Source organism: Blennius ocellaris, assembly GCF_963422515.1.
Source record: "Blennius ocellaris genome assembly, chromosome: 5".
Taxonomy (NCBI): Eukaryota; Metazoa; Chordata; class Actinopteri; order Blenniiformes; family Blenniidae; genus Blennius; species Blennius ocellaris.
The window spans coordinates 17,484,245-17,628,423 of record NC_137654.1 but is presented as its reverse complement, the minus strand read 5'-3'; the positions used below and the strand labels follow the sequence as shown (position 1 = coordinate 17,628,423).

The window sequence follows — 144,179 nt, the reverse complement described above, 5'->3', positions numbered from 1 at the left end:
TGTTTTCTAAACCTTTTTATGGTATCATTATAGTATTGTTGTTACAGTTACACCCACTTTGAAATGCTGCACTTGAAATGACTCCAATAACAATTATAAATGTAACTGCCATGGCAAAATGTAATTGTTCACTTCAAGCCAATTTAATATAACAGTTACATTTAAGTCATGTAATGTTTAGAATAGCAGCTCACATCAATACATTAAAAAAAAGTTTTAATAATGACTGACCATTAAGTGGCACATCAAGCATGAGTATCCTTGTTCTCGTTGCAAAGATTGAGTAGCTCGATTAGTTTCAGTTTTAATGCATATTTTCAGCATATGTTTATAGGGTCATTCAATGAATCTCTCATTTTATCATAATAATATACATCTCTTAATAAATGCAAGTTTGTAGACAAATAAAATGCTTCAATAAACAAATGCTAATCTGATTTGATTTTCTCAAAAGACCAGATTTACAAGTGTGTAGAAAACGGAGTTTTCTGCTGCAAATTCAAAAATTTTTAGTCATTCTTTTTTATGTTGCTTTTTCTTTCTTTCTTTTTGACAACTTTGGATAATTATGAGTCGTTTGACAAGTCAAACAATGTTTTAAAAGTGTGACTTATAGTAAGGAAAAAACAATACCGGTAAATGCAAAATGCAGGTCCTTTTTTCAATTTGCATTGGCAGCATGATTATCTAGCATTTGTACAAATGATGTTATGTGTGGGCCAATCAAAGCCTTTTCTGTGTGTCTCATGCTCAATTTTATGATATGGAAAATGCAAACCACATTATCTCAGAGGTTGCGCATGTGACATGCTGTGGCTCAATGGTAACACTTTGGCTTAAAAATTTGAGCGATCATCAGATATTAAAAGACTTTTTGTTTGCATATGTTTTTTTTAAGTTATGTGATCCAGGGCTGTTAAACCCTTCTGGCATTTCCACATGATCAAATCTGGCCATCATTGGGGAGAAGGAAAAAAAGGCTTCCGCTCTCATTCTGATTTAGTCGTTAAATCCAGATCACTGTTGTTCTTTCAGGTCAGTTTCAACACGCTGACATGAGCGTGTCGGTGGTGACGGACCATCTGGACAGAGGGGCTGAGCGAGGACACAAGGAGGAGATTTTAGCCAGTGGGGTCCTGCGGTGGGGATCAGAGCACATGCGGGTCAACTTGCAGGACAAGACGCTGAAAGACTCGTTCCGGAAACGTCACCTGGGGAAATGCTGGGTGGTGCCCAAGGCAGAGATAGAGAGACTACTGGGTCATCCATACGAGAGCTACGTGGTGAATCATGTGTAATTCAAGCTGAGTCAGCTCCACCTTGCTGTGCCTGTCTCCCTGCGAAACAGCTCAGGTCACAACAGTGGTGAAAGTCATGGTTATATCGAACAAAGGATGAACCAAAAACTGTGGGGGGAAAAAAAACCATCACACAGTGGCTGAAGGACATTTTCTAAGGAGTTCAGGTGTGGTTATGGGAGGAAGGAGGAGGAGGGTGTGACCGCTGCGAACAAAACAAACAGTTGCATGTGAGAGAATAATGAGGATTTACAGTTGCACGGATATAGTGAAAGACTGAATGCCGCTTTGGGCCTTTTCTCCATTTGAACTGCATTCAAACTCTGTGTTCTGTATCTATGACAAGAGACGCAATGTTCTCCCAGTCGCATGACGTCCATTTGTGCTGCAGCACTTTGCGTTTGCTCCGAAATGTCTCACAATGACTTAAGTTATCAGATCAAGGAGAGATTCTTTTTAGTCAAAGCCAGCTTTGTCTCTTGGTATCATTCTGTAAGTTGTATTTTTAGTACGAGTGTATATAAAATATTATTGTGTACTTGCAGTGTGAGATTTGTGATGAAAGTTGGGGGGGTGGTTAAAAGAATGTGAAAATAATATAAATCTTTGTATATTAAAACAAAAAGCTTTATAATACCATGTTTTAGTCAAACATAAAGTGATAAAATACCATGAGTCAATAAATAGTTTAAGGGCATCTGGGTTCTTGCTATCCAGCCATGGATTTCCTCCATGTCATCTGGTTTCCTCCCACGGTCCAAAAACCTGAGTTTGATGCTAATTGACATCCTTATGTTCCATATAGGCGTGAATGTGTCTTTGGACATTTGACCATTGCATTCACCCATATTCATCTGGGATCATCTCCAGCCCCCTGAAGACCCTGAGTTGGGTAAAGCGCAACGGGAGATGGATGAAATATTTTTATTTGCTGTGTTCTGTCCAGTCTGTTGGTGAGATTACGTTCATCACTAATCAGGAGAGGTAAATCTTGTCACTCCTTGGGCAAACATTATTAAACAGAATGGATAATGCATAGATCAGCTGGGACAGCTGTGTAAACCACCATGTGTGTTTCGTTGTAATCACACAAGTAACTCACCCATTTGAAATGTCAATGAATCCTCAAAAAGAGACACAAATCAGGGATTTTCCATGTGCTTTTTTTAATTTTTCTATTATTTCATTCATAGTTTAATTCATTTTATTTGTTACACAAGACGTTAGGCATTTTTCACATACTAGTGATCAAACAAGGACAGTAAGTTTTCTACTACTCAGCCTGAACTATTTCTTCTTGTCAATTTCAAGGGATATTGTCAATAGTGGTTTTCAAAGGCCATACTGGATGGAAATTAAAACAGTACAACCACACATGAGGCTTTTGTTTTCAATAAATAAAAATAAAAGAGAGGGACAGTGTCGGATGTGGAAGCAGGGGTTATAAAGGGGGTGGCAGGGTGGGGTCGGGGTAAAAGGATTCAAAACAGTATTCCAGTTTTAATCCAATAACATGTTTTCCAGAATGAAAAGACCACACACGATGTCGGAACGATGCACAGTGTGGACGCACAGCTGCTGCTCTCCATTTATCCAGACCTGCTTATTTAGGAATGCTAATGAGTCATAATTAATATGCAACACTGGAATGATCACAAAAGAAGGTAAACACATGACACTGCAAATAAAACAAAAAACAAACAAATATGTGTGCATCGCTTTCAAAAGTCCGCTTCTTCATGAGAACATAAACATAGTAGCGTAGCATATTCAGCATGTAGACGCAAACTTTCCCACAAAACGTCGGCGAAATTCAAATAAATAAGAGCATAAGACACATCGAAACCCCAAACACAAGATAACCTTTGTTTAGAGTTGTTAATAGAGTCAGGGTGGGTGGAGTGAAGAGGTTAAAAAAAAAAAAAACCTAACTGTTCCTAATCTGTTTTTGAGACGTGCCACAGATCGATCCAGCTGCAGAAATATGAGAACAACAGCGAGCCTGATTTGTTTAATAGTCAACAGTGGTAGTACTCAATCAGCTCCGCAGAGCAACGCGAACCACCATTAATGTAGTCAGCAATGCTTTGCCAATAACAGAAAACACCATTTTGGCACAAGACTGACCCTGCGACTAGCTACTATTCAAAACAAATCAGCATTTTTATTTTCCAACATTTCAGATGAATAATGAATTATAATTAAGGCTACAATCAAATAAAAGTATCTGGATTCATTCTCATGAGGCGGCACTTGTAACCGTGACGTCTTTCTTTCAATATGCTACAAATTCTTTTGTAAATAAAAGTTTATGTGAGTTGCCTACATTTAATTTTTTTCATACCATCTACTTCTCATCTTTTCCAGCAGGTTTAGTCTCAAGGGTAACGGACTCTCCTTCAATGACAAACACAAGGGTTGAAACAACCAAGACACAATCGAGCACTTCCACTGATGAGCTGAAATTTCAGTCTTCACTCTTTTCACGCAAAAGTGAAACCTTCCAAAACTTTATAAGTCCACAGCAATCCCACCCTCAGCATACATTCTTTTCTCTTTCTTCCCTCACACTTCTGCACAGGTTCTCCTTCACTCCTCTCACATGGTACAAATACCCCACAGGAAGCATTGCTTGACACCTCCCTGCCTCTTTAACTCGCAACAGCACCTTTTATTTCAACTTGAAGACCACAGTTTCAACCACTCCTCTGTAAACTTCATAACTTCAGCCAGTGAAATGTGCACCAAATATATAGAAATAAAACTCTTCAATAATTTAAATTGTTAGAAAGTGAAACTATGCAAATTCTCGTCACACAACAGATAAAACAAAGGAGGAGTGTCTCTTTCTGGATAGGGGGAGGATGGAGGGGGTTGACAGTTAATATTAGCCACTGGTTAGCTTGCCTGCTAGCACAGGGAACACAACAGCATTTGCAAAGAAGTGAGCACTATCAGTTGACAGAACAGCCCATTTATATGTAACTCTTCATCACATCGTGTAATTTTTTTTATTTTGTTGTTTTTGCCCGACCAACAGATTTTTTTTGCCAAAAGGAGCGGCATCTATTGAAGTAACACAGGTAAAAGACCAAGTAAGAGAGAAGTGAAAGCAGGGTTGACAGGAGTGATGCGTGGGATGGTCCAGCCTTCATACCGCGGTGTCACTTGAGTCTATGTACAATACTACAGTGTGTAAAAGATGCATGCATGTTGACTGGAGGTGACCCTTCCAGTGGATTCTCTACACTAAGCCATTAACTGAACTCTCATATCAGAGCTCGCACTTTGTGACCCCTCGCTGTCGCCCGTCTTCTGACTCCCCCCCCGACCAACCTCTGATATGAGAAGAAAGATGCGACAGAAAGAATGAAATGCTGTTGGAAAATCGCCGACCACAAGTAATAAATTCACCTCTAATGATAATAGTTAAGACATGAATATACTGTAAAGTCTACAATGGAATGAAAGACCGTATCAACCCTGCTTTTCAGTGACAGAGAAAGGGAGTGTGAGCATTCTGCGTGTGTGTGTGTGTGTGTGTGTGTGTGTGTGTGTGTGTGTGTGTGTGTGTGTGTGTGTGTGTGTGTGTGTGTGTGTGTGTGTGTGTGTGTGTGTGTGTGTGTTTGAATGTGTGTCACAAAGAGAGAGAGAGAGAGAGAGAGTGAGAGAGAAAGAGAAGACGTGAGGGAAATGAGGCAGAGGACGGCTGAAGACAGGGAGAGCCCACGCTCACACTCCTCCCCCCCTCCCCTGTTTGTTTGTCATCTATTGTTTAAAGCACTGTTCAGACAGCCCCGGCCCACCTAACCGCAGGGCTCTGCCTCCGCTGAGCCTCCTTCATATCCTCCCCCTCCCCGGAACCCCTCCCCTCTCGGAAGCCCCCCTCTACCGCTCACTGCTCATCCTCCCCAAACACATCGTTCTGTTTGCGTTTCATGTTCTCAAAGTCAAAGTCGCTCCCGGTCATGCGTTTGTAGATATCCTTGATGTCGTTGCAGGTGGTCTCAAAGTGAGTGGTGGCATCGTAGGAGCTCGAGGCGAAGACCTGCAGAAGATAAAACACACAGACTGAGAATCTCCACCAGCAGGCCTGTGCACCTGCAGAGGTGCATCTTTACTTACGAACATAAGAAGAAAATATTTGCTTTCTTAAACAAAGTATTCAAAATAATGTCTAAGAACCAACAATCTAACAGTCATATTCAACTTTTTGGGGGTTTCATTTATCTATTCTCTCTATTTCTATTCTATCAAATCTATGTTTTTTAATAGAGTAAACTGAAATAACATGGTAAAGTCCATTCTCAATACTTTTTGAAAGCTATACTTACAGTACTTTTGGGGAAATAATGAATTTTACAACATTTAAAAGAGAAACAAGATTTGTTTTTGCTTTAGCTCAAGTTATCAATGCAAAATTAATACTCAAATATGTAAGAATGTATAAGTAATGCCAATCCTATTCAAAGACACATATTATTGTGTAGAGTGTGTGTGTGTGTGTGTGTGTGTGTGTGTGTGTGTGTGTGTGTGTGTGTGTGTGTGTGTGTGTGTGTGTGTGTGTGTGTGTGTGTGTGTGTGAAAATAGTCTTACCTGGCTTTCAGTACCGTCATCTGTAGGCTCATAAAGGTCACTAATAGCCACAAACCTGTTGAGAAAATATAAAGATGCACATTAATGGCTGAAGACTGGAGGAGAAAATATAGGAAGTTGGGCCTGATTTACTATGACTGTGCTTTCATTGTGATCAACTTAGAATAACACTGTGGGTGACATCAGGTACAAACAAGAACATTCAAATGACGATTTTGCATGCTTCAGACTGTTTACTTGACAACGAGCTGCTGAAAACTGTATTGCTTCTGTGTTTGTTTGCTGTTGTCGATCATGGAGCGATAAAATAGAACTCTGAGACCCGACCAGCACAAGAAAGTGGTATTGGATGTGTTGCTGGAGGAATATTGGACATTTACAGGTAAGTATAGTTTGATTTGGTTAAAAAAAGAATCACAATGTCAAAATTTGAAGTACACTTTTTTTTTTTTTATCCCATTTTTTTTAAGTGCCATTTTTGCTGCGTTAATATCAGCATTTCTTCATGTGGTAAAAACAGATGGAACTTGGAAACCAATCTTCACACACAGTAAATCTTATTGTTCGTAGATCGATTAACACAAACTCTCCCCAGGATTTGCAACACGCCCAATATTCCATATTCATAAATGAGGATTTCCACAGCAAAAGTGTCAATTTGCTCATCTTCAGCACACCCTATGGTTTTGATGAAGTCAAACCTCAAGCAGATCAGGCCCATGGCTGTAAACATGTTGCTTACTTTTGGTCGATGGGCTCCAGCAGCTCCAGTGCAGGCTCAATCTCGGCTTCGGGTTCACTGGTTTCCACCGTGGTGCTGACGATGGCAATGTATTTCCCCTGGGCTGCCACGTTGTGAGCATAGGAGATCATGCACACGTAGATGTCTGGAGGGTTGTTGTTTTTTTGTTTTTTTTACATCAGGGGAAAAAACAAGGGATACATTTAAAACAGATCAAATAAATCTGCTTTTGCAGATTTAAGCTGTGAAGAACACAACGCTGATATGCCATTTTATCTGCTTGTGTAAACAGGCGTTTGTATACACAGGAGTCATACTAGCATTCACGTGGAGTCATGTTTCTGGCCATCTGTTGCACTTCCTGTATTCACTCGCTGTGTCCCCATTAACTCCTGAGGAAAGCATTCAGCTCCGTAGCTGCTAATGTCTGCTCACAATTCACCACGTTTCATTCCAAGTTTGCGCAATGTCCATTTTCTTAAAGGGAAAGTACACACAGTGAGTGTTTAACAGCTGCATGTTGCTACTCTGACAGTTCTGGGTGTGAAACAGATTTGATTTATTCTTCACACAGAGACATATTGATTATTTAAGAGTTTAAAATAAGTAATAGTGTGTTGCTCTTTACCATGAAACCTCAGTTCTTATATTCATGGTCTAGTCAAACAAGTTTAGATATGCAAAATACTAGATCTTCAGGTCTCACCGTGTCCATAACGAAAGACCAGAGTTGCATTCATTTGAATGTCATTAAAAAGTTTTTCATCACTGTTTTGTGCAAACATAATAAATGATTTGAAAGGTTTTTAGAGTGTGTTTTAAATCGTAAAAGTGATAATCATGGCCACAAGTTAAGGAAAAAAGTTGTCTTTTTAAATATTTTTATATATTTAGATAAAATTATGAATAAAATAATATATGTTTGAGATATTTCAGCTAATATGTAAGAAAACTATATCACAATTTCAGAATATTTAATCAAATAAATTGTGGTTAAAAGGAACTTTTCCCTTGTAACCTGCTTTTTTTGTTGTTGTTTTTTTATATTACCTGTTTGAGTAGTTTACTCAGGATTAAAATCAAGGACTTTTCAGAGAAGGACTACAGTCACAACAGATCTGCAGTGAAAGAAAGAAAGAAGCTCACCTGAGTTACGATTAACCTGATTCTGAGGAATGATGATCTGGCAGGAGTTGGCGTCATTAGTGTTTTTGATGGGGTGGCTGAGGATGCAGATCACGCGGATCACCTGCCCCGCCTTGCGGACGCGGTCCGGGATGTAGCTGGGGTCACAGATGAGCTGCTTGCAACGGGCCACCTGCAGTGAGAACCAAACACCACATGGACAAGCAGCAGGTCAGAGGATTTCTGTTCCTACTTCCTGTTTATTAACACGCGCGGGTGATTGAAGTCATTGTCCAACTGCGAGGATGGATTTCTTCAAGGTTTGAATGATGCAACTACTTATCCCTTACTGATTTGCTATTTCAATTACACTCTTATCTGTAGATTTCCTCTTTATAAATATTGTTTTAATAAAGGAATTAGAGGTCAATATGACTAAATGTCTGGATGAGCAGGCTCAGCTTGAAGCTACGATAACGAGCCCAGTGTGAAACAAGTCCACACTGGGCTTAAGGCGTTTCTGTGTTAACTTAGATTTTTTTTTGCTGATGGGCGCTTCTGTTTTCATCCCGCATTTATTTCTCCCACAGTGGGGCGCATTCAGTCATCACTGAAGCTCAGTAGGTTAAATAAAATATACAAATATACAAGGTTGCATTGTTATATTGCACTTCAACAAAATATGACCAAATTTAGTTTTAAAATTTTTATATTCCTGTAAGTTAAGCAACAGCACCCTCCCGTGGCCCAGCATACTAACTATATAGTCAGTGTCTCCACTGCTGCAGTATAAACGCACCAACTCTTTTTCTTAATGGATTAGGTTTTGTCACATGAAACTTTGTTGCATAAACAGTGCTTAAGAGCCAAGGTGCAAAGATTATAATCCTAGGTCAACGTTTTTTTTTTCTTTTAATATTTGCAACTAGACTCGCATCAAGGGTGTGTATGTGTGTGTGTAAAGTAAGTAAATAGTGATTTCAATTGTGATAATTAGAGGCTCAAATGAATAAAACACAAAAAAAGTTGATATTATGAAATACTCATTCATGATATATAACCTAAAGTTAATATGGATGAAGAATGTTATGTTCAGCTTACGTGTAAATATATAAAGCATATGCACGTTTCAGGTTATAAACTCAATCATGGAGAAAATTAACCTTTCTGTTGAATTCATTATTTTTTTTTATAAGTATTTGTGATCACCGTGGACAAATCCGTTTAAATGTTGTTTTGTTTTGGGTTTTCTTTATACTGAACAAGTACAATAATAAAGTATTTGTATTTATGCATGAGTTTCTATGGCCTTTACTGCCTGTAACAAAGTTTTCTTTATTTCTGTAGTGCCATTTTTCTCTGAAACAGCCTTTGTTTCCGGTAAATAAATGTTAGAAGATGGAGTCCATGTCCCACTAACAGTATTCAAAATTTTTTACAGCAGCTGTTTTATTCCGTGAGTTTTATTATCTTTATTGGACAAAGTAAAAATAATTTCTTCATAAGGGCTCGTCTAATATTCAGACTAATATACAAAATAATATATAATACACACAGTACACCTTGGAGCTCTGATGGCCTCACTCCAGTTTATCAGAACTAAACGAAGTATCAGGTATTTTAATGAAAATCCTGTTTTTTCACAGCCATCCTGCAGCCTTGACAGACTTGCATAACCGTGGATGGATGAATAAGAAGAGTCTCACCTCGCCCTCAGACTTCACTCCGATCACATGGCCTCCTTCCATCACAATCTCATCCACTGGTTTGTTCAGCATGTATGTTCCTCCATAGATCGCGCTCAACCTGAGAAGATCCAAGTGATAAATGATAGATTAGGGCACATTTTCATTATTTACCACTGACTTAATATATATTTTTTTTAATTCTCATTTTTTTTATGCTGCTCCCATTTTCCCCCACCAAATAATGACTACGGTGGTTGAGATAGGTTCAAGTCTAATTACCAGTGTATCAGAGGACCAAACAATGTTAATGAATCTCAGACATAAGTAACAAAAAGTATGGAAATACCGGGCAAATCCCTGCGGCAGTTCCCCCAGACCATACAGGGGGTAGAGGTAGGGGCTCTTTCCATATCGTGCCAGAGATTCACTGTAGAGTTTGATACGATTGATTGTTTCCAAACAGGGAACATCCAGATAGCTGAAAGTAAAAAGAGAGAGAAAATTACACTTCTGAGTTGATCAGAGTCGATACAAAGATATATATGCAAGGAAGTTCATTAAAAATAATAATTTACATATCAGCATGAATGCTGATTTAATCTCCATAAGGTGAAAAAAAACCCAATTGAAGCTATCAAATACTTCCAAGTTTATTTAGCTTGAGCTTGTGGTGCTAGTTTACTCGTTTATCTTTTCAGTTGACGTATTCAAAAATTAGCCACCATCAATAAAAACAAAATGGAAAGATGTAAATAGTGGTACAAAATCAACAGAATAATATTTTATATATAAATACAATAGCTTCACCAAGTGGAAGGAGTAGCTTATCAAAACCTATTCACATACTGCTTTTTTTATTTATTTATTTTTTTAAGAAAAGACTCATATTAACCAGAAACCAGAAACTCATTTCACCCTGGGGATACACAAAAGCAGATGATGCTTAACACTGTGTTTGTGCTCTTACTCGTCCGTCCTGTAGAGGGCCAGGGCGTGGCCAGTGAAGTCGATGACATCCTGGCCAAGGTCAAACTTCTTGTAAACGTCCCTCATCGTTGTAGTTTTGGGATCCACACCCTCAAAGGTCTTGGGGTCATTTTCGTCAAAATTGGCCACAAAGACTAAAAACTTGCGAAACCTCCGCTTCTCAAACATTCCCATCAGATCTGGAAAATGAACCAAGCGCGTCACGAAGAGAAATCTCTTTGAATTCATCAACGTTAATTCATCAAAGTTTCTACTCCTGATATCTTGACTTTTAAAATGCGATGCGACATTTAGTGCGGTGGCTTACTTGAAGCAAGTGCCTCGGTCTCAGTCGACGGCACCTTGTAGATCTTTCCTCCTTTGTAGACGAAGCTTCCTTCCACTACTTTAAAGTCCAGGTACCGGGTCACTTCTGTGTATAGCAGCATCTTCACCAGCTGGCCTGCAATCACACAAAACCTTTAACAGGAATTCTCATTGCAATATAAACGATTTCTCATTACTTGGAGCCGAGCTGGCGAAGGTATGTGGAAATACAATTGCCGGTTAAACTTTATGTACTTAAGTAAATACATTTTTAAACGTATTTATTCACTTTTTTTTTAATAATTTGCTCCTTCTCCTAATTGGTCAGTACTTGAAGCTTGAATTTGTTTAACTGCTACTGATAGCTGTTTCGATCTTGTCACTGTAACTGAATTGTGGTCAGAGAGATGATGGCAGTAAGAAAAGTAAAAAAAAAAAAATAATATTTAAATGTAGGGAAGAAAAGTTACAATGTGTTAAAACAAGGAATAATACAAACTGCTATCTATGTATGTACATTGGTTCTATTCTAATAATTCCTTAACATGCAGAATCAGTGACTGATAGCTGACCATTAGCCATCAGAAACTTGGGGATCAGGTCCACATTCCAGTCCCTTCCTCTGCCCATTGACTCAGGCGGGCTATCTGGGAGAGTGAAGCGCTTGTACACCTGAGGAAAACGAGAGGACAGAGAAAGGTGCACATTAAATCTGTGAGGCTCAAGCCATCTGAAGCATTATTGAGGAAAGGGCAGTTAGCAAATGAAGACAATAAAAGAGCTGCTGATGACACTGGATACATCAAAGGGCATAATAAAAATATTGATTGGGTTTGCAGCTCCTGTGGGGAAATTACCTCCTCCAGGGGTGTAATGGAAGAACTCTCCCCACCGTAGTAGGGGTTCCTGTCCATGTGCAGAACCTTTTTTCCATTCACGGACATGATCCCGGACAGAATACATTCCTGTGTGCACGAGATAAAAACACCCATCATCAGTGATCTGATATGAAATTCATATTAAAATGCACATCAAGTCAAACTGGCAAAAAAAAAATACAAGAAGACAGGCATTTAATACAACAAATCAGCAAATGTTTACAACAGTCACCTTGCAATATGATTATCCCCAGTTTGAACCAGACCCTTCGGAGCCTTTCTGTTTGGACTTTGCATGTTCAGTCCAAAAACATATATTTATGGTGAACTCTCTGCCCATAGGTATGAATGTGATTATGCAGGCAAAGTGTGTTTTCTGTGTCCAGGGTGTAACCTTCAACCACAACCGCAGCCAGCTGGGATCAGTTCCAGCCCCCCTGTGACCCTGAATTGGATCAAGCAGTGTGGAAGAAGGAAGGCTGGACAGATACACCTCAGCATGCCCCGTCACGCCTATTTGCACTGCACTACACATGCAGTCTCAGGATACAACGGGCCATAAATGAAGGCTGTAATGTTCAAACTTTATTGAAACACGTGGATTCATGATGGCGAATGCAGTTTAGACATTTTTGGTGGCATTTAGTTTTTGGACAATAAGAAAAGAAAATGCCAGTTTGGAGATTTTGACAGGAGGCTGCAGGGGACGAATTAATGGTGTGCGCATGCGCCACTCGATCGCGCTATCCACTTATAACTACAACAATAATAATAATAATAATAATAATAATAATGTGGAACAATGACACCCTAAACAGAAGGAACCCATTGTGTAATAACCACAGGATATTCGCAAAACCTCACATAAAAAACTAAGAAATAAAGTGGCCCGAGATCTGTTTCTGCTGCACTGGGTGTGACAAGTGAAGGTAGATGCAGAGAGAGTCGCGGCAATGAAAGGCTCAGTCAGTCATACAGTGTAATAAAACCACGCTCGGGCCTGCGCCAGCCAACCACAGGATGAAGGCCTGTCTATGCACAGAGGACCATGACACCCTGTAGGGTTACGCCTAAAAGACGCTACAGGGTGTAACACAACACTGAGCCGGCTGTGAGGCTGGAAAAAAAAGAAAAATGATATGAATACGTCCTGGTGCGCTTGGCTGCCTCTTGCATTGCGCAGGCCGCTCGGTTAGTACAATTAAACCAACATTACCAAAGCGCATTTCTTATGATTTCCTAATGCCATCCAGGCGCACAGGGATGCAGGAGGCTTTCACTTCTGGGCGAGGATGGGAGGGTTTGCGGGCCTGTGGCGCCACTCGGACTATCGTTTCTGACTCCAAACGACCAATTTGCTCCATTTCTGCGTGCAGCAAACCAAGCTTGACTACTTACTGTGAGTCCGGTGCCCAAAACGATCACATCATATTCCTCATCCATGTTGTATCACCGCCTCTCCCGTCTCGCCCTCTTTTTTTACTGCCTTGAGAAATGAAGGGTGTTGAAGGAAATGATGCCAGTGAGTCCACACACCGGGGGTTTGTCTCCCTCTCTGTGTTTTCAAACGGCTCTTCAAAAGTTGAGCGTTGATTTATTAATCATTAGACATTAAAGGCCAGTGGAATAAACTGTCCACACTGTCACCGGCGAGGACGACCAAAGATGGCCCTGATCGCGCAGCGCCCCAGAACAGTGCCGCTGCGCGTCGGAAAATAGTGCGCATCCTCCGCCTCCTCGTCTTCTCTTTCCCATCTCGCCACACAATGGAGGTCGAACTGAAAGCCTCAGTGCGACCACAGGAGGCGGCGCACTGAGTCGGCTTCAACGAGCCAGTGATACGCACAGCGCTCAGATTTATTTCACAGCGTTTCAGGGAGTTTCATCTCTTGTTGCATCCCTTTGGGAACATTTAATGCGAGTGTTTTGGATGTTTTCCTTTCTTTCCTTCCTTCCCCGTTATAGGCGCAGCGCAGCGTTGCGTGGATGCGAGCTGTGGTATCCCTCCGCCTCCACAGCTGTGTGATGGGAGTAGCTTTCACTGAGCGCACGCAGGCCTCTCCATCCCAGACTCGTCAAAATCTTTTCATTTTACATTGCTTACGTACATGTATGACATTTCTTGATATTTATAGGAGGGCATCTGATCTGTACTATCTATGTTTGTATATTTAGATCAAAGAAAGTCCTCTATTTCATGGCATACTTAGCACTGTATCATATTGTTCATGACATTGTCCATGGCAGGATTTTTAATACGTTTACCTACTTAAATGTTTACTTTTTTTTTTTAATACTCAAATAAAAGTGCTCTTCTAAAAAGCTGCGAAAGGTATTTGTGACTTTTCAAAATCAATAGCAGACATTTGTTTCCATGTACCTTTTTGAAAGATATTGAAGATGAACAAAGGTTCCTTCGCATTGCACATGGTAAACAATTGTACTCTAATAGGATTTCAGTTACTTTGTCTGAATGGTCTAATAGATGAGTTAAAATTAACTTTGAAGTGCTGTTTAGTGTTACCTGTGTGATATGCTGCTGTCACTACAATTGTTAGCAGACATTTGATTCAGTTCATTTTCTCCTAGTTCTTCTTTGATGAGAGGTGGAGAGAGTATTTGTTGTATACTTTGTGGTATTTGTGTATTGTGTACATATAGCCTATCATTACTTTAAGTGTAAGATATTTATTTGATGCTGTCCTCGTGTAATACATTGAGAGGTTGCTGTGGCAGTGTAAAGTCTCAAAAAAAAAGCCCGTTGTGGTTTTTGAATGTCCAAGAACGATGCTGTTTTTGTTTTTAACCTTTTATTGGACCAGTAACCCTATAACATCCAGCTTTTTCTTATTTATTTAAAACCAACAGCTATCAGATCCCTTTATATATATATATACATATATAACACATTCTTTAACATGACAGTAGTATCATGTAGCAGTGAGGATAAGAAAGCTCGATTAAACTAAAATAAAAACGAAACGAAACGAAACTAAGCTAAGTCTTAAAATATACACAGGTGTTGAAGCTATCCATTTTGAAATTCTTCATTCGTGTTGCGGGTTAGATGTTAAAATAATGAAAACCAATAGGTCTAAAATATATCAGCACCAGGGACAGCTGCCAGGTCACACAATGAGGAACCACACAGTTTAAAAATGCACTATAAGAAAGAATATTTAAGACATCTGTCACCCACAATCAAAAATATGTTGTTTTGTTATCAATAACTGTGGTAGGTGCTCATATAAATTAAATTCCATCCGATTAAGGGGTCAGAAGAGGATGTCTTGTGGCCATATTGAGATAAATGTAATTATTGAAGGGTGTTTCACTAAATGAAAGCCATACCAGAATGGAGCAGAGGAGGTTAACATACAGCATGAGGGCTTTTGATATGCATCCATGAGCAGGTCAAGCAGTTAAAGAAACAGGAAGTCGTTTCTCTCACGAGCTCCGCGCACATGACAGTCAGCTGCTCCACGTCACGTGGTCAAAGAAGGCGGAAGACAGAAACGAAGATGGCAGGATCCAGCCGCTGGAGCCCGCGACATACTGGGGCTTTTATCGCCTTTTTCTTCTCATTACTAACTCCAGCCAGTGCCACAGCTCAAGTGCCTCTTCTTATGTGGTCCAGTGACGGGTAATACCTCATTTCGCACTTTATTAATCCAGATAAAGACGCACTTTATCCAGCAACTCGAGCTCGCAGTCGTGCATGCTAAAGCTAGCTGCTAACCGAGCTAAAATTCACATTTGTTGTTTACATTAAGATTTATGTTTATATTTCCACTCCGGACGTGCTTACTTCACGCAAATTAAAAATAACCAAAACTGTGTTATTAGACAAAGCTAAACCTTATTTCAAAACACTTCAGAATACATACATATCTTAAGACAAAAGTGCATCATTGAGCGATTAATTATTTCTGTTCTCATAACATTGGAATCCTATTGGAAAGAAACTATGGTTTTCTGACTGATGATAATACAAGGTCAGAGGAAGTGTTGTACAGCGTGTTGAGAATTACACTGAGACAGAATCTGTCTGTGTGATGCTAATGTGATATCAAATAGATGACAAGTTGTTGCCAGACATGAGTAACCGCATTATAATGTGTATTTCTTGTATGGGGAATTTCAATCTGACTGAATATTTTCCAACTGTGTGACAGTACAGAGCTGTGCCAGCTTTGGGATTTGACACTTTAAATGTGAATTCAGTGCTAACACACAAAGTTTACTTATCTGTAAGTACTTTATTTCACAGTGTCTCTTTTTTTTTTTTTTAATCCATCGATTAAACCCATAAATAATCTAAATTCAGAATAACAAATGCCTTCAGTTTTTAGTTAATGTCATGGATGTAGAATTTATTGGCAAAGGAAGACCAGAGCAAACTCTCTTAAATGAAATAGAAGCGAGACAAGTTTTATCTTTCTTATGTTTGATGTTTATTATTTGAGTTGTATCCATAGTATGTTTTTATGTGATTGGGACTTAATTTACTCTAATGTCTTACTAAAGTGAACTGTTGAGCTTCATAAAAACAAAGTTTGATGTATTTCTTGCATTATTATAAATGAGATACCAAAGAGTGAAATTTATTTCTCGAGGGTAGAAGTGACTAAATACTTTTGCTGTACTATTTTACTCTTACTGGAATCATGTACATTTTTAAAATGGGTGTCCAGTTATACATTTTACATTTTAATTCCCTCATTGACGCATTAATATCAACAGTTTTTTTTTCACTGACATTCTCAAATTTGTGCCTATTAGAAACTTGTGAACGTTTTAAAACATGAAGTCTGACTTCTGTCTTGGAAGAGCCCGCGGCTGCATGGAGAAGCATCAGTAGCACTTTGACCTTGCAGTGAGATTTTGCCTTTATGGAATCTGCTTCAGGGACTTTTTGTGTGTAGAGTTTGCATGTTTTATCTGTACGTTCATGTGATTTCTCTGGGTTTCTTCTCAGAGGGCAAAAACCTTCATTTGAGGTTTAGTCACAAAAGTGTAAAATACGAGTAACAACAGTTGATGAAACAGACCAAACAAGGACTTGACCATGAAGAGAACTCTGCTTTTGAATTTGGCTGACAGTGAGCTGGATGGATGGCACCAAAAAGAAGGAATTTAATGTTTCCATTCGATGGCTTTAAATTTCTGAATAGAAATGGCTGTTTGCAATATTTCTCTTTTGTAACCTAAATGTGAGGTTCCACGATAAATCACAAATTCATGTTGATCACAATATATATGTAGCAAAAGGCTGACAGAAATGCTATAAAATACTGCAGTCACGTGCCACATGTCACCATATAGTCAAGTCAGATCAAACTCAGTCGTTAAATTGTTGGATTTAAAAGCATTATTTTAATATTGCATCATAATTGGTGGTAACAGAACAGAAACCAAAACAGAACAATGAAGGGAAAATGGCTAAAAACAAAGTCAACACGTGGCTCTGCTTCTGAAGTGCTGCTGGAAGAGAAAGATGACTTATTTGTGAATACAACTACAAAAACACATTTATTGGGATTCATAATGCGAATGCAGTATTTAACAACCATATTGCCTATCACATATTTAATATCTCGAGCATACGCGATTCTCATAAAACTGAACTGCAGCGCTGTTTGGTGAATGGATCACAAGTGTTTGTCTTTACCCTTCTTGTATGTTTAAGGTTACCACCGCTGGCCTCTCCCACCGCTGGTCACATAACTTCCATTGACCAGTTGACAGCCTACCTCACCGCCGCCTTCGGCTCCGGCTCACACACTGTGCTGCTTTTTCTGCAGGACAAGGTCGGTGCCTGGCACGTGAAAGCATTTCCTGCTCTGCAGTACACACACTGATTCCTCTAAACTATTTGTTTCTTTTTTTTAAATGTTCATCTGATAGAAAAGGTAGTCCTTGGATAAAAACGGGTAGTAATGAATCATGCTTAGTCGCACTGCAGTCCCATGTGACGCTGTGACAGTTTTCTCATTGGGGTGTGACAGTGAGCCTTTGCATTACTTCTCATTTCACAGTTCCTTGGTAACAGATTGTTCTTGGGGGTGTTTGTGTGTTAAATATATTTTATTGTGTCTGATCAGAAGAGTTCATTGGTGCTTTTATTTGCTCCATATAGTGAAATAATTGTCTTTTGTTCAGTTAAGCAAAGAGGACTTCACAGTATTTGGTGGCGTGTTCGGAAACGAGCAGGATAATGCTTTTAAAAACCTGGAGGTGAGTGTTTACATGTTGCACAGAAGTCATGAAGGTGATTTTTTTTTTCTTTTTGCCACATGAATTGAGACTAGTGCTTCTTTTTTGGCCCATTCAGTCTGCATTGCAGTCCTCTTCCTCGTCTGTGACACTCCCTGCTCTGGAGTGGTCGGGCTCCTCCGCCGTCCTGACTCTGCTGCAGGAGAAGCTCGGGGTTTCTCCTCTGCTGGTCGACGCAGACACTCTGTCACACCTGAGCATCAATGCATCCGCCAGCAATCTGCTGCTCATCAGCCTGCCTTATTGTACAGGGTGAGATTAGTTATCATTTCTGAATATCTGAAGGATTCGTTTGTCTGGTTTGAACTTGTCATACAGACTTAATCTTTTTTTTTTCTTTCTTTTCTGTCATTTCATAGATTGCAGAAGTCATGCAAAGAAGCTCTGCGGGACAATGGTACGTTTCAACTCGGCTCAAGAGAAATTATTAAATTGGAATGTTTTCAACTGAATCCTGAAAGATTTCAGTTCAATCAATTTTTGTTTATGTAACACTGAACAGTATATGCAACTTAAAGTGCTTTTGCAGGTGATTGAAGAAACACTAAAAGAAAACAGTCATTGCATACAGATAAATCTATTGTGTAGTCTTACCTCTGATACTATTCAACATTTTGATTTTGACTTACATTAGGTCCTTAATGTGTCTCTTTTAGGAAATGTATATTAGTTTAAATTCCATTTATTAAATGTTATCATGATTTTGGGGGGGGGGGACTTAAAGGGATGTAGACATACTGGGAAAAACATACACCTTCTATGATTGTCAGTCAGTACACAAAGTTATTCAGGGTTGTATTTCTTTATACATTGTTGTTACTTGAGTAGTTACGAGTGAGTTAAGCTTTTTTTTTTTACCATTATTGTGATTTGGTGAAATGAGGGATACTTCAGTTCACTTTCAGCAACGTTCATGTTCTCTGAATGCAACACTTCTATAATATAATACAGTACAGACATTTTTTTTTAGGTTTCTTCTTTTTAAAACTGTGTTATGTGAACTTTACAGCCCTAATAAATTACATATAACTTGGATTTATTTATTTTTTGCTCACAGATGAGATCATCGGAAAAGTTCAGAGTATCATGAAAGACAAAGATGTGCGATACACTGCGATATATACAGGACTCCAGCCGTCACGAGTAAGACATTAATTATCACCAAACCACATTCATATAAACATGACGTATAAACGTAGTCCTCTTGTTTTTAAGAGAATCATTTGGGTTTGTTCTTGCAGGTGATTCCAGAGACGCTGGAGATGCATCAGCCGGCGGGCCGGTCCTTGTTACAATCAACACAAGAGCCAGTGAAGCCCCCCGTCATTTTTTATAACGGCAGCACTCCTTGCATAATGCTGTGGGCTGAGAAACTCTCCGTCAGCTTCTCGGGCTCATCCAATTGGATCGACCTCGTGACAGACAATGTCCCTTTGACCGGCTCCCAGTGCAACAGCACAAACTCACTGTGAGACAAGCATCGGTTGTATTGTTGGAAAGAACTTTGCCTTTTGGCGAAAACTTAATATTAATTTTAAGTGTTTTTATTTCCTCACTTTACAATTCAGGCTTGTCATGAGTTTTCCAAGGGGCATCACATTACGGTAAGGCAATAATTAGCTTATTTTAACCAATTGTTCACAAACCCTAAAATTCTATCAGTCTTTCACATATATTACACTTGTAGAACATTTGCCTTTTTTTTTCCCTCTTGCTCTTAAACTGGAGACAACTTTAAGACTCATCTCAAACTGTCGCTACATTTTCTGTTGCTTCCGCAGACGTGTCTTCCTGCTTTCACCTGTTAACTAGTCGTAACGTTAACAATTTGTGAAGCTAATTTTATATTAAGTAAGCATCGTGTAAAGATCAAATATCAATGTTAATGTTTAATTGAAGTAACAAGTGCTATTTCTAATTTCTTTATAGATTTAGAAACAATAGTAGCTGATCGAGCAGTGATGCAGTAGTGAAAGCTCCATTATTGCTTTGGAGTATTTAATCTGAAACCATGCACTATTAAAAAATCCTTTTCATCAAACCAAAGCTGTTTAAACTTCAAAAGTCTGACACAACCTGAACACACCATTAGAGTTGGTGGAAATGTAAAGAAGAGTCGTAACTCGTGTATCAGTTCAAAATTCTCAGGTGAAATAGAGTTAAAAAGTTGCTTTAGGGGAAGTATTTTAATCTCATCTGATCATTGAGCCCAAACTAAATGATAAAACACTGAACATGCACAAATGTAACGTGCCATGTGATCTTGATCTCTTGTCTTTTTTTTTTTAACGCTCCCACTTGAAGCTCCCAGAGTTGAGTATTTAAATGTCCACTCACAGGTGTGAGCAACATCTTCAGTGTTTACTGTTACATTTATCGCTGTGCAATAATGAATGTATCTTAATCAGGTGTGGTGTCTTTGTTGACCTCCAGTTTTGCCATGAGTCAGAGGTTCTACTCCGTGTCTGCACGGAACTGGTTCAGCCTGGACTCTGTGCAGCTGGATGCAAACGGAACCACGGCCACGTATTTGGGGAACCGCGACATCTACGCCCCTGCCGAGTATTCCTTCCACTGTCAGTCTGTCAACAACTTCCAGGACGCCCTGCTCGTCCCGAGTGAAACGGAGACGGCCCAATTGAACTGGAGGCTCAGTTTTGACGACTTCCAGGTTCAGTGCCGAATGTTCCTTCCTGCCACTCCTGCACTTTTCAGCGTTTGAATTATTTGCTCCGTTGCGATTATTCATGCCAATGCTCTGTGCTTCCTTTGTACAGATCCAAGGCTTTGGTTTGTCCAACGGGACAAACTTCTCCTACGCCAATGACTGTGCGGGCTTCTTCACTGCAGGCATCTGGATGGGGCTGCTCACCTCACTGCTCATGCTGCTCATCCTGGTGTACGGCTTACACATGATCATGCAGGTGAACACCATGGATCGCTTCGATGACCCCAAGGGGCCATCGATCTCTGTGCCTCAGACAGAGTGAAGGAACACACACACGCACACACTCCTCAGTCATTCAGAGCCTCTGATCAGATCATCTGATATGTTCTTCCTTCTTTCCCTTCATAACTACAAGTGCCAAAAATTGATGCAATTTATTTTTTGTGCCACTTTGCTGGCCGTGCACAGTCGATGCATTGAAAGAAGTCGTTTGTACTCTTCCCCGAGTTCCTCCTTCTCTAACATGAATGTGATCACTGAATGCTGTAGGACCTTGTCAAACCTCAATCCCGATTGTTTTTATTTCCTCTCCGACTTAACTGTAAAGAAAGAAGTGCCTTTGTGTGATACTTCCTGTGTGGATTTAGTTCTGCTGTCGCTTACTGTGGTTCAATCGTGTCTGCCACTGAAAAGTTTCCTTTACAAGTAATTTATTGATGTAAAAACTTTTTTTATGCCTTACTTGTCTTCAAACATTTACTTTTTGATTCAGAGTCCACAGTTTTGCCTTTGCCTAAATGTGCAGTTGCAATTACATGTACAGCATGTTGTCTGTAACTGAAAATAAAGAAATCTATAAGTTATGTGTTGTCTTAACTCCATGTGTTTGGGGAAAATGTGCTAATTATTTGTGAACAGGTTTCTTCATATCTTGTTAGAAAGTGCTTGTCACATCTCAGATGTTTTTTTAAGTTTTAGTTGACTTTCTATTGATGACCAGGAGGTTGGGTACTGTTTAAACATTACATTCATGACACAGGAAAATGTACTTTTGTCTATGTACTATTGTCATTTAAAAAGACCCTCTGTAAAAGTAGACATTTTTAGTATATGAATGTACATTGTTAAAATCCTCATAGGAAGTAACATCATATTGTGTCCTTGTGCATTTGTGAAACTGGGAATTCAGAAGTAACCCAAATTTGTAATGAGACTAAGTGGTATGTTGGTATGACAAAAAGGAAAAAATACCCATGAAAAATATTTAAGTTGACACCATGATTGTAAGGGAAATGACAAACTCAGAAAATATCTGGACTTCATTGGATTTAGTTAGCAGCACAACGTGCAAAATTTGCATAGGGGTATCAATCATATCGTTTGTACTGGCTTCACAGAAATTACTTAATTTGTGTTGGCTAATATTAGTGGTGTTAACCTTATTTGTCTTTTATTTGCGGAGCTGTTTGTTATTGTCGTGTTGCCGTGTATTTGGGTGACTCAAGTTCCCAGCTACTGTGAACGCAGCACGAGTCAGCCACTTGGTTGTCATAGTGACAAGACTCAGACTATCGCAGCCGGTGGAGAGGAAGCTAAGTGACTAAGCTAGGATTTTTTTTAGTTATATATTTAAATATATATATATTTTTTGCCTGCCAAATAGTAACTTCCCGAATGTCTGCAGCTGCGGCTCATAAAGTAGCTTTTGGCAGCTCCAAGGAGAGGACATTATTTCCCCTCCATTGCGGCTCAGACCGGCTGGGAATCAAAATGCGGCGAGAGCACGCGCCGCACCTGGGCCCTGGTTGTTATGATAACCAAGAGGTATGCACTGAGTTATAAGTTTACATCCAGAAGAACAATGTTTAATCTTTTCTGATATGTTCCTTGTCTTTTGTGTTGCTCCCAGTATGGCACCATACTTTATAACATGCAGAAGACGCCACAGAGTAAGAAAGGATATAGTCTCTCTGCACGAACTGCTGCACGATTTCCAGCTTTAAACAAGGTTTGTGCTACAAAACAAAACAAAAAAAGCAGCTCCCCAATCCGTTACTTATCAACATCTGCCTTTTTATTGAATTCTAAAAACTATTAACATTTGTATTCACTTATATTTAAAATAATTATATATATTATATATATATATATAATAAAAACAAAATAGGGTTCTCCTATTAGAGGGCAGAAAAAAAATCCCTGCCGCAAATAAAAAACAAAACACTAATAATGTAGAAATAAAATAACATTATTATTAAATTAATCTGGAAGCCTTCTGCTACAAGGTCATATAAGACATTTTATATTCTCCAAACACAGTTTGGAGAATATAAAATTCCCAGTCCAACAAAAATCAGTCTCTAAATACTAGAATCCACTTGCCACACTTTGGTGTCTGTGACAATCTTCTGCAGTATATCAACATAAAATTTTTTTTTTTTAAAGGAGAAGACAGAAAAAAATAACCCTAAGGTTTTGAACACAACAGAATCATTGTTTGTATTTCTGAGTTTGATATGTGTCCCTTTAGTCATTTTATGTTTGCTGTAATTTTCAAGCTTTCTTCTTAGTTTTTCTGTCACCTAGTGGTAGTTTTGAGTTATTTGAGACAGTTTTGACAATTTTGTCCCCAGTACATGTGTCCAATAAGCTTAAACAGTGATCCATCCATTTCTTTACTTGGGAATCCGTTTTCAATATGACAAGAGCATAATCTTTTTTGTAATCCAACATTTGCATCATAAAAATATAAACCATAAAGTAAGTAAATACCTGATCATTTTGTGTTGCTCTCTTCCTCACCATTTATAACCCATCAGAAAGTGACTCCCTCACCGCAGCAGTACCAGAAAGATCAGAGCAAGTGTGAAGTCTCTTCTCCTGGCAAAGCTCCTTTCAACTCAACCACCTCCAGATTCAAAAGCCAAACTGAAAACAATCCGGGGTGAGATAAACATACACGTAGCTGGAGTCTTAACTTTGCTGAACTCGGCTCACACGAAACACTGTGTGGCACAGGCCCGGGACGTACTCTCAGGATGGCGCCACAAACCGGAGGGTGAGCTGGCCCATGTGCTTTGGAAGGCCGGACTGGACCTCTCTGCCTCAGCTGGAGACGAAGTCACTCAGGGTGAAGGTGAGTGAGGAGGGCAGATGTTTTAAATACCGCCAACTCCTTATTTATAAGCCAAGAAAGTTATAATCCTAGTTCTTAGAAGAAAAAAATGCATCATCCAGCAAGACATTTGTATTTTGTCCAATTAATTCAGAATTATTGCATTTGGCAGGCTGTAACCACTCATTGTCTTTTTTCCCCCCCCTCAGCTCGCCAGTGAACAAGAGTTCATCAAGCAAAGGAACAGGGTGGCTTACCTGAGTCTGTACTATTAACGGAAGCTGTTTGAACAAAAACCCAACACACGCTCAGTAAAAACAAACACTGAACTTGTCAAAGTTTTAACAAAAAAGAAAGAAATATGTCTTTATTCACAAATTGACTTGAGTCTCATCTGATCAGTCTGTTACACGCAGGATGTCGCTTACAAAAAAAATGATATTTTACACAAAAGTGAGTGCTTTCTGGGTGAGGAAAAGTGAACACCACAAAACAATCAGTCATCAGGTGAAAGTCAGCCGTTCTCCTGGTCCCGGTCGTGAGAAGAACGCACCGTTCCTGGACCGTGTTTTTCCCGGGCTGCAGAGGGCATCACTGACTGACCGACTGCTGGATGCACCAGCCAACGAGGGGGCAAGTGTGAGTCTGCTCATTTGGGCCGGTCCGCACTCATTTCTTCCTCCTCACTTTGGGCTTCTTGACCGGCCGGAGGTACGGGTTGTCGATCACATTGTCCTCGCTGGCCTTGGCGGATGGAACGACACTGCTTGGAGGAAGCATGGAGTTCTCTTTGTCGGCCCCTGGATCGTCCTGGACGGTGGAAAATAAACCGAATCAGAAGAAAGCAACACCAACAGAATAACTGAGACTGAGAACCACATCTCTGATGGTGTAGACCGCACAGCTGCTCTCCAGTCTAAGCTAGCATACTGATGTAAAGGAAATAACAATAGGAGGGGAGGAGCACAAAATTGCCTTATATGCGGACGATATTCTTGTGTTTTTTTCCTCCCCTCAGCAATCAGTTTCTGTAATTATGGATATTTTCAGTGAATTCAGTAACATATCTGGCTACAAAATAAATATTTGTAAATCTGAAGCGATGCTACTGGGAGCCTTAGATACTACAGACGTCCAGGAGAACTTTCTTTTCAAATGTTTGGGTTCTGCCTTTGCGTACTTGGGAATAAGGGAGTCAGATCAGACCTAACAGATCTACAAAAATTGTATTTTGTCCCAATCAGTTAAAAGACACGTGGAGTGCCGACAGAATCTGCCCCTGGTTGGTAGAATCATGTGCTCCCTCTGCTCTTATACCCGCTGCAAATGCTCCCGTCATGTATAATCAAAGAAAATTAACCTCGGAGTCTTAGAGAAGGCTTTTTCCAAATGTATCTGGCAAGGCAGAGAAACAAAGCAGAAGCATACAATATTGCAATTATCTACGAGTGGCCTTTTTATGCCTAATATGTTATTTTATCTGGGCCTGTCATGCACGCCACCTCTGGCCTTGGCTACAATGATATATTAAGAAAGAGGCCTGTATTGATTCTTGTGCTCGCCCCCCCCCCCCATTCCCCATGGACCTTAGTCAACATAATCTTATTATCTACAATAGCATGAGGATATGGCGCAATATAGCTCAATACCTCGGGAAGAGAAATGTGAAGTCCCTTCTTTCTCCTATAACCCAAAATCCTGACTTTCCTTTCACCACGACAAGGGAATTCATGTAATTTGCAATTTATTGAAAGAAAACAGTTTACTGTGCTTCCAACAACTGCAGGATACATTTAACACTCCCCCAAATAAGTGTATACGGCAAAACTGAGTCAAAACCCTCCCACCTTGTATCAATCTCTGGTAAAGAGGGATCTTAAATGTCCTCTCTCATGAAAGGCTACAAGCTGTGGTAAAGAGAAAAGACCAATTATTTTTAAGGTTTGTACACCTTTCCTGAATTATATACCTTCAGATATGAGAAATCTGCTATTGAGGGGAAGACTGTTTTTTTTAACGGAATAAATCTCCCCACTCAGGGACACGGCGTACAATGGGCTTTTGATGACTGGTTGTCCTGGAGACAAACTAGAATGCTCTTTTTAGTTTACTAAATCTCTTTTGTTCTCTCTCTCTCGCTCTTCATCTTAAAATGATTACTGTATTATTACTACTATTTTTATTATTGTTATTAGTTATTTTATTCTCATTGCGGTTAATTTGACTATATTTTGCATTTCTTCTTGTTTAAATGGGTTTAAATTAACGGTAACTGATGTGTTGGGGGCTTTGTTTCTGCATGTTGTATTTTCTCTTTGCATAAAAACAATAAAATGTGTTAAAAAGAAAAGAAGAGAGCAGTCAGTAGTTTGTTTGTTTTTTTCAGGCAAGCTACTGCACTGTACTTTTAACTTGACTGTATTATTTGAGACTGATGATGACCCCATTCATTAGTGAGCTGGAACATGGACACAACCGAAAGGTCTTTGCTCTGGACACAGCATTGTTTTGACCGTCGCAGATGAAAGTCGTGCAATTGTGGCGAAATCTTTGGTCGTGGCTTGAAATCCGTAGTTGTAGAGTTTGTTGTCGTGCTCGTAGGACCACAAACTGCCTGACATTGTCCGCTGATCACGTCCAATGCTTTACCATCGGCATCTGCTGCGACGAGCAACCAAGGGAAACAAAACTAGTCTTTTAGAGCACTGCTGGTGTCGTTTTGATCATTTTCGTCTTCGAGTCTCACGTCCACATTCTCCATCTACTTCCATCCCCAGTTTTTCCCATGAATTCAAGTGCACGAGTTACAATGGCTCAATTGTTGGTTCACTTTTTTGTTTTTCTCGAAGGCATCAGAGGCGTATACAAACAGGGTGAATCTTGAAATAAGCACAGGAGGTAACCTTCCAAGACCAGGAGATGAAAACATTGATCTTGTAATGTCCCCTGCACTAGACCTATGACACCAGCATGTGGGGAGATGTTTATAGGATATGTCGAATTGTCCCAAAATGTGAAATAAGCGAGTACTGCTGCTCTATTTTGCCGTCTGGCAGTTTCTGCTGAATCTGGTGTGTGGTACTGTAGAAGTCCACTCGTGACGAAGGTGCAAAGCTCAGATTCTCTGCATTTGGGTAGTTTTAGAATTTAGAGTTTTAGAACGACAAAAACAATCTTGATTTTAAAATGGGAATGAATTGAACTGAACTGACAGTGCTTTGCATTTTTGTCCTGTTAATCTAGTCTTTATAGAAATCCGATGGGAACTACATTGAGTTTTCAAGGAAATCCACTTGTAAACTTTGGTGGAAAAAAAAAGAAAAACAACACTGTTATGGATAATTACTACTCAGAAGAACCGAGCTGCTCTATTTCTGGAAAAACCCAGACACGACACCAGGATTTAATGCGCGTTAATTTGTGGCAGACGTTCTGCCACACAGTGAGAGTATGTGTGGTAGAAAAAAGGAGGATCGGATGATCTTTATGCTTATTTTCAGTTTGCATTTTCCACTCTTCGGATGTAGAATAGTGACAAATTACGGTTTAGATGAAAGAGTTGCTTAAAGTCAAGTTTGCGTTGCAATGAGAACAGTGACACTCCTTTGACCCTGTGTTGGGGTGTGGAGCTGCGAAGACATACCGTGATGTTTCCGGTCGTGTTCTCGCTGTCTGTCTGGTCATCCTGCTCGGAGGAGTCCGTCTCTTCCAGGGTTTGCAGCTCCAGCTCTGACGGCAGGAGGGCGCCGAGATACGGGATGGTGCTCGGACGAGCCGCGATCACTGGCGGTCACAGTCGCGGCATTAGAGCGCAAACACGCGCACACACATTTCATACCGGCTGCGTCGGGCACTCGTCACTCACGTGGGAAGGCAGTGATGTCGTCTTTGAAGAGGCTCTGAGTTTCTCCCGTTTTGGCCATGAAGCGTGTGAGCGCTCGCTCCACGTCTCTCCTCTGAGTGGCCGCCTTCTCTCTCACCACCTGGTAGTCTGACACAGGTTCTCTGAAGGTCTGCGGAGCGGCAAAGGAAATACAGCCATGACCAAACTTTATATTACTCGACACGGAGAGGCCAAGCTTTACACATCGAACAAACTTTATTATACTTGGTATTTGTGCTGTAAAAAAAAAAAAAGAAAGAAAAAACAAGGAAACGGTGGTAAACTAAGAGAGATTATGACAGGTCTAAAATATGTTAGGAAGACAAACAAAATGGGATAAAAAAATTTTTTTAATAAAAGGAGTAAGTGAAATTGTGACATAAAAGCATACATTTAGAAAATGTTAAAGTTGTTGGAAGGATTTAAGTCAGTGAAAATAACAAAATACTGAAAGAAAGGGACGTTTATAACTTTATTGACCAAAAGCCTTGCTGAAGAGGTGTCCAATACCTTTATTAAGTTGAAAGAAAAACACTTTTTAAAAACAAGGAACTGCGGAAGTTTCCAATTACAACGAGCAGAAAAACACGACGACGACACGTACAGTAAATTCTATGGACCTTTTGATATGTTGCACAGGTTCTACTGCTGGAAATATATACTTGAATTAAAAACCCAAATAGGAGGCGAGTTCAGGATTAGAAAGCGTCAGACTCACCGGTGTTTTGATGTAGGTGTGAGGGTCGGGGAACTCTGGGAAATGACCTGGGATGTGAGGCGGGTGTGTGCGTTTCTGTCCAGCTGACAGGGATTTGGGAGCGACTGGCGCATTCGTCACCGGAGCTGAAATTCACAAAATCCAAACACATCATAAACAGCAATTCCCATCATCTAGGGGGGGGGGGGGGGGGGGGGGGGGGGTCTTTGTTTTCTCGTAACGTTTACTTACGGGCAGTTATGACCATCCTCTGTGATCTTTTGGCATAAATGGGAAGAGTGTCAACATTGAAGCCTTCAGAGACAAAAACAGGATTGACCTTGAGTTAGCTTTAACTTCTGTTAGCTGCAGAGTTTATAATGCGTGTGATCATTGAGGTCTTACCCATTTCAATGAGCGCGACCACTGCGTCTGGCAGGGTGGGAACGCTCCTGGCTGTGTGTTCACAATACGCTTTAGCACATCGTCCTATTTCAGTGATATCTACAGGAAGAAGGAAGGAACAACGGTTATGTGTGCTGCTGCTTTTCTCGTCCAAAAAACACTCTGAGATTGAAGATTTTTTTTTTTTCTCCACATACAACTCTGCATCATCTCAGTGAGTGTTTCCACTGCCGCCTTCTCTGCACTCTCGAAGCCACACTCAGTCAGCAGGGCGCTGACGACCACCTGCAGCGTGCGGCGCCGGGCCAGGTAGTAATTCTCTGCAGGGCTGGTCGCTGCTTTACTGCCACTGCCACGCTGAGAGAAAAAACAACAACAAAGTATGCCCCATTAAACAAATTAGGAAACATAACTATCGACATCAGGTAACTGGCTCATATGAGTGCCAAAGAGACAAGACTAAAAACACACTTTAGTTGACAAAAACGTAAAGCTTCGGCGAGCTTAATATTGGAGATAACAAACAAAAAGCCAAGATACTGTTTGATAGATAGTCTTCCAACAAGAAGTTACAAGAAGTCATCTTTTTCTCAAAAAAGAAAAGAAAATGTTGAAAATGTGCAGGCGCAATTTACAGCTGGATGAAACCACACACACACACACACACACACACACACACACACACACACACACACACACACACACACACACACACACACACACACACACACACACACACACACACACACACACACACACACACACACACACACACACACACACACACACACACACACACACACACACACACACACACACACACACACGTCCTGTCCAGAAGATGTGCACAATGTATCAAACACAACAAAGCAAAACAACTAATCAAACATCAAACGTTGAACTGTGTTTAATATCACCTGACCTGTAGCTGAATAAAAGTATAAATACAAATGTTTTGCTTTCAGGTTGATAAGCAATGAAAAATCTGGATACTATCGTTTGTATGCCACTAAATAAAACACTCAATTGTATGGAAAAACTAGTTCTTTGTGGATAATGTTGTGGCGGATTATTGTAAACTGTGAATATTCATATGTTTACGGTGATGATTTATTCTCATTAAAGACACTAGTGCGAATTATTTAGGCTACAATGTGCAGACGCGAGCACCAGTTTTAGTTACAGAACGAGAGGTTAAACATAGGCATAGCTTAAGAAAGCTCACTATTCAGAGGATCAAAAACGTATTTTATTCGAGAACGTAGCAGTAATATGAAGCAATAAACCTTGTTTTGACATGATCCGCTCCACGGAGGAGCGTGAACATGCTAATCTAAACATGGTTAATCCACGACCAAGACGATTCCTCACCCCTCCTGCGTTCAGCGAACCCCCCGAGGAAACGGCAGGATCCGCCATCGCTGGTTATCTGGATTCTCTCCGTTTTGTAAACCGGATTAATCGAAGGGAAAACTTTATAAAGACAAGAAATGTCGAGCCGCTGTTCGTAAACACGGTTCAAGTGTGTGACATCATTTCCGCCACCAGAGAGGAAAATACGTCGTACTAGATTTTACACCGCTCCCTGGTGGCTGCATGGGAAATTACACCTAATGCATTCTTAACGTGGAGCGCGTCCATCTTTTTTGTCCTACAGGGCCGGTCCAGAATAAATATGCCGTGCATTCACACAACATTGACAGATATCAACATAAAACCATAGAAACACACACACCAACACACACATTCTTACAAGGACAGAAGATGAAGGCACATACCTGCATAATCGTATGGGCGTAGACATATGACTGCTTCATTTTCAGTAGGTTGGAAATGTTTCCTTGCCCTTACCAAAAAGAAGTATACTTCAAGTATGTAATATCAAGTTTACTTAAGTATACATAGTATACTCTACCAAGTATACTTATATTTGCACTAGAAGTTTACTTACAAGTATACTCCTTGGGACTAAATTGGCCCACTTGTAGTATACTACAAGTATACTTTAAAGTATACCAAAAGTATACTTAAAGTAATCTTTTAAGTTTACTTGTAGTGTACTTCTGATATGATTGAGTATACTTTTATCTTTGAAAGTACACTTTTCAGTATACTTAAAGTAATCTTTTAAGTTTACTTGTAGTATACTTCTCTCTTTGAAAGTATACTTTACAGTATACTTAAAGTAATAATACAAGTTTACTTGTAGTATACTTCTCTCTTTGAAAGTATACTTTACAGTATACTTAAAGTAATAATACAAGTTTACTTGTAGTATACTTCTCTCTTTGAAAGTATACTTTACAGTATACTTAAAGTAATAATACAAGTTTACTTGTAGTGTACTTCTGATATAATTGAGTATACTTTTCTCTTTGAAAGTATACTTTACAGTATACTTAAAGTAATAATACAAGTTTACTTGTAGTGTACTTCTGATATAATTGAGTATACTTTTCTCTTTGAAAGTATACTTTACAGTATACTTAAAGTAATGATACTTACAAGTATACTCCTTGGGACTAAATTGGCCCACTTGTAGTATACTACAAGTATACTTTAAAGTATGCCAAAAGTATACTTAAAGTAATCTTTTAAGTTTACTTCCAGTGTACTTCTGATAAAATTGAGTATACTTCTCTCTTTGAAAGTATACTTTACAGTATACTTAAAGTAAAACTTGGTATTACTATTACTACCAATACATTTCAAGTCCACTACTTCGTGATACTTCACCTTTATGCTGAGAAAATAAAGTTAAGAAAACAGCAAAGCAATTTTGTTTACATTTATTCAACATATAGAGAATTGTAGAAATTGAACATTATAACAACAGATTTGTTCAACAGGAGGAAACAAACTTGAGAACACAAACTATTCTGAACATGTTTTAATTGTCTGTTTTAAGCCTTTACTTGCTTGCTTGTTGATGCTTTTTTGAAGTTTTCGTTGTTGCATTTCTTATTATTTTTCTCACATCTGGAACGCTCATAGATGTAAACTTGGACTGAGCATGCCCTGTGAACACACACACACACAAAAAGAAATTAACACTTGTACTGTTAGGTGAACTCTGACACCACAAAATCTTAACAGTTCATACTTCAATTAATAATACTGCTGTGAATCATTTTTTTGAATATCAGATTAAGCAGACTTTTAAAATTTGATTGATCACAATAGATAAGTTAATTTTGATGTAATTAGTTAACAATAGGTAAGCATATAATGCTTTAACTGTACACCCATGATGGAAAAAGGTATCGATTGTCAAATATGCAAAACAAGCAGCAGGGTTTATTAATTTTAGACAAGACTTCTATCTTTTAACACTTTTCTTTATAGCAAGTCAAAACGTCTGGATGTACAAAGTTAAAGTTAGTGCACTTTGAAATGCTTAACATGGTCTTAGATTTTGTATGCAATGAAAGAAACGTGAGATTTCCATCAGAAAACCATCCATTGGTACTTTTGATATATATGTGTATACGTTTATAAATAGTCAAATAATAAAATAGAAAAGTGCAACTATTTTAGTGAACTCCTAATATTGTATCATTGATATTTTCCTGACGACCTCCAGAAGTACACATGGCAGTTTGATCCTCCTGGTTTAGACCAGTGGCTCTCAAATTGTGGCTCTATGATAACGTCTGCATGTCTCCTGTCACTTCTTCCTGTTCTCGCTGCTCCTTGTACACACAGTTACCAACACATGATTTTATGTGGAAAGCTTTTGTAGCTACTCACAGGTGAATTCCTCACACCTTTTTTTGCTTTTTGCTGCAGTTTTCCTTACTGATTCTGCAGACTTAACCCTTTCCCTCCCGTGCTGCATCAAAACAACAATGGAGAACTAAGCAACGGTGTAACGTGTTAGTACAATTTATTTTGATATTTAAAAGTAGTTAAGTACACTCACCAACAATGGCATCAAGTTTTGCAGCATCAAGTTGTGGCTTGGACTCCACATCTTTATGTGCTGCTGACTGTCTTCCGGTCAAACTTGAGCAAGCGAGCGTTTCTCTGCCGAAGATAAGCACAGCAAGGTCGCCGATATAAACTACTAGCAGCCCCAATAGATTGCCAGATTATTTCCTAAATTAAACAAAAAATATACAAATTACCTCCAAAGCTTGCTGTTCCATGAGATCCTTCTTCAACTCTTCAATCATTTGATTTGCAGCCTCTTTTGCAGGACAGGATGAGGATGCTTTTTTTGTCTTTTGCTGCCAAATAGATATTTTGCATGTTAGTATTTGGAAAGTATGAGTGACCGGCCGATATTATCAGCCGATTTTTGTAGTTTTTACGTGTATCGGCATCAGCCAATGCGGGCTGCTGTGTATGTCGATCTGCATTATTTACAGAGGTCTCCAGAGGCAGCTCCATGTTGCTGGAGACGCTGCATGTGCAGTCTCAGACCATACAGAGATGACATGAGAGACTCAAAAATCACTTGAATATAGGAAAGATTTACTTTTCATTTTCATGACATGAGGTGTATGATTAATCGGTTATAGAGCTTTGTATGTAGTCATACTTTTTTTTTTTTTAATAATGTTTTACCTGTTTTGAATGCCTTTCGGTTGCTCTTTCTCCATCCACTTGCTGTTGGCCGTTCTCTTTCGTTTCTCATTATCGTTTGGTCTTTTCCAGATATCTTCTCCTTTTATGAAGTCCTCTCTCTTTTTACACAGGTCAGTGTAATTGTCTATGAGAAACATTAAAAGAGTGCAATGAGACACAAAAATGCACAATAATGAATATGTCAACTCAAATTTTTCACATGCAAGAAAACGTCACCATAAACTTGATAAACTGTTCACACATATAACTTTAGACAATCATATTGGTATATTTGATTAACTTAAACAGTAAAAATTATTGAGCAATGTCATAATTTTCCCAGAAATCTACATTTATGCCAGTTTGAATGCAATTTAATGCTTTATAATGACATTTAAGGCCTTGATTTCAGCCCAAAAGTGCAATTGACTTGACAAAAACCGTGTAATAAGCCGAATACAACATATTTTTTTCTGGAAAGGTATTTTACTTAAATAAATATATAAAAGATAAATCACACATATACTGACCGCTGATCATTAAAATCTTCGCTGGAAACGTCCTTTGGCCGTCTTTTTTCCCCTCACGTCCGCCTGTCCACTTGACGTTCAACCAGCCATCTCCATCCTCCAGATTAGGGCACTCGTTAAAAGGTTTGGATGACAGTTGTTTTTGGTCGTCCTCCTTCATCCATTGTATTGGTCCCACCTCTACAGCCTTGTCTTTAAAGTAATAAATAGCATATGCCATATCAAGGTTTTAACACACCTATCTCGTCGACGAGCTCCCGTTTTTCTTTTCTTTTTTCCTTCACCTGCAAGCGCGCGAACGTTTGAAGGAGCGCGAATGAGCTATCGCGAGATCTCTGCAGCGAAGTTGGGTCGCACTACGTGTAGTACCGCGAGACTACCGTGTCGAAATGAATGCTGGGAAATGAGAAGGCAGAGAGAAGAAACGTGAAGCGTGATGGAGGATCGTGGTACATTTTTGTAGCGAAATCATGGCAAAACGTTCGGGACCGTACAAGAAGTACTTGGAGGATGGCACAGAACAAATCCCGAAAAGAACACGGAACAGATGCAAGGAAGCAAAGGTAAGTTATGAACGACAGGTTACTGTTGTCTTGCAACTGTGTAGCCTACTTTGTTTTTTACTCTGAAGCAAAGTGAACAAAATACGCCCATACTTTTTTTTTTATTTATGTCGCAGGCTTTTTGTCTAATATGTTCACAAAGTGACCCCCCTCCCCCGAGAAGAAGGCATATGGGCGGGATCTTCATTGTAGACTTGACCCTGGCCGGGCGTGTAGTTCAGTCGTAACCTCGCCTTTGGCTCTGATGCTTATGGGATGTCAATCAGAGTTAGACCCTCTTTAATATACAAGCATTAGAAAGTGTACCTTACGAAAACCCGCTTGGTTTCTTTAATTATACCTAACACATAACACATGAGGGGCATGCTTTATCATATGTGTTCAATAAACTTATATTTCAGCAAAGTTAGGAGTCATACTATGCTTTGGGATTTGAAAATATGATGTATAAAAATATTTTATTAGTGTTTGTTTTAATCGAGTGGCTCTGTGGGATTGGTAATTCAAGAAAAACGTTTTTTGCCCAAACTTTAAATATGTCAACTACTAACATTTTGGGTGTACTCTCTTGTCTAGGTCAATGAAGATGGGGGAGATGCTGGTGACAAGCTCTTGTATCCTGGTCCTCCGGGAACTAAAGGAGAGACTACTGATGCTCCTGTCCTTCCAGTTGTGGCACAATTTGACTGGTGAAGCAGTGACTCATTTGCTTGAAATGCTCAACATTGCCTTTCCTGGTTTGATCCCATCCTCCAATTACCTGTTCCAAAAAGAATTTGGAAGCTCATCTACATATGAAGTACACTTTTATTGTGAATGCTGTTTGAAATACCTTGGCATTAGAGCTGACTGTCCCCGTGTATGTGATACTTGATGCAGATGAACACCTGAAAAAAGGGATCTTTATTCTTGTTTTAGGGTATAAGGATTTGGTCATCCTCCATGGCAGGTAGACATCCTAGCTTCACATGGGCTTGCCATTGGAAAACTATGGGAAAATCTAAGTAACTGCTTCTGGTATTACAGGCGTATTTTGGTTACAGCTGTTTTGTTTCACAGTCTGAAAGTCTATGAACGGCTGAAAAAAAGATTCAACAGTGCTGTATCTTTGAATGATGGTAAATTGTGTTTAATTAATGACTTGGTTGTCTTTAAAGAAAAGTGTGCACATGAAAACCCGGGATACTGTGCATGTAGCAAACATTCTTGTGTGTTGGTAGAGAAGCTGAGTAAATCTAACAGGCCATTGTGTAAAGATTCAAAGATTGATGTAGTGAGTACTTTCATTCATGAAGTTAAGACTGGAAATGTGTATGTCATTTGCCCTTATAAGATATTAAAGAAATGTGTTGTTGTTGAGACTGATAAACTGTATGTTGTACCTCTGCCAAATCCATATGAACGGGATTGAAAGAGCTCATTGTCTTTAATAAATGTTCCCATTTTATGAGCATTAATAAACTACCTGATAAGTTATTTTTTTCCTTTTTCCATTGTTATAAAATAGGTGGTTTTATGTGCCATTTAAGGGTTGGAAGTTGTTTGAAATAAACAAAAAAAAGGTTATGACACTATGTAGACTATGAGAAACACCAGGTTCACTTAGGCTATAACTTATAAGCCACATACATACTGACCTTTTGCCAAAAAAATCAAATATCGGATCGATATGATTTGGATTATCTTACAGTATAGTATAGTACAGAAACAATCTAGCAAATGTGAAAATATATTAAATGGGCTACAGTCAAAAATACAACTGCAAATAGTTTTATATCTTGTCATATTTCATTTTAATAAGATATACTCAAGAACAAGTATCTAAATGTAAACTTTAGTGTAAGTATACATATAAGTATAAAAGTATAGCCTAAATTTTAATATACTTAAACTTTACTTGGTGAAATGTACTTCTGATAAGTACAAGTGTAGTCTAAATGTAAGTAAACTTTAGTATAAGTATATACATATATAACATTGGCATAATTATGAGTATACTTAAAATGTACTTGGTGAAGTATACTTCTGATAAGTATAGTCAAGTACAAGTATAGTCTAAATGTAAGTAAACTTTAGAATAAGTATATATATAAGTATAATTATTAGTATACTTAAAATGTACTTGGTAAAGTATACTTCTGATAAGTATAGTCAAGTACAAGTATAGTCTAAATGTAAGTAAACTTTAGAATGAGTATATATATAAGTATAATTATTAGTATACTTAAAATGTACTTGGTAAAGTATACTTCTGATAAGTATAGTCAAGTACAAGTATAGTCTAAATGTAAGTAAACTTTAGAATGAGTATATATATAAGTATAATTATTAGTATACTTAAAATGTACTTGGTAAAGTATACTTCTGATAAGTACACTTAAAGTAAACTTGAAGTATACTACCTTGATTTTTAGTATACTTGAAGTATACTTGAATGTACTTCTTTTTGGTAAGGGTGGTTATATTGTTCACTTCAACACATGCTTCCTCTGTGGTAACTATTCAGAGTGAAATCAAGGGGACATTGAGTCCAGCCCTACACTTCTCGCTGAAATTGTTTTCAGGTTTGAGCTTTATAATATTTCTTACAACATTATACAATGATTGACATCACTTTGGATCAATGATAACCGAGGAGGCAGGTTAACCCATGTAGAAATAACTGACACATTGTGAAACAATAGCTACAAAGTCACACACCATGTTTGAAAGGTCATTTAATTCTTCTCTCCACCTCTCTGAACTTCTACCACCTGAAAGGATTGACAGGCCCTGTTAGTCCCTGTGGCTGGGGCCTTCAAGGTGTCTGATTATATTGCAACTTGAGATTTCCTTTGTTTTTTTCCATGTTCTTTTCAAAATCAAACTGCTCTGCAGTCGGCTGTTCAGTCATTTATCAGCCAAGTGATGTTTGTTTACTTCTGCATTTTTTTCTGTTACCTTCAAACTAATAAAGACATACAAATACATGAATAAATATAAAAAAAAGTATGGAAAAATATGCTTGAACAAAGCATTGTGAGAACAAAACTAGTACAATATGTATTGCACTAGTTATATATTGTAAATATATATATATATATATGCGTGTGTGTATCTGATGCTTTCAGTCATAGGCTACCACACATCACAAGGCAGTGGAGCTCAATAGCATGGAGCGAATCATTTATAGTATAGAGATATGGATGAATTTAGAGACTTTTTCAACTTCAAATGGGGAAATACATGTGATTATGTCCAATATAATTGTGTTCAGCTTAGATTAACATGGGTAAATGGTGCTTATTGTACCTTTACTGTATTGAAATATCAAAATATCCTTCGATAACAGACTGGAATTTGCTATTTGAATGAATGCCTTAAGAATACTGAAAACCTCCTTATCCTATAGTGAGGTGTTGTGCACTGGGGGAAGAGCTGGTCACTTATTGACCTGAATAGCTGACGACAATGTTTTGTTTTGTTTTTTTTTAAATTTATATTACTTTTTTTCAGCAACCAAGTTGTTTTATTATTATTTACATTATTTGCCTGTTTGCGTTCATACACCACAAATCCTCTCAGATATTTCACCACATAGTAAAACTGGCAGCTCACTCATACCATACATTCTGATAAGAATCACAACATGTCACACACAGATTTGCAAGTATCTCATCCACAGATTTGATGAAAAAAAACAACATATGGTCATTGTGAGGAGAAATACACATCTGCCAATGCACATCATTAAGTAAAACACATGTTTGTTCACCATACATAAGAGTCAGCTGCCAGCAGCATGATAGTACTGTAACCTACAGTTTTTAATTCATCTCTTGAGAAAAGCACAAAACACACATTTATCCATTCGAGAATACTGAATCAGGACGGACAAACCAGTTCAAAGAGGTGATTTGATTTATCACCATGAGCGCAGCAGCAGCTGCAGAGTCCGTTTATTTTAGCAGTGTCTCTAAGAAGCATATAAGCGGTATGCTGAGCTTCTATGCCCACTGGTTTCCAGATATTTGGCAACTTCAGGGGTTACCATCGCGTCCAACTCCACAATGTCTGTTTGATCCATGTTGGAGTGCACCTTCAACACCTGGTTCTCCCTCTGCTTCACTGGGAGGTCTTCCAGTTCATCTTCTGCACTGCTTTTCTCCACAAAGGGCAGGACAAACGTCCCCACCACTGAACCCACCGCTCCAAGGACGGCCAGGGTGGAGCCCAGCATGTAGATCTTCAGGAGACTTCGGTTGGGCTTCTGTCTCAGCATCTCCATGACAAAGGGGATGATCTCTGCAACATTCTCCATGTTGCGCTGGCTGATGACTCTATGAAGAGAAAAGAAAGTTGTTTTTTTTGTGGACAATATCCAAGAAGGTCTCATATCAAAACGAAATCAGTGTTTTCTTCAAAATAATGCTAAGCAGGCACTCACACTGACTTAGATGAGATTCTTGACTTCTCCTCAAGTCTTCAGTACAATCAGGCGTTTGCAGGCAGAGAGGCTGGGAGAGATTGTGCATTTTAAACACATTCAGAGCAAGGTCACCTCCCACAATGGAGACACAATGCATATTCATGAGGCCACTTGCACGCTAGTGAGTTTTAGGTAACTGGGCAAAGGGCGAAACAAACACTCTGGGCGTGCGACCGTGTATCAAAATTCATTTTACATCTGTTTGTGCTATGCAGCTATGAGTGCGTTAGATCCATCGAATCTTGCTTCTCCATTCCAGTTTTGCATGTTTTGACTTGGTATTAAGTTGCATGTCCTTCCTGATCCAATCGTAACGGGAAGTTATGGGGTTTAATTTACATTATATATTCCGATAGAGCTTCTCCAGGAACACTGTGATCGTGAGTGTAAATACACAGTACAAACTATAGAATTTGTTGTATTCGGATAATGAACACCAGATAAGAGGAGTTTGTGTTGTGTCACTTGCTATTATGCATATTGATCTGCATCAGGAGAGCGTCATTAGCCTCCAATCACAGCAAATGAGTCTGTGGAAGGTCAGTCCCACTTATTGGCTGACAGATATGGCCTGACAGCAGTGCGGGTTTCACATGGAGTGGTCCTGATTGAGCCGGGAGTGATAAGCTTCACTGGACGATAAGATTCCGTAGTATAATCGTGCCGTTCTCAACATCTGTGGCTCCACTATTCCTGCATGCCGTCTGACCACGCAGCAGAACGAGAGGCAGCAGCTTGTATGCGTGTGTGTGTGTGTGTGTGTGTGTGTGTGGATGTCTTCGCCTCGAAACACTCTGACCTTTGACTCCGAACTCTGCTACGGGAAAGAGTGAAGTCAGAGTCGTGAGTTGGGAAATGACTGTGATCTTTGTCACAGACAGAGACATCATGAGTGGTCTGCACGAGGGTCTGACATCTGTGCAGCAGATGATGTGAGCGTGACACAGTAACATTTATTCCAGCTGGATGCAGCCGGGCTCATGGCTGGAGAAAGGTTTTCGACATTATACTCCATTTTTTGTGAACAGAGACAGAAAAATCTCATTTTGATCTGATTTCTTTGTCATTGTTTTTGTAACAATATTTTTTCATGTGGGATAAGTTCTTATAGTGAGGTGAGCATTTAACTATCCAATTGAATTCAATTTGATTCAATTCAATTGTCCAGCACCATAATCATTATAGCCATTTCCCAGATGATTCCCTTCAAATTAAACATATTCAAAGTATTAAAAAAAGTCTCTGAGGTAACAGGCTCCCCCCCTGTACCCCTGTTCCACTTCAGGATTTGATTTTATGAAATGTTTTCGAGTTAATAATTAGTTGATTGGTGCAGATTATATATTAATGAAAGCATAAAACACAAAAAAAACTTCTGCAGAATATATGTGTTTAGATTCAATGATAAAACCTCTCATGTTCATTCTGGAATTGTTCTGTATCGTTTCCTCCAAACATTGCTGGTAATCACAATGATTCTGCTATTAGTCATGTTCCATCTTACCACTGTGGGGAAATAGAGTGTGACTGTTCAGAGACCTTTGCTCCACTTTTCTGCCTCTTGAATGAGAATCTGTATGAGCGCTGACTTCACTGAGCCACTGGAGTCGTGATGGAGAGTGAGTGTTTCCTCTGTGTGTATGTTGGAAAGCTCTAAAAAAAAAAAAGAGAAAAAAAAGAAGCCCTAAATAAAACCACGCAGATTGCACCTTTAGGTTATTTATCTTAACTGGATTTATTATAAGGAATTACAAATACTAATAAGAAAAACATCCCATTTGAGCTGAAAGCCACTTTATATTCAGAAATGTGAAAGTGCTCAAACAGAAAGGCAAAAAAATAATCTTAATAACAACAATAAAGAGAAATACTCAAACTCATTCCCACATACTTGGTCCTTTTTGGCCAGAGAAGCACATTTTCTCCAAATGAACAACTGAAACAAGTTCATGTTACCAGCTTTGGAAGAACGGTGAAGTTGATCATTTCCTGTTTGTGAAAAAGAGTTTGACCATGGCCAGAAACAAAAAGAGCTAAGTTTCTGTCAGGAGAGGAAGAGGATCCTGTGATAAACATTATTCTATAAAAGTAAAATTAATCAAATGTCAGGTATTAACAATAAAATTAAATATACAGTATTTTTTTAACAATATTTTTTCTAGGGTTGGAATATTACTTTTGCAATGTAAGAATTGTTGTATTTTAAGTACTGAACAGCACAGTACTCCTCCTCCAGAATAATGTGTTTGAAGCTGATTGGTGGTTTTATAATAGTTTGTAGGTGTGAGTATGAGTGTGTTCACCCACAGTCAGCCGGTTCCAGCCTACTGTGACCCCCAAAAAGGACAAAACAGTGCATAAGATGGATGGTTAAGTACTGTTTCCACCTCTGCTGGAGACCTACAGGAAACACTCATCATGTCTCCAACACTTAATTATGGGGATTTCCAGCGACTGGCTCAGGTTCAGGTGTTTTGATGAAAGTGAAAACTTCAGCTTACGAGCGTGTTTGTTTCCCCCGGCTTACTGTAACCGACACCAGCTGAACATGTGTGGGATAATCCCGACAATGCAGGAGGGGCTGACGGGTCATCGAGCTCACCCACTGAAGTACAGCCTGCTAACTGGCTTGGAGGTTTGGATTAATAGAGGGGGGGGGAGTCGGATAAAAGGTACTATTTGATTTTTAACTTGCAAACAAACAACACTTGTATTTGACTGCCAAGAACACTGAAAAAGAAAAAAGATCAATGTGTAAAACATGAGAACATCCTGCTTTTATGAATATTGTTTTTTAAAATATATTGTAATATATTCATACTTGATTTTTGTGAGAAATGTAGTGATTTTACCCACGTGAAAGTTTGTGACTGACCATAATTACATGCAGTTGAACAGTGAATAATACTTGCGAGATATACTTCATGTCACTTGATTACTTTTTAGCAGCAGCACTTTTATTTGTAATTGCGTGTAAAAGCAACATCTTTAGTACCACAGCACTAATTTCCCCTGAGTGTTTTCAAAATTCAGTGCAAGGGATCAAACTCATTTCTGTCTTTTATTTGTTTATAAATTGACGAAATAAAGAAGTATAGAAAATATAGTATATACAGTATAGTAAAGAAGAACTTTTGAAAATATTTCCACTTCCATGTTAATTCTCTGACCTGTGAGAGTCCTGTCTTTTAAATTTTTTTAATTTTTAGTGACAGCTTTGTGTTGCACATACACATTTACCTTTAATTGTTAAATTCTAAGTGACAAATGTTTTATTTTTGGCAAAGTTGAGTCGGACTGAGATTAATCAAGAACCAACAAACCAAATGCAGATTCTGTACATGCTTTATTTTACACATATAACATCAGTATCTGTTTGTTGCATCGATTTACAGCCACAAAAGAGACACAAAGCGAACTGCCCAAAGCTAATAAGTGGAGATTTCTCTATTACAATGGTTATATAAATAACATTTCACGTTTGAATGAGGTGAGTTTATGTGAGTTGGCTAGTTTTCAGATATACTGTACTTGTGGCATTTGATCTGCTCTTTAATAATTATTTTTTTCATTTAATAAAAAACAAATATCTCGTAAAAAGTAAAATAAAAAATAAGAGACATCTTTACAGAATACATATTCCAACATTAAAAGCAGTAAGCACTCCCTGTCTTATAGAGGATGTGCTCACAGATGCAGGCCAGCTACAGGATAAAACTTTACACAAGATGAGATACAATCATTTATCTTACTGCATTGTGAGTCATTTCATAAACAACACGAAGTGATTCTAAACAAATCTGTGCGACATTAGATGTCCGGAACTGCTTCACCTTGAGTTATATGGATGACCGAGTGGAGGCCGAGTGACGTCCCGTAAATACTGTTCGAAGACTCCAGCTTCTCTGTGCATGCTAGTTAATCTCTTGTGCGTCTCGGCGTGTGAGTGGGTGCTTCAGTGTCACTGATGGGGAGCGTCGTAGGCACTCGTTCCAAAGCGAAATGTCCCACAGACTGAGGAAGCTGCAGACCGCCCGGATCCGCCTCCGAAAGGATCAGCCTCCTCTTCTTCACAGTACCTGTGGAGCCGCTGGCACAAAGCAGCTGCATGCTGAGTCAAAGCAGCAACACTGACCTGCAGGGGGCAGAAACACACGCCGGGTGAGACAGACACACATCTGGCTGGGAGGATTTCAGACAGTCAACAAATTATGCACAGCATGCTTCAGATAAGGGTGGAACAACAAGAAGGGGGGTGGGGACTTTCTTATAGTATTACAGTTTCTCAAAACTAATAAGTCAAGGGCAAAACTAGTATTTATATTTCATAATGCCCAGTTTTAAAATGAGATGATTAACACTTGTAGATGTGAATGTATTTGAGAGAAATTAAACATGAAAAAACAATTATCATACCTGTAAGTGTGCAGCTGATAGTGTATAAATACTTGTTATTCAACAAGCAAGTGTCAAGACCATCCATGTAAGGCCAATAATGTGAGACGGCTTTTGAATGTTGGGCTGTATTATGTGGGTTTATTTTGGGCTGCATTTCACAACATGATGCAGGTTTCTAAGAAATAGGAAATAGTTTGGAGGAATCTATCCATCTATTGTTGTGTGTATCTACATAATTAAATCTACATTTAATTTCTATTGAATATGTATGTATCTTAGTTGTATTTATGTTTAATGAGTATGATATTTGTTAGTGCAGCAATATGATAATTATAAAAAAAAGTTGTTGTTGATTATATAATAGTGATATAAATGATGTCAAATAATTATGTGATCCAATGAAAGAAATCCATTTACTTTATGTATTCCATGTTTTATGTGTGATAATAAAGTTCGCTATGAGGAAGTGTTAAGATCTTGACTATATCTGAAACACATTTCATACTTCGTTTGAATGTCAAGTGTGAATGTCAAGTGTGAATGTCAGCTGTGGACGTACCAAGTAAAAAGGATTTTTTTTTTCCCATGGAAACTTCATGCAGCCTTCACATGACTGAACACACTCCAGTCTGCAGGGTCTTACCATTGCGGTTTTTGCCGTACCTGAAATCAAAAGAGGAGAAGTGTCAAGATGAGCTGCTGCCCTGATCTGAAATCACCTCAACCCACCACGTCGGACGCCATTATTACTAACCCGTTCAGGTTGGCGGGCTCCGAGTGGTAGACGTGCTTTCCCTGCTCGGCGATGGTGGGCGTGTGGTGCGCGTTGCACTGGCTCTGGCTGGCCTTCAGTGGGTGGAAATGGCTCTTCGGTTCGGTGGGGCTTTCAGGCAGGGACATGTGATGCATTGCTTTGGGCTCCAGCTTGCTCGGGTCGATGTGCTTGCAGTTTTTTGTTGGAGAGGACATGTCGACCACTTTGATGTCCGGGATGGTTTCCTTCTTCAGGGCAAGCTCCGAGTGGGCCAGCTGCAGCTTCTTCATGTGGTTGATGGCGACGGTGGCATTGTAGGCTTGCTGTGAAGGGAGAGAGAGAGAGAGAGAGAGAGAGATGAAGTACATTTGACTGCCATAGCAAGGTTGGGAGAAAAAGCAATAAAAAAAAAGTAGGCATGTTTTGGATGATGGTGCAGAGGTGAAATGAAAGGAAATGATCAACAGCATGTGCAATGCAAATAAAGTAAAATGCAATATCTTAAAACAAATTTTTTATTTCAGCTTTACTGGTTTCATAGATTCAGTAAAGCCTTCAACTTGTCATGACAAATAATGTTTTAAATAATTTATCACTTCTGAATCAGCCACTGACAACAATCTTTTAATTTTCGATATGCCAGAAACGACTTTGTGAATGTTATTTGCATGAGTTCTCCCAATGCATGAGAAATGACAGATCCTCCTTTCTTGGATGTTAAAATTACGCCGAAAGAGCAGACTTGTGTTCAGTCAAAAACACTTGACAATAAAAAAAAAAGCACTTCATCCTCCATCACTGGCCTGATTAACAGAACAGTATCGTCTTAAACTGTCCTTAATCAGGAAGGATTTAGGTAAGCACTGGATTAATCTACTATAAACTACAGGTCCTCAATGAGCTCATCCAAGCCAAAGAAATCAGTGCAGTACCGACCTTCCACTTGGACTTGGCAAAGTTCTTCTGGATCTGAACGCTGACGGAGTAGTAGATGTCCTGGCTCCGCGCCGTCTTTCCAATGATCCTGGAACCCCAATGACGAAAGACAACGCTTAACTTTATTTCGAGGAGGTTAATCCCGAATCGATGTGAGCGACTTGACGCAGTACGGACACGTCATCGCCCCCTAAACCCCACGCTGATTCCCCGTTTGTCGCACAGGAAATCAGCAGCACATTCAGGAGTAATATGCATGCATGTTTGCTATACGATACACCAACTGGCTAAAACACTGTGACCACCAGCCTAATAGAATGTGGATCTTCCTTTTTCTTTCCTGATGCAAAAACTGTGATACTCTGTGTTCTGAAATATTTCTATCAGAACCAGCCTGAACCTTTGCAGCAGCTCGTTTGATGAACACGTGATGACAGATACTGGACCCTGAAGTTTCACATATTTACTTTTAGTCCAACATCTTGTCTATAAAGCACTGAATGGCCTTAAATACATCATATGGTCATTATATGCCTGGTAAAGCACTGTGAATTGCCTTGTGTCTGAATGGTGCTGTGCAGCTACACTTGTCCTGCCGAGAGAGGATCTAACCGTGTAAATATAGTGGAGCACAAGTAAATAAGACAACAGTGTTACATGAAGCGATGCTCTTACCATGGATGTCTGAGTGCCTGGTCTGTGTTGTAGCGCATGTTTGGATTCTTCTGCATCATGTTACGGATGAAATCCTTAGCTGAACATTGGAACAGAGAAATAAACAGATGTGTGAACATTAGAGGGAAAACAGTTGTGTGTGGATACAGAACATTTTGGTGCCGAAGCTCATGGTTACTCACCAGACTCTGATATGTCGTCCCAGAAAGGCGAGTCGAACTCGTACTGAGCCTTCATGATCTTAGAGAAGAGCCGTGTTTCACTCTCCTCGTAAAAAGGGGGATAGCCACAGAGTCTGCAGTAAAGGAAAAAAAAACATCAAGTGCTTAGCCGAGGAGCTGCTAACGCACGATCACTCAAACCTACTAATCTGTCGAACGATAATAATGAATTAAAGAAAATTACAAAAGGAATGTTCTCATGGTTCAGAGGAGCTATCTAACTTTGTAAAAATGCTGTAACTCAACCCTTCAAGCTTTGTTGTATTGAAGTAATGAAAAACCACACAATTAATGGTAAAAGTTAATCAAAGTTAGTACACAGGTATGACAGCTTCATACTTACAGGATGTAGGTGATGACTCCGATGGACCAGCAGTCCACTGCCTTGCTGTAGGGCTTCTGTGCCAGAACCTCAGGAGCTGGAGGAGAAAAGAAAATGTTAAAAATACTCCAAGTGAAGAGAAACAATGGGATATATAAAGCATATTAGGTGTCGTCTTCTATTGTCAGTCCTACTATTTGTCTCCATCTATTATTCGATGATTACTTGCTTCATCATCCTGGACCACTTTTACGTGCAGCTGCTTTAGGTTTATACTACTGTGACGCCTCCTTTATTGCAGCTTTTCTACTTTTTTCAAGATTGTAACAACATCAGTGATGCAATATGACATGTATATTATATGATAGAAAAAAGACAGTATGGCACTAAGGTTATGTCTCTGGTGTGCAGGATGTCTAACAGTGGAACTGGAAGTGTGTAATTCTTCTTGCTCGTGCAGGATTGCTTGCAGGATTTTTCGTCACGTTGTGACTGGCGCTCAGTCGGTCCAATCAAATCTCTCACCTACGTATCCCGGGGTGCCACAAGCCGTCGACATGATACCGTTGTCGACCATCTTGGACAGGCCGAAGTCGCTGATCATGATCTTGGAGTTTTCATCGGGGCTGTAGTACAAGATGTTCTCCGGCTGCTCAGGAACAAACACAACAGAACGAAGAGCTGTTCACACACCGAGGCCCAGCAGCAGCAGTACAGGGAGAATTAACAAACATGAAGAAATAAACTTAAAAGAATTATTTTGTGAAAATGGTCACAACACAAAATTTTACATTTGTATATGTTTGTAGATTTTAGATATCAGTAACTATAGCATGAGATTCAAAAGCTTACTGTAGTTGATTAGTGATGAAATGTATTGATATTTTCAAAGATAGAGAATCTTTGTACTGACTTGTGTGTTGTGTTCTATAGTTAAAATTTGACTTATTGAAAATAACCTTGTAAGGTCACATGAGCTAAATTCTTTGTGAAATGGGCTTTACAGGTCAAATTTGACAGAATAATGAAGAATAGGTCATTTCCAGTGATTTCAGAGGGAGATTCTATATATCTAAGCATACACATGAGGGTGTTTTTATGTTGCTAGGGTCTTACCTTGAGGTCCCGGTGCACGATGCCGTTTTGGTGTAAATAACTGACGGCCTGCAGAACCTGCTGGATCACCTGGCTGGCATCTTTCTCTGAGTAAACCCCCCGGTCCAGAATACGGTCGAAGAGCTCACCGCCTGAAACACTGACACAGACCCACCGCCACAGTCAGAATCGGTTTTTAATAGACATTTTTTAAAACTGATTTGTAGCCTATTTGATGCAATACTCACAGCTGCATGATCAGATAAAAATGAGTGCGGCTTTCGTAGAAATCCTCCATGCCAATGACGTTTTCATGTTTGATTCTGTTTGGGGGGGAGGGATGCTGTTATTTTTGTCATGAGGTGAACAGTACTTAAAGCTACTTCTAATGAAAATACTGGAGAAGATTCAGAAAGCTTTGCATTGAAGGACAGTAGTAGTAGTAGTAGTAGTAGTAGTAGTGTATGCAATCAATATCTTAAGTGGTGCAAAACAATATCAAACAATTTCCTCAATGTGAATGATTACATATTTTTTTATATTTACAATGAAAGTATTATCGAAATATGTTTAAAGTGTCATAATAAGTCGAATCCCAGACTTCTCATTCAGTTTACTTTCAGCTCTGAGTCTTTTTTCCACCTTATAATACAATGAATGGTAATTTTACAAAAAAAAAAAAGTAAAATCCAGTGCCCCTTGTCTCACTGCACTACTGCAGGAAGTCAAAGAGAAAGCAGATCATTGGGGCTCCTTCCTGCTCTGACCACAGAGAAGATCTGGGATTATAATCTGAGATGTGTTTTTACCTTCTCAGCACGGTGATCTCGTTCTCCAGGTTGAGATCTCGCTTCTGTTTCTTCTTCACACACTTCATGGCGAACAGCTTTCCCGTCTTCTTCTCCTTCACCATGTAAACCTCGGAGAAGGCCCCCCTGTGATGAGCACACACACACACACACACACACGATGATGAGGCCTTTGGCCGACTGCACAGGAAGAGATTATAAGTGTTCCCATGGCCGGAAGAAATGAGTCCTCCATCAGCAGGAGCATTGCTGATTGTAATGGGACTACTGATATTGCCTGAGATTTCTTCTCGGGCAATAAAGTGACGTGCTAAACACCATCCTGTGCTGGACTGTATTTGTATTGTTTGCTCGTTTGAAAAGTTGCGAAATTTGATGGACATTATGAGAAAAAATGATTTTTCTGGAGCGAGATGAGAAGGTTCACAGTTCATGGCGAGAGAGGCGATAGGGGACTTTTAAAAAAGAATTAAATAAACATGGTTTTATGCCATTTTGATCAATAAAGTGTTTACTCATTATGCTAAACTAATCTGAGGTATATTTTTCTTTTTTAGATGTATTTTTTGAACATCTTACATGTTTTCCCATGTTTCTCTTCACAGTAAAGGTGTAAAATTCAAGGTTTGGGGACCAGCGAAGAAGCTAATTAGCCTTGTCCACATGGGTTTGGTGAATGGAATTTAAATGAGGTTTAATAGCTTTAAGCGTGTCCTTTATGCTCAACAAAAGCTTTTTGTGGCTTTTTGCTAGATCTAATTCATGTGCAATTATCTGCAAGTGTATTAATGTCAAAATACTACATTTAAAAATGACATTGTCATAGCAAATGTCTATTTTGACTCAGATTACAGGATCATGCAGGGATGAATTTCCCGGAGGCCATCACAATGAAAATAAACCCTGGACATAGATAATATCATAGGGCTCATTAAAGATCTGTGGTGCGCCTCTGCGGCTTAGCTCTTCACATGTCAGAAGCTTATTGTTGGGCTCTGCTCGCCGTCCCTGCTATCTTCAGCGCTGTCTGGGAATAGTTGTTCCGCCAGGTGGATTAGGCCCTTTTATCCCTGACGCAATGGAAACGGCATCAGGGTGAGCCGGCGGCTCCAGGCACAAAGGTCAAAAAATGAGCCGGGCTCCTTGGGAACAGCGAGGTTTCAAGGTAGGTCACGGACGGGTGTCAGACCTACAAACCTCTGGCTGAGAAGCCGACGCCGATGTAGAAAAGAAATATGAAACCGGACACAGTCGCGCCGTGAACTCAAAGAGGCAGGCGGCACATCACATGAGATTGAGGGACTGCTTCGTCACCACTGCTCACCATGGAAATACTGTGACCCTCAAGAGAAATCGCCAATCAAGCGCACAACATGAAAAACCCTCAGGAACCATTAACCAAAACAAAACAAGCAGCAAAGCTAATGTTCATACTTAAAACAAATGGTCCCCCTGGATGGACTGGAGGAGCTGAGACTATTGCCAGGAAACCAAGAGGATGTTGTTCACGTGTGATTGAACCCCGACGGGACAAGACTGAATTAAGTGTTTTACGCAATCCCCAGTCCCCTCTGGATTGTCTTCCTCCTGTTGTGACATAAAACACGACTAGGAGAGACTAAACTGCACACCGGGGACAAAACCGATCAGCTCAGAGCGTTCAACATCGTCAGTGGAAACGGCTTGGGAGAAAATTCGCTCAGTGACGCAGCCACGGACTTGTGCTTCGTGGATGATTCCAAAAGCCTCATTCTGTGTAATAATAAATGATGTACACGTCTCCCACCCTCTCTTCCGTGAAACTCCCGCTATTGTTTCCTGAAATTGTTTGGGGAAATGAAGGTAGCTGCTGCAGGATAATTGGAGAACATATTGGATGGTGCACTGCGCTCAGGATGGGGCCTCACCTTCCTCCCCGGTCTCATCATCATCTGATGATGTTTAGCGGCAACTTCAGAGCACGACCGTTTACCCACAACATGCCAGCTCACGCCTTTATTTACTGTTGTGACACGGGCAGCCAGCGGCCCCTCAGGCCACATGTGGCCTCCATTGAAGCAAAAAAAAAAAAAAAAAAAACCTAAACAAAACTGCACATGCGTACATCCAACAAAAACATTTGGGATTATTTTTGTAAAGAAAATTCATTACAATTAGCTTTACTTGACCCTTTGCAGGGCTCCTCACCTTATGAGGCTTTTTTTTGGTGGCATTGTTTCTTGTTTCTTTCAAACTAAACAAAACATGTCACTTTTCTGTAAACTGCACATTTTTCAAGGGCACTAACGTCCTGTAGCGTACAGGAGGACACAAAGCTTTTTAAAAGAATCTTTCTAGATTTATTTTATTTATCCCATTAAAACTTTTAAAAAAACCAAAATATTTTGGTCAGTTTTTACACTTAACAAAAGACATTTTTTGATATTAATGTCATGTGTGAACTCTGAACATATTTATTACTAATCAACAGACATATAGACTCGCTACATTGATTTCAATCCAGGATATTTATGTCAACCACTTGAAGCGATGTCTTTGCCATGAATATGCACTGTCCTGTCCAAATCAGCAAATAAATGAATGAATGAATGATGTCCCGAAGGCAAAAATTCCTTTTAAATCCATTTTGAGCTTGAAAAGCACATAAATCATCAGTTGATGACAGAAATAAGCAGTGATTATGTCCCTGCTCACTCATTGTCTGCACGTTAATTATAAACAATGATTTGTTGCCATTTTCTGTGAGCAGAGATGTTTTTGTGAATGAACTCGTCCTGCTGTGCAGACTCAAACAGCTCAGGCGTCTTGTTGTCTAAGACCTCAGTAAAGTAGGCGCCCTCATGTCAATCCAATGAAAAACCCCGTAATCTGTCCTCCAGCTCCAACGGCACACGAGGGGCTTTACTCACACCGTGTGTTTCGCCTCAGCCGCAACAGACCCGAACATCCTGTGTTTAGCACGCGGTGACAAATTAAATCCTGGAATACCACAAAAAAACAAAAACAAACAAACAAACAGAGAAAAGGTGCAGAAAGTTGCATGCACTCACGATCCAAGCTCCTCCATGATGTCGAAGATATCCTGGATGTTTTCCGTGTCCTTCTTCCACACGTAGTCGGCCTCCTGACGACCCATGTCTGCAGGCACTTCAACAGGGATTTCTTCAAATGTCAAAGAGAAAGAAACAACATCATTGCACACGCCACGGACCACCGGTACCTCCACGGTGCCCCGGATTCCTTAATCCGTTTAACCACGACAAGCAGTTTGCAATGAGCACAAACATAAATACTAATAATCCAGGCTTAATGATGAGACTCCCTCCTCATCCCCCGTCTGAACATAAACAGAAAGTCATTGAGGATTATCGAGCCATGACCAAGCAGATATGAAGATTGAAGCGTCGGCGGCGCTGCTCAGACAGTCTGCAGCAGGACAAAGAAGATAACTTTGTCTGCGAGACAGCAGATTGGCACATTAATCCCAGATGGAAGTAGAACACAGACAGAGGAGAGTATCTGTATCCATGCTGTGTCACTGCTGGATGATACTGTGTTTTACAGCTCAGTGTAATCGAGACCAACAAATCAAGATAAAACCTGATTTAAAAAAAAAAAAGCTGATTCAGACAAATATATAATAAAAGTTCCTTGCACAAAATAATAATATACAATATAACCCAGTCCTAAACACATACCTTTGTTCAAAACAATGAACATTGGTTACAGTATAAGAGCGTTTGACCAAAGACCTCACCAATAAAACGGAAGGATACTGAGAAGGATTAGGAGCACTTTAAAAGTACAGGTTACCCACTTTACTCCCCTGTCCTCTTTACTCTTATATAATGGATTAGTAACTCCTGATCTGAAGACCTGACCTCGTCACAGGCAAATAATAGCTCAGTGGAGAATGGAGTCTAACAAGTAACTGGATGAAGAATAATGCAGGTCTGAACTCAAAAGAAAAGTCACGACAGATGTAAAATTCTGTATATATATGGAGTCATCAACCCCCAAAACGCAGTATAAATACACGCCTATTTTCATGACGTCAAAAGTGATTTCATATTGTTTACACTGCGCCACTTTTTTTCTTACTGGTTTGCAAAGTCCGAGTCTGCAGCATTTTGTTTTCTCCACTTGAATTGCAGCAGCTAAATTCTACAGATGTTTTCACGTTTCACAATCGAGTCACGCATGATCTGATTTCACGAGTGAAAACAAAACATAAACCAATAACCCAACTGCACCATGTGGAGAGAGAGAGAGAGAGAGAGAGAGAGAGAGAGAGAGAGAGAGAGAGAAAAGCCGCAACTGGACATTTTTAGCGGACACATTGTGCATTAAAAAAAAAAAAAAAAAAAAAACGTGCGCTGAACTGCAGGGAAACATCACTCTGCGGCAGAGAGGCGATCACATATGAACCAAAACCAAAGCGCACATCTCCAAACACCTGAGCGTCAGAATCTGCAGGATGGATGCAGGAATCTGTGTTCCAGCACAGCGCACGAATGGAACCCGGAACGACGCACAGAATACAAATCAGTCTCCTTTTTTTTTTTTTTTTCCCCCAAACGAGAGCGATAAATCCACCTGTTATAAATAAAAGAGAGACAGGAGCCGCGTCGCTCCCGGGCACCGGGACCGGGACTTACCGAGAGACTCTGCGCTGGTGGAGCTCCGCTCTGACTCTCCTGCCGAAAGCTCTCCTTGGTCTGGACGGATTACTTCGTCTGGGACTTCACAAATACCTGTTGTCGGGTCTGAGCTCACGTCCATGGGGGAGGGAGGCGAGGCGAGGGGCGGGGAGGAGCGCGCGGGGTCACAGGTGCTCATGGAGGAAGAACCGCTGCCCGCAGCCGCTGCGACATCGTCCACACACGCGCACAAGCACCGCGTCGTGCCCGCCGCGCGTCTTGCACAGCCGCACATTTTAGTCATTCATGCAAAAAACTGCGCAGCTGCACGTCACTGGATTCAAATAGACTTCTTTATGAACATGTTTGCTTCGTGATCAACTGTTAAGTTGTAGTGACGATTCTTTCCTACATATTTCAAATATTTCAAGCAATTCTTTTAATTATGTATCTTTTTTTATAGCTTACAATTTCTTTTTTACATTTTTGACCAGATGTCAGACAATAAAATATCTAAAAACAGTTTTTTGGTTCGTTTATAAATTTAAAATTTTGTTTATAAATATAGTATATAACAGTTTCTTATATAAAATAATAAAAAAGAAACTTTTTAGTTTATATGTTCACCAACTGACACATGAATTCCCCCAAAGTAAATTTTGTCCCTATAATTTCAAGTTTGTACACAGATGTATCACAAAAAGCTCAACTAATTGAACACTTTTCAGTTTTATTCCCAAGAATTGTATGCCTGTAAGTAATGAAAACAGAAAATATTATTTCAAAAACATTTGAGTATTTCTTGAAATAGGATGGTTTTTGTATTTCATTTAACTAGATGTAATAATGATCACAATACAATTAAAAAACTTTTTTTTTTAAATGCTTAACTACAATTCACATTTTCTAGCTGCACCAGTAATGTGCTTCATATTTACCCAACCACCAAAAGGCACAAGCAATAAAAACAATTTTTGCTCAACTAAATACAAATACAAAAACCTTGAAGATTGGTGTGCAAGTGTTACTAAGGAACCAGCTTTCACATCTTGAGACTGAAGGTTTTGTAAAATTGCTCAAGCTCAGTCAGATTGGACGAAGAGCGTCTGTGCACAGCGTGTCATCTTTTACCAGACAAACATGTTTTGAGCTGAACCTTTCCATTGTCGCTCTGCTGTACGTTTCATGTCGTTGTCCTGCTGGAAGGTGGACCTCGTCCCCAGTCTCAAGTCTTTTGCCGACTCTAACAGGTTTTCATCCAAAATCAAACCAGCCTCCCTGAACCTCCTGAAGAAAAGCATCCCCACAGCATGATGCTTCCACCACCATGTTTCACAGTGAGGATGACGTGTTCAAGGTGATGTGCAGTGCTCGTTTTGCATTTAGTCGAAAAAGTTACATTTTGGTCTCTGACCAGAGCTCCTTCCATGTTTGCCGTGTCCCCAACATGGCTTACGACTTCTTCTGCCTTCGTTTCAATGGTGGCTTTCTTCTTGCCCCTATTGCACAAAGGCTTTATTTGTGGAATGCAGGACTGTTTGTTGTCCTACAGACGGATTGTTCCACCTGAGCTGTGGATCTCCGCAGCTCCTCCAGAGTTACCATGAGCCTCTTGGCTGCTTCTCTGATCCATGCTCTCCTTGCCCTGCCCGCCAGTGTAGGTGGATCAACGGCCATGTCTTGGTAGGTTTGTGCACAAATGTTCTCTGGATTTTAATTCAGGGTATCAGAATAATGGCTGAATGTTTTTTGCACACCACACTTTTCAGTTGTTATTTTCTTTTCATTTATTATCCTCCTTCAACTTCGCAATTGTGCTGCATGTTGTGTTAGGTCTTTCATGTGAATTCCCAATCGAATATATATACATTGACAAAATGTGACAGTGACAATACTTAGAAAAGTTCAAGTGGTGGGAATGCTTTTGCAAGCCACTGAATTTACATTAAATTTAAAGTCTTTAAGCTAAAATTTCTTGGTCAGTCGCACAACTTAATACTTAATAGTTTTAACCTGCACTCCTTTTTAAACATTATTGTTAGAAATGCTTTTCTTTTTCACAATTGAACTCCTTTAAATAAACTCAGATTACAATATGAGAAGCAAATTAAAAGCAATATTTACAAATAGAGAGATGTGTTTAAAGCCTGTAAAATGAGACAACAATCATCAAGAAGAAATGTTTTGCACTGACTAAATAGAGTGGCAACAGCCAGAAAATGTTGATAATGTCTAATTAGATTAGATTAGATTCCCACTTCACTTTAGAAGATATTCTTCCGCGTGCAGCTTGAGGCTGGAAGCATGCTCTGCACACTGCGGCCACCTTTAACAAGCTTATGTATTAAGCTGCATCAGTGGCTCGTGTCATCTGCCAGACAAGGAGTCAGCATGTAGTGACACGTTCACAACGGCTCTACTTAATTACCGAACACGTTCCGGGACACAGCACCAGTTTGTGCTAGATTTCGTCATATATTTCTCATTATACAGCATAAACACGCTGCAGCTCTGCAGGTAAAAGTCTGGAAATTAAATCAAAATGTCCCGTTATGAGTCTGTCTGCCACCGAAGGCTGAAGTATTGATCTGCCGATGTGATTTTGAGAAAAAACTCAACTCCCAGAGTTTTAGTTATCAAGCTGCAAATAGACAGACCATCAAAAGCTGGACCCGCTCGTGGTGTTGTCATGGATACCGGTTCAGGGGGTTTTCACGGTCATCTTCCATTCTGAGTGTTTATTTTAGAGTCAGAATGAGTTGACGTCTTTTCTCCAATCAGGAAAAAAAAAAAAGTATCGGGCCTGAAGGAAACGGCAGCTTGTGTAATGAGTGTGTCAGCTCTGATGATGGATGTTAACCTGCATGAAATCAACACAGTCACACAGGAGAGAGTTCCTGTAATTACAAAGCACCACCGAGGTGCACGTAACCAGCAGGAAGGTCGGAGCATGCAGGCAGATCTGAAATTTGTCAGAAGTACAGGACAACACATATTGATTCTAAGTCACACACTCGTCCTTTGATTTCTGGAGAACAAAAACATGCATGCAGAGAAGACCATGCAAACTTCACGCTAAAAAACCCAGAATCGAACTGGGGATGTTATTACTGTGAGGGGAACGTACTAACCGCTACAACACTCTTGGCCCCAAAATCTAAAAGATTCTGTTTTCCTTTCCACAGTTTGTTGTATTGAGGCTTTTTAAATAATTGAATTGAATAGTTCAATTTCTGAAATAATTTTAGAAAAGTGTTAAGTTATGACAGTCACAGACTTTATATAGACTGGCCAGATATTTAAAATACAAAGCATCTAACATTTTGCATCTGTTGACATTTTAATACAAGTTTTAACTGATGAGTTGTTTCTTTGAGGTTGTTTTTTTTTTGCATTCAATTACATAGGCATAATGCCTATAGCCTTTGGAGAACTTCTATTCCAGGCAACTTGAGGACATTCTCAGAGCGACACCGTCAGATCAAAGCATCTCTTCTGCACATTCCGTGTGAGAAATCATCAATAAAGCAGTGACCTCCGGCGTGAATTGTGTAACCATTAATCCATGACAAAGGTTTAACCATGCCAGTGGGATTAACAAAGACTCCAGCTTCAATGATGTCGTTAGACTGATGTAAAACAAAGCCGTCCTCTCTCCCGAGGGCAACAACAAAACAATTAACCCAGCCGAAGCTCTTAAGGTTCATCGCTGCTCCACTGACAGTTGGATGGATTACACTAAAAGGATCAAGGAAACGCTCTGTCTTACATAAACTGCTTTCTTTTTGTTCAGAAAAGTGTTCAAACAGCTCCCACATGAAGAAAATCAATGTTAGACATCTTCTGAGCCGCTTCACGCATTAAGAAAACATGATTTAGAAAAAGCAACCAGGATTTTAAAGCTATTTTTGGTGAGTAAAGTGTTACGTAAGTCGATTTAATTGGTTCTAAAAGTGTTCCCTGCTCACATAACCTCAGCTTTATATTCAAGTTGCATGAGAACTAAATGGCGGGTGAGTGTTAATCCAAGAGCAACCCAGTTCATTGGAAGCCGTTATTAATTACATTATGTCATGACTCAGTGTTTCTCTGCTCATTATATGAAAACATGGACAATCATTCAGTTAACTTCAAATCATCCAGAAACAGCAGCGTCACCATCCTCGGCAGAGATCTGAAAAATCGGACAAAGAGTTTGTCCAGAAGTCCAACTTTAACTGGTCTGGCTCGAACCACATTGTGCCTTTTACACATCATTGTTGTACTATAGTACCATGTACTATGTGCAACAAAAAGCAGCATTCCTCTTGTGTTAAATTGAACGACAGTACGTTTTGTGTTTATGTGGGATTAGTCTTAATTTAAAGATGCATTATTTGTGCAGATCGGTGAGAATGGATGAATGGGATTGGTTGCCCACATCTTTTATGAGTCTTGTGAAACTCGCGTAAAATCGACTCTTGTTCATGAAAAAAGTGTGCAAGAATTTACCGAGCTTCCTGTCCAGGAGGATGAGTGTCTTTGGGTCTGATTGGGGATCTGAACTCGTGCATCAGAATTGTAGCATCTCTTTTTCAAAGTAGAGGAGCTTTTGTTTAAGGTATAGTGTTTGAGTTGGCGCCTGTCCAGGCTGCAGTCTGTCCTCACCCAGTCAGCTGGATATGGATTCAGACCCCTCCTGACAAAATATATATATATATATATATATATATATATATATATATATATATATATATATATATAAATATATATATATATATAAACCGGTTAGAGTTATATTTTAATGTACTCATTTTAGTGAGTACCTTGCCAAATTTTTAAGAACTTTTTGCAGGTTGCAGGTTGGACAGTGACAATTCCCCTGTGTTTCAGCCTCACAATGGTTTGTTTGACTCAAGAGGCTAAGTGTGCACCCTGCTGGCTGGAAGGGAACATAACAGTGTCATGGGACTTTCCAAAGTTTCCATGCTTATTTCTTCCACTCTCCTGTTATAGAGGTCTGTAAGCTGAATGATCTCTTTCCCTCGATGAAACAACAGCTGTCGTCATTGTGCAACATGTACAAAGGACATAGTTACATCTGATTGACACATGTGACATGTTTGATTTTAGCAGATGCCTCACATTATGTAGGTTGTGCATGCCATCTGACTTCCCAGAGGTTGGACTGCATTTGATGAAGATCTGAACAGTCTGATCCCAAAGGCTTTAGCGCAACACTTCTTTTTTCTTCTTCTTATAAGCGATAGCGTATGGCAACATGCACCACCAAAGAAAAAACATGGATGCGGTCTATAAACACCCCACCAAATGCATAAAACATCAAAGTGCATGATCTTTATTTGATATACTGTGAAGTGCTGTCCAGCTGGCACCAAGTGGCAGCAGTACAATGACTGTATAAGGCTCTTTTTCACTAACAACAAACTGGTCTTTGTAGATTTTGGCTATTGATCCAGCACATGAACAGGAACACCTGCAAATGATAAGATGACGGCATTGATAAATGAATTAACCTGCTCCACATGTGCATTTTTTCATTTATCTTTTTTTTTTTTTTTTTTTTTAATAAACTCACCCCAGTTAACCCTCCTGTTTCCATGTCTTACAGCAGCCGAATGTTGAAGGCCATCAGTGAACGCTGATCCGAGAGGACTGAACAATCAAACCCCTGAGATTAACTATTCGACATGCGATCAGGAAGGGACATGGTGGACTGCAGAAGTGCTCCCAAAGTCTTTAACATTCAAATATGAAAACAAGATTAAAAAAAAACAACAACAACAAACAGCATTTTAATGTTATAGCAATCTAAATCCCTCCTATTATCCTCAATATATCACCATCATCATCATCATAAACTAATGGCCCAAGTCTCTGGTTAAACATAATTATTTTAACTTTGTAGCAACTAATCGTGTACTAATGGACAATAATGTTTTTTTTGGGGGGGGGGCTATTTCTTATCGAAGAAAGCCAAAAATGTAATAAAATAGTTAAAAAAGTAACTTAATTCACTATTGGAAAAAGTTATAACATTATTGGCTTTTTACATTTAAAATGGCCCAAATAATTATGTCATTGGTCATTAATACATTATTGGTTGCCTCAGAGGCAGTTTTATTCAGCCTGAATCTCAAGACAATTTTTAAACATCAAATACTCTATATTTGGTTAAAAAAACCAACTTGAACAAAATGACTTTGGCTATTAGTTTAGAAGGGTGACGGTATATTTTATCAGTACAAATATTAAAGATAGATTTTAGATATGTATATTATGTGGACAGTAGCATTTATTGATGATGACACGAGTAAAGTAATGAACATCTCTAACTATTATCAAAAACCGTTGCCCGTCCCATGGTTTCTCTGCCTCTCAGGCTGCAGAGTCAGATGTGGCAGGATTCTCACTGCTGGGACTTTATGCTGCTCGTCTCCGCTTTGGACCCAAGTCACGTTTTTGACACTAAACAAGGCCAAGTCCCTGGCTGGGTAATGATCATCTGTTGGTGGTTCGACAGCGCAGCAGACAATAAAGATGGTGCTTCATACGTAGTCTGTTGCTATGACCCCGGTGTTGTGGCAGGAAGGGCTTATCGCTGCCGAGTTGTGAGCTGCAGCGGCTTTAAGACTCACATCTCCAGGCTTATGTCTCCCTCTAGGGGGAGGATTGCAACTGATGTTCATTCAGCCTCCAGGCTCAAGACGCTTCACCGTAATCCTGTACGTCGAGGGAACCACCGCTTGAGGTGCGTCACCCCTCCGACTCACATCTTTGGCTTTTGCGAACGTTTCAGGTTCCTGAACGCAGCGAGTGTCACACAGTGGTGCACGTGAAAGCATCGCCTGGGTCTGGTGGAAGCCTTATGCCCAGTGAACCTGAACTCCAGCCTTGGAGTGGCGTTTAGCCTCCATGATGGAGAACGCTTCTTGCTCCTCGCTCATCTCCTTCAGCCTCTTCTCCTCCAGAAACGACACCAGGGAGTCCCTCATGTCCACCACCTCCAGCATCTGCTGAAGGACCCGCTCTTCCTCCGCCTGCTGCTCTGACGTCTTGTCTGCCACACACACACACACACACACACACACAAAGAAAAAACATGCAGACTTTAGTTCAAAAATCGAATTACTATGGATGCCTTTCTGACAAACAGAAATAACATCTCTTCATGTAAATAATAAACATTAAAAAAACTCAAACCAATGGAGTTCTTATTAGAGGAGAAAACATCCAGGGTCATAATGTGCTTTAGATCGGCTGTAAAACAACTGCTGCTTGTTTAAGTTTGGGCGTGTGCCTTTAAAAACATCAACAGCAGCGTTCACAGTAAATGTGTCTGTTTGCAGCCTGAACTACACACCGCTCAGCTCCATGTACTTCCTGAGCTCCAGCTCTAAGGCGCTCTGCTTGTCCTCCAGCTCCAGCTGTCGAGACCTGAGAGAGAAAAACAAACAATCAGCGGAGTCACGTAGCCGCAGGCCGTCGTCGGGACACGCCGCTAAAGGAGTTTGGCCATGAAGACGGGCGGCCACGGTGCGAGCAAACAGTCACCGCAGTGTTCCTGCTGCGGGAAGTCTACGGCTGATGTGGACCGTGCGGCGACCGCGTCACTTCCAGTCCGCACATAGAGGGCCACGTTGTTCTTTGTGGGACTGCGTGTTTCTGTTCCGAGAGGCTGCACACTTACGCCACCATGAGGTCCGATTCCTCAGAGACCAGCGCGTTCTTCTCGTGAACCAGCTGGATCCAGTGCTCGATCATATCAGGAGCACCGCTGCTGCCTGCAGGACAAACATGGAGATGCTTTGATATGTGGGGTAAATAAACAGTGAGATAAATGAATGAAGAAAATGATTCAAGTATTGTGGAACTAAACTCATTCAATGCATCCAAAACAAGATCAACAAATGTAAAAGTTTTATTGAAAAAAGACAATCAATTACATCGTTTTTGATTGATTAATTCTATTCCATTACATTTTAATAATCATTATTTTGTATGCTTGAACTGTGTTAATCAAATAAAAGGTGCTACAAAATATACTATAATAACTTTTATTGATAAAAATAATAACTCCTATTATAATCATTTATATCATCTGTAGTAGCAGCACTTACTGATATGTATCAAAAATGTTCTTTAAAGTACAGAATAACCTTGCTTTTCCAAAGAGGGAGGATAAATCTGCATCCAACAATGCATGACCCACATGCTTTTTAAACTTTTGTATTGCTCAATATAATATTGACTATTTAATGTAAATTTAATTTTTACAAAGCAGCAATTGCTTCCAGCAATTGCTTCCAGCATGGAAGTTTGAAATATGTGTTAAAATAATAGAGTACCAGTCATAAATTCACTGGGGAAGTTTCAAGGCTAAATGAAAGTGGATTATGTTCAGTTCACAATTCCGTTCTCACCTGCTTCTCCCCGTAAAGTTCTCTCCAGGACCACACCTTTGTCCTCCAGGTCTTTGAACGTCACCTCGATCTCCTCCAGCCTCCTCTGGATCGACTGTGTCACACAAAAACAGTCAACGACATGCGTAAGTCAGAAGGTAAATAAATATATTACATAAAGTATATTGCCATGTAATTATAAATACAGATTATTTTTCATTTTTGTTCATGGATTTGGTATACCAGTGAATCATTGTCATTTTCTCTTTTTAAGGTAACAGCAGTTCCTGAATAAGCAGCATTAATTATCTGAAGAGGACACAAGCACACGGTTGCTCTAAAAGCAGTCCAAACTTCTTCCTCCTCATCTATGATCAGGTTGTGACAATCTTCATATCATTGAGCTCCTGTTCTTCCACTGATCTGTTCAGATCTGCTGCGATCACCACAGTTATAAAGAAACCTGGCTCAGACCCCAACAATTTCAATAACCTTCATCGCATTTCTAATCCATTTCTCTCAAAGATTCTGGGGCAAAAAATGTAGCGTCTCAAATACAAACACCTCTCCAACAACAACCTTAATGAACAACTCACATCTGGTTTCCATCCTCATCATAGCGCAGAAACAGCACTCATTAAAGTCACCAATGACCTTCTGGTTGCAGCTGATTCTGGACTACTATCCATGCTCTTCATCTTCCTACTCTTCCTCCTCCTCAATCTGAGTGCAACATTTGGCACCATCTGCCACTCCATCCTCCTCCACGGATTGAAAACCATGGGATTACCACAAACACCCCTGGACTGGTTCAAATCATACCTCTCTGTTAGCCAGCCCTCTCTCCTCCGGTGTCCCCCAGGGCTCTGTCATCGGCCCCATCTATCTCCTCCCCCATGGCCATATTAAGCATAGATGCAATATTAAACTTCTCTGCTATTCAGATGACACCCAGTTCCGCCTTTCCACCAGATCCTGGTTCTCCTGTAACATCATCAAACTCAACAGTGACAAATCAAAGGTTCTCATTGACTCCAAGTCTGCCCTCACCGAAGTAAACAGTTTTTCCATCACCTTTGACAGCTCCTCTGTTTCTCCCTCCTTTCAGGTTAAGAGTCTGGGTGTCATTTTTGACAATACATTCAAGCACACAGCAATAATGCTACTCGTTTTCTGTTGTTGTTGTTCTAAATGTTTTTTATTACTTGTTTTTAACTGTCTTTTAGCAAATTCACTGCACAGTGACCTTGGGGTGTGATAAATAAAAAATCATTATTATTCTTTTCTGCGTGGCGTGCAAATCCTAAAGTTGCTTTTGCACTGCACAAAGTAGATACACAACAGACTGTTTGCTGTACGACTTAACGGTTTTCCCTGTTCAAACGATGTTGCAGACTCATCCAGGACTGAACTCTTTGGGATTTGTAACATCAACAGACCAAAAATATTGTGAAAACAAAAGTTTCTAAACTTATCATCCATGTGTTGATAGATGTAACAGTGCTGACAGTGGATCAGCTTAATGAAATTGCGTAATCAAACACAATGAGCAAAGACTTTTTTTGCGGTCTTGACCTGAGCTTGTCGGAATCGCTGGATTTCGCTCATCTTGGCTCGTCGTTCCAGCGTCTTCATCTTCTTCAGCTCCAGCTTCTCGGCCTCGACGGGGTCAGAGGGCACACTCTGAAAAGACGTAACATCACTGAGTGTCCAGCCGCAAATGCAGCCTCAAACTATCACATCACTGGGAACCATCTTCTTACTTTCGTATCAAATAAGTCAATATCATCTCGTGCAAACATGTCGTCGTCGTCGTCGTCGTCGTCATCATCATCATCATCATCGTCATCATCGTCTCCTTCAGCACCCTCCTCTGAAGCACTGTGAGCATGTCTGAATGTTGTTTCTGTAGTAAATAATAAAAAAGAAGAGTTCGAAACACCACAGATTGCTTAAGGACTTAAATAATGGCAAAAGTATTTGCATTAATCAGCCATAACATTACAACCACTGACGGGAAAGTGAAAGTACGCAACATAGGTCATCTCTGCATCATGGCTGGAATGTATTACATAGCAAGAGAATATTTTGTTATCAAAAGTTTCTGTATTAGGGGCATGACAATGGGGAAACAAGGATTTGAGTCTGCTTGACAATAAAAAAAAGATCAAGACAATGACAATAGAATATAAATTCTTAATTAATCCCAGGGGGAAAGCCTTGGAAACGACAAAATGTGGTTGAAAAGAGGGAAAGATTCAATTTTATGCTCAATTAGCTGCCATTTGACTGAATCCAAAACTCTTCACTTTAGGCTTTTCAAGCCCAAATATCAAACTAAATGGGTCTTTGCTGAGGCTTCAACCATTCATGTGCCAATACATTACTAAACAAAACACTAATGTTTTGGCCCTCTTTATTTTTCCAATGTAAAACCCTGATCTCAGATTCTGTGTAGCCATGCTTTGCTTAGCATATGTGAATAACCTTACTTAATAAACTATACACCTACTGCTAATGAGTGTGGACAGACAAAACTTTTGTTTTGGGCAAGGTAAAGGCACACGGCTGAGTGAAACATTGCAAGGGACCCAGAGGTTGTTGGCCACCCACCAGTTGAGAACCACTGGTCTACATAACATCTCAAAACATCTCTACAACTGCAGCTGATCGGTGGTGTTCCCAGTTTGCAATGGTCAAAATCTATAAAAAATGATTCAAGGGAGGAAAACTAAGGACAGGGTCACAGGTGGTCAAGGCTCATTGATGCAGGTGGGGAATGAAGGTCAGACTGAGTGGCTGGATACAACATACAAGTTACTTTAGCTTACAGGACCACCGAATTTCAGGCTTGTTCTGATGTAAATTCACAGGAACACACAGCGGAGAACCAGTCAAGCGGCGTTTTAGCAGCAAAAGTGGGACGTAAACAACAATGCGAGTGGGCCTCATGTTATGGCTGATTAACCATTTCTCTGGCTCCGGGATCAAAGAAGGTTTGAAACTTACCGACTCTCCCTGGTTGAGTCACGAGGACACTGAGCCGGGTGGTGATTCTCGGCGACGACAAGTTCCAGGGGGAAAACTTGGACCGTACCCTGGTCTGCCCACTTGGCATTTCTTTCCTCCTGAAGCAGCGGCGGTTCCTGTTCTCCCGAATGCGACTGGCGGTACTCCCGCTCCAGTAGCCCTCCTCCTCTGTACCGTCCAGGCCCTCTGGTTTAGCGGTACCTCCTGCGTTAGCGGAGGAGGAAGAGCAGGAGGAAGACCCTCCGTGGGTCTCCGAGTCAGAGTCGGCACTGAAGCTCTGGAGGTTCACCAGCTGGTTCTTCTCCTCAGACGTGAGCTGAAGCTTTCGCAGTGACTGCTTGGGACGGGAATCTGGTCCTGCGCTTGGGGGAGGTGAAGGTGAGGGCTTGTCTGGAACGGGGGGATTAAAAAGGTGCACATTGCGAGGTTTTGCTCTTGGTGGAGAGGGCTGGGGGCTGGGAGACGCCTGCCGAGAGTTGCGTGGCTTTGGGACCGGGAGGATTTCCACCTCAGAAGGTGGAGTCACCTCGGGTTTAAGCGGAAGATCTCGGGGAGTTTTTGACATTTGGGTTTTGTCGGGATCTTCTTTGGGTTCAAGCACACGCCGATCTTCCACTTCGGGTGTGTGTGAAGTGGGCCCACAGTCCAGAGTGTGTTCATACTCCTCGTCCGACGGAGAAAGTGTGTAATCATCACTGGAAACCTCATCCTCTTCATTTGTATCTTTGTTGTCCTGAGGAGAGAAATGGCAAATGTTGAGATGCACAGGAAGGCGAATGCTTTTGGTGGGAAAGAAATGGGCATTGAAGAATAAAAACAGGAAGGTAGAGCGATCCAGTGTTAGTGTGGAAATTTACCAGAAAAATACAGAAATAAAAAGAAATAGAGCTTCTTTGATCCGAGATATCAGTATTTCCAGATTTGCACACATAAAACGTTTCAGCATAACTACATACAACCGATACAGAAATAGCCAGAAATGGCTCAGGATTACAATAACAGAAGGAATAAAGCTTCTGCAACAGCCTTGATATTACTATGTTAATGTATGATGGCAAAGGTATGAAATGTGGTTTGAGGTAGCCGCTTTGTGTCTATGACTATTGTGAGACATTACTTTCCTTTAGTTCCGTCATATCAGATGTGGATGAATTAATTACCTTGCCCCCGACATGTCACACTGGTGAGTTTCTCTATTGTTTGGAGACCGTCATGGTTTAATGGGTTGAATTATGCGCTTTTACAGTAACAGCACAATATGGGGCATTGAGGCAGCAAAAGATCACGGAGTGTGAAGAGTAGCATGTAATCTTGCCGTGAGCGGCTCTGAAGGTGTGGAAATAAGCCAGCATGCAACCAAAGTTGCATCAATATTCAGCTAAATGTTGCAATTTCTGCTTCAAACACAAAAAGCTCTTAAATTAAAAACCAAAATATCAAGAAGAATTTTAGATAAAACTAAAAGGAAATTTTTATTAGTCAGATTTTGACCTATTCTTATTTTTTGCTGAACTCCAAACCACAATCCAATTCAAACTGCGTTTTGTGACCTGCTACACCCTTATTGCATATAAATTAGTCCACACAGGACGTGGATTTGGAAACCATTGCTGTTGACTCGGCCCAGCTTCCCCCCCGCATAAATGACGCAACAGAACACTGTGCGACGGGAGCATGACAAACACAAAGATTCAGCATGAGGTCTCAGAGTCATCATCTGCTAAAGCAACAAGATGGCTTACATCTGCTCTGCTCAGTGACCCACCTTACAAGATGTTTCAGCCCGCTCCAGTTCTTCAGAGTGAATCTCACAGTAGAATCTCCCTACAGGGACGTGACAAAGGAACAAGAAAAAAAAAAAAAAAGTCAGCTAAACAGAAGAGTAAAAACCGGGCTGTTTTCTTCAATTATTAATCTGCTCTCAATCTGAACTGACACCCCACTTATAAAAAGGTTCGCAGCACAAATTATTAATTGTAGAAATAAATAAATTAGTAGAGGCTCCCTTATCGAAGCAAAACCTTTTACTGGCTGAGAGAGAGAACACATTATACCACAGGTGTGACAGTCGTTGAAACTACATAAACAAGCACTTTACAGTGATTTCTTTCTTTCCTGACACTACTGATGGGATTTCATACTTGTAACTCCTACACGGTGGAGGTGACTGCGATGATTCAAGAACCAGACGAAAAAAGATGTAATGTGTGAGAAGCACAGTCAAAAACACACAACACAATTGAACAACAGCCTGGATTAATATTGAAAAAAAGGGGCAGAAGTTGTCACTCATTTCACCTACTTTAGGCAATTATACAGCTATAAAACATTAAATAAAACCCAGCAGGTTGGATATAATTAAAGGCATAAGAGGTTTAAACACCTCTGATTAGCCATCCTATGTATTAGCAGATAAAACATGTACAAGTAAATATTCTAAGACAATACATAATCTGGTTTAGATTGAGCAATTTTAACATCCTGGAGAAGTGACTGTGACTCTACAGTTACTTTAAATCAGGACTTCTCCACCTCTGTAATATCTAGGGCCACCTGATATCATATTAAAATGCATTTGCATTGTCAGAGCTAAAAGTCTGACTTGCTTTGCCACTAAAAAAAACAAAATTATGAAAAAAATCCAAAAAAGAAAAAAGAAAAAAAAAAGAACCACTTAAGACAATGTGTGATGTGTTTGGTGACACACGAGAGGCATTACTTAAACTGTGAATATTGAATCTTTAAGTTGGTTAACCAGATGATTGCCGTTATATTTTATGGTAAATCTCACTAAATGTTTCAGGGTGGAGCGTGACTCAAGAGACCCGTGACCGTTATCTGAGGAGACCCACCTGTGTTCTGGTCAAACGTGTATCCTCCCAGTCGGAGTGTGATACCACACCGATGGCATTTGAAGCAGCTTCGGTGGAAGAACTTGCCCTCGGCGCTGATGCGCTCCAGCACGTACACCCTCTGACCGCAGAAGTAACACTCCTCGCTGTTGGTCATCAGCAAAGAAGTGCAGGGCTCCGGCTCGGGAGCCAGATCAGGCGTGAGTTCAGGGGATAGAGGTGGCACCGGTGACTACAAAGAAATAAAAAACAAAGTGAGATTCATGCAACTACTTTATCTCACTTAGTGTCGCTGTGTGCTGGAGCTGATCTCAGCTGACTATAGCTGAAGGCAGGTCACACCCTGTACAGGTTACCAATACATCACAGCACAAAACACGGAGACACGGACAATCACAAACAATCATATCCATATCTGAGAGCAATTTTACAAAAATATATATATATATTTTATTTTTTGTGCAAAAAATCTCACATTGGAGAAATTAAAAGGTGATTAATGTATTTTGGGGGGATTTTGACTTAATAGCTGATTACCAAAAAAAAAAGGACATACTACAACAAAAGACAACAAAACACCTATGTGCCTTTGACCGAAAGCGAGAAGAAAAGATGTAAATTAATTGATGGATTTGTTCATGAGAAAGATAAGCAAAATAGTGAGAGAAAATCCATTGTTCTGGTATTAATTCTATCTTAGTATTGATAGATGATGCACATCTGAACATATTCAATTCATTTCTCAAACTTTGTTAAAGATATACAACTGTGACTTTCTGTCCTTGAACTCAGATAAAACTGAAGTTATTAAATTAGGCCCAAACGGCTTTAGAGACCAACTATAAAGATATATTGTCACTGGATGCATTATGTGATGTCCAGTATCACTGCGAGGAACATTCTGACCAGGACTTATCCTTCGACTCCCATATTAAACAAGTCCACAGACTGCTTTCCTTCACCTGCATAACATAATTCTCCAAGATCAGGAACCTGTTAGTGACTCTGAGAAATAAACTATTGTTAATTATCATTATCAGTGTCCTAAAGGCTTTCTAACAACTGTTCAATTGAGTTAAAATGCTGCAGTTGAGGCCATTGACTGGAGCTAAGAGAGGTCACATCACTCCAATTCTAGCTCTTCATTGGCTTCCTGTGAAATCTCGAGTGGAATTAAAACATGTCTTCTTTAAGTTCTTAACAACCAGACTACTCTTGCTAGTTTCTAAAGAGTTTTCAGTTCAGCCTACTTTCATGTGGAAAAAGCTCCTATTTTAAATTCCAGGGATTGTGCCAATCTTGACATTTATACTCATGCTTAAAACTTGTTCAAGCTTACAGGACCATTTTCTAGTAAAGCTGCTATAGGTTTAGCCATGTAGGGAGATCTTTGACAATCATAGGTCACTAACACTCGTATGTTGTCTGTGCTTCCTATCTGGATTTTCTGCAACGTCCGTCTTTGGAACTGGAATGTTTATCCAAATCAAGGCCGCAGCGAGTGGATTAACTTGCCGTCTGATGTCAAGATGGTTGTTGCTCTCCATCGTCGTCTTATCTATTTCTTTCCGACTATCTTCTTACTCTAATCAGTGCAAGCAGAACACTGCCACCTCTGATTCTGGAGCTTCCGGACGTTTCTTCACGGTAAAGGGGATTTTTATTTCCCACTGCACTCTCATTGTATGTTTGAACATTTGGGATTGGTTTCTCTTGGTTTTCTGAATGTGTAAGTGGCAAAAGTAACTCGTGTCATCAGCTAGAAAAAGACAGGCAGAGAGCACTCACACTGTCTTCGTCTCCCATCCTTCTTAATGTTGCTGTTTTCTTCTCAGATGACAGTTTCTCCTTAAAAAAGAAATCAAGAAAAATAAACATCATATGACCTGATTTTGCTGATTATGTAGAGAGCAGTCCCGCTAAATATGATTAAGCTATTAGCTGAAACCACTTCCTTTGACAAGACAAAACAGACATGCGAGTCATCAAACAGAGACTGAAGCCGCCCCCCCAACGTGAACTCCAGCCAATGGGCCGATGTGCTCGAACACAAAAAAAAAATGTTTATCAAACATTTCTCTGGTCTGTGTCAACAATTAACTCCAGTCACGGTGGGCGTACCTTGCGTCTTTGCAGAGAGTTGTGCTTGAGTGTGTTGAGGAAGAAGACAGCAGACTGTGTCTGGGAGAGAGTCAGGGGCTTGGACGACGGCAGGAAGGCTTCAGGTTCTGGTACCAATGGAGAAAAATGTCACCAAACAAATTCAGCTAGTAAACATAGTCACCACCAGACCAGACTGCAAATCTAAACAGGACTGAATTGTCTCGTTGACCTACTTGCAGCTTTTCAGGAAGCTGCTTAAAATATCCTGACTGGACTTTGTTGAAATCTTCAAGGTGCATCTTTATTACCTGGAATCCTTTATAAGAAATACAGCCAGTGCCTTTAACTTGATTTTTCTGTGGTGTCACAGCAGCAGCAGCAGCAGCAGTAGAATTTAACTTGTCAATCTCCATATGAAAAAAACCAACAAAAAAACTCTCCAGCCTCTGCTGTGACTATCACTCCCACTGTTTCATCATTTGAGATGAGGTTTCTGAAGATTGACAGCTCCCTCCTGCCTGCCCATCAGTCAGCAGATCTCAGGCAGAGGGAGCACAGCATCACAGACACGGCGAGCGGTACAGTATATCACACCCACTTCAGCTCATTCAGCAGCCTCCCAATTGCCCTGCTCACATCCACACTGCAGAAACTCCTCCAAGCCTACAGAGAATGGAAAATATACCTCTGCTAGTGGCGAAAATCGTCCGTCAGCGCAGGAATAGCACTGTACTCCACCCCCACCGTCAGAGCCCTGTAAGCCCGCTCCATATGCTGCCTGCTCTCTGTGCCTGCTGCTGCTGCTGCTGCTGCTTGGCTGGCTTAGTGCAGGAGAGCAGCACAACCAGTAGAGGCTGGCTCGGAGGACAGCACAAGCCACTTAAAGCCCAATGAATTCTGGGTAACTTCCTCTTAAAGAGACAGGGCTGACAGAGCCGCTTCTCACCACTGGGCAAATTTCAGTGGGAGGACACCTGACCCTTTTAAGATGATGCTAATGCTGTGCAGTGTCTAAGCAACCAAGTTATGCAATAGTAATTCTGCTGTCACTAATGAGTTGTCATCAGAAATTTATTAGGCTACTAAGTAGCATCTTAACAGCAACTCTGAAAGTATTTGTATTTAAAATGAGTTTATGGATGTTGTTGGACCACGGATGCAATGCTGGAGTAGAGCTTGGAGCAGTGGGCTTGTGATTTTCAGTTTGGGGTCTGAATCTCACCAGTTGTTTTTCAGCCCCCAAAGGCAGCAGCTGCAGAATGATCATATCATGTTTAAAAAAAAAAATTATAATAAAATAAACGTTTACCTTTCGCTGGCACATTAAAAGCGTTTCGGATCTGCGTGAGGTAAAGCACCATAGACAACTTGTCTATCTGCTCACTGTTGGCTAGGTCGGACGGAGACATGACTGGTGGGATGCCCAGCTCCTTCTCCAGTACGCTGAAGGCCAACTGGTTGTTGTGAACAATGTTTGACTCGTCCAGGGAGGCCATGTCACTTTAGGGAAGAACGAGAAAGCAAACCACTCCACGTTATTAACTACAGAGAGTCAAACATGCTCAGTTTGTTTCGCTTATGGGGGCTGTTAGATCAGCGATGGAAATGTTGGCAGGGATATACACACATGCAGTTTTTTCTCCACTGGATGTAATTTATCCTACAAATGCACAATCTGCAACAGCCTGTGACAGATAAGGCATATGAATCTGTGCTATAAGGTAAAACGTGGGAAGTGGACCGGTTATCGTCCAGCATGATATTGTTGATTGTGTAGTGAATGGATTCTGGGCTGATTGCTATGTTGCAACTCACATGAGCTTGGGTCTGAAGTGGTGGATCAGAGCACACAGAGCCAGTCCGGACCTCCAAGATTGAGAGAAATCTTTGACATTCACACTCTCGTAACCTGATGTGTGTTTCTGGCACCATTTCAACAACTCCTCAAAACCACCAACTGAATCTAAAAACAGAAAAGGAAACATTAACAATGATGAGGTAGTAATATCCTTAATCGTTTGCAGTTCAGGATAAGACAACATCCATTTATGTCTGCAAATATACATGAGAAAACTGAGTTTTACGTACATTTTCAGGCATTTTATGTAGAGTTTGCATGTTCAACCTATGGCTGCATACGTTTTCTTTGATTACTCTAGATTCATCCAACACTCAATCCAGAGACATGGAAGCTTAAGTTTAATTGGTGAGAGTGAGTGAGTGCAGGAGTTACTATTTTCTGTCTGCATGCGTTTTCCTTTGGATGGACTGGTGACCTGTCCAGGGAGGAGGCTGCCAACAGCTCAGACAGTTTGGATATATTCCAACCCCACCCCAACACCACACGGACAACAAGTGGATGTTAATGTTTCCCAGATGTGTTTCCTGGTTCATCAAACAAAGCCCGGTATAAAGTAAAAGAATGACCATTAAAGAGAATAAACTGACCTTGCCGTGTGTGAGACAACCTGTCCTTGAGTTTCTTGGTCGATGGATGAGATTTATCCCCATCATAGAGGTGCTGCACCTAAATAGAGCAATGAGTAGATTTGTAAATATACCTTCAAAGACTTCATATCACTAAAGTGTGAACTATGCAAACATTTCATTTAGCACATCTGTTAACTAAAAAGAAAAGTGGTTTCAAAGTGCAGGTAGTACAGAAGAATCTGGGGTTCCAATGGTTTCCCAGAAATATTTTATTGATTATTCATTCAGAAAAAAAACACAATAGTATGCATAAATCCTTATCAGCCTGCAGTTGATGCATATTAGCATGTGTTTTTTTTCACTGTGAACTTGTCTTATGTGGAATGCTGGCCAGTGCCGTTTTACTTTGCCATCTGGATTTTAATCTGCCACTGTGGATAACCTTCACAGCGATTAAAAAGACTGCTTTGAGTTTGTGTTGAGTAAATAAAGGAAAATAGTGCCAACCTGGTGCGGCTGGATGGAGGACAGGTTGACCCTCTGGTATCGTGTTTTGGGGTTGATGCTGTATGCAGCGTAGTTCTTGCTGGTGTTTTCCGGTGTGGTCTGAGAAAGGAGCTGGTAGATGCTTTCTCTGAATATTTGTGAGAGAATTAAAGGAGAACACTGTCAATAGACTGCCGTTGTAATACCAAGAACAGATGACTCCATTAATTAAAAGTTTAACACGTTGTTAAATTGAAAAGACTTTATAATAGTTTACTATAACATGCACATGCACATACACTTTAGTTTTTGTAATAGTTGAGCTCAGTGGTGGGATCTACCGGGCTGGACTGAACCCTCTGGTAGACGAGTTCTGCCCCATATGTATCGCTATTTTCATTTTCCAAAGTGGCACATTTCATGAGACCTCTTTCCTAAAGCTGCAGAATCCTCGTTGTTTCATTCCCGTCACATAAGAAAGCAGCCAGAAATCATTTCTGTGCCTGTGCAATCAAAACACTCCGCCGCCACGTTAATTATCTCAGGATGGATTATGCTGCTGATGAAGAGACGCACAGGTATGCTGATGAATTCAAGCCAAATAGTTTAAAACTTTAGATAGTAAAGTTACTTCTATCGGCTAAGTTTTAAAATACTTAAAATCTATAACACTGAAACTACCTCATTGATCATAACCAACTAACTAACTAACTAACTATAAGACCAAGTTTTCTTTTCCTGGAATCAAGTCTGGCAAATCGTGGTCGTCTTATTTCATTTTCTAAAAATTCAGCTTCAGAAACAGGAGAAACATATTCGAGGAGATCTTTGGACAATTGACTGCGGCACTCAGAGGCACATTTTAAACTAAATGGTGACTTGCTGAGAATACAGGGGATAAGATGTGCAGTCAATCTGTTACATCTTCAGGTTTTAGAAAGCGATTTCTGCCAAAATGCCTGGTAGATGGTTTGTCAGGTTTAAGGGGTTTCAAAGGCTTCAAAGTAACGCATCAAGTATTTGGATCGCAGCGCGGATGATGCGCTCTGGGAGAAGTAAGGTGGAACTGGAACATGAGAGCACACATTTATTACATATTTAAAATGTTGTCACTTTGAATTTGTAGAGAGTGAAACATTTAAATCGAATGGTTCAACAATACAAAACTCCTTGTTGAAGGGTGTACTGTATAAGCTTTTGGATGCATGATTATTACAAAGTTAAGAATAAATGATATGACAATAATAGTATTAAATATAATATACTTGTTCACATTAGTAACTAGGTATATAGGGATAAGGGGTAGGACTTTTTTTTAAACCTCCTCCCACTCTTTTCTGAGCATGTGGAAACATGAGAGAAAATGAAATACTTTTTTTCCATTCCTTTTTTCGCTCCTTTTATGGGCCTGTGTTTTGTAGTGTGTTTGCCAAAGAGACCATGAATACATTGAAACATAACGTATCACAGTTCAGTCAGTCTTCCTCTTTATTTAGATTATATTTATGTAACGATGGCAATGAATCTGCAAAATACCGCTGAACCCTCATGTCCCCTTTAAAAAAAAATCTGTTAATTTCATGTGTTTGTTTTGGTTTTTTTAATCATTATTTTAACAAATACAAATAATTTAGTCTGCAAAATGTTTTTTCCAAATACAGAGGGGTTGTTTTTATGTTTAGACCAATGGTGGGGTTTTTTTTTTTGTGGATTTTAAGATAGTGATCACCACAGGAGAAAACATTCCTGATTTTATTGTGTGCAGTTTGGACATTTTATGACATTTACTCACCGCTCAGCCAGGACTTTGAAATGTGGGACTCCCATTCCCCAGCTCCTCACCATCCACGCTGTGTCGAAAGCAGCCATGAAGCCCCGGGCGATGCCTGTGCCTAGAGGCCAGAACGGCTGCAGAGCACAGAGTGCGGCATGCGACAAGTCAATGTAATGCAAACTGTCTCACAATTAGCAGAAGCAGGAGGCCACAGTGAGCAGTTACTGCATAAAGAATCATGTTCTGATGACATTTTTTTTTTAAATCTCCCTCGCATGTGTTTAATCTGCCTCGTCTTTCCTCCTTGCACAAGAGCGTGCCACATTTCCAGACAGTCATTATCAAGATAATCTAAAAGTAAACGTGACTCACTATCTGGGGAAATTTACTGAGCTTATTATCAAGTAGATGTTTACCCAGTTCACCATCTTCATTTAGCTTACCAACATTTGCCAAGTAGAAAACAAAATGTTCTCGAAGCAGCTGCGACGGGATTTTTTTTTAGCTTTGCAAAACCGTAGTGTCGGTTTTTGTGGGTAATTTGGTAATCGATCGTGACACATTGTAAAAATCTGACTATGTCCAGCTATTGACATAATTGATTTTAACAACTCTTAAAAACACAATCTCTAGGCTTCACCTTTATATTGGAAGTTACTACATATCATGAACAGTCTTAGAGTTATTGTGATAAGAAGTTCATGTGCCATACACTGTCAGCAGTTACAGGATATTAATGCAAGGGTTAAACTATTCCTGTTCTGCATTCATTTAAATGGTTTCAGGTTATTTTTTTGACAGTTTCAGTTACAGAGGAAGCAGATATCATCCCTGCAGCTCAGCAATGCAGCTATCAAAGTGGGCTTGTTCTCAGGTTACACATCTCCAGTTGCATAACTTAATGTCATTGGGTGTTTCAGTCTTTTATCACAATACACTTTATTAGTACTAAATGAATCCTTCATTAAATGCTAAATACTGAAGGAATCTGTATACTACTGTACTTATTTAAAAACTATACACCAAATTGGTCTGAATACAGAAGTGTTTTTTGTTTTTTTTAAATTATAACTGGGTTTCTTTATTTTGATGTATTCTCAAAGTCTGGTGAAGTACTTTGAATTGTCGTATGTTTGAATGGTTCTATAGCTGCATAAATAAGCCCATCTTGCCTTGAAATAAGGAAATTAATTAACTGGATCCTATGTGTCACTTTGTTCAGCAGCTCCTGGCTCTCGCGTGTGATCGGCGTGTCTGAGGATTTTCTCTGCTGACCAACATCAGAATTAGCCCGTTTGAAATTAACTCACATGGGAAATGAAGCGCCACCTCGAGTGGCCCTTTTGATGTCTTTGAATTAAATTCAATAACAATTAAGTGTCTTCTTATCTAGATTATTTGTTTGCTGCCTTTCCTTATGGTGGGTTTGAATGCAATATGCAGAACATCCTTTCCATGTGCATGTATAGGATTAAGAACTTATTGATTTTTCTCTGGGCAGGTGTTACGTGTTTAACTTTTAACTTACATGCATATTTAAAATAACCTTTTTTGTAGCCATGCACATTGGTGTCATTACTGAAAATGATTAACTTATTACACTGTGCAATTCGTTATTGAAAAAGTACAGTTAACATACAACTGACTGCAGATAAAACGTAACAACTTGCTTGTTAAAGCATCTTCTTTCTTATTGCAGATTCTCTCAGTGATTCCTGTTACAATGCGGTGCACATAGTAGCAGCTGTGTTACTGCCGTGCTGCTGTGACACACGAGCTGAGCTGTCTGATTGAGTTTAATGACTGATTCACTCATTAGCTTCAGCCAAAGTTAAAAATAAAACAAATAGCTTTATTGTCAGCATATATACATGTACTGTTCCCATTGTTTATTTATACAAATATAGTCAAAAATGTAGCGATAGTTGAAGCACAAAGGCAAGGAGAAAAAAGGCAAAATAAAAAAGTCTAAAGAAGTGAAGATGGTCGTGTTGGCAGCTGGACAAGCATTGAGCAGTGTGAGTGTCAACATGATGAACAGTCACATCAGTTAACAGAGAAAGATGATCTATTATCTGCACGTTAGAACGTGTTAATGAGTTCAATTAGAAACAGATGGATGCTTAGATTTGTTTTAGTTTGCTCATGCTAATCACAGTAAAACTTGCTAATAAATGCTCTTATGCTAAGTAGCAAATGTTGGTTGATGTTGGACTTTTTAAGCATTTTATATATATATATATATATATATATATATATATATGATCATACAGTAATCATTTATTTCCTGGTGATATCTTAGCAGCACGAAGATGTTGAACCAAACAAATGTATACTGTGTGACCTTGAAGTGCTGCCCCCTACCTCCACCAGGCAGTCTCCAACGAGACCCGTTAACAGCTTCTTGCCCCTCCTCTCCCTGACCAGCGAGGCGTTCTCGGCGCGGTGCATGCAGGTGAAGTCAAACATGGCCACGTCGGGCTGGCCGGCGTGATTCTGAGCGAACTCCAGGTCTGTCAGCTTCCCACCGGTGGAGAAGTGGGCCGCATCGTGGGCATAGTGAACCAAAGCCTCGTGGTCCACATTCTCAGGAGCCAGCAGCTGCTCTGCATCACTGTAGTCCTGCAGAAACATAGAGGGAGAGAGAGAGAAACAGAGAGAGATGCTTACTGATGACCCACAGCACCTTTTCCATAAAACGGAGAGACAGGTGCTCCACTTGTTTTGCTGCATTTGTAAAGAGGCAAAGCTGCAGGGGAAGAGGAGGATGACTGAGGGATTGTCTGTTTCATCTGTCTGATTGCTTTCTTTCCACATTACTGGTTTGAGGTGGAGCTTGTGTCAATGCAAGTCACACTTCTTCCTGGTAATTGATGTGTTGTTTTCACCTGTTTAATGACCCCTTTCTTGAGCAAGCTCTTCTTTTTGGCAGTCATGACAAAGTAGTGGGTGTCGTCTTTGTAGTAGACAATATTCTCCAAATCAATACCTGGAACAGAAAGAGGAGAGGGAGCTTTTAGTGTAAAGAGAGAGGGAACCCAAAAAAGCGGCGTTTATCGCAGAGATATTTTCTCTTTGGCATTAGCTCAGTAGTTATAGGATGGCTGGGCATTTAGTGAGGCACACGCGGGAGAGGTCAGAGAGGCTTTTGGAAGCTGTTAAAATGGGTGTGATCACAGTAAACGTGATCATAAAGGTCAGGAGTTTAAAACCTGCAGTTTGGTGAAAATGAAAGTGCAGAAGCTGCACAGCAGGTCAGAGAGGAAGGGCAGATTTCATCAGTGTTAACGCCGTCACAGGAAATTAAATGTGGATTGGAGCTCAGATTAACAGCATTGGTGCTCATTTCACCTGTCAGGCGAAACACAAACTGGCAGTGTGAACATTTGTTTTATGCCTTCGGGGCTGCTGCATGCAGCAGGGCACAATGGAGGGGGAAGAAACTCGAAACGCAACATGAAAATAAGCTGTTTTTATTTTATGGCTCAGTGAATCTACGTCTCACCGTTCCTCCTGCTTCCTCCAGATGCACCGGATTTCTTTTTTTCTTGTACATATTGTACAATTATTGACTGATCCTGGGTGTGAATGATGGTATAGTGCTGAGCACTCTCACCTCACAGCTTGAATACCCCGATTTGATTCCTGCGTGGGACCTGTGCTCTATGTGTAGAATCGTTCCCCCGTGCATCGGGAAGAGTTCTCCCGCTCTTCCTCCCAATGGCTTTGTCTTGTTTTTTGAGATTGTACAGCAATTTGAAGAAATATTTAAGTCATCTAACCATCCGGGTATTTGTCAGTGTGAAGCACTACTACATTTTACCGCTTTAAATAAATACTGAGAGAACCTGAACTGCATGTTGGCGGGTGGTTAACATTCTAGGCTCGTCTGTGGAATTTGCATGTTCTCCTTGTGTTTACAAGTTTTCTACAGGTACACCAGCTTCCTCCTTAAAATTTGTTTCTGTTTTATTTAGATCTGCCAGTGAATCAACACTCATTTATTTTGTCCTTTTGTATCCAACAGAGACATGGACAATATGTACAACATGTAATACACGCGTTTCTCATAATATTTGAATACTATTAAAAAGTTGAATGTATTTTTCAAAATTTTAATTGTGATACTTATATTTAGTTTTTTGAAAAGGAAAGAAATGATCTTATTAAATAGTCTGACATGCTGTTTTTTTTCCCATTTACAATATTTAGAAGCTATACATGCAAAGAATAAAACCCCTAAAAAAATCCTTTAAATATATTGGAGTATTTACAGCATATATAAAATATTGGCACTGTTGGGATGAAATGATTTATTTGTTTTTTTTTAAAACGATGCCCCTGCACATATGTAAGTGGTTTTGTTGATCAGTCGTAAAGCAGTGCTTTTTACTCGCTGAAAGGTGCTAAATACTAAATATTGATGGTCCCAGTTTGGTTCCAGGCTCGGGGCCTCTCTGGGAACACATGCATGTTGGGGTGATTAGTCACTCAATCGTAGGCGTGAATGTAAGTGTGTGTGACCGTCTGTCTCTCCATGTTTGTCCTGTGAGCGACTATCGACCTCGCTTTTTCACCCATTGTCAGCTGCGATACAGTAGATGGAAAGACGGATGGTAAACTCAAGAGCTGCTTCACTCCACATACAGATGTCCTCTTCCGTCCAGTTGAAGATGGCTGCAGATTAGTTTGATTCAGACTTACCCGTCTCGGTCAGCAGCTCTTGAAAAAACTTCTGGTTATAGATTCGGGCCACGCCGCTGATCTCTGCCACCTGGGCTTCGGCAGCTGTATTTCCATTTACGAAATTGGCCGTGATGCCGATAGCGAGCTTTCCTCTCAGCTCCTTATGTTTGAAACCTGAGAGTTTGGAAAAGAGGGAATAGTCATGCTTTGAAACGATGCGGAACGGCAAAGGCTTACGAAATTGTTGCTGAGCACTATAACAGTAATCAGAGATTTGCCTCACCATCGGGGACAAACCGGCCTCCGCCAGCAGAGATGAAAACGTCGAATTGAAACGTTGTGGCTGGGTGAGAGCGCGGCTGCAGTTTCGCCATCCAACCTTACAGAAAGACATCAAACTTTTATGCGTCCTTCACCTCAGCAGGTTTCGTAATAACTGTACTGAAATACACACTGGCTGCTTCATAAATATTCCGAGTTCATAAAAATATTGGAAGATATAATGAGAAAAGCGAAGGGCCGAGGTGAGTGATGGCTGTTAAATGTAGATACCGTTTTCTCCTGCGGGCTCGATCAGGCCCTGAAACTCCACGCCAGTGTGAACCTCCACACCGAGGAGAAGTGACACTTTCAGAAGGATCAGCTGCAACTGACGAATGCCTGCAAACACAGGAAGGCTTAGATCAATGGAAATATGTGCAGCAAGCAGTTGAAACGATATTAAAAGTCCTTACTTCTCTCGGATGATATGCTCTTAAAGATTCTTCAGGTTTCAGATGAAAGACACTATTTCAATAGATTTTCTCTGCAGTATTCTATTATTTTATTTTGGTATTTCATTGATCTAATCATTTTCACATGAACACCTCAATGCTTCTTTTCTGGGGGGTTTTATTGTTTGATGGATTGCTCTTGTCTGTGGGAGAGTGGCACATGAATAGCCCACTTGGGATAAATAAAGTTCTGTTGATGTGAATCTATTTCATTGAGCTCACTTTTAGATTTTTCACATTCTGAGAATCCACTAGAGTCGTTTTTTATGATTCACATCTTCATATCAGCTCAAGACCTCTTTATTTATCTTTTCCAGCCCCACTATGTCACTGCTCAGTTTATCATCTGAATATAAACTTAGTTTCTTACGGGACAGATCACATTCCAGAAGCTCGCTCATTTAAAAAAAACAAATACTGGGTTTACTTCATGCACATGTTAGTAATTTGACATCAGCCTGAACCTATTCTTTTTGAAATGATCTCGTCAATGAGGCAACAGGAACCATTTAATAAGAGAGAGTACATTTTGACTTATATCTTGAACATCTAATCACAAGACGAATATCTTTTCTTGAAAATAAATTTTTCTTCACGGTTATTATCATTATTCTTTTTTTTATATTCCTTGCATCCACTGCAGTAGCTTTCTTATGACCCACGATTCAATATCCCCTTCTTCATCTTTTACTGCTGTATGTTCCCTTCTGCTCATCTTCTACGTATAACTGGGACATTTCAGTTAATTTGCCTTTACAATATCTCGCACTCCATGACCGGCCAGCTTCCAGGATCCCTTTATCCCCAATACTAATGACTCTGCTAAATGTAGCATCAAGTGGATTTCATTACTATAATTTGATATCGGCCTCAACAAGTTCCATCTAAGGTGATGTGCCCCAACGCCCCCAAGCAGCCGACACAAGACCTGTTACCTACAGTACTTCCTTCCCTTCCTTGTTTCCTCTCAGTGACCAATGAGACCTTCTCATCAAAAAATGTGCATAAGTATGGATATTAATTCATATTTTCTCTTCTTGAATTATTATCATTATGCTCAATGTTATAGTTCTTTCCATATTTAGTAATAGGAGTAGCCATTTCTTATTTTACCTCACTTGGATCAGAGAAATTCCCTTTCCATTTCCATGTATTTTATATCTTTATGCATTTATGTGTATTTGTAGTTTTCCTGATTCTGGTTCTTTGGATGCATGCTCTATTTTGTTGTATTTTTTTAATTTTTTTAATTAATGATAAAAAAAACATTTAGGGAAAATACAGTATTTTGTAAAGCACGACACATATCAACTTTGACTGACTGACTTCATTCAATCCAACAGAAGACGAAAGGATAGATGGTTGAATACTTTAATATTTTTTCTGTCACTGTACGTAACCCCTCAGGTCATTATCTGTATAAGAAGCTGATTTAGCTGCTCTTTAACAACACTGCGATTCAATTCACTCACATTTCAGTGAATCCTTGTTTCAGTTGCTGAGAACAGTTAGAGTTACTTACTGATGTGATCCAGCGTGCCGGAGCAGAATTTGCCGTAAAACTTTTTGGCTCCGAGTCCGCGGAGGTCGTAGATGGTGTAGGGCCAGAGATGGAGGACGTTGTTCCTGGAGAAGGACTCTCTCTTCTCCAGCACCACCACCTGGGCCCCCAGCAGAGCCAGCTCGATGGCCGCTCGCAGTCCACATGGACCAGCACCCAGCACGAGACACTGAGATGGGGAGAGAGGTGCAAAGAAATGCCTTAACGTAACGGAGGGAAAGTGCTTCACAATCCATGACGGTGTTGTTATAGGAACATAGAGTGGCTTCTTTGCAGGGGTGGGCAACCTTGTGATCGTGCAGTGACCATCAGCAAGTGTCACGATCACCAGCAAGCTATCGTAAAGACAATGTGCCTGTTAATTACTAGGGTTTGCAAAGTGAGCATGTGTCCGACTTAAAAACTGCTTTTAGTCACTCATAGCATATTGCACCAAATAGCCAAACAGCCACAGACTGCAAAAGCACGTACAGATTGATGCTACAACCAATACATATTTTAATTTGTTTTATTGTGAAGCACTTGGCAGTTTTAATCTGTGAAAGTGCTATAAAATAAAATGGACTTACTTCTATGTATTTCCATAATTTCCTTTCATTTTAATCAGTCCAGATTTGAAGTATTATTGACTTACTATTGTCAGTGAATGAAAATTAAATGAGGAGAGTTCTCTATTGGGTTTTTTTTTCCTGATGAAAAAAACAAAATAAAACAAGCATTGATAGTGTTTTCGTGACTGTGAAAAGCTGGTTCCGTTCATGTTGGCCGATATTCAACGGCAGGCCTTTGCCAGTGTGTCAGTGATTATACTGTGGTGTGCCAACTGTGGCAATATTTCCCACCAATGCTTCATTGTCATTGTAATTTTAAGAACAATATCACTCCATATGCCGTCTTTGGCGCCGTCATTAAAGCAGTGAAGTATAAATAAAACATAAGTGATGAATAGAAAGAGCAGCAGAGAACGAATGGCTGTGTGTGAATCTTTTCTCAATGATTGACAGTCGTCCACAGTTTCTTCCAATATATAATCTTTGACGTTGAGCTCCGTGTTGAACCCTCACGTCATCCAAGCGAACAATATTGCCGGTCCCCACCCATCTTTCTCAGCAGCTGAAACACGTCTCATCTCAACTACTGGAAGAGATGAGATTTAAAACGCACTTGAAGATGTTTTCATTTAAGAAAGCTTTTGGCTAAATCCTTTTCTCACGTTTACTGCATTTTATGAAATTCGGATGTCCTGTTTAATTGCACCAATTTTATGTACGGCACTGTGTGAGTTTTATCTGTGAAAAGCACTTTAGAAATACATTTTACTTACATTTTCTGTGAGTCCACCTCTAAAACCTTCAAGAAATCTCAACAAGTTCAAAACTCCACTGGCTCCCCATCAACCAGCGCATCCAGAAGAAACTGGCTCCTCTCCACCTCTCCCAGGACCAAGAGCCAGGCCTGGAGGGGCAGCTCCTTCACAGCTCAAATCTCTACTGAAAACTCGTCCTTTTAGCTCGGCTTGAAATGTTTGCAATGTCTGAACTCTTTCATGTATTCTTTCCTTGTTTAGCATTTTTTTTTTTTTTTTTTTTAACAAATCATACTTTATTGTTTAATCTGCAAAAAGCGTCTCCGAGCTTGGTTAAAAGCACCCTATAAATAAACTGGATTACAACAATAGAGAGTGTCTATTCTGCTGCTCTCATTTACTGAGCTCAACACATAGTCAGTCCAACTTTCATCGGATACACTTCCTGCTGCAACTGGGATTCAAACCGTTTCACCACAGTCGAGGTCAAGACAAAAAGGGCAAACACAAAGAAACCAAAAAATACTAATAAAATGAATTTTGCCCTTAAGACAAGCTGCACACAAACATCCTCAAAGCCCATTGGCCAAAACATTACATTGAAGCCAAACAGACAAACAGGACCTTTCAAAATGAAAGCAAAGACAAATTCCTATGTCTGCCCTCCATTTTAGAATAGGTTTTATTCCGATTTCTCTTTGGCATGTGCAAATTTAATGTAAACAACCTGACAGTAAGGAGAGCCTCTATCCCCAAACTGATCTCTGATGCTGGGAGCCCAAACCCCTGATTGTTGTTCTTGAATGTTTTCCAGCATTACTTAGAAATGATGGATCTCCAACATTGAGTTTTCTTCAGCTTTGGGTGTGATGGAGTTTATATATTTATATTATTATTTATATAAATAAGGTATTTTTGATCATGGTTCTATAATAATATTAGCCTCACACACAAGTGTAAGGCAAAGTTTGTGCTGTGCTATATTAGTATCAGAGGCTTAAAGTCCTTTCGTTATTTCCAGAACAATTCCCCTTGTTGGAAGTAATCTCTCAACACACTCCATTTATTTCAGCTCTTAAAATGGATGAGAAATTAGAAATTAAAATTTAAACACCTGCATGGTCATGTGATATGATTAAAATCTGTGGAGCTAAAAATATATAAACCGTAACGCTCTGAACTATAAATAGGATATCTTCTCAAATATGCCTATTTTTGGTGATGGAACCACAGTGTCAACTTCATCAAAGCCTATTGTGAGCTGAGAAGTTACTCCCTTCTTTATATCATAAACACTTGAAATGATGGATGAGTTTAAAAGCTGATAACATACAATGTAAACTGTAATCTAATGTTCAATTTGTACCTTTTTTCGTCAACGTTTCTGGTTTTCATAATAAAATAGAATATAAATCAAACTTCCTGTGAATAATATTATGACAATAAATATATTTTAATGTCAAAGAAATGTGAATTATGAAAAAGAATGTGTAAATGCTAAAGAATCAATCATTCATCATTAGTGAACTAGGTGTGGAGGTGTTTTAAAGATACAGTACACAGTTTCAGGTTGCTGCTACCTTGTTTTTGCTGCATGCTTTTCCTTGCTGGTAATCTGCATGAAAAGCTCTTTTGTCCAGCTTGGTCCACAACGCTTTGGCCTTCCAGTAGTTCAGCTTTTCCTTCAGCTGGATGTAAAAGTTCCTGAAGTCCTTTGGGTTGACGTCCAGCTGCCTGCAGAGGTCTGCAAAATGCTGCTTCACCTCCTCACAGCTCGGCGCTTGAATAAAGAGGTCAAAAGTCGCATGTGACGGGTTGGAAGAGTCCTGGCTCGCCATGGCTGAAGATCTAGGTCCGCAGGTCGAGTTGGCTTCTGCTCAATGGATTTACTGGTTGTCTGTGAAGACAAAGGTTATATCATGGTATTAACTCTTCCTACCTGGAAACGACTGAGCTGCAGGGAGAGGCTTTACTGGAACTGATCAAAGGGTTACGAGCTCCTTGCTTCCTTTATTGTTGCTATTTTCCAGAGGTGGTCCAGCCTTCTGGAAGTTCTACCTACTGTGCTGTAGGAAGTCCCCCTTTCCACCCCCACAGTCACACACACTACTAATTATAGGCCGCACGTTAAAGCGCCGTAGGATTCATGTCACCTGGTCTGCTGATTCATTAGTTACTTCCTCAACGTGGTTTCTGTGGCAATCTCTGACTTCACGACCGCCTTGCACTGTACGACCCGCCCACAGTCAATGTGTCATTCTCTCACGCTGCGTCCGTCATTAGCTCAGTAGGCAGCAGTTCATACTTCAATGGAAACGCATGTATGTCTAATAGACACACCGAGAATAGAAACTTTTCCACATGTTTGGACTAGAATAACAGCTGCAGAGGCCTGAGTTTTTGAGTGTCATGCTCCGTCTAAACAAATGGCCCAAATCCAATAGATGCTATTTGTTCAAGTGGAAAACACTTAAAAACTGCTGATATTCACATTTAAGAACTTAAATGTGATGATTATTTTTGCCCTCTTACTGCTGAGCCTCCTTCAGTAGTCAGGTCACCAAGGCTGTGCCATTTTTCTTTTTTTTTAACTACAGAATCAGGTCATTTATGATTTCTGCTGATGTGTAAAAAGCTCATTCATGATTTAATAACATCCACATGAGTTTACTGCAATTCATTTTTTTCCTCACATTGGCAAGTATAACATTCTTAGAATCACAGAGCGATTTGCCAAGAGGGCAAGGCTGCTTTTTCCATTCTCCTCAGTCGACATGTTTTCTTTTCGTCTTTGTTCAATTATTTTTAGCACATAAATGCTTCTTAAATTCCAACTAAAGCAGAGCTGTCACATCTTATTCAACAACAGTGGAAAATCAAAAGGAAAAAAAAAAAGTGTACACAATGATCCCCTTCGAGAAGTTAATTCTCAGCCTTTAAATCGTCATGTTCATATCTAACCTGGAGCCGCTGGGGTCAAAGGTCATGCACTGGGATTTGAACTTTGGAGCTTCTGCTTCCAGGCAGTATAACCTCTGGGCCACCACAGCACAATATAATGATGCACGAGGAATCACAGATTTATCATGAACACTGAGTGAACTATGATGATTGACTGGACTGTGCTTTACAAATTCAAAATGACTGAGGTGTAAATGTGAAAGAAAGGGATGAATTACTCCCATAAAGTGTGTCGCTAAAACATCGTATCCATTGACAGTCCTAGTTATTCTATAAGACAGAAATCTACAGACCTGAAGGAGGGAATTGAGACATCATCTAATTAAGTGTTTGTATTTACCGTTATTGCAATACTAAACAATGTAAATGGGACAATCAGAGTGAAACTCACAAGAACATCTGTTTAACTATTGCGTCCTCAGGTGCCTCATTTTAGAATCAATATACACAAACTGAAATACCTGAATACAGATGCAAATGCAGTATATGATTATTGCAATTCATTTTTTTATTTTTTTTTTTAAAGCACGGCACCTTATTTATCTAAATGCAGAAATAATTAACAAACAAAATTGAACAATTCAATTATATTCGTATTTTTTGAGGTGCACCATATAGAGATTGCAACTATGGTAGAGCTAGCACTTTTTGCATTTCAACCTATTTTATAAATAAATGCATCTGCAGGCTGCTCATGACAAGTTTAACCAGAAATATTCATTAGTAAAGTAAAAAAAATAAAAATGTCCTCTTTTTTTTTTTTGACAATTTCCACTTCTTGCACTTCTTTCATCAATCAACTTTATTTGTATAGCACGTTTTTTTTACACAATTAATGTACATAATACAAAGTGCTTAACATGACTTAAAAACAGTGCAAAGATACAATAGATAATTAAAAAAACAAATGAAAGTGCACACTCGCACGTATACACAATCACTGTTTATTTAGTGTTTAACATTATATATATCAATGATTAAAGTGGAAGAATTACATTGAGCAATAAAGCGGTGACAATGGAGGATACATTTCTCATAATTAGACACATTTGAAGCACAATACAAACCCACGACACAATGTTTGTTAGTCAACATTTACCGAAGGCGTGTTACTGTAGAGAACCTGTTACACCAGATTCATGTTTGAGTCAAGCACTCAAGTGATCGTTCAAATCAGCAAACATTCTCCAATATTCAGCACTGTTCTCACATCGACATGAAATGCAGACGCTTACATGCAACCCTGCAGAGTCGGAAGTGCGTTTTTTGAGATGAGGCTGCCGTTTCCTGTAACCAACACTGGAGTCTCATTTCCTGACGACAGCGGTTACCTCGCTGGCAACTCCCCTCCGCTGCAGAGTGTGCAGCCTCTGCCCTCCACCTGAGACGCAGAGGCTGTAATTACAGCCTGGGACCAATGCAGCACGTGACCCTGCTTGTGTGTATGTGTCAACCACGGAAAACTGCATTTAAAGTGCTATTACGTCCGACATTCCTCCCTCGCATTTACCTCACCAGTGACTCTCAAGAGATGTTTACTGCAAGCGAACAGCAGGATGACGCAGGTTTACAAAACAAACATGACAATCTCCCGGTTCTCTTCCTGCTTATTGCATTGTTGCTTTGCACGATTTAGAAAAAAACACCTGCATTCACAAAACGCTGTGACTTAAAATACATTGGAAGACGAACAACAAAGTGGCATTCGTTTGAACCCCTTTGGGCTCAAAAGATAGAAACCCCTGAGATATTAATATTGCACTGCAGCTTGAAGTCAAAAGCATAGCTCAGATGACGATACTGCAGCTGGCAACAAGCCATCTTCCAAACCGGCTTTACTCAATTTCGAGATGCTTCAAGTTGGAGGTGATCTATGCAAACAACACACGCAAGCCACATCCCATCCTGGACATCTCATAAGGCCAGGATGTCCAACGCGGAGAGACAAACAATTTAAACATCTACTAATCCAACAAGCACGTATTTGGAACGTGTGATCAATCTGCGAGGACACAGAGAAATACCCACCCATGCATCAATGTGAGGAGAGAGCGCAAACCCCTACATCACCGGCAGGCACATTCCAAAAGATTAGAACACAGGGGAAACGTTCATTTGTCAAAATATTTTAAACGGGCCTATTTCAAGCCTTTTTCGTTGTTTTACACCTCGAGGTATCCTGAAAATAGAAAGTCTCAAAATATTTGAATCGGATGTTTTTCCCTTTACTTTCGCTTTGTAACTGGAGGTGATAATTATCACAATTACAAAGCTTTTAAAAACATGTTTAAAAGTGATTGGGTTTTTAAAATTTTTTGAAGGTGAATCAGTTCATATTCGCACCTATAACATTTTTTTCCCTTACATATTATATCATTTCAGGTCATCTACACCCCATTTATTACATACATTGTTAAATTGCCATGACATTTAGATCCCGCTTCAAAACTTAGTTGCCTTCCTCTCAGTCATTAACCGTTGTGTAGATGCTACGTGAGAAGAGGCACTTTATGACGAGATCAGAACAGCTACCTTTGGTCAGACACGATTCAGCTACCAAGATAGAGAGCAGTTAAAAGTCTCTATAAAATAATCCAGTACATAGAATGGAAAGAAAACAACAACAACAACACTCGACAAGCAGGAAGAAGTTAGCAAAGACAAAAAAAAAAAAACATCTGTCAAAACTAAAAATAACGCAGACACTCATGTCAGTGCTTTTATCTAACTGTCAAAGCAGCGGCTGTATTTATACTTCTGTGCTGCGTTTCAGAGGAGCAGCGGCAAACTGTCATAAAACCCACAAACACATCTCCCTCATACTGTAAATATAGCACAGAGGAGCAGCAGCAGACCTTCATAAAACCCACAAACACATCACCCTTATACTGTAAATATGGCTTGAGGACGTGGTCATGCTGAAGGAGCATCAACCCTGACAAAAGTACACACAGTCATGGCCATGAGCTATCATCGTCATCATCTGGTGTGAAGCAATTCTGAATAAGAGACATGTTTTTACAGGAAATCAGTAAACAGAATCTGACAGAAACTACACGGAGTTAAAGGTGAAATGACCTGATTTGCCCTGTTGGCCTTGCTGTGGATTGGATTGGGATTGGAGTGGATTGACCCACCTTATTACACGTGTAAGCCTTTCGCAGAGTGTCTGTCGATGCTCTGTGTATCAGGCTGTTAGGATCAAACGCTGACCTCGCCCCTGTCAGGTGTTAGGAGAGGCACAAACATCGAAAGAGAAACAAGAGAATGAGTAGGACAGAAAACAACAGAATACCATTGCCTAAATAGATGAGCTTGAGGCACTGGCACATATTCCCTGCAAATGCTGCAGCTCATAATGGCAGGAATCTTATTGCAGAGGAGGGTGCGGCAGTGAATGTGATGTGCAGTCCCAACATGTTACCAAATGCAAGCAGGCACATTTCAATGAACAACCAAGAAGCCTTCCGGGCTGACATAAGAGGCAAAGTAAAAACAAAAGCAGTCTTGTATAAAGATCATAATAAAACAGTCATTTATATTTAAAACATACACTGAATGTCAATGAGAGGAAAAAGCTTTAAAACTATCAAAACAACTTAGGTGAAAAGTGGAAAGCATTGCTGCACCGACACATAAACACACACGCACGCACGCACGCACGCACACACACACACACACACACACACACACACACACACACACACACACACACACACACACACACACACACACACACACACACACACACACACACACACACACACACACACACACACACACACACACACACACACACACACACACACACACACATTCAGAAGTCTTCACACATTCAGAAATAAATGAGCTTCGCTGTATTAAAAGTTTCCTTACCAGACGCTGAGACGCGCAGGGAGCCGGTTTCTGTGAAACTGAGCCCCGGGGACCGTTTCCATGTTGTTTCTTTGTCTATTTGTTTCCCCCCCCTCAAAAAAGACAGAAAGCTCGTTCACCTGCGCCTCGCGCTCATTCTGCACGAGCGGAGCCGCTTCCGGGACTTTCTACTGGAGTGAACGCGAGCAGCAACGTCACGAGGTGCGAGGTGGAAGTGAGGAGGAACACCTTCATCCTCTGATGATAATAATAATAATAATAATAATAATATCATCATCTAAAAACTGCGAAAGAATATACACTGTAATTTACTGTAACCTGGATCAGACCTTGAAAATTTAAAAAACAAAGCAAATGCAACAAATTGTCATTTGTAATTTCTTCAAGGATGGTAATCTTTCATAAAAAAATGTGGACATAATGTATCAATCTTTTGAGGTTATCTAATTGGGTTTTAAAGGTAGGTTTTGTTCTGCTATATTTATCAGATATGACCTTTTTGAGAGCTCTCAGGTCCGATGGAAGTGATCCTTTAGTGGTACCAAAATCTAGAACTGAAACATGCTGTAATATATAATATGCCTCACAGCACAGAGGGCAGGACAGAGTGTAGTGTTTGTGTTTAAAGACTCTAGCTTTCAGATTTGAAGAGAACAAAACACTTTATTGTGCACACTTTTATTCATTTATTTATCTTTATGGTTTGAACTAAATGTTCATATTGTTTTGTGTCTTTTAATCGATTTTCAGGCATAAGTTATTACTCCTCAGTTTTGATTTGTTAATAACTTTAATATTTAGCCTTAAAGAAAATGTTTAGTGCTTCCTCAGTGGTCTACAGCTCCTTAACACGTCACACAGTCTGGTGACATGAATACATTATGGGATGAGGGCCTGTTTGGTTGTGCCTTCAATGTTCCGCAATGTCTTTCTCACATTAAAAATGCAGTATAAGTGACATTTGACTGATTGAGACCTGAGATGAATCAGTGAGAAGTGGCATCAACCATACTTTGAGGCTGGATATGAAAAAACATACATGCTGAAGGCTGTAAAATGCCTGACATGTCATTTCACATTTTGCAGTGAAGGTCAATTACACTTAAAAGCTTTAAAAATACATAGGTTTCTTAAAAAAGATAGTTAAATCACCTCTTTCCACTAAATAACTTAAAACATGAAGCTCGATAAACAGTTCTTAGGTTATTATGCTTCCATTGTAATAGTCTGGCTCACTTCAGATCAAACTTGGCTGGGGACTAAAATGAGATTAACGCCTCTGTCTTGGGTAATTTCCACATCTGATTACATAAATAAGGTAAGAAAGAAAATGAATGAACAAATTAGATCATAAAGAAGGTCATCTAACACAATCCAATGCAACCGCAATGCAAAAATATTTCTTTTTTTGCAAACAAAAAAAAAGAAATGACCTAACAAAATATGTACATGCAATATTCTTTACCTCGTGCAAATAAATAAGGCAATGGATAGCTTTATCCACAAAAATAACTTCAAACTATGAGCACAATCAGATCCCACCATCTATCAAAATAAATAAAAATAAATACAAAAATAAATGCACTCCATCTGGTTCTTTGGGAGCTGACCTGTTACGGACTTTCACCTAATATATCAGCAGAGTGGCTCCAGCTGGAAGTTGATGGATGTTCTTTTGAAAATATGCTTTTCCACCCAAACTTAAATAGTGTAGCTTCACTTATCTGTAGATGTTTCATACTGCCACAATGTGTGTGTGTGTGTGTGGGGGAGCTCCATTCTGCTACTACAGAAACAGAATTTGATATATCATTATAATACAAGTTGACATTGCTGTTGGATATAAAGCACTCTCGACTCAGTAAGTAGATGATCAAATACAGGCCATTTGTGGAGAGTTTGTATGTTCTCCATATGCATGCAGGTGAATTGGTGACATGGAGAAAGGGTCGAGGATGTTTGGAGGGGTCAGCTAGGATAAAGTAAAGAGTTGTAGAAGATGAACGGACTGTTGGCAATATACAAATTTTATTCAAATGTAGGTTCAACTTTGAACAATATTCAGCAGGATTTAACAAATTTATGTGAAAATTCCCATTGCATACAGTAGAAAAGAGTATATATATATATATTTATATTTATGTAGGAATATCACAGATTTAAAAAAATATCTGCATAGCCAGAGAAGAGACCAACAGAACCCCACAGGAAATGCTCTTGGCTTATGATCAAGGCTGCATACCGACTAAATAACCGTTTACATGCACACATTTTCCATGTTTTTGCTCATGAACATTCAATGAGACAGCGGGAAAAAAGAGGGGTACAATGCCAGATGACCTGCTTACACCGGTGCACATCAATGCCTTCATTATAGCACAGCCTATGTCCACAGGACACAGATCTCGAGCTCTTTTTCTATGTGCAGGTCTTTATCAGTCGTGCTCTCAGAGATCCAGGCTGGAGATGATCGATCAGACCACCTGAGCAAGCATAGAGGTACATGCAGAGGGTGGCAGCACACACTGTTGGTCAGATGCAATCAAGAAAACACACACTTGACACACAAAAGAGAGACAAATTACTTGTTCAATTGTCAGCCGCCACAGGAGTACCAACATGATCTGAAGACAGTCAGGATGTAAATAGCGGTGGCAAACAACAGGAAGGAGAAGTACATAATCAGCAGTGGGCAACACTGAACTGTTTAAAAAAAAAAAAAAAAAAGTTTCAGTGCGATCTCTCTGTACCACATCTGTCAGACACATTGAAAATGTACAACTAAGATAAGTTTCACAGAAAAACGTGCACAAATAAACATGTAATGAAGTGTTGCAATGATATATCACTTTTTGTTTTACTCAACCCATAAAAGTACCATGAAGATGTTTAAACAATTATGGCAAAAATAAACAAATGGGTTATTTTAAAAGGAATAAATTATGAAGCTATATACAAAATATTAGCACTGAGGATATTTACAATTGTGTCAATATGCCAATTTATTTTTATTTTTTTTTCCTGTACATGCCTATGTATTGATGGGAAAGCCTTGGGGTTTGCCCACCCTCAAGGGCCGAGTGAGGCTCAACCCACATAAAGCACAAATTCCCTAATGTAATTATCTCCAGTGTAAGGGTGTGCTCCAAAGACGCACAAATTAGTGAAATGGCATTATTGGATTAATCAAATTCTTCACATCAATGAAGGTCAGAGCTGAAGGCAAAGATAAAAAGCAGAGTCACCTGATTCTAATTTGAGTGCCCGGAAAGAAATCGGCACAAAACCAACACTGGTGAGCCGGTCGATACTGTACACAGGCGCAGAGCCTCTCTTTCTTTAAATCATCGTAAGAAAAGTTTGGAGTATTAAAATACACTTTTACATAGAAGAGCGTAAAAAAAAAAAAGAAAAAAAAAAAGACATTTTCATTGGCACAAAAATGCTTGCAGCAGAATTCTTGCCCACACCATCCTGAGATGACCGTTGGTGATCAGTAGCCGTTTGTCTGCAGTACGAAAAGTCACAGTCAGAAAATAGATAGGCAGACTCTGCCTCTTCTTTTCTTTGTGTTGAGCTGATCACAGCAAAAAAACAGACTGCACATGATACCAGGAGTCCAGAGTCTTATATAGAGCCTCACAGCAGCTACTAAACTAGACTTTCTGTTGTACAAGGGAAGCACGGTTATAAAATAGAAGCGTGATATTTATTTTTTCCAGTTGATCCAGGTGTAATATATAAAAAAAAACAAAATCTGCAAAATCCAAACAAATTGCTGCATGTCACAAATAGTTGCTTTTCAAGGGGGAACAAATGGAAGACCGTTTGTGTAAATGTATTTCAAATGGGTTTCCCCTGCCCTCAACAAAAGTAGTAAAAATAGACATCCTGCAGAAGTGTTTTCAGCAGGAAAATACTTATAGCCAATATTTATTCTGGTATTTTGTACCGGTGTGCAGCCTCGCATGTTGTAGTCATGTGTCACTTGCAGTGTGACGTTGGCAAACTACAAAATCAGACAGATGAAGTACCACAGGAAGGATGCATGAAGGTATTCAAGCAATTGACAAAGAAATGGAGGGTAGAAAAGGCTCATGTCTGTTCAAGTTATGCATAAGAAGCCAAATCACTTGAAAATTGTCCCTCAGAACAGACGCACCGGAGGAAATGATCATGACTTTGGAAAGACAAAATTTTGCTGATTGGTTTCATGTCCCACTGACGAGAATCACTGATTGTATCCGTGATGAAAACAAACATGACACTCGTGCACCCTTGTGTCCATGCACTGTAAAGCAGATGCACATGCCCCGTTCTTGCACTTCTTGACCACATGCACAGCAAAGTTGTTACAGGTTCTCTCCTGGCTGGTACTGAGGTTCTGTAGAGGTGAAATAATCCTCCAGGAAGCCCTGCAGGTACTCAAAGGTGGGCCTCTCTTCAGGTTCCTTCCTCCAGCAGGTCAGCATGAGCTCGTGTAGGGATTCAGGGCACTCCGTTGGGCACGGCATCCTGTAACCGCGCTCTACCTGGTCTAGCACTTCCCGGTTCACCATACCTGAGAGGGAAAGAACAAAAAAAACCACGCTAGAGATATGTATCACAAATAAATCTATCAAAAAGGACTGTTTCTGCTGTTTGTGTATGCCATAAGTACTTGAGTGTTACCTGGATAGGGCACTCGGCCTTTGGTGGCCAGTTCTGTTAGCAGGATACCAAATGACCAGACGTCAGATTTAATGGTGAAGCGGCCGTACAGCGCCGCTTCAGGAGCCGTCCACTTGATGGGAAACTTGGCTCCTGTAAGACAATAAGTTTATCATAAAGTCAAAATGTCAAAATTGTAGCAGACTGAAAGAAGAAGGTTGCATTGAGGGGGGAAAAAACGGTGTGAAATCAATGACTCCCAAAGCTGATGTCACGTGACGTAATCAAAGGATGAGAGGTCTTGCCCTCAATCAGATTGTCACTGTATCCTGGGGTGGTTGTTGATTAGGGTGAGATTGAGGGTAAATTCCACCTGGAGCGGCTGTGGGGTGTCACAGCAGTTCCCCGCAGCAGCGTCCCAGAAGTGGAGAATGCTTTGACACCGACTCTTGGCCAGTTGCCAGCAGGTGACATTGAATGAGTACAGTGAGTGAGATATGATCAGTCAACCAACACATGACTCATTGTTTTGAAAATGGCCATATTCACTGTTTCTCCCAGTTGACTGTTTCCACAGAGCTGGTCCTCAGGGAGACGCCACACCTGCTGTTTTCAGGTTAAGCCTATTGAAGTTTGAGACTGAGTGCAGTGCAGCAAAATAGGTGTTAACGTGACTCTATATACTCGTGCAACTCTAAAACCAAAACCGGTCTTTAGGCCGATCTCAGTGCAGTTCTTGTCACGCTCTTGTGCGGTGCAAGTGCAGCGTGAAAGCAACCACAATAGTGGCACAGCAACTGCCTCAAGTATTTGAAATGGCTCTTGTAGTCTGATGAGCTATGCAGTATGGGCTGTTCTCTCATACGATCAGACATGGAGGAGTAAAAGAAAAACAACTGAGGCACAAGTGAAAGCAAAAAACCGAAAATTCAATGCCTCATTGAGTTTTCTGATAACTTCTCGAACACGCAACAACTGATAAGAATAATGATGGAAGTGTGTTGAGTCAAGCCGGTTTTTATTGTCCACCGGGGGGCAATTAGTTCTGCAGTCAGGGACATTTCTGCATCTGGAAGGAAGAAACTGGAACTGGTGGTGGGCCTGCAAGGATCAGTGTCTTTCTCGGCTGTGCGAGCATATTTTGTGCATATTTTCACAATGCCTATTCTTATGAGTAAAAAGTAAATAAAATAGGTGTAAATCATAATCAAAAAAAGTTTAATCTACCATAAAAAATTAGTTTGGATGAAAATGCATCCACTGATTCCCTGCTGTGCACAGGTCAGTTTCTTGTCAAAGGTTGTGTTTAAGATTCAAATGCATAAAACTCAAAAGCTACTTATGAAATATTTAAGACTATAAAATAGGAAGCGAAGAAGCAGAAAAGGAAATGTGTATTGAGTGTAAAAAATGTACATTATGGTTATAACCATGTTAAAACTTGTTTTAAACAAGTTTTTTGTGTGAAAACTAGAGCTATTTTTATTTTTATGGTAATAGATAACTGGCCTGGTGTAAATTAATGGTCAGCTGTGTATTTTTCCATAACTTCAAGTAGCGGTTCCAAAAGGAGAAACTTAAATCATCAATAGACTTAAGCCCAAAAAAGGGCTTTTGGTTTGTCAATGGAGGATATAAAGAAACCACGATGCAAAAGAAAAAGGCCTTTAAAAACAACAGATGCAATAAACTAAGGTTTGCTCGGTTGTGGTCTCACCTTGCCGGGCAGTGTATTCGTTATCCTCAATGAGCCGAGCCAGACCAAAATCAGCCACTTTGCAAACCAGGTTGTCTCCAACCAGGATGTTAGCAGCTCGGAGATCTCGGTGCACATAGTTCATCCTCTCCACGTAGGCCATCCCGGAGGCAATCTGACAAACATGCATAAAGGCACATTTTGAGCACTCTTCTCATCCCTGGTCATCTCTATATAGCTATATGCATGATGTAAACTGAGACTTAACTCGCTCCAAATATGTAAAATGACATCTCAATTTTTATATCATACATTAAGGCAGGACTTCTTAAAAGTTTATTGGAGGTGCTTTATTACATTAAAAGCTGTCGAAATCCACATGCATCTCTTCTCATGCTAGTTTGAGGGTTTCAATTTAAACTTGATCTAAATATTAACAATTATATTCTGAATAATAAATGAATAAATATATTTTTAAAAACCCTAGAGATTTATTGTCTTAACTTTCAAACTTATCTTTATTGAATAAAGTATTAATTTGTACGATGAGGGCAAAAACTCTTCTCATGGTTGTAGAGGTTGCAGACTGCTAAACCGTGATATTGAAAATTTCCACAACCTGAAAATACTTAAGTTTAAGGACAGCAAGTCTCCACACCATAAATTTAAATATATTTGAAGTATTTGGGTTCTCAAAGCTCAGTAGGACCTCATGTGTTGTGTAATTTCAGCTGTGTGTGGCTAAAACTCCACAATGGCTTGAGCAGTGAATGGTAAAGAGTCATTTCTGACCTGTGAGGCCATGTCCACCAGCTGAGGGAGCCGGAGCATCTTTCCCATGTCTCCTTTCAGGAAGTCCAGTAAGCTGCCTGCCAGCGGAAAAACACACAGCAGGAGAGACGATTCAGATAACAGCTGGAACTGTTTGAAATCTGAATGATCGCAATTAAATTAAGGACTTATCAATTTAAACATGCATGATGGTGAAAAAAGTATTATACAAGTGAAAATCTGTTAATTTCTACTCAACAGGGTTTGCAGAAAACAGTGTTGTATAAATGTAATAATGTCCATAACGTGGAATAATGTTATTGGCCATTTTAAGGTTTCCACTCACATTTCCACTCATAGATATTCGACCATGATCATTTGTCTTTCTAATTAACTGAATTATAGAAACCACGAATGGTGTGAAAATGTCCCGGTGCCTTGCAGACCTTGTCCCATGTATTCAGTGACGATGTAGATGGGCTCCTCGGACACCACGGCGTACAGCTGAACCAGCTTCTCATGCCTCAGTTTCTTCATGACCTGAGCTTCTTCCAGGAATGCTTCGGGAGACATGGTGCCCGGCTTCAGGGTCTTTATGGCAACACGCGTTGTACCATTCCATGTTCCTGAATGGAAGGAAGAAAGAAAAAAAAAAAGCTATCAGACACTACGGGTATCAATAACACCAGTACATATTTTTCCACACACTGGAGGGAAAGTTTACACAGCTGGATTCAATCTGGGCTAAATCCTGAAATCCCTGTATTGCCATGATTAAATTTTGGTTGGGTGCCAAACTTCCTGTACTGTCAAAATAAAATATAGTCTTGATTTCCTCTAAAAAATTGCCTAGAAAGAAGAAAACATTGAAAACGCCGGCGGTTCACATTAATATGACAAGATCATAAAGGTTGTAATTTGCTTATGGGAAGAAGATGGTCTTCGTTTTATTTATTCATTGCATTCAATCAATCCTCTTTGCACAGAGCACATGACCACAAATAATATTCTCAATTAAACTATTTTGATGCTGAAATCACAGCCTGTATATTAGTGTGTATGGGGTGTCATATTTGAGTGTATTTCATTTCAGCCATGCATTTTACTTTTAGAATTGATATTTCCTCTATTCAATCTATTCCATGTTGCATTATCCAATCAAGGGTTGCAGTGGGTTCTATTTCCAAAAAGTGATCTAAAGAAGCTTATTGTCATAACCTTTCCTCGAACCCCCCCCCCCATAAAAAAAAACAACAACCCCAAATGGCATGAAAGAAGAGGGAGTTGTAAAAAAATTATAAAACAACATGCTATGAATAATAAATGAACAGACTGCAGCAGTAGACAGTGTAGCACCACATTAGTATTAAATACTTCGACAACTTTTCAGTCCCTGACTTAACAGCTAAAAGTCCCTGACAGCTCAATGCTGTCAATTGCACTATCTGAAGAATACAAAGTCATTTTCCCTGGAGGTAGACGGTTCAAGGTTTTACATTAGAAACAAATCAACCGGTGACGTACCCATCCAGACTTCTCCAAAGCAGCCCTGTCCCAGCTTGAGGTCAAGCCGCAGCGACTCTCTGGGGATCTCCCAGGCATCCTTGGCTAAACCCTGAGTCTGAGGCTTCAGGACGGGGCAGATGTCGGACAGACTGTGACACAGTCCGTCAGCGTGCTCTGAGGAGGGGAGACGCAGGTCAGGTTCACTCATAATGCTCTGTTGCCACGGTAACCACACCCCACATGGAGGTCACTGAGATACCCCGAAGTACATGTCAGTATCACAGAGAGGCTTCATAGGGGCAGAGATATATATACATTAAAAATATAGATTTCAGTTCTGCTGATGATGTTATATTCCAGAAATCAAATAACTTCCAGAACCTCCAGAATAACTTAAAAATCACGCAGAACACACATGGTCACATGTTGGAACTTTCTTACAATGTAAAGCTGTTAAACATTATAGAAGTCACGCACACCGAAGAACCAAAATCCCCCAAACAGACTGATGCTCCCATCTCAGAGTTCATCCCACATCTTAATACAGTCCTCTCTTCTGTGACCTTCAATAACTCATATGTGTGACTTTAAGAAGAAACACAATCAGATTTTTCCCTAATTGTGGCCACTTGCCCTACAGACACGTGGCTCAGAGGAAATATCTGACTGATGGACAAAATCATCATTAGAAAAGATTCACTCTGTATCATTATTTCTGTTACAAACTTACTGCGATAGTGGTTGACGAGCTGCTGCAGGGTGACGAACTGTGTGCGTGACGTGATGTAGAAGCCTCCACTGTCCAACTTCCTGATCTTGTAGTGTTTCACATTCAGGCCTTTGGTGTTGTCGTAGTCCAACACAGACAGACAGTACGCACCTGGAAGCAATGCAACACACACAGGATAAGGCATTAGAGGTAAAGTCATACAATGACATTCATCAGAGTGACAAAAAAATAAATAAAAAAATGGGGCAAATCAAATTGGTAGGGAGAGCACTTCTAATCAGAGAGGCATACTGCATCTTCTGTGTCCATTGATGAGAGCAAATGTGAAAACACATTTAAGTCTGAAATACATAGTTTTTCAATGGATAAAATGCTTAAAAACGGTACCAGGTGAGGAGCAGCAATGGTATTGCTGCTCCTCGATACCTTTATTGTAAATTATTATTTCCCGATTTTTGCTACTGAAAAATCTCCAATTGATTCAAGAAAAAAAAAAAAAAATACAATCAAATGACCAAACACCCCAAAAAAACAGTTAAAAAGATCATACACATTCAGGAAAAATATACTTTTTAATTTATTAAAAAAATAATAATACTGGGGCAAATGAAATCAGTAGATGCAGAGACGAGTTCCACAAAAAGTCTACATGACAATGTCGGAATCAATGCGATGCTTTCAAAATTTCAAGAACAGCTATTTTCATCCATAAATAAGGTAATTTAGAAAAAAAACAGAGCTAAAATGTTTTTTGTTGTAGTTTTATTCATTTTCAAATTCAGAAAAACTAAGCCAAATAAAGCTTTTTAATTTTGTCTTTTTCTTTTTTTTTACAAAATCAATTAAGAGGTTTTACTTAAGTGGGGGTAAATTAAAGTGGTAGAGGCAACCTTTTCCATTGCGGGAAAAAAAAGAAGCTTCCAATAATTTGAAGCCCGAGGATGGACTCTAAGTTTACTTCACCACTGGAGGGCAGTGCAATTCAAGTTAGAAAACAGCGTAAACTGACAGGGCTCCCCAAGGCGACGCCTCCCCCTGTTCTCTCTGTTTGAACTGGGTGATATGGCCTCTGGTTGAAGAGTCCTCTGCTCCACACTGACCTAATTCTGTCTTTTGCTCTCCCACACAGTTTCTCCTACACTGCTTCAGCTCGCCCATCCTCTCACGGTCTGTCCGTCTCTCCCCTCCTTCGGCCCTCTCTCTTCATTTCATTCACAGCCGATGTACACATCCTGTGATGGTAATCCTTTACTGTGCAGGAGCGTGCACATCTCCAAAGAGCCGGCTGAGCCTCTGGGGACGCCGCAGCAGCAGCAGCAGCAGCAGCAGCAGCAGCAGCAGCAGCAGCAGCAGCAGCAGCAGCAGCAGCAGCAGCAGCAGCAGCAGCAGATCAGATCCAGGCTCCACACGGTCTCACAGGCATCAAATCCAACCTTTTCTCCATCTGCCCGACTCGTGTCTCCTCTGTACCCACACAGCAGGGTGACACGTTTCACTTCTGGAAAGAACTAGCTTTATTCTTTTCAATGCCTTTTTTGATTTCCAGTGAGAAATGTCACCGAATTCAAAGCCAACCTTCAGGCTTTCATGTGAACAATTCACAAGTCCATAATCCGACACACACAGAAACACACAGACACACACACGTAGGATAAAAATGCCAGGGACAAAATGTTCTCAAAGCAAACTTGTTGATCATTGCCATAGACATAATAAAGGTCTTCTTCCCCATATGATTTTACTTTCTCATGCTAACTACCACGTTTGCATCGCACGATGATGCAAACAGTCATAACAAACCTTGAAGAAGGCCTTTAAAAATGACCCCTCTGTTTAATAGAACTGTGAATTGTTTGGAAATACTTTAATAAGGAGGAGACCTGAGACCATTACAACCACCAGAAAACAGGCTTTTAGTGATAAAGCAATGGAAAGTTAGCTGTATATTAACATGTTTTTAGAAATCCAGAAGGCTCGTAACAAACGGTAAAATCCACAATACAAAAGAACAAGACGTTGGAGAAGAAAACGAAGTAGGTTTCTGTATGATGTGTCTCCATACAAATCACAAAGTGGTTGGATTTTCAGAAGCTCAACATGTAAAGGTTTCCTTGATGAGTCAGTAAAAACAATCCCTCTGCAGCTCCAATGCAACAGCCACTACACGCATCACTCACTTCCGTTGCAGCTTCTTCCTTCGAGTCGCTGCTTTAACTGTTGCAACGTTAGTATTCCAGTCGCACCTTTCTATTTCTGTTCATTTGGATTTGAGTCGGGACTGTTGCATTCAGGTTTCAATCTTTGCCTGATAAGATTGCATTTTTGCTGTTGCGTTTCCAGTTTGACTTTTGTGTTGCGACATTTAAATTCCTGCTGCCAATTTTGCGTGCGTGTTGTGACTTTTGTATTCATGTTACCAATTTTGTATTTGTGTTTTAGTCTTTCAACTGTTGCGTCGATCCTGTAGCCCATTTTTATTTTTGTGAGTTCTTCTGCATTATGCAGTAAACGCCTCAGGACTTTTGCATTCATGATGCGGCTTTTCAAAATTGTTGAATCATTTGCACCTGTTGTCTTTGCCCCAGTATTTCAGTTCTTACTCATTCATGTTGTGACCTTTTGCAGTTGTAGTACGATTCTTGAACTTGTGCTGCGAAGCTCAGTTGTATATTTAACATTTGCGATGCAGTGTGTGCATCTTTTGCACCTCACTTCTGTATCTATCTTGTGGTTACTTCATTAATTTTTAGTATTTTAATGAACATTGCACTTACCATTGTATGTTATGGCGTTTTTGCTGCAGCTTTTGAATTTTTGCATTTTCAATTGTGTTCTTTATCACATTTGCACTGTCTCATATTTGTCAAATCTGGACCACCATAGTTTTCTCCATCCCAACATAAACTGTAAACGTTACCCTAATTGAATAAAAACCTCCATTTAGAGATTATCTTCTTTTTTTCTAATGCTCAATGACATTTGATCACAGGCTTTACAGTCTGAACAGGCAGACACACTTACCTTTGGTGGTTTCACTCTCTCTCACCAGGAAAGTCCCTCTTTTGTTCTCTAAACTTAGCAGCAGCCTCTCTGAATCACGGCGTGTGATTTTGCCAAAGTACCACCTGGTGATGTCGGGAGGGGGAGAGAGAGAGAGAGGGAGAGGGAGAGAGAGAGAGAGAGAGAGGGGGGGGGGGGGGAGAGCATTGATGAGGGGAAGAAGATGTACGTGGGAGGAAGAAAGGAAAAAGCACATGAAGCTTTGCCCACAGATTCAGACAGAGTGTATTCCAGATGCGGTGCAGAGCAGCAGCTGCTTACCTGGACTCTATAGTCAGTGTGAGATGACTGGTGGTGCAGGAGGCAAAGGCAAGAGATGGAGTCGTTACAAAAAAAGTTAGTTTGTGGGAATCATCGAACGCAAGCAGGTTAGTGAGTATAAAGTTCACAGAGAGAAGTAAATATAGGGTAGCACGATGATCTGAAAGAATAGACCGACACTGTGGAATAGTTGCTGTCCTGCGTGGAGCTGCAGAAGAATGAGCTCTAACCTGAAATTAGATTTTTTTTTTCTAATGGCTTTCAGTTTTGACACATCAGTAAATTACATTTCAGGCATATTTGAGTCTTAGTGATAGCTAACAAGTAAAACTATAGAAGCTACAGAGTTGATGGTATTTTCAAGGTCACACTCATTGCATGCACCCCCCCCCCCCCCCCCCCCCCCCCAAGAGATGTTACAATTTTAGCTTTTAGCCAATCATTAACTTTGTGTAAAATCTTATTTTACTAAACCTAAGTATTGTATAGATGCAAGAGCTTTTTCTTTTCTTTTCTGCAAGCAACCAAAATCCCATCAGCTTTTTTTCCAAGCTTCTCATTTTCCTATTCTATCCTATCTTTTTTTGCGAAACATAGCAAACCAGATTAGAGCTACAACCTCTCTTCTACATTCCAGCAAGGCAGCCAATAAATGAACCCCTCACCATGCCAAACTATTCTTTGAAGAACTCATTATATATACGTAAAAGGAAAAAAAAATTAAAATCACACGCTTTAGCATCAATGGTTGCATGCACTTGGTGAAAGGACAGATAAAAGAGAGAGAGCAAGTTTAAAGAAAAATGAAGGGGTTTACTCTTCTGCTTGGATGGAGTCAGATGGAGCCACATAATTGCTGGGGATATAACCGCTTTTTCCAGTGGTCAGGGAGCGCGCCAGCCACCAGTCCCCTTCTCTGCACACATGAAATGACAACACGCTGCTTTACCGCGGCTCATCACACATCCAAAAACACACACACGGCCCTTTTATCAAGCGTCTCGGAGTGGAAAGAACTGGACGCCGTTAATAATCTCTACTGTAATTAAACGGTTGACTCCTGGAGGAGCTTGATAAATGGAAGCCCAACTTTTTTTCTATGATTTCAGAAAATAATAATTAGACAAGCATGCGTTGATGTGGGTGAGGAGATGGTGATACTCTTTATGAAGGGTCGAGCTGCCACAGCTTTATTCAATACAGAATTAAGAGCAAACTTCTAATTTGTTTAGACTCATTGCACCAAGGGGGTGGGGGGCAGGAGGGGGGGGGGGGGGGGGGGGGGGGGGTGTAACTGGGCAGGGACAGTGCATTTTTAGTGAAGTGGGATTACAGCGCACACATGCTATGAAACACAGGAGGCTTTACGTTACATGAAACACAAAAGCAGACAAAGCTTCACAAACCTGTAGTTCACCTTCCTCCTGTAAAAATGTGATGGGTTTGTGATGGAAAAATGGTGGGAAAGAAGAGGATTAAAGAGACAGTGAGCAGCAAAGTGCACAGAAAAGACTCCACCACTGCACAACCCATTAAACTGTGGACCTCAAACAGCCGAGCAATTATGTAACAGTGGCGAGAGAGTAATTAAGCTTAAGAGGACACATGAACCAAATTATCATCACTGAAGTACGTCAGCTGCCAGTGAACTGGACTCTAAGAAATGAAGTAACTCAAGGGGTCTGCAACCTGCAGCTGTGGAGCCACACGTGGCAGCTCTTTCACGTAAATTACATCTGAATAAACAGTTTTATCTTATTCTATTTTATTTGCAAACCATGATATCTCTCAAAAGGGGTATTATCAAGTGGTGAAGAATGTGAGACAGCTAAAATGGCTAAAGTAGCAAAAATGGATAAAATGAACAAGAACAGGTGAAAAGAAAAAAAAAAACAGTCCAAACGGCTAAACTTGCTACCTAGAAATAGATAAAAAGATTCAATCTAGCAAAAAATACACAATAAAAAAGGGGCGAAATTGCCAAAGTAGCTTCACATGGCAAAAATGACTTCATTTTTGCCATGTGAAGCAACTTTGGCAAATCAAGGATTTAATCATGGATTTAATCAATCAATTTATCATGATTTTTTTGACATATATATGTCAAAAAATATGCAGTCATTTTTAAGTGCTTTGAGAAAAAAAAAAATCAAACATAGAATGGAAATGAAACGAAGCAAATCAAAGCGAAGCAAATCACCCAGCCTTACTTAAATCACTGAGAAATATATATATATATATATATATATATATATATATACAAAAAAAAAAAACAACAGCTGAAATAATGAAAATGACTGCCTACAAAAATGCAATGAAAGGTAAAACACTACAAATGTATATAAAAGTTGAATGTTGTAGTTATGAAATTTCCTATACATTTTGTATTTTTAGTAAAACTTTGTCCATTTTTAGTTGCATTTCCAGTATGTTTTATGGCTTCAAATTAATTTTGTTTTGCATCCCTTACATATCGAAAGGTTGCAGACCCCGGGTTTAATGTGAGCGAGACCACTTGTTCGTGGATTCTTGGTGAACTTGACCCAATAAGCATTGGGGGGGGGGGGGGTTTGGCTTAAGGGCCAGATGCAGCGATAATCCACCATTGTTCAGAGTTGCTGCCTTCTAGGTCAGCGGTTTGTGGTAGGCATCAGCACTGGGGGTAAACATGGGTCACTGCACCTCTATAGAACCATACAGTAAGTTCAGACTTTAAAAACCAGCCCCCTCATCTATCATAACAATAGGACTATTTATGGGAGCTGGAAAACTCAGAAACTACCAGAAAGCTTCCTCAATGTGAGTGTCCAGTCACAGACCAGCGTTAACAGTGTGTTACATATGAGTGGCATGCATAGTTAAAAAAAACACACAAATATTTGGAAAGAGTTTTGAGATTATGGAAAGTGTCCAATGTGTTAAACTATTATTATTATTTTATTGATTAACCAGATCTTCAAAGTTGAAGTTGTCTTTGAAAAAGAAGGAGCTCCCACATTGTTTGATTTTACAAGAAACACAAATCTGAAATCCAGGCAGCCCGAGTAGAATTTCATTTATAAAGAGAGTTAAGAGTAATATAAGACAGATACAAAATAAATCTCATTCAAATTCTCAATTGTTTTATTATTTTTAGCTAAATATAATTTGCCTCAAAAACCTATATTTATCCATTGCATTGCAATAAATTCTGCCTATTTGCAATATGTATAGTCCCCATGTCATCCCAATGAAAAAAACAACTGCAATATTGCCTAGCTTGATACAAAAATATACAGATGAAGTTTAAAGAGGAGTCACTAATAAAAACAAGAAAGTCTGTTGCTTTAAGTTTGGGCTTGAATTAAGGAGCATGTAATAAACAACTAGTGAAACCTCGCGTCTCCTCATGTTTTCAGCCTGGAGGAGGCAGCACAGTTTCCATGTCGGCTGATTAAAGAAAACAGGGCATGTGAGATCTGTGTTTTCCTTACGTGTTGTTTACTATCTGGAGGCGTTCGCCCTTCCTGAAGGACAGGTCTGAGGCTGTCCGGGACTCGTAGTCGTACAGAGCCACAAAGGTCGTCACACCGCCTGGGAACCGGGAGGAAAACACAACTCTGACATTAAACTGCACATACGGAGCGTAAAGAAATCCAAGTTTGGTGGGGCATCTCTGACCTGCGAGAGTGATCCTGTTGGGCGAGGTGACGCTGTTGTTGTCCACACCTCCGAACAAGGACAGTTCTGCTTTATTGCCCATGGACTGGTTCCCTCCGAGGCCCCCGTCGACAGTGGCGCTCCGGTTGGGGGTTAGCGCCTGCTGAGGGGAGCTGAGGTGGTGGCCGCCAGAATCTCCCCCAGAGCCGAGGTTGGTATCGAGGCTGCGGGCTCGATGGCCTCCATCCTTGGGCTTGCTCTTGGATCCCCCCATAGCCAAAGCCTGCAGCACAGTCAGAGACAGACAGTGAAGCCTCTGGAAAAGCAGAACTTGACTCGACACAGAAATAGAACAATTACATCATATCGTGACATTAAATAGACTAAGTTTTCTTAGAATACATTTTCCTGGAAAAAAGAAAAGAAATGTTGGGAGTTTCACAAGGCCAGATGCAGAAACCAGAGACGGACCGGAGACTACGAATAAATCCACAGAGACACACGGCGGTGCAGGCCACATGAAGAAAAACCTCCCTGAGGACAGTGGAGCAGCTGCAGCTTCTCAGTTTCAGCACAGACATGATAGACTTCAACCACACAGACACACACACAGACACACACACACAGACACACAGAGACGCACACACAGATGCACACCAGACAGCAGATGCACGCACAGACATGTGCTGTCATGGTCTTTCCACTGACTTTTTTCAGACTGATCATTACAGGATGAGTGCATCTACATATTTAGCAAAGCCAGCAAACTTCATTCATTTTTCTCATCGGAGGGAACACAAAGAAAATACGCTCTCTCTTTTCAAAGCAAATCATTTCAAACATTTCAAACAAATAAAATCACACATTGATAAAACACATATCACAAAAACAGAAAAAAAAAGTGAGAAAGAATTTCGCTGCTTTTAATCTGTCCTATTTAAAATGAACCTTGTGTGCTGCAGCTGTGGAGTGCCTGGGGGGCTGTTGGAATGGGGATCCTCAGCGGTAACCTGTTGGTTTTCTAACCTGTCGGTTTTCTAACCTGTGAACTTCTGATCCCAAGTCTGCCTCCCAAACCTCAAAGTCCTTACCGACAGCATGAAGGAGCGTAAATGCGGCTATGAGTTGTTTGCAGCTCATAGAAATGCACCATCCTTTCAACAAGACAATAGTTAACAGATTCCAAGCAGGTAAAATGTTGGACCATGGCCCTAATCTCCCTGCCAAGCTTTTCCCCCTTTGCACGATAACATTGCGAGAATAACAACTTGATTCTCTTTCAAATGATATTTTTCCATTTTCCTGAAGGTACACAGACGCACACAAAAACATTGTTATTCAGGCACAGGGTAGTGGTTATTACCTCCAGAGCTGGAGAGCAATAAACTTACTGTCAGACCAGATGTTATGATATTGACATCACACAGAGCAGCTAATATATGAAAACATGATAAAGTAAACAGCAATTTCTATGTCATTATAATAATATTCGGTTGTTGTAACTGGTTAAATGTGAAGCTCTGTTCCTAATTATGCTTTAAATTGTGGTTGGAAAGTAACGGAACGATGATTCAGGGAAACTTTTAGTGGCATCAAACAACTGAACAAGGACATTTTTTACTAAATTGAAATTTAGAAAGGAGCAGGCCTGCTTCATCAATGGTTTATTTAGAAACAATAATGACCTTTTTTTTTTTTTTTTTTAAGTTTGCATGTTTAGTTACCTGTGAACATTAACATAAATCAACTTGTACAAGACAATGGCTTACACAGAAAGGAACTTGCAAACTGAACCCCAAACCTTCTCTGTTGGACTCATTGATGCAGGCTCAGCGTGAAGGCTGATCTATGTGGTCTGAGCCAACAGACCAGCCACTGTAGCTTCAACTGCAGCTGGTTCCGATAGAACAGCATTGTAACACACAGAGCATCAGAATGAGAATGGGAGGGCCTGAGGTGGTCATAATGTTGTGGCTGGTAACTGTATGCGTGTCGAGTGCTGAGGATTCAGAGCACGTTCAGTGCATCATTGCTTGTTTTCTGAAAACGGCTTCCTGCTGCGTCTGCAAACAAGGCCATTGGAAAAATGAGTCTGAACCAAAAACAACAAAACAAGTGAAATTGTAGTAAAATATAAATGAGACCTCTATTAACCAGAAAAGAACTAAAGACTTGTGTAATTCCCCACTGATTGAAGAAGAACTTCATAACCTACTGTATAGTCAAGATAACGGTGAGTTGTGGAAAACCAGGATCAGATCTCAGATCTTAACACATGTTAATGTACACTATAATAATAATACAACACTTTCTAGAATCAAAAATAGACTTTGAGAAACTGCCCACCGCTCTTATTTGCATGTATGAGCAAGTGGACGTTTCCACCAGCGGTGTCACTGAAATGTTCTGACAAGTCAGACTGGAGAAGGGGTCTGCAGCTGCAAGCTACTTCTGAAACTGACCAGGTAAGAATAATCTGCATACATAAAAAAAAGAAGAAAGAACCTGGACATTTTGGAACTTGCATTAACTCGCCATTTGTTAGTTTCTTCAAAACTGCACTTTGCAATACTGCGTCTAACTTTATGCAAGTTTGTGTTATATGTTTTATTAGGTCTCTTTTCCAAAAGAGAACTTGTGTCTCTACAAATTCATCTGTATAAAGGTACACTCAATTAAAAAATTTAATAAAAATACCAGATGTTCAGTCAAACGCCACAAAACTGAAAATTTTATGGTATATATGAAGTATATAAGAAGTGGCAACTATCGAGCTGTGGGAAGACAGGCATCAGTTACCATAGAAGCCAATGTTGATCTGATTCATCTCTCTTGTTAATACTTAGTTTTAGGGCAGCATGTTTGAAAAAAAATGCACTTTGTAATAGAAATAATACATAATGTTCCACTGTTTCTTCTTTTTACAATAATGATATTGAGAAGAATAATATTTTTTTGGAGCATGAGCCTACATTTAGCTGTCATCTGAACATGAGTCTGTTTTAATATTTACTGTACTGTAGTCTCTTGATTTTCTCTCAGTGCAATATATTGTGAAAAAGTAAGTAAAACCCATTTTTAAAAAGGACCGATGCTTAAGTTTTAACTTTGTTAAAAACGGGAAAAATCCTATTAAAATATGCTTTCAATATACCGTAGATGTAGTGGTAGTTAGCTAAACAGAGACTGTGCACCAAACGTGTTAAAGAAAACAGACTGAAGGTCAAGAGTGCAGTTTTGGACTGCTGAAGCTTTCTTACGTTCTTTCATTTCTGAGGCTTCCCCGCCTACTCCGGCTCATGGAGCAGATCTAATCCCAGCTCATAGTGCAGTGAAAGAATTAAACTGAGAGCAGAATAATTCGGAGACTCAAGCCCCTGCTATCACGGGGTGGATATAGCCACAGGGGGTCTGCTAGGAAATGCTAATTTCCAGAAAACACTGAGGTACTTTGGCTTGAGAGACCTTCTCTTTAAGATGATGAAGGTAGTGTACATATGGGTGCAGAGTCAAGCTGTGGCAGCCTTCTGCTGACATCCTGACCCGACTGCTGTTATTTAGGAGGTTGTGCATTTTTGGATGCTTAAGTCCACTCTGATTCACTTGACTGATTAACATATGAAGTATGGTCGAAAACATTTGGATGAAAAAGGAATACGTTTGCTCACCAGGCAAATTAAATTAGTGGATATGTCACTGGTTTATATTATTTTGGAATTTTCTTTCCAACTGAATGGCAATCTGTCAGGAGGAAGAATCCAGATGCAGCGTCAAGACAAGAAGCTTGTTTGGGTGTTTTCCGGCAGTTGAAAGCAGCGATTCTCAAATGGTGGGTCGTGACTGAAAAGTGGGTCACTAGTCCATTTTCAGGGGGCTGTGGGCCTTTGCCGCTGCAAAAATAATAAAGCTTGGGTAAATAAAACAAAAAAAAACCCTCCACAAATAAAAGACTGTCAACAACTGCCATTTCACATAAAAAAAGGCAAAAACCTTTTTTACATACACTAACCGAGCATGGCGAAACACGGGTACAAAGCAGAAGAAAATGTGAAAGGATGAAGACACAAAAACTGAAGACAAAACTACATCTCAGTAAAGATTGATTTGTTTACTATTCATGCATTAAAACACAGCCCAGAGTCTATTAAAGCAAAGCATTCGTTCTTAACTATGCGTTGGCATTCTGTGATAAACTACTCAACCTCAGGTCCAGACTGTACCCAGTTTTAAATCAATTAATGTGCAAAGTAGAATGTTCTTCTTGATTTGGTTTGTGGCTTGTTGATAAGGGGTGAAGCTGGATCCCGGAGCCGGACCAGTCGAGAAGCACTGGCTTAAGAGGGTTCATATGAAACGTGGTGCGCGTCTACGTATGAGCTCATCCTGTGAGGCAGCTCACAAATAAATATTAAAACAGACAGAAAGAGCGAGATGCAGGAAGGGGAGGAGGGCATGATGCGGGGGTTGATTTTTGGTTGGCATCATAAGTGGGGGGAGGAGAATGGGGAAGTGATGAGGGACGGGGGTCAATGAGGCCAGATAGTCGATATATCTGCACACACACATCCCCTCAGGCATGTCTGCACAAAGCAGGTCGCATCACTGGAAGTGTAACAGTGGTGAGTGTATGTGTGTGTGTGTGTGTGCAGGCGTATACGCACACACACGAACACACGAACACTCATAGGCACAAGGGAGCAGACACAAAGATGACGGGTGGCTCAGGGAGCTGATCTTTGTGTTTTTTGCCTCCTCACTGAGTAGACTGGTGGCATGGGTAATAAGCTGTTTGAGGCAGGCAGGCAGGCGGGTGGGCGGGCGGAGCCCCCCCCCCCCCCATCATCTTCAGCCTTCCTCCTCTTTCTCATTCCATACACATGATCCTTTCACATATTGGATGTCGCCCTAATGAGATCACTACGATGGCGATTAAAAAGCACATTTCCCCCATAAACCATCAGTAAATAAGGGCACATTACGCTGACATGGTGAACATGCTGTGAGGACTCAACCACCACTCTGCATGGAACAAGCTGATAAAAGGAGTCGATTTTCCCTTCATAAGGAGCTCACTAAAATACTTTTTTAAGTGTCAGTTGCTACGTGACACAAAGTCACAGACTACCGATAATACTATTATGTGCACACACACACACACACACACACAAAAGAAAGTTAGTTTGCAATGATGCATGAGGTGTAAAAATTGTTCATCAAGTCTTATGAAACTTGGCATATTTGAGGCTACAAAGGACTCGAATAACCCCAAGGTGCAATTTGTTGGTGGGATTGGGTGGATGTACCTCCCTACTGATCTACATGTGGCTACATGTGTTTCTGGGGTGAGGGTGGCCCATGTTAAATGCGTATTCAAATAGTTGTGAGAGCAAGAATAATGAATTCATTGTTTAAAAAAAAGCCATTATAACCTCTCACAAATTTCAAGGCTGACTTGCATTCAGCTCCTTTGGCCAACAGTGTCCCAGACCCACACACAAATACAACCCCGAGAAAGGAAGAGCGAACCAACCAAACATGAAACCGAGCATTAAGAGAGTCTCGGATCTTTCTTCACACTCCAACAAAGCCATCTTTTGTTGGGCTTCGCAGCGGGCGGCATAAACAAGACATAGAAGTGGCCTGTGGCTCTCTGACTGCCAGACCCGAGTGTGTTTCAGCTCGAACAGCCAGTAGGAAATATGGTAATACAGGAAGTCGTGAAGCCAAACAATGCCATGTTTCGCAGGGAGCGCAAGTCGAGTCGAGTCTGTGTTGTCTGCGGTAGTTAATGACAACGGGAGCCCAATTCTGGCCTAATAGGGTCGAGGCACTGAAATAAGCACCTACTGTCAAAGGAAGAGCAGCATGGAAATCCCTCCGGCGAGGCAGGGGTGTGGCTGGGTTGGTGGGTGGGAAGGGGATTTGCTTAATTATGCATAAGATCTGGCAATGAATTTCAAATCCTTCGAGTCTCCTGAGCTTTTGGTAAATGGGAATAGTCTGTTAATATTGCCGTAGGGGTTGTTTTCCCCCCACATCCACATTATGCTGCCTCTTCCTGTTTTGCTTTCAGCTTTATTACACGTGAAAGGAAAACAATTCTTCCTTTGAATGGTGCTCTCTCAATGAAATAAAAGAAAGGATGCGGCGTCATTCATGCATTAACAAGCTTCACCGATCAAGTCCTTGGCAGAGCAGGATCACCATGGTGGAGCGTTTCCTCCAACAGCACAGCCTTTGTAATGAAGCCTACCATGTTTTGGCCCCTTTATAAGATCTTTTCATCTTTTTGGGAAGGATCAAACAGTTGTGAACATCAAAATTGAACCAGTCTGCTTCAGATGTTCTGTGCGCAGGCCTAATGAGAGATTTCCCACTACGAGGCTGAGGCTGGCTCAAAGAAATACAGAGGGAGGCAGGGGATCGCAGCTATTTGAAGAAGCAAGTTGTGGCTTGTGTGTTTTTCACGACAGCTACAGTAGACCCCTCATGTTTGCCATACAGTGCTTCTCGCTTATGGCCTGAGGTCCAATACACACACTGGACATGTTTTGACACACTACCTTCTCTGAAAGATCAGTATTTACAGCCTCTGGCATTAAAGGTCATAGTTAAACTCATCTGTACTCAAACTCTGACACTTTGTAAGAATAACACATTCTGCACTAGTGTGCTGATGATTTATGGTTGATTACAAAGAGATCAGCTGGAAATCCCTATACTGTAGATCTGTTTTTATGACGTCATTATCGTCTAAGGTTAAAGAGGCTGAAGAGATCATAAGCAAAGCAGTGTGTGGGATTCAAACAAATATCGAAAGTCTGATATTTGTAATTCCCTTGTCTATGTAATGACATGCATTTTCAAATTCAATAGCCATCAGTAAAATCCGGGATAGAATTTATAATCAATGTCTATATTATCTTAAGGAGATGCTCGTATCACACAGAAGAAATCTTCACTCTCAGAGTGAAGATTTAATGATGGTTTCCAAACAATAAGAGGAAGCGGATTGAGTTATCAGGCTCTTCTATTGTACAACAAATTCAGTTTCACTTCAGGAGGTTAACACAATCTCCACTTTCGGGATGACACTTGAAATGTTCTGACTTCATAACTCTTACGGTTTAGGTCAATGATCCATTCTTAAATTAAGCTGCTAAGTTGGTGGCTGAGGAGAACGTTTGTGAATCTCGTTTGTGAAGCTTTTCTCTCATTTGAATGGAGAGGGAATGGTGACTGATGACATATGTGAGAGTGTGCCTGTGGGAGGGAGTGCATGTGATCCTGATATCAGCCTGGTGGATGTATTCCTTCATCTTCATGCTCTCTGCGCAATTACTGGTGTGTGTGTGTGTGTGTGTGGGGGGGGCTTTGGCTCCTGCGTCACCAGCCACCAATCGTAGCATAATCCAACCCTGCTTATTCTGTCCAGATTATCAACATCTATTCCCTAATCGTATCCGCCAAACGTCGTGATGACATTCCATCTGGGGCCTGTGAACAACTCGGGCGCTGCAATGACAAGACAGGACAGACCGGTTGAACCACAACTGCTACTACTGCAGCTCCAAGCTCTTCTGTTCCTGTCTGAACAAATCATACCACTGTGGGAAAACGCCAAAAACTTCCACGGCTCTCCAAAGCACCGAGCACTCTTGACTCTGGCCATGTGCAGGTGAGCTGGTTCCTCTTTCTGAACAAGCATCGGGCACACGTGAACAGAATTTTGTTTCTCTTCTCCTTCCATAAACACGAAGAGGAAATTAGAGCCTGGATGTGTTTGCACACCAGAACAGCCGACGCAGGTGTTTGTAGAGACTCGACAATTCCCATTTTGTTAGCCATTAGGCCGCTCATTATCGCACACAGGAGATTTCTTTCTAACACTTTTCAGTCTCTTTGATGCATCTTGGGATCAATACAGCCTCGAAAGTGCACAATAAAAAAAAACACATACAGCTTAAGGTTTTCACAGAATGTGATGTATTAATTACAATAATAATACATCACAGAATGTGATGTATTAATTACAATAATAATACACGTATTTAATGAAGAATATTAAAGATTTAAAGGACTTTCAACTAGTGCTGCAATATATTAGGTAAACACGATATGCTGTAACGTTGTAGAGTGATGACAATATGTATAAAGATGATGTTAACCAGTGCTCCTGCAACATTTACTATTTTATTCCATTATATTTGTTTGAATTACATTATTCCATTCAATAAATCAATATTGAAAAAACATTGTTTTGAATTATTTGTGCTTGTAGAGAATTTTAAGTCAAGTTAAAGTCAGCCGTTATCCTCGAAAGCTAGCTTTTGGACTGTGTGAGGAAACTAGAGTATTATGAGAAAACCGACAGGGAAAACATGCAAACTCCACACAGAAAGATCGCAATACAACGCTCAGTTTAAGGTCTTGAGTTTCTCACATTTCCATCTGATTCCAACTGTGAAGACTTCTCCATGTGAGAAAAGACTCGGTGTCCTTTGTCATTAAGCTCTGAACATTTCACCACTTTTGTACGATAAACGTAGAAGTAAACTCCTGGTGAGCTCCTACATGTTTGGAGCCCCGAAGGTAAACATACGCCCCCAATGGCAGGACTGGATAAAGTGTATACCGAACCTCAAGCCCCCCCCCCCCCCACACACACACACACTCCTGTCACAGACAGACACAGGGATGAGGAGGTGGTGAAGTCAATATTTACCGACACACACACACACACACACACACACACACACACACACACACACACACACACACACACACACACACACACACACACACACACACACACACACACACACACACACACACACACACACACACACACACACACACACACACACACAGTGTTGCCATGGAGCCAATTCCAAGCATTCCACAAACCAACAAACTGCACAGATGTAGGATAGCTGCACACACAGACTTTCGGGGCCAAAACATTCGCAGGGCGCTGCATGCCTATCTGATGAAGGAAAAGAGGCAAGATTAGCGGAGGCTCTGTCTCCTTACATTATGTGGGATGTCTGTCACTTCCTGGAGGAGTTAGTGGAGTGAGAGAACTAAGGTGAGATCACCTGAGATTCTTTCCATTGCCATGTGTTTGGTTATATCACAAGGCAATTTCCCACGGAAAACAAAACTAAAACAAAAAAAGTGTTTACCCCTTTTTTCTAGCCTTGCATGAGCCTGCAGTGCTTCAGCTCCTATAATAGGATCAGTGGCTGTGAGCCCTTATCCCTTTCACTGTGTGAAAGTGTGCACATTTCTCCATACTGGTATTTTCTTGGTTTAAACAAAAAACAAAAAAACAACACAAAACAACCTACTACTGTGTGTTCAGATCACCTTTTGTTTGCCAAACTCCACAGCTAACCCGGCATTAAAATCATATGACATCTCTGGGCCGGCAGAGCCGAGCAGCTGGCCGCTCCATCTTAAAGCCTTGTGCTTACAGAGGAATTTTTTCGTTCACTTCCAAACAACAAACACTGTTGGCAGCAACTGCAGGTTCATGGATTTTCTGTTATCCCCTGTTCCTAATCTGAGTATGACATATATCAAATTATTTTGGGATTGAGGTTCACTAAGAAAATATCTGGGCCATTTTAGATAAAGTGACCTGTTGGGTTTAGCAAAGCAATCAGACTGAGACCTACTTGATAAAAAAAAAGAAGAAAGAAATTGCTTGCATGCATTTCTCAGATTAAGAGAATACATCCTTAAGTCCAAATACATTTGGACACAAATCCTGTGATCCCATATTTTATTCCAAATGGTATCAAAACAACATACGAGTGTTTGAAACTGAGACGTTTCACTGTTTCATTAAAGCTAATAAGCTCATTTGGAATCAGACTGCAGGAAAAAACATTTCTAAATTGTTGGAACAGGCTCCCAAAGAAAAAAAAAAGCTGTAAAATGAATTGGTGAATCCCAAAATCAACTCGAGGAGTATTTGACAACAGAACTGCAAAATATCAAATTAATATGCAACACACAATAGTGTTGCAGTTTTGTGATAATGATGTGGTTTGGGTTTATGATAAATACAAGCACTTAAGTATGATGGTAATGTCCAAGAGGGTGGGAAAGAAGAAGCCACATTTGAACCTTTTCCAAAAAACATGGCTGTCTTCTCTGGACCAACGCTGAAAATAATTCTCAAAAATGTCCCTTTGGAAACTATGAACACATTTAATCCAGTGTCCTCACTTTTGTGGAATTGGAGAAGTAAATCAAACTGTTTATGAATGGATGATTAACCAACACAAAGGAATGGCTTTATTGGCTTGAAGGAGCCATTTTCCCCTTCCAAATAAATACATTTGAAATGTAAAAAAACAACAATTTTGGTTTTATGTGTGATTAGTGCAGGACAATTATTGTTTTGTTGCACACAGAAATATGTGTTAATTAGTGAGTTTCAGAGGTGTTGGAAGGCAGATCTGTTAAGTTTGGACAGAGTTTCGCCAAATGCAGTTTCCAGTCTGTCTGCCTGACTAATTGTTAACTGCTTGCTGGCAGAGGTAGTGTAGACTTAACTCTCTATAATAAACTGTATTTTCAAAAAAGGTTTTTACCTAAATTTAGAACAGAAGAGATTCAAGATCTCTGTTGTCTTTCAACCTTCCGCCTCCATCCATGTCAGCCCCCAAACATTACGTCAAAAGCCCACGAGGCAAAAAGTCGAGTTGCCACTTCCCATTTCCCAGAGGCAGCAATGTGATCAAAATTGAAGAAGAAGCCACGTCACTGCAGGACACATCTTAACATGTCAGGGAAAAATTCCCCGCATGATGACAGAATAAAGGAACACGACGGCAGAAAGCTGCTAACCCTGCTTTCAGGATTTCATGAAACGGTAACAGCTGCTAATGCTAACAGTTGACTTGGTGAACAACACAGAGCAGCTCTTCGACCGTTCATCCACAGTAACAGTAACAAAGAGTTTCCATACATGGAACTGTGTTACAAATTTTACAATGGTTATTTTAGGATTTTAAGTCATTGTAACCAAAAGTCATGGCGTTAACCAATGTCACACATTTCTTGTATCATTTATAATGGTTATGGAAGAGGATGTTTGGCCCATTCTTCGTGTTATTTAGCCGATTGGTTCTGATGCAAGTAAGAGGAAGCAGTTCCTATCACGTGTTGGGTTGCATGTAAACTGAACAATCTTCATGTTACTTACAGCTTTAATGTTGCTTTTATTAATTACCCCCCTCTGCCAGTAGACAAAGTGATAGTGAAATAGTGACAGTTCAGACAATAACTTCAGTTAATGCTACAGAAAACAGATGACATGCTAATAGGATAGAGAGAGACAACAGTTTTTTTTCTCCCTAGATTCCCCCATGGTTGATACATTTCCTCCAGGCTATTGTCAGGTAGATTTGCATGAATATCAGTGCGGGTGCAGTTATTTACCGCATCATTACCAAAGCCAATCTATACAGGGATGTTGTTGATAACATTCTCACCTCACAGTGAGAAAGTGCTTGGTTTGACTCCATGTTGGGCTTGAGGGATTCTGTGTGCAGCTTTGCACTTGTTGGCTGTCTCCAGGTACTTTGATATCTCCCTAAAGTTCAAAGATTTGCACTTGAGGTTATCTAATGACTGAGTATGTGTAAATATTGGTCCCTCTGTGTTTGCTTTGCAATGGACTGGATATCTTTCCAATTTGCGACCCATCTTCACCCAACATCAGCTGCAGCTTTTCTGCCTTTGATAATCCTGCTGTGAAACTCTCACCTTCGCAGCCGTGTTTGGATTGCCTTGAATGCAGCCACCTGGCGAACACTCACTCACACCTGATGTGCGGCGAGGCCTCTGATTAACCTTCCTAGACTAGGTGTAACAGGCATGGGCTCAGACGGAGGACATTACATCACTGAGCTTGTTGGGGTTGTTGCAAAACGGCAGAACAAATTCCCGCTCAGCAACCAACAGTTCGTATGTCACAATTAAACATTCAGTTTTATTCACGAGATGCCAAGTCAGGCATTTCATGGCCGTAGGTCTTTCCAGCTGCTCCCGTGTCACTCGTGATGAATGCAGACACGCATCCAACCGAAGCAGCAGCTCCATCATTGCTTAAAAAACTGAGATCTGAGGCATTTCTGGCATCCATAGTACCGTGACTGCCGTGCAGGGACCTGGGGGTGTTTGCTGTATTGTCTTGTCCGTTTTCTCTGGTGTATTATAATACAAAGAATAGACAGTAGTTTACTAGTGCACTGGGTGGAACTTGGGGTTTTTCTGCCAACAAGCGATGTGTTGTGTCGCATGTGGGATTCATTCCAGCGAAGGTTTCGTATCCTTTTCCTTGGTGCTACCCTGCTCTGCTGCACTCATCTAAATATGGTCATTATGGGAACTGAGACTGATGTTAGCTGTGGTCATGTGCTCAAACAAGGAGTGGAGAGGAGAGAAGAAGAGGAAGGGGGGAGTAGAAAAAGATAATCCTTAGGAGCTTTGACCCCCCACCCCCACATTACTTCCTTACACTCAGTTTATCCCCATCCTCTCTTCTTTTTCAATCCTTTCTCTGAAGAAACTGTGGAAATAAAGGATTTCTTTTCCTCTGATGTCAGCCGTATGTCACGTGAAGGAGAGAAAGAAAAGCGAAAACAATGGCTTTCTAAATATTAGCCGTCAGCTGAAAGAGGTGAGGAACATTGCTATCGAGAGAAATGTTTAACATGGGGAAATAAAAAGGCCCGAGAGATGCAGAAGCCGCACATCAAATCCTCCGCTACATTACATAGGTGTACGCTTTATTGCGTCGGCTTTGTGTTGCCTACAGTGAACTGAAGTACTGTGATAGCAAACCCTTAAATTCACCCCTTCTCATCACATTTCAAAGAGGCACCATTTGATCTGCTCAATTCCACAGAGACCCCCGTGTGCCTCATGCTTCAGTAAGCCGGAGCTTTCTGGGGGCTTCTACCGTTTAACTTCTCATCTGCACAGCAAGGCAGAGAGAGAAATCCCTGCAGCTCTCAAATCTAAGACCTAATCCATCCCCAGGGAATATGGCACACATGAATATACTGTATATGTAATGTGTGGTGATGTGATGGTGTGAAATATACGACTCGCAATTTCTTAACTACCATCTAGTCAAAAACTGAGATTAACAATCTCCTTTATAAGCAAGTCCTGACCACATCAGGAAGCAGCAAATAAACAGAGCTGCTGAAGGTTGAAATGTTACAGTGGGCTGAAATGAATTTCAAAATAAATTCACAAACCAGAAATATGAAAACAGCAGCACTGTTCATGTCATATTCATTTTCAATATGTTTTTTTATGGAAGCCCTAAATCACATTTATAGCCTGATGTTTCATAACTCTGTTTCTTCGATATTATTTGAATGTGCAATTTGTAGCACACAGTGTTACTTTTTGTTTTTATCCTGAAAAATCTCATTGAGAAATAAAACCTCCTCTTTTCACACTGCTGGTCACGAAGTGCAGAAGACACCATATAAATCAGGAGATTTAAAGCTGGATAATGTGGAGAATGGCGAATTTTATACATTTATTTTGAAAAGTGATACAATTAATATTCTAATTTAGACCACTCTAGGACCTCAGACATTTTACTGTAACTCCAATATTGTTGTCAATAATGAGACTGCTACTGATAATTAAATGTTTAACAGAGTTAAACAGACACAGAGTCCATTATTACGCTAACCCACTCATGCTTATAGTCAGCTGACGTGTCCCACCAATACTTCATCACTACAACACTGAGCATATGGAAAGAAATGCCTAATCACTGGAGGTCAGTTGTGGTAACTAGTCAATCAACACCAAAATAATAAAAAAAATTACCAATGTCTGTAAGCATTTGCTTAGCTACAATTACTTGCTGAACTCAGTTTAACAGACAACATTCACGCAATCATAAACAGAGTTGTAAATCACATCACACCATTTTGTAAATTAATCTAGTCACATAAACTCCTCCCAATATTTAGATTTCTCTGGTGTGCATGCTCGATATGCTTTGCTTATAAAAGAAAACACGACTTCTCAATAGACACAGTCCTCATAGCGCCCTGTTAGTAGATCAGTTTGTCAGTGAGAAATAATTCTTTTCTTGTTTTTATACACATTTTAGTACTTCAGGCCCATAATGAGCAACTATGTTCGTTGGTTCCTTCATTGTATGCCACATAGTATTTTTACTTTATCTGAAGGAGTAGGGTTTCAACTACTTATTTCACTTCTACTATAAAAATAGAAAGGCTTTTATGCTCACCACGTGCACTGGTTTAAACACTAGGAACTACCATTGTACACATGTGAGAAAGTGAGCCAGGTGTGCACTGTGGCAGTCCCAGGTTTGTTGCAGCAGTGCGATCGAGCTCAGTCATGGCTGAGGAATGCCGAGTGGAGCACAAGGCGAGTTTCAACCGCTCTCCTGCTCACACAGCCCACAGCAGGAATGTATGGGATGCAGGTAGAGACAGCGTCCTCCTCTCAGGATGTTCAGATGCTGCCCCGAGCCACGCGTGCCACCTACCCCAGAAACATTCCCTCCACGGCCGGTCGACGAGAAAGGGAAAGCAGAATTTAGTAGTCGTGATTCACACGATGTGAGAACAAGAATGTTTTTGAAGGTCGCCGCACACACTGCAGTTGTTCATCCAGCCTCTGGTGATTATTCTCAACACAGAATTAAATGCAAAGGATGTCCCACTGTGGTCACTGATTAGTTGACACTTCTGCTACTATTTGTGTGTCTTTGGAATGACTTCTGTTATTATTATTCACTGATCTTGAACAAATACTTTTCCTGCATTAGCAGGGCTGGATTTTTGACGTCACTTTAAGAAACAAGGCCAAAGCAGTGCTTCTGTGCACATGTACCATGAATAAAGCATGCCGATCCTACAGTTAAATAGCTGCTTTGGTTAGATTCAACTAGACACAATGATCCCAGACCTGCTCCCTTTGAGATAGACCAATAAAAGCAGCAGAAATGCAGCTACAGTAAAATATTAAAATGTACCCATGCCACACTTCATCAGAATATAGCTGCTCCCTGCCTTGATATTTCCAGAACAGATTAGATGGCAACCCAACATGGGTGCGATTTCCTGCTTTTACTTTTAAACCACCTCTTTGTTCAGAGGGCTCTGCTTTGAATATTCAAATGAAACCCAGCGGGGCGGTGAAGCTCAATGAGACACTGCCTGAGATGCCTGCAATCAGCAGAGACTACCGAGGAGGCAGCGTGGCTGGAGCTTTTATGCGCGACGGAAAGGTTTGTTCACTAAACTGCCCCCGCTGAGAAAAGAGGAAGCTGACCTCGCTTCAGTATCTCATCTAGGCTTACGTCAAGACAGCCACAGGGGACACCAGGGGTCAGAGCCAAGGGAAAACAAACCCTGCAACTTCCTACCATCACAAAAAAAACAACAACAACCCAACAACACAGCACTGACAGGTTACTGGCAGTGTTTCACCAGGGCCCTCTATGCCACTTATCCAACCAAATTACCTCAACTGAAGGTTTGTGGAGTGCTGATAGGCGACTGGAGAATCTGGAGAAAACCCATACATGCACAGAGAGAGAGAGAACATGCAAATTCAAAACAGAACGGAACCAGAGACATTCCTAGCAAGAGATGAAAATGCTCACCACTGAAACACCCAATATTACACACGAAGGTAAAGTAACACAAATGATAAAAGGTACATTCTACAGTTGCACATTTGGTGACTAATCATGCAAGATTGTGATAAATTATGTTACAAGGAATTCAGGTTCTATATGTCAACAAATCTAGTCGATCAGATGGAATTCTACTACACTGCAAAGTCTTAACAAGTGATTGTTTTTCACTTCATTATTTCAACTTTAAACAAGGTCAGCCTAAACGTCAGATGAATAAAAGCACAACAATCACCCCCAAAATAATACCTAGAAACTGCTCCACTTCTGAAATGCTGCTGGTGGGAACTTCAGGTACATAATAACCAATAATAAAAAAAAAAAAAACTTTCAAAGTGCTTTACAACTGAGTTCATTCATGCACACCAATAACGACACAAGCCATTTGACCTCCATCATCGGGAAGTGCGTTTCGGCACCTCGCCCCACTGCATTTCCACCCTGGGAGCTGGGAATCGAACAGCTGACCTTGAGAATAAAGGGACAACCTGCGCCAACACTCACACAAACCGAGAGTCCAGGGAACTCAAAACGGGGCCAAGAAGTCACAATCAAATACGAAAATTAACTGAAAGATAAAGAATCATACAAAATGTACAATGACCCTGCGATCCGTTCCATGACAGTGATTCGAGGGATGAACAATATATCTATATTTGAGTTATGCCATGTCAGCATGCACAATATATGAATCGCAAAAGTCTGAACTGTCAACTTTTCGTGCCTAAACTATAGGACGTCCCAATCACCAGTACATTCTGACTCATCACACCTGCGCTTTAATAATTAACATGACGCAGCAGCACCAACACCCTAAAAGTGGCTAATAATACTTTGCACAGTAGCAATTACATAAACACAAAACTTGGTTCGTACAGTTTTGCTGCCAAGCCGTTAAAATTCATATGGAAGAACAAAATGATCACCAACATTTGCAGCTGGTAGTTATTTAAAAAAAAAAAAAAAAAAGGCAGGCGAGAATCATAATTTGAAGAGAAGAATTCACTTGAGCATGTGATCACTGAGCTCGTAGATCCACAAGTATTCATTCACATCAAATTTAAGCTCACTAATTAGAATCGTCCTCATTGATTAAAATATCCACTAGATTAATTAGCATTATGAACATATTATCATGCTCTTCAATGGTTAGTCCTGACTGTGCAGTTTGTCCAGTCAACCTATTTCTTGTACTAACACCACCACACATAACAGCACAAGCCTGCTCTCTGCCATGTACATGATCTGCATAAAAACTCCCATGTCAACACACACTGCAGTGATTCTCAGCGGACAGAGAGCTTCACGTTTTAAATGGGGGGGGGGGGTTTCTTCCCAGCATCTCATCATCCCGACCGGCTTCACACAGCTGCGCCGACACAAAGCCACACATAGAGGCATCTCTCTCTAAATGCCAAAGACGCTTTTCCTGTCACCAGAACCGCACTCAGAGTGATGGGAATGAGGGTGTGAGAGCGAAGGCTTTTCCACAGAGGCAACAGTGGGCGGATTGAGCGGGGATGCGTGGCCTGTGTCACCCTGGCCCGTTCCCAGGGCAGGGGGACAGGAAGTGGACGGGGATCCTGGGAGTGTACAAGCCCCCCTCTGTTCGTCTGTATCAAAAACTATCAGATACTTCATTCAGATGGCTGGCGAGCTCCCGCCGACGTGCTCAAGTATTCAGTTGTGCATCCTTGCCGTTCAGCTTTTACATTAAACTCTGATACAAGACTTCTACTTAAAAAAAACAAGACCAAATACTACAGTGATACAATTTTCAATTAAAAAAAAAAACCCCAACTTGATTAATTCACAAAAAATGTGCAAATAACTAATTGAAATACTTCAATCAATTGACAGAGAAAGACAATTGTTATTTAGAAGAACAAATCTCAAAGTAAAAAGGCATAACCATCATATAATTGTCTGTATTTATCAAAAATGACTTTGTTATGGCATGCTCACACAAACTTTAGCGTGTATAGGAGCTGTTATGCATGTTGCAGTCAAGCTGGACAGAACATGCAAGCCTCAGGCTCCCATCCACACCACTATGAGGAAGCCCCCGACTGAAATGAGTCAAACTGGGACAGTTTCACTTAAAACAGAGAGACAGATACAGTATGACAGAGTTGGAGAGACAGGGGGGGTGAGAACAGGTGGTCCAGGCATTCTCATGCTCAGCCGCATGCCCTTGAATGTAGCCGGGCACTAATTAGCACCAAATCTGGGCCAGAGCGACAGAAGTTTTGTGTCTGCAACATGAAAAATTCAAAGGGTTTTGTCAGCGGGAAGCCATCGCAAATCTTGTGCGTGGATTCCTTTTCACTTACTCTCCTCTCACTGGCAGACCGACGAGAGGCTGATGCTGGCATCACAGAAGTGTTTTGTTTGTTAAGTGCTCCAAAGCCAAAGGGGAATAGTGTGTTGTTTCAACAAAGCACTGCTATTTTACTACTACTCCAACCAATGTCAAGAGTCTTTTACATTCATCCGCCGTCCAGCCATTCCTGAGCTTTTCCCGTTTGATTTCTGCTCCTCCTGTCGGCTCCCTCGTCATAATATCACACATAATTACGACATGCCCAAAGAGCTGAAAGCCAATTAATCCTCATCTGACCTAAAGGAAAGTGGGACACTCGCTAGATCAAATGATGAACTCAGCAAACCGTCAGCTAGAGCGGATTCTGTTTAATGCAGCTGCTCAGTTTGCTTGAGTGCAGAGAAATGCGCATGGCAACAGCAAAAATCCTTGGCGAGGACTCGGAAGAAATCGTCTCCTGCCCCACTAGAGACGATTTGAAAACTTCTCCTGAATAGGTGCACAAAGATAATTTCTGAATGTGGAAGTGACTTGTCTTCCACTGAATCTCCCGGGCCGAATAGCCGAGGAAACAAGCAGTTCATTGATGCCAGGCCCAGTGTATCACCCTGACAGACAGATCACTCCACTATAAGGGGCAACAAAGGGGCCAGTCCACAGCCACGTTGCCAATTAGCAGGAATTTCGGCCTCGAGAGCCACTTTCCCCTAGTCTCATTGGAGCTGACATAAACATCTATGGCTTTCACTGGAAGGCATTCATGGGATTCCAAGGAGCATTAGGTCCCCCTCCGTGGAGTCTGAAATCTGGCAGCTAGAAAGCACAATGGTCCATCTCGTACCACTTTGAGAAACGCTCCCTCACGCACTGGTTGGCTGCGTGGTGGGATGGTGGGATGGTGGGATGGTGGGAGGCATGCTAATAGCCTGCTGAAACTGGCAACATTCATTTTACAGCAGGTGAAAGTATTTATAAGCCACGTTTCACAAGTTACTGAAGCCATGTGCTTACAGTTACCGGCTACTTCTTTTAAGTACTGATAATATAAAAAGAAGTCGTTTCTCTTGGGTTCCTTTTGATACATTCCTTCTATTACGTTTGTTTGAGCTACAATTACATTACTTGAAGTGTCAGCACTGTGCGAGTCAGTCTAATGCCTGATTCTTTACAGTCATCTGAAGATGCATCAGGTAGAGGGAGGCAGATGCTCTATAACGTGGGCATTAGCATTTCCTTAATGAAACAGCTTTAGGAACCTAAGACACAAAGAAGCAGCTGAGCTTAACCATTGATATGCAGACATTGAGTAAACAGGGTATTAGTGGAAGAGTAACCTTTAAGAGAAAAGCTAAAGCTCACCAAAGCTAATTTTGCTAATGGAGATCGCAGTCAAACGTAATGACTTGACAATAACGAGTTAGCTTTTGTTGCCGTGACAAGTTCAGTACACGCAAACCAAATTACTCTTGTGTAATGTTGAAGTAATTCATGAATGTCCAGTAACTTCCATACACACTTGTAATAGGTGCAATAGTTAAAAGAAAAGTGTTTCTATGATGGATATGGAGCCTTAGTGTTTGTGCATTACTACAGTGTTCATACGTTCAAAGAATTCACTGTCAAACATTGTTATTGGTGTGAATAAAGTACAATGTCCGATAAAGCCAGACATCACCCGGGAGCGATTATACATAACTGAGCCTCATCCCTGCATTAGCCGGCTTGTCACAAGTCCAACGATAAATACAAGAATACTGAATCCATGAGAGATAATGTTTTATTTTTCCAGTCAGTTGCCAAATATCTTAAATCCATCAGGAAAAAACCCCTCCAAAAAACAAAACAAAAAACACAGAAAAAAAAAACCCATTAAATCTGTTGCAGATTAGCCAAATGCACTACTGATAATCAACCGTCCTTAAAAAAATAAATAAAAATAGTATTACAAAAAAACAAAAGATGTTTTAAAATTTGACTCTGGAGAAGTGTTTCAAATTTCAGAGGATTGCTGGCACACAAACATGCAGAGGGTTTATACATAATATTTAGGTTTTGGGCTGATCAAAAGGCTGCAGCAGTATGACCTAACAGTGGTACAGCAGGTTTGTGTGTGTGTGTGTTGAGGACTGTCACATCTGAACTGTCATAAAGGAAAGTATGTCACACGATGACGTCCAGCGCTAACCGACAGGCCGCTATTTAAGCGTCTGAGGGAAAATCTTGTCTGGGCCGGACTAAACAAGGTTTTGTGTTCTCCAGCAGCAGATCTGAGAGCTGAAGGTGGATGAAGGCCCGATGTGTACAGTATACACATCAGTGTTAACACACAAACTTATGGAAGGACACGGGCCCAGTTTTCCTCCAATAGAACACAGACTGTACAGTATAATCACTTGGAGGATTAGGTATAGCCAGCGATGTTTCTAACTTACCACCACTTTGGAGTCAATATTTGGAGCTTTGAGTCACGGTGAGTAGGAGAAACCAATTCTAAAAATATGACTGTCGTGTCTTTTAAGTGTGTGGGAAGAAGAGATTTAGAATCAAAAATTAAAAGTTCATTATTTGTGTGTTATCAAAGGCAGGGCCGGATTCTCTACGATTGCAGTGTGATCTCATTTGCCACCAGTTATTGAATTATACCTGTAAATCAAACACAAATTTATAATCAACTGTGTGTAGGACTGAACCTAATATGCATTTGAATGAATACATATTAGGGAGATTCTTTAATACTTTCACGGTAAAAGAAGAAATGTTACACTATGGGATAAGTGACACTGATGAGAGAGTTTTATTGGAGGATTGTGCTGAAAAGCTTTCGGACTGGACCAAAGAAACACATATTGAAGAGAAAAAAATTAACTATAGGGGCAGAATATTCATGCATTCAGTGGAAAATGAAGTCATAATGACCCTTTTGACAAACAAAAAATATTTATCTTGATGAAGAAATACAAGTGCACCTAAAAAGAAGTTAATCTGATGAAAACCACAATTTACATGTGAAATACATTTAAACGGCAATAGATTTTTGATTATTTGCATATGCAATTAATTATTTCAGCAGTTTTTTATTTTTATTTTAATCTATATAAAACAGTATGGGTCATATGCAAAGAATTGTAATAGCAGTGGCCTCAAGGCTCAATAAGCGGACTTGGGATCAGAAGTTCGCTGCTTCCATTCCCAAAGCGGACACTTAACCACTGTGGGGTCCTTAACGCCTATCAGCTTTCTGTAGTTCCCGAATGTGCCATCCAAGAAATAAGATGAATAGGACTTTCCTAATGGGTCTTAATAAAGTATGATTAGTAAGTAAACTCACACAAACAAGTGCACAAACAGAACTCTCAATATTGGACTTGAACCATTGACCCTCTTACTATTAGGAAAGAGTGTTAACTACTTGTGTAAATATCAAAAAGAGGGGAAAACACCCACCACTTTTGGGTGGTCTGCCAACTTTTACCTCTTGGCACTCCTTGTGTCCCCACACCCCCACACCCCCCTGCCTTAAACCTCTCTGGTTCCGCCCCTGATTAAATGCCCTCTGTTGTTCTGTCTCTGGAAATAATGCCAGTCCAGCAGGTGGGGAGCCCGTAAAAAGTCCCACTGCCGAGGGCTGCCAGGTTTGGTTGGCTGGCTTCCACCCAGGGAGCCATTCCTCTTAAAAAAAAAAAAAAAAAAAAAAAAAAAAAAAAATCAAGGATGTGCAGTTGGAAAGGTGTGGCTGTTTCCCCGAAACACTGCAGAGCACATAGTGTAGTTCATCTGGTGTTTATGGGAAAGCCTTGGTGACTCATTTAAAGTTGAGTTAATTTATAGTAAAACAATGTGAGAAGGCATCTAAAGATGTAAAGTCCGCATATTAAAGGAAAAGTCAAGATTTTTCCTTCAGTGTCTTGGTGCATATCTGTATATTTAGAATCCGACTCTCCATTCATAATTTATTACCCCACGTCTGCTTGCCTGTCAATTCACTGAAGTCAGTCACAGTAAAACAAACAAGTTTGGGCCACTCACCCTGAGTCCGGCTGCTGGAGCTTTGCGGTGATCAGTCAGACAGCGGGACGTCTCATGAAATCATCCACGAACAGGTCAGACACGCGTAAAAGATCGCAGATCCGGATGTCTCGAGAAGAAGAAGAGGGAAAGAAAGAAAGAAAGAAATCGGGGCTCGGTACGGAAGACAAGTCGGTGCGACAGGAAGAGACGACCTATATGGATCCCATTCAGGCGGAGGTGCGGTGATCACCAAAAGCGTCGAAAACACGCGTCCTCCACGCGTAAAAATCACGCGGAAAGTGGAAGCGCGCAGGTGTCTGAGCCCGAGGTGGTCCTGGAGAGGAGATCTGCCCGTCTGCCGCCGTGCTGAGACGCCAAATCACGACCAAAACACCGGGATGAGCTGTGAGCGAGGCAGGCGGGGGAGGAGACTCCGGGGTATTTCGCGGCGCCCAATTGGTCCGACCGGTTTTGTGCAGGAACGGAGCTCAGATTTTGGTGAATGGCGTGTCTGGGAAGCCCCTCCTCACCTGGGGGCGCAGGTTCAGACGTGGTCCTGTCCGGGTACTCACACCACTGATCCTGGTCTGGATCATGACTCATGTCAAAGCCAAACCGTATACAGATTAAATATGCGTCTTCGATCTCGCAAATGTCTGAATCTGTTGATCTCCTGTTGCAATAAATGACTCAAAACGAATCAAAAGAGGAGTAACGCACAATGAAAGTGGCTGTTATGATGAGGAAATTGCCTATTACTTAATTACAGTGACACAAAGCACAAAATACACCGATTTGGTGTTAAAAAATTAACAGCCTTTATGACCTCGTTCTTTTTCAGTGACTCGATGCTGCCACCCACTGGTCTTCAATGAAAGGCTGTGTGAATCCAATCTGATAGATTAGCCAAACAATATTTGACACACACACACACACACACACACACACACACACACACACACACACACACACACACACACACACACACACACACACACACACACACACACACACACACACACACACACACACACACACACACACACAACTTGGAGTTTTTCAGGGTATACAAATAAAAAACAAAAACAAAAAACACTTCTAAACCATTTGTTTTTTAAGTTAAAGTGGGGATTGTTTGGAATGAATGTTTATAAACACACAAGGCTGCCATCTACTGGTCATATTTAGTACTATATTTATAACATGAGGGATTTAATTTTAATCAGCCTTGTCCCATCCTGGTCAGCTCACAGTGCATGGAATAAATAAATAAATAGATTAAATAAATACATATTTAAATAAACCTTATAGTTTTTCATCTACAGTTGTCAAAACCTGCTCTTGTAGTGAAGGCTGAGTTTTCTTTCTTCCTTTTTGTATATAAAATACAATGTAACTGGGTTTTCCCGAAGAGCATCAATAGGAAATATAATTGATCACGCATATCTGCAAATACTTCTATATTAATTAATCAAATGTTATTCAAAAACATCTCTACATTCGTGAACTCAAACTTGGTAAATCTCTTATATGTCAATGTGATTCATGATTTATTAAAAGGTAAAACATTTCTGAAAAGTCTCTTTTGAAATTAAAAAATAACTACTGTACTATTACTTGCAAGTACAGTAAAAAGCATTATGTAAACCAATTATCTGCCTAAATGGAAGTTCAGGCTTTACTTTAAGTGTTTCTCTTATTGTCACCTGCTCATCAGATCCAGTCGCACATCTACAAGAATGCTCAATTCAGAGGTATTGCAATTGGCAATAGGCAATTACCCAGGGCTCCAAGCCTTACCGGAGACTCCAAAGAGGGCAGATATTTTCCAATATCAGTGCAATGTACAACAACCCTTTTAATTAGAGAATAACAATATTTTATTATAGACTGTAAAGCCAATTTGCTGGTTTGTGTGTGTGTGTGTGTGTGTGTGTGTGTGTGTGTGTGTGTGTGTGTGTGTGTGTGTGTGTGTGTGTGTGTGTGTGTGTGTGTGTGTGTGTGTGTGTTTTTCCTCTGAAGTGGCTTCAACTGCCAAAAATCTGCATTCATAATACCAGCATTTAAAATGTTCCAATACTCTTTGTATTCTATATTCTACACTCTATGCATTGTATTCATTCAAAACCCTGAATGTGCTCACATTAGGTCTGACTATGTAATAAACGTACGCATAATATCCCACATTAAAAAAAACAGATGTAAATGGGGCTGTTTCATGTTTGAGCTGAGTCAGCTCCTGTTGCATAAACTACATTTTGGGACATGCATGTGCAATTTATTGAACCAGATCTGCAGTTAAAACCTAAAGGTGGAACATTTTCCACCTTGATGACAAACAGGAGGGTAAAACATCACGAGCACCATGATCTAGTTTCCATGAAACTAATAGGATGTAAGCAAAGAAGTTTGTTCAATTAGTGCATACGAGTCTTTAGTCCTGCAGGTTTCTTTTTAAACTTGCCACCTGTGTGTTTGTGATGGAATATGCCAATCTGTGAAGCGACGGGATGAAGGAGCCCACCTGCTCTGTGGTTATTACAATCACATTTGCACATGTAGAAAATGTACATATACAATAATAGATCACTTTTTCAAATTCTGAGTCGGAGAATGTATTTCTTGCTTAATGTTCCTGCTTTTTTAAGTCAGTGAAAGTGTCTGCCAGGACTCACAGTAATATTCTTGTCAATCACAGTTTGGAGAAGAGGTTCACAGCCTTTTTTTGAGACAATCTGGGGACTTAAATGTCAAAAAGTAGAGCTCTGGGCTTATTGTCTACTTCACAGAGGTTTCTCTTTGTCTGAGGTAAACTTTATGCTCATGATTGAGTAGTCCATATTTTCTCTTACCACTGAATATATCAATATACCTGCCTTTTGTTGTTAAACCCAAATCTGGCTCACAAAGTGAGAAAAGATTTTAAAAAAAAATTGGTTATGTCTGTCTACAGTCTATGTTTAGATATGGGAAAACAGACCCTGGTGGTTTGGATGACGGCCACATGCAATCTGCGTCTGTGATAGCAAGACAACCTCCCTCTGAGATAGCACGGCAAAAAGTTAAAATTAAGACAAGAAGCAAAATCGAAGGTGCAATAGACAGGAAAGAAAGAGCTGCACTCAAATCCACTTTAAAGAGAGAAATCATTTATATACAGCTACGCACAGCGACTGCAGTAAATACAAGCACGATAATGCCATCCCCAGAAAGTGTTCAGGAAGAATTGCATAAGGAGTCTCAAGGAGTAGAAGGACAATTAACACTTCATAATTAGATGCCGACTGCGCCGGAAAGGGGAATTAGGAACAAGCCTAACATAATTTGGAGAGTTTTCAGAGAATAATCAGTGGACTAACATCACATTTCAACTATGCTCCATGGAGCTTCACAAAAAGCAAACGGCATCTTCCATTTAGTGACACTGAATAACTCAGGAGCTCACAATATCAACAAAGCCACTAAAGAATCCATGGAAATCAGAGATGAAGACATCGCATTGTGGTTCAGTCATGCCACTGCTGTGCCTGTGTCTTTTGTTAAGCAGCAGTGCTCTTATCTCTGAATCACAATGTATTTTTAACTCTGAGGGTCAGAATCGTGCAGGTCATTGGTATGCTTGAGATTTTGGGGCTTATATTTGATACTGCGTAAGTTTTTTTTTTTAAGGTGGTATGGCTGTAAGTATTGTAGGTAAGTGCCATACAATGTCTATTCCAGAGAAAATTAGCATTAAAAATCATTTTACAGTAATATTTGAGTGAAATTTTACACTGCTACACAGCGAGCTGCTTGTCTGGGAAGAATCAAAGTCTTTTGTTTTCATTTTACACTCAACAACGTTCAATCTAAACAGCACAAAATGCAAGGACAATTGTGCTTGGGTTATTATTTCTTTGATTTAATGAAACTGTTTGGCAATAAATCTTGTGGTGCTGGAAAGCCTTTTCATCTCATTTGTAGGTTAGACTGTGCTGGATTTGTAAGGCGCATGCATTTGTGGGGATGGACAGCAGAGCTGGGAAAGATTTGCACAATCTTCGCTGTCAATGCAAAACAAGTTATTCTGACATTTAATGTTAATTGGATCAGATTATTGAAATGTGAATGGTTGGTACTCTCTAAGATATTCAGAAATAAAGAACATTTGTGTCATGTCAAATTTAAAGAAACACAAGTAAATTGTATTTGTATGAACCAAAATGATCCAAGTTCCAAAAATTGTCAATATGACATTGCATTTCAAACTATTTCCAATCGGCTAAAACTCTTGATAGATATCTTTAGAAAGGTTTCACAATCTTGATGTCTCAACCCCACGTGGTTTTAGAAAGAGTTAATGCCATCTCGTTCTATCACCACTTCAGTGAAATTGACCTGTGGTTTTAATTCTAAATCTTTAAATCAGCTGTTGTATCAACTGCATGTTAACTGCAGAAATCAGTGAAAATGTGAAAATGTACAACACATTTGTTGTTGTGTGTGATGATGAACACTGACAGCAGCAATAAAGCAACACTTCTGGTAGCAGCCATGTTGCTATTTGTTTTGTCACATGTCATGTGAATGCCTCAAACTGAGGAAATGAGAATTTCCTAACTGGTCACTATCCCAGCTGTATGAATGGGGCATTGCCGGAGAAGATATTTCCTGATAACCATCTCTGCTGCTCGTTCTACACATGCATGCTCTTCAGAAATGTGGAAGAATTTGAAGGTTTTCCAACAGGATAAGAGTTTTTGTCAAGACGTCTTGTTATAACAAAGAAATAATCAACCAAAATTCCTATAATTTTTTTTGTGCTACATTTTTGTCCTTTCGTCTTTCCTTTCATTTTCCAACACAAACATGTCCTTTCTTGTGACTCCAGCCTCAGTCGTCCATTTCTCTGGCGTCAGACGCCCCCATGGGGAAGAGCATGTCACTCTCCAAGGAGAGGTTGCTGCCGAGGCCGGCCATGCGGCTCCGCAGCAGGAAGTGCGTCCTCCTCTGCAGGAGCCTCTGCTGCTCCTGCTTCAGCTCCACGTAGGACCGCGAGAAGGTGTGGAAGATGGAGGTGACGGGGAAGGCCATCAGGAGGATGCCGCTGAGGATGCTGCTCAGCGCCACTACCTGACCAGGGATGCTTCTCGGCACCATATCCCCGTAGCCCACCGTTGTCATGGTGATCACAGCCCACCAGTAGGTGGCGGGGATGCTGGTGAACTCCTGCGTCGCGGCCATTTCGTTCTCGATCAAATACAGCAGAGGGGAGTACAGCGCGATGGCCACACACAGGAAGAGGAGGAGCAGCCCGAACTCCCGCGTGCAGCGGCGTGCCGTCAGTCCGAGGGTCTGCAGGCCCAGCGAGTGGCGAGCCAGCCGCATCACGTAGAGGATGCGGAGGGCCCTCAGGATGCGCAGCACCAAGCCCACTTTGTCCAGGTAGCTGTTCCCCGAGCCGAGCCGCTTCTCCTCATTGGAGGTGCTGTCCACCACCAGTGTGATGTAGTACGGCAGGATGGCCACCACGTCGATCAGGTTCAGGGGCTGCCGCAGGAAGGTCAGTTTGCTACGGTCCTGGATGAAGCGCAGGCTGAACTCCAGGGAGAACCAGGCCACACACACCGTCTCCACAATGAAGATGTTGTAGCACATCTGGGAGCACATGCCCTGAGAGGAAGAGGATGAAGATGTGACCATCAGTAGGTTCACAATACAATACAGTATCAATTTTAAAAAAAAATAAATAAAAAATGTGGCTTCTCATTTAAGACATACTGAAATAAAAACAAAAACTGGAAGTGCATCTGATCTTATCAAATATTCTAATATTTGAGATTATATTGTGGATTTTCACGATTCATAAGCTCAAAGGATGAATAATAAAATTCAATTGTAAACTGAAGAAAGTTTCTCACGGGATGTTTCAGACGGACCTGTGGTTGTCGTCACTAGAGGGAGCCACTTCAATATGAAATGCAAGCGCATAGGCCGTGCGCGCGTGTGTATGTGTGTGTGTGTGTGTGTGTACTAAAATGAAAACACTTAAGTCAGTAATATGAACAAAACAATATATTCATAAAGTAATTAAACACTGGAGCAGTCTTGTAGTGCTACAGTAGCGGGATATAAATAAAATGTACATGGATCTAAAGAGCTTTAAAGAATAATGGAATATATGACGAAGGATTAACGTTGAACCAAGAATTAATGCTTGGTCTTATGAAGCATGTGTGATGCTCTGTGACCAACTTCCTAATAGAGAGAATCAACACCTTTCAGTGATATGCTTACTTTATGAGGATTTTTTTTTTTTTTAAAGAATATCTGCTGGAACCAAAGTTATGTCAAATACAATATGGTACAATCATTAAAACCAAGTTGAAAATCTTCAAGAACACAAATAATTTAGGGAAAGTTCCGCTTTCCTAGAATCAGTGTGTGGTTGTGATGTGAAGCAGATAAAATTCTTACATAACACTCAGATAAGGAAGTGTTTTCAGCAGAATGATCGCTTCTCTGAACCTACCACACACAGGAACACTTGCACACTTTGTCTGCAATGCTTTCTTTTCTGACTGTGGCAAATTACAGGTGACGAGGCTGTTAGGATGAGAACATTGGCACTTCTAATTAAACTGAAAAATGCAGAGATACTGATAACGAGGTAGTGTGAATACAGAGTAAATGAGATAAGGCAAAATTATACTGCAACTCCCCCGAGACGCATAACATGAATCACATTTCTTCTTCCTTTCTTACAGTTTCCCAGAACTCAGATTGTTCTGTATCTAATCGATGTTTGAGAGCTTGTTTTAGCTGCATCCTGTGGTTCTTTATTGGCTTATTTTTTCTATCTTTGTGGTAACATGATTACAATATTGCATCATCAAGCTATCTTTTGGATTTACCCACCTCAGGGTTGTGGCTCACTGGAGATGTTAGAGTCACAGATTAACCTCAGATGCTTATTTTAAACCATAAATGCACAGGAAGAATGTGAACACTCTGTACAGAAAGGTATACCCAAATCAGAATATTACAAAAATAAACAATTCAACTTCTTTATTTAGATATACCTGAATGTAGTGTAAAGGCATCACTGAGGTGTTGTTTTTCTTTATCTTTACCCTAACTCTGGAGGGAGAGTAAACCCTCTATACCCCTAAACTTAATCCTGTCATTCTAACATGTCACTACATCATGAACATCGTGAACATTTAAGTTTTTCACTTTACTGGAACACTAATACCAAAGTTTTCTGTAAATCGTCTTTATCTAACCGTGGTACCAGAGCTCCACACAGTGAATAACGGAATAAAAAACACAAACACAACACAGACCTACTTAATTGAATGATGTTGCAAGCGCATGAAATACAGCAAGCAGTTCCTTCTACAGAAAAAGCTGTGGCTCTGCACCAAACCACAAATCCATCTGTGCCTGTACTTCATTTCCTGAACAAGACCCAGTTAATGGAGAAAGTTTGAGAACTACTGAAGTTTTCTTTTCTAAAAGGGAAAGTAATGTGGTTGCATTTAAATTTTTTTGGACTCAGCGAGAGATAAATTAATTAATCCCAGACTTGTTCATGCACATTATCCCTCAACTAGATAATGCATGCGGCTCAAACATTTTCCTTTGATTCAACTGGAAACTGGGTGTTAATTATGATTGTGGTTGAAGTCAGACGTAATAATGGGAGCATTTGATGAAAGCACACAGATGTTCTCAAAGATTATTTTCTCGCATGGAAAAATAGTGCTTCCATCTCTAAGCAGCCTCAGTTTATTGTTGTTTGTTTTCACTTACAAAAGCTTATATGACCCAACAGCATGGTGTTGGGTCATATCAGACCAGTTTTTCTTTGAGGAAAGAGCAATGCAATTTAAATCTGCTTAAAAAATGTCTAAAAATTGGAGTTCTTTCAATAAAACACACTGTGTCCAGACAGTCATAACTATTCAAGGGCCCTGTTTGGAGTTGTGTGAGGAGAATAAAAGAGTAATTATTGTTGAATTCCTCCCCAGCATTTTATTTAATCAAGATTTGTTAGAGAATTACGTCCCCATCAGAGGCCACCTTCAAAAATGTTTTTTACCACATGGTATCATTTGACCAATCACGTTGCTCGTTACTGGGCGTAATACAAACAGAAAGTCTGTTGCGAGTTGTGTATTGGAGCCAATAATTCACTATATTTTGCTGGAAAAACATGAATTTAGGCTAAATTAGATGTGACAAGTATTGATGACCATTGTACACATGTTTTAGCAGGCTTTGAGCAACACGTCCACTATTTTTCAGCCTTCTTTTCCAAAAATTGGCTCGCTGCCTAAAACCATGACATGACCTCTTTAGTCTAAATCTGATAAGCTAAATGTCATTCGTCTACTCACCTCCTCCTCCTCTTCCCTCATGGCAGGCATGGTGCTGATGGATAGGTTGACAGCAGTGATGGTGACGAACAGCACAGACAAACAGGCAAAGATCTTCCCCGGGAGGCCCGAGTGAGGCCTCTCCACCATGTCTCTTAGCTTTCCCATGCACCAGTTGAGTCTGGACTCTTTTGCAGTCTCCCCGTGACTGCTGTCTGAATCCAACAGATCCTCCAGGAGTTCCTCCTCCTCTGCCCTCTCCATTGCTTCAAACTCATCCATCCGCTGCAGCAGGCGGCGGCGACAGCACCACTCCAGGCTCTCTTCAGGGATGCCCCAGTACAGCAGCTCCTCCCTGAAGGAGAGGGCGCACATCTCCCGGAGCGACCGCAGCTTCCCGGCTCGCAGGAAGGTCAGGATGGTGCGGAAGGCACAGGGGCTACGGTCGAAGAAGAACTCGTTGTGGGTGACGTCGTAGTCGTCGCAGATTTGCATGATCTCGTCGAAGCTGCTGCAGAGATGCAGCTGGCCCAGGCGAGACAGGGGGAATTCCTCCAAGGTGGTCCACGGCAGCTGGTAGCGCAGGCCGCCCACATTGATGATGGCGTAGAATTTACGGGCGCTGAACAGTGCTGTGTTGTCCTGGATGGCGCTGAGCTGAGGGGCGGGCTGTGCCCTCTTGTAGAAGACTCCTTTGCGAGCTTCCACCTCTTGTTGGGGAGGACGGTTCAGAGAAATATCAGAGGCACAACTTAGGGCACTGTAGTCATAATCAGAGCCATCGCCTGCCAGTAGGGTCATCTTTACTGGTCCGATCACATCCCGGTGCTCAACCTCCCATCAGCACTCTCTCACTGTCAGTGGAAGAAAAAGCACAAGACACAAAGAATCCGTTACCAAAAATTGCTATTGCACCAGAATACTTTCGTATTGTGTTTTCTTTGCTAAACATGTTGATAAAAGGTTGTGCCATGACCGTGGCATTATCTCTGTCATATTTTCATATTCTTTCTGGGCCAGATTAGTCACATCCTAATATCTTTCACGCCCAGTCACACCCTCAGACAGAGCCTGGTGTGTCCCAAAGACTGTACACCACACTGTCAGAAAACCAACCCAGTGTCGGTCATAAAGAGCAGACAACACTGCAATGACACTTATATTGGTGGAACTAAATAATTACCGAACAAATAAATGATTCAACACAGAAGGGCTAACTACTCAGCTCTATCGTTACATCTCAAGGAACACTTGTACTGGTTTGAAAGTGGAATGATCTCCTCTTAACTCTCTCTCCATTATTTCTTATCTATTGTTTTTTTTTATCTTGTCTACATACAAATCCAATAAACCAGTATTAATGAGTTATTGTCAAATCTCAACTAACATCCTTCAAAGCCCATTTGGCCTCATGTGACACCAACAACGACAATGAAAGTCATCCATACCCAATAGAGTATAAAGGAGCAACACTCTGGACCATTTTGGTCCTTTGACAGAGAAAAAAAAAATGACAACATAAACATTGGGTGACAAACCCAAAGAGTTTTCAATATCTGCGCTCCTGAGTATTTAGTTAGACTCACCAGCCTGGTAGATTGGTTAAGGGAACAGCATGACCTTATGGAGCCACTTGGATAATGTCTTCAAAGATATACAGTATGTGTCCCAGACAGTCCAGTTGACCTGATTCAGTTGCTTTAAGATTCAGTCCTCTAACAAAGACAAATGAGTCTGCAGGGACTTGTCTGGTCTTCTTCGGTAATCCAACTCTCCCATGATACAAATATGTTGCATTTTCCAAAGATGTGTCTTTGTTCATATTGAGCAACTGTCTGTGGAGTTTGTATGTTGTCTCCCTGAGTTTTCTGTAGGTATTCTGACTTCCTCACAGTCCAACGACCAAAATCACAGTTCTTTGCTGACATGCTTTATTATGTCTGATAACATAACTTCTTCCACCATCTGATACATGGTATCCCATTTAATTTTGTTCTTGTGGGATTCTAGCTCTCCGCCCAATCACTTCATTCTAAACACAGGTAAACATACATGGATGCAATAGTTTTCATCAGATCGTTCTTGGGTAAACCGAGATCTGTAAACTAATACCGTACATGAAAAAAAAAAAATCCTAATTGTTCCAATCGATCACTGGCAAAACCCACACAAATTGAATCCAAAATCTATTTGCGTGAGCAGACACTTGCCCAGGCTTTATGTTAAGTATTGGTCAATCAGGCCTGTTGGAGTTTGTATGTTCTCTGAGCCTCTTCTTTAATTCATTGTGAGGTTAATTTGAGGCTTGGTCAGAGGTAAGAATGTTTGTGAGGATAAGTATCTCTCTGAGATAACCTTGAGATGGCCTTACAATCTATCTCTAACCTTTTTTTTTTTTCAATGAATACCCACTTCCACAACCACAACTGAGAGGAAGTGGGAATAAAAGGTTGACAAGAGATTATGGGTCTAAGGTCATCCATTATCAGACTGTCATAATGAGTCTTTAGCCAGAACATTGAACTTGTTTCTTTTATATCCCTCCTCGGTGATTCACCACTAAAACATAAAGCAGAGAGGTATGTCTTTTAGTCATGAATGAGTAATATACCACAGCGCAGCCTTATTGCAACAGGAGGCACTTAGACTATTTACATCGTAATTGTAATGGCTACTTGTCATTATGAGAGGGCAAATCCCTGCAAGAAATATTTTACTTCCAGTGAAACAAGCAACTCACAGAAGAAACTAGTAAATTGAAACATCTTCCAACAAACAGTGATTTAAAACAGTAAAGCATCAGCACGGCTCATTTAACTAAAGTAAAACTATTGGAAAACCCTGAAAGATAAGTCTAACTCCTTACCTTTGAAAGCTTGTGATGATACGCAAACTTTAGAAGGGCTATGTGATGAGAAGAGATGACCACTGTAAATAAGCTCAAATATGCACATCCTGCTGGTTTTCCCTTCACATGGCCTCTCTTGTCTGTTTGAGCCTCAGGCTTTCTTTAAGATATTCAGCAGGAGTTTCATTATCTCTGCTCTTTAAAGCTCACAGCTGTATGCATGATGGTCGACAGAAATTTATGATGCAGGCATTTTCCAACATAGGTTTATCATCATTTGACAGGCCTCTTTTTCTGTTATTTGCTTTATCTAGGACCTTTGTACACAATGATTTTGCTGTATACTTGAAGGAGGTTATCATTTGGAAAAGGCTGAATTTTTAATGCTCACAGCATGAATGTCCTTAATTTGAGTCTGGTTGCATGCCTTTTTTCTGTGGAATTTGCATATTCTCCCTGTGCATGTATAGGTCTAATACAGTTCAAATACATGAATTTGAGGTTAACTGGTAACATATTCAAGCCCCATTGATCAAATAGGATATTCAAGAAGCTAAAATAGACCATTAGATGGATTTTGGTGTTGCTAATGTTTTGTTATGTATTGATTTTATTGGCTTTGCATAGACTGCTGAATTGAATTGCCCTGACTTGTAATATTAAACGTCAAAAATCCATACAAACACACTGATTAATTCTTTTTAGCTTATTTTACCATGCTGGATATATTTAAGCTGACAGTAGGACTCAGAAGGGCCACTACATGTGGATACCGGTCAACAAAACTGATTTAATTTGGCATGTTTTATGTTTTTATGTATAATTAATATAAATAAGGTCTTTTCTGAATAAATTCTTGAAGAAAATATCCTTTTTGGTTTTCCCAGCTTCAAAAAAGGCCCCATAATGCCTTTTTCAATCTGTTGTAAGATGAAAACATGTCTTATTAATTATGTATGAACAATAATAAATAAATAATATTAATAATGACGACAACAAGAAGCAGCATACAAAAGCTGCCATAATCTACAGAAATGTCCCATAAAAGTAAGTTAACATTTATTTAAATCTGCAAATACCACACAGCTACAATGGTAAATTTCCTCAATATGAGACATATGTTATGTTGCTATCAGGAAGACTGCATTCGCTCAATATTAATGAAGCTTTACCCCACTAATAAACACGTGTTAAGTAACTGAGCCGCTTCTCATTGGAGCACCAAATATTCATTATAAATTCAAAATATCTTCAGTTTTCAATGATCAAGGGAATTATACAGTGGTGAAGATGCGTATATTTTAATGGAGAAAAGGCATCGGCATAATTCTTCAACAAATCCTTTCCATTAATGCAGTGACTGAAAATTAATCTTTTGCTTTCAACATTAAATTAAAAATTGAATTACAATAAATACAAAAGTAGCTCCGTTGAAAAGAAGCTTACACTCCAAAAATGCAGTTTAAGCATCATTGAACAAGGTCAGCAATCTAAATTCAGCATGTGTCAAGGGATAACAGCCTCACTGCCCACAGTGTGCATGAACATCTGTTAGACACAGCTGCCTGCAAATTACAGATAATGACATGATGTTTCACTGACTGTTGTTAGATGATTCACTCATGTGTTGTTTTGCACAGATGCCATAGATTGAATCGTTAACATGCAGTAATCAAGTTATGTGAAGTATCTTGTCATAATTAATGGCGAGAGCTTTGAAACACTATAAATTCAGTCTGGTTTGTCTGAGATGTGTTAACTGACCCCTGAGTTAACTGTCAGACGGGGGGGGGGGGGGGGGGGGGGGGGGGGGGCCTTCGCGTTGATATCGTTCTCAATCAACATCAAGTGGATCCGTGTAAGAAAAGATAAGATAAGCCTTTATTGATCTCACAATGGAGAAATTTACTTGTTACATTCTGCTCTTAAGGACACTCATGAGTAGGAAAGACAAGACATGTGCAAACAGTTAGGTAAGTAGGAGAACGAAGGAAAAGTTTTCAATGGTTGCAAAGCAAATAAGAGAGAAAAATGTTTACAGGATATCACCAGTGCACCGAGGACCTTGTGGCTTGTGTCCAAACTAATTTAATCAATTACAGTCATTTAGAGGGAGGCAGGGCAGCCAGTCCAGGAATTAAAATGTCAGTGCCTGGATTTGCTGCAATGCCAATTCTGGGTCAGGAAGGAGTGCCTTGGCTTCTGAAAAGAGGATGCGAATGTGTCTGCTGGATGGTTATTAGGCACCTGCACTGTCAGCCTCTGTGAGCCGCTGATTACAGCCAGCACCATCCTCCATCCCGTGAAATCACAGCAAGCCCAGACTGAGCTCCTCCCTCCCAGCGCCCCACCCGACTGCATCAACTTATTGGATAAGAGTGACACTGTGGGGAAGTGGTTTGCTTTATAGAATTATTCTGCGCTTAAAAGTTGGAAGTAATGAATTCCAAACACTAAAGGCCCACTGTAATTTACAGCATATTCAGCATAAAGCATGCAAAACTGCACACTTAAGTAAATAGATAGCACTTTCAATTGCACAATAACACAAGGCTGTCACCACCACAACTATTTCAACGTTTTCAGAGGTAACAAATCACACAGTACATTGTACATTAATCTATGCGCATAAACGATTATTTTATTATATATACCCAATATTCCATATTCATGAAGACCAATCCATTAAATGAATAGTGTGTGCTATTTTGCCTGTCTCAGTGCATCCTGTTAGTAGCTCAGCTTCCACGTGTTTGCACGGGCAATGTCACAGATTGTTCTACTGTATGTGTTGCACATTTATTGATATTGTAATATCAAAGTGTACAATATCCGTATTCCAAAAGACTGACTGATATTTATAAATTGTTTCCATGCACTGTGCATTCATACATAATGACAGAAAGAAAAATGCAAATTGAGATTGATTCATATTATTTGTCAAATAACAGATTTAATTTTGATCGATTGTCAGCCGTAAATATTCATGCGTGTTAGTTTTGTTGCTATGAAGTGTAAATGTTTATTTTTTCAAAATTCTTGTGATTTTGATTTAAAATGGTGGAACTTTAATGTAACTTTTTGTTTTAGTGAAACATAATGGAATACAAAGCATCTAAGTAGCATTGGTCATTTAGAACATTTAAAACAGATGTCATTAATTGCCTATGGATCGTCCACTGACAATATCCAGAAAATCCACAATTGAACCACAATGTACCACTTGGTGTGAGGAAAACAGTGTGTGGCATGAGTATTGAGTTAATCATTGACAGCTTTACTTTGTAAAATCCATTTATTTGATGTGTCTGATAAAGTCTGCTGGTGCTGTAGATCAAATCTCTATGCAGGAGAGATACATTGCACACTCCCCTGTATGTTTCACATGTGGAGCAGCCATGATGTCAGATGGATCGACTGTTGTCATAGGTTTCATCACTCACCAAGAAAAATGAAGTGAAAACACATGTAGAAAAAGGTGCATTTTCCTGTAATTTGTCCTACTACTTCAGCATAAATACTATCAAATCTACACTAGTGCCACTTAGTCAAACCAAAACACACAGAGGAAAATTATTTCTCACAACAGTGAAAAATCCCCCACTTTTGCACATTCTCCCTCCATGTGGCGAAGGTTATCAATACGCCTACGGTGCGTTGCCTGTGTATATGTGCACAAGCCTACGCCACTCTCCTACTAGATTAAATCGCACTTAACCCCTTGAGGCTATTTGGTTCCTCACTTTGCCTTTAAAACCTTTTTTTTTTTTCACAATCAGAGGAGCTTCTCCAAACTTTTGTTTTTGTCTGCTGCCTTTGTCCTCTAGGGAACAGAGAATCTCAGAAGGAGAGATGAAACGCTGTGAAGACGGCAAATACTGTTCTCCCCACCAGATCGGCTGAGGTCTGGCCTCTCTCTGTGCCAGCGTTATCACAGCTAAGCCACAGGGCATGTTCTCCAGATTGCCTGGTGAGTCACTGGGTTGCGAGTCTCTGTTGCTTCGCTGCATTGTGCACGCATTTCCCACAGTTCCCTCCAAAAGAGCCCATAGAGCTCGCCAATGCCGCCAATGTTGAGATATTTGATTTTAGTGAAAATAAATGACAGTTAAGATCCAGGTGAGATTTGTGTTGGAAGCAGAGGAAGACATGTAATAAAATTGTAAAAATGATAGACAGTTTTATTAAATCACATAGATGCTGAAGAAATAGAATGCAATACCATAGTGAAAGTTAAAGGTTCAGTTGTTGCCTATTTCACTTAGATCCAAATGCTATCATTGCGTTGAGCTATTAATAAAATCTTGTAACCAAACAGGAAAATCTGTCCATTAACCAAATTTACTCCTAGGTTTGAGGCAAACAGTGTGTGGTGGAGATAATTGTTCCACTTCCAGTGCAGTAAAGTTGCTGCTTGAAATATTTAATCAATTATTTCACAGTTACTTGATAACGTTTGTTTTCTTTAATCTGGTCTGCTGGGGAAGTCGCCATGGTCACTATACGTGGGAGATAAATCCGACCCCTCTCTGCATTAGGAAACATTTTGAATAAGAGGAGAACTGTAGACAAGTTGACTACCTTTCAATAAATCACAACCTGGCTATAACCTTCAGAAATGCTCCAAAGTTTATTAGCTGCTACACTGGTAGCAGTTAATAAACACTCCACTATTTTTCATAAACTTGGGTACGGAAATAAGCTTGTGTTAGAGAAATCTTGTTTTGTCTCATAAAGAATGATTTGTGATTTTACAGTCTGTTTTCAAGGATGCGCTGTGACACCAGGAAGCAGGTGGATCGTCCTCAAAACATTTTCAGCCTTGAAGAAGGTGCTGTCTGACTGTAGAGCTAGACAAACTCCTGGACAATCGTGCAAAGGTTGTACTGTGACTTTGTCTCTTCTTGCAAAAATAATGTGATAAAATGGTCTTAAACTTTTTCATATTGCTCTCAGTGTGATTCCTGTGTATTCTGTCTCCCTGAGGTTTTTTACTGTGAAAATTCTCCCGACAGTTTGGCAGCATGACGTTGCCCTTGCATTGTTTTCTATGGAAACTCCTTGATTGTTGGCAGCTGGAGTTTCAATCAGCAGTCACACAGCAGAGTGTAGTGAGGAAGTAATTTTGAGATTTTGGTCACTGTCGGAAGAGGATCTTGGGCTGTCTGTGAACCCCTCTCACTGTATAACAGCAGACCAAAGATTTTGTACCACAATCAAAGATATTGCCATGATTTCGGCTGGGATCGCCTAAAATCACTGCCTTTACGCTTCAGCAAAGCAAATCGCCACATAACGAAATGAAGTCATTCCAACCATTCGGCAGAGACATGTGTGTGAGACTTCTGTTCATTCAGGACGCAAATGTAACATTTAATCTGAGCATATGCAGAGTGGCTGTGTGTCCCACAGAGAGGCATGGTGATTTTATTTATTAGTGGCTATTTATGGCTGGGTATCTGCATATTGGTAGAAGTGTGTAAAACAGATTTTACCAATCTGTCTGTGGATGAAGAAATCATGATCCAGTTTGACTCACTCTGTGGAACACATGGTAGCTTAATGAAGAACACATTTCCGTCAGTGTTTCCAATGAAAATCTGAACCTCAGAGATTTAAAACAGTCACTTTTTTTCCCCGGTGGAGTGTGAAGCGTCACTAGACCTTTCATGCATATTAGCTGAACGGCCAGATTTTGTCCTTTCTTGTGAAGCAGATTAG

General features: G+C 40.3%; 9 protein-coding genes across 11 annotated transcripts in view; 3 read left to right on the top strand and 6 right to left on the bottom strand.

Moving 5' to 3' along the window:
• Positions 1-2,003, top strand: part of itih6 (inter-alpha-trypsin inhibitor heavy chain family member 6) — a 16,235-nt gene extending 14,232 nt beyond the window's left edge. For both annotated transcript variants that reach the window (XM_080497348.1, XM_080497347.1), the window contains exon 17: positions 1,036-2,003. In XM_080497348.1, coding sequence (XP_080353474.1) covers positions 1,036-1,298 — 263 coding nt within the window. In that variant the 3' untranslated portion in view covers positions 1,299-2,003. The remainder of the gene's footprint in view (positions 1-1,035) is intronic.
• A 3,190-nt stretch (positions 2,004-5,193) lies between these two features.
• On the bottom strand, positions 5,194-13,255 carry gdi1 (GDP dissociation inhibitor 1; the record flags this gene model as incomplete). The annotated part of the gene is made up of 11 exons (XM_080497395.1): positions 13,020-13,255; positions 11,601-11,708; positions 11,316-11,415; positions 10,745-10,879; positions 10,418-10,616; positions 9,797-9,928; positions 9,469-9,568; positions 7,784-7,955; positions 6,638-6,782; positions 5,896-5,950; positions 5,194-5,346 (listed from the first exon to the last, which is right to left on the bottom strand). The coding sequence occupies exons 1-11, from the start codon at positions 13,062-13,064 to the stop codon at positions 5,194-5,196; spliced, it is 1,344 nt and encodes a 447-aa protein (XP_080353521.1). The 5' UTR covers positions 13,065-13,255.
• Positions 13,256-15,131: 1,876 nt separating this feature from the next.
• Positions 15,132-21,412, top strand: LOC308130026 (V-type proton ATPase subunit S1-like). Its single transcript, XM_080496199.1, has 10 exons — positions 15,132-15,264; positions 17,311-17,431; positions 17,784-17,858; positions 17,956-18,149; positions 18,257-18,294; positions 18,955-19,040; positions 19,139-19,365; positions 19,466-19,501; positions 20,331-20,568; positions 20,675-21,412. The coding sequence occupies exons 1-10, from the start codon at positions 15,143-15,145 to the stop codon at positions 20,885-20,887; spliced, it is 1,350 nt and encodes a 449-aa protein (XP_080352325.1). The 5' UTR covers positions 15,132-15,142; the 3' UTR covers positions 20,888-21,412.
• An 827-nt stretch (positions 21,413-22,239) lies between these two features.
• LOC308130482 (ciliary microtubule-associated protein 3) lies at positions 22,240-23,955 on the top strand (the record flags this gene model as incomplete). The annotated part of the gene is made up of 5 exons (XM_080496885.1): positions 22,240-22,389; positions 22,475-22,573; positions 23,385-23,509; positions 23,584-23,701; positions 23,890-23,955. 5 exons carry the CDS (start codon positions 22,240-22,242, stop codon positions 23,953-23,955), a joined length of 558 nt encoding a protein of 185 aa, XP_080353011.1.
• Positions 23,956-24,075: 120 nt separating this feature from the next.
• On the bottom strand, positions 24,076-30,178 carry taf8 (TAF8 RNA polymerase II, TATA box binding protein (TBP)-associated factor). The gene is made up of 8 exons (XM_080497030.1): positions 30,037-30,178; positions 28,863-29,022; positions 28,666-28,764; positions 28,513-28,575; positions 28,282-28,406; positions 27,546-27,693; positions 27,324-27,463; positions 24,076-24,490 (listed from the first exon to the last, which is right to left on the bottom strand). Exons 1-8 carry the CDS (start codon positions 30,082-30,084, stop codon positions 24,350-24,352), a joined length of 924 nt encoding a protein of 307 aa, XP_080353156.1. The 5' UTR covers positions 30,085-30,178; the 3' UTR covers positions 24,076-24,349.
• A 12,038-nt stretch (positions 30,179-42,216) lies between these two features.
• Positions 42,217-52,787, bottom strand: camk1gb (calcium/calmodulin-dependent protein kinase IGb; the record flags this gene model as incomplete). Its single annotated transcript, XM_080495992.1, has 13 exons — positions 42,217-42,930; positions 43,753-43,856; positions 43,948-44,270; positions 44,884-44,971; positions 45,559-45,637; positions 45,741-45,853; positions 46,123-46,198; positions 46,627-46,750; positions 47,218-47,356; positions 47,445-47,519; positions 48,006-48,131; positions 51,056-51,167; positions 52,664-52,787. The coding sequence occupies 12 exons, from the start codon at positions 52,785-52,787 to the stop codon at positions 43,799-43,801; spliced, it is 1,437 nt and encodes a 478-aa protein (XP_080352118.1). The 3' UTR covers positions 42,217-42,930; positions 43,753-43,798.
• Positions 52,788-58,034: 5,247 nt separating this feature from the next.
• On the bottom strand, positions 58,035-88,962 carry mical1 (microtubule associated monooxygenase, calponin and LIM domain containing 1). Its single transcript, XM_080497484.1, has 25 exons — positions 88,886-88,962; positions 88,147-88,229; positions 83,629-83,945; positions 80,704-80,911; positions 78,961-79,068; positions 78,692-78,787; positions 78,427-78,582; positions 76,611-76,711; positions 76,087-76,344; positions 73,741-73,856; positions 71,970-72,096; positions 71,481-71,559; positions 70,848-70,995; positions 70,342-70,532; positions 69,051-69,157; positions 68,718-68,777; positions 66,930-67,161; positions 65,843-65,901; positions 64,057-64,810; positions 62,811-62,953; positions 62,623-62,730; positions 61,069-61,162; positions 60,336-60,429; positions 60,009-60,082; positions 58,035-59,705 (listed from the first exon to the last, which is right to left on the bottom strand). The coding sequence occupies exons 3-25, from the start codon at positions 83,884-83,886 to the stop codon at positions 59,512-59,514; spliced, it is 3,765 nt and encodes a 1,254-aa protein (XP_080353610.1). The 5' UTR covers positions 83,887-83,945; positions 88,147-88,229; positions 88,886-88,962; the 3' UTR covers positions 58,035-59,511.
• A 1,929-nt stretch (positions 88,963-90,891) lies between these two features.
• On the bottom strand, positions 90,892-127,604 carry src (v-src avian sarcoma (Schmidt-Ruppin A-2) viral oncogene homolog). Of its 2 annotated transcripts, XM_080496744.1 has the most exons (13): positions 127,269-127,604; positions 105,220-105,481; positions 105,033-105,132; positions 102,966-102,983; positions 102,377-102,475; positions 101,260-101,363; positions 98,239-98,388; positions 97,527-97,682; positions 96,449-96,628; positions 96,024-96,100; positions 95,253-95,406; positions 93,557-93,688; positions 90,892-93,446 (listed from the first exon to the last, which is right to left on the bottom strand). In XM_080496744.1, the coding sequence occupies exons 2-13, from the start codon at positions 105,470-105,472 to the stop codon at positions 93,238-93,240; spliced, it is 1,632 nt and encodes a 543-aa protein (XP_080352870.1). In that variant the 5' UTR covers positions 105,473-105,481; positions 127,269-127,604; the 3' UTR covers positions 90,892-93,237. The 2 variants fall into 2 exon arrangements, with proteins under 2 accessions (XP_080352870.1, XP_080352871.1); XM_080496745.1 differs by lacking the exon at positions 102,966-102,983.
• Positions 127,605-132,122: 4,518 nt separating this feature from the next.
• kcng1 (potassium voltage-gated channel, subfamily G, member 1) lies at positions 132,123-136,411 on the bottom strand (the record flags this gene model as incomplete). Its single annotated transcript, XM_080496036.1, has 2 exons — positions 132,123-132,902; positions 135,632-136,411. 2 exons carry the CDS (start codon positions 136,409-136,411, stop codon positions 132,123-132,125), a joined length of 1,560 nt encoding a protein of 519 aa, XP_080352162.1.
• Between the last annotated feature and the right edge of the window lie 7,768 nt (positions 136,412-144,179).

Coding starts and splice junctions, on each gene's coding strand:
- LOC308130026 (XM_080496199.1), top strand. CDS start 15,143: ATGGCAGGATCCAGCCGCTGGAGCCCGCGACATACTGGGGCTTTTATC. Junction 17,859..17,955: donor ATGCTTTTAAAAACCTGGAG/GTGAGTGTTTAC, acceptor TGGCCCATTCAG/TCTGCATTGCAGTCCTCTTC. Junction 18,150..18,256: donor AGCCTGCCTTATTGTACAGG/GTGAGATTAGTT, acceptor GTCATTTCATAG/ATTGCAGAAGTCATGCAAAG.
- taf8 (XM_080497030.1), bottom strand. CDS start 30,084: ATGGCGGATCCTGCCGTTTCCTCGGGGGGTTCGCTGAACGCAGGAGGG. Junction 29,023..30,036: donor GTTCGCTGAACGCAGGAGGG/GTGAGGAATCGT, acceptor TTTTTCTCTCAG/CGTGGCAGTGGCAGTAAAGC. Junction 24,491..27,323: donor ACACGACCGGAAACATCACG/GTATGTCTTCGC, acceptor TCCACCGTCCAG/GACGATCCAGGGGCCGACAA.
- mical1 (XM_080497484.1), bottom strand. CDS start 83,886: ATGGCGAGCCAGGACTCTTCCAACCCGTCACATGCGACTTTTGACCTC. Junction 80,912..83,628: donor AAGCATGCAGCAAAAACAAG/GTAGCAGCAACC, acceptor TCCCCATCTCAG/TGTCTCGTGCTGGGTGCTGG. Junction 67,162..68,717: donor GGATGGGAGACGAAGACAGT/GTGAGTGCTCTC, acceptor ATTTCTTTGTAG/TCACCGGTGCCACCTCTATC.
- src (XM_080496744.1), bottom strand. CDS start 105,472: ATGGGGGGATCCAAGAGCAAGCCCAAGGATGGAGGCCATCGAGCCCGC. Junction 105,133..105,219: donor CAACAGGATCACTCTCGCAG/GTCAGAGATGCC, acceptor CCCGGTTCCCAG/GCGGTGTGACGACCTTTGTG. Junction 98,389..101,259: donor AGAGAGTGAAACCACCAAAG/GTAAGTGTGTCT, acceptor CATTGCTTCCAG/GTGCGTACTGTCTGTCTGTG.